Source organism: Triplophysa rosa, linkage group LG1 (assembly GCF_024868665.1).
Source record: "Triplophysa rosa linkage group LG1, Trosa_1v2, whole genome shotgun sequence".
Taxonomy (NCBI): Eukaryota; Metazoa; Chordata; class Actinopteri; order Cypriniformes; family Nemacheilidae; genus Triplophysa; species Triplophysa rosa.
The window spans coordinates 36,668,437-36,775,369 of NC_079890.1; the positions used below are offsets into that span (position 1 = coordinate 36,668,437).

Genomic DNA, 106,933 nt, shown 5'->3' on the forward strand with positions numbered 1-106,933 from the left:
AGATTATGTTAGTTTTGTTTTGTTGAAAGGTTTGGGTTGTGTTAAAGAAACAGGAAGATTTTCTGGACCAGCATTAAATCAGCCTTGTGTACGTCATCACAACTGGTGTAGACAGGGTGTTACTATTAGGGCTGGGCAAAAAAATCGAAAAATCGATTAATCGTTTTTTTAAACAGATCGATTCAATATCGATTCTCAAAAGCTGTGAATTGATTTTTTTCTTCTTTCATATTTACGCAAGCACTGAACATTCATTTACGTTAATGTTATTGCTACTACTATCCACTAGATGTCACTTTTTACAACGGGTGGATGTTACAACAGGGAGTCTCCTTCATTCATTGCTTAATTAACATGGGATCCGGGTGTGTCGTCGAATTTAACATCACCTTCATATAAAAGGCAGCGGTTCACATGATCGCAGCCTCTATTTACAGCTATTTTTGTGAAATTTTGTTTGTTATACTGCATCTTAAATTTAAAATAACTGTTCTGTTTCAATATACCCAAGTGTTTTTAAAGTTTAATATACAGGTTTGTGGCTCTTCGTTTCATTTTTTAATTCACCATTGTAATGTGATATTTAGGCTACTGATCCTTTTTAGAAATATCTATAGGATTTGTATTAAATCTATACCCAGATAGCAAGCAACCATTGAATCAATGTTAAAAAATTGTTGATTTGTCAATGTTAATTGCGTTGAATCAATATCACTTTTGCACCTGCAATTTATGTTGAAAAAATGTTGAAATTTCAACAAATCACAATTATATTAACTCTTGTATTTTAATGTTAAGTTTTCTTTAACTGGTCATGTTTAAAAGTAAACTTTCAAAGCATCTCTTTCTCTATCAATGTATAAGTGTTCTTATTAAAGCACTAATGTAAACATTGAAAGTGGTAAAAGAGTTGCCTGATCACAACAATGGTGATTTGTTTAAATTTCTAAAAAATGTCTACATTAATTGCAGGTGCAAAAGTGATATTGATTCAATGCAATTAACATTGACAAATCAACTATTTTTTAACATTGATTCAATGGTTGCTTGCTATCTGGGTAATCATTGACTCGAATCGAGAATCGGAATCGAATCGAATCGGAACATCAGAATAGATACCCAGCCCTATAGTTACTATTAAGCTTGTCACATTAAAGCATTCGTTTTTTGCAGTTGCTGCTTCCCTATACTGTTTTTATACGTTTTTTGTATGTGGTCTCAGTTTCTAAAATAAAAACATAATATTTAAAAAAAAGCATTAGTTATGCCTTGGAAAACATGAGGTTAAGTCAAAGATATCCGTTTTTAGAATCGACATTTTGTACACATTTATATAACAATTTTGCTACGGTATAAATCTTGTTTCTGTATCCTGAAACCAAACCAACTGAGAACCGTCTTGGTCCTGTTCAATGGAAGCAGGTCCGGATGAGTGTTAAATCCCCTCGACTCTCAGCGGCGTGTGGTTCGATCGCTGCCCCTCGAGTTCAGCCCGCACGTCTTACAGCACTGCGTCCGGACCGACGGCAGCTGGCATCGGCCGAGCCACAGCAGAGTCTGACAGAAGCGGAGTGTCAAATGGTCACGTAAACACGGCTGACCTGAAAGAAACCCGCAGAGACGAAACATGAGAGACATTATAGTGCAGACAGGGTGAGAATGCCTCGGCTTGAGGGGAATTGCCGGTGTGTGTGAGCACACAACACATTACAACAACACAAACACCTCAGCAGGTATTACAAAACACTCAATACTGCCGACTCTACTGTGAATAGAAACTTAATACAAACATGCAAATGAATAAAACACTATAAACATAAGTTTATAAGTATATAAGTGGTATGGTTGTTTTAAAAATGTAGCTTTTACATTTTCATGCATTTGTCAAATGCTTCAATGAAATGTGACGCACAATGCATTCAGTTTATACTTTCTTTTTATCAGTATATGTGTTCCCTGGGGAGTTTTGTGTTGCTATTGAATGCTCCAACAATGAAGCTACAGGAGGACTACGTGTTTTTTTAATTGTTTCTACCTTAATGTCAGTCGATAAGATGGAGCCTGCTGTTATTTTTCTATTTATTTAAAAGCTAGAGATAAAGCGAGTAATATCACAGACAGGCATGATTCTGAGCAGGGCATTCCAGGACATTTGTAGCAGGTGCAGGAAGTGTATTTATTTAGCCATTTCTGGGAGTGTGAAATAGAAAAATAATTCTCGTGGCTATCTATAATGAGCTGCTCCTGGTAAATCATGATGACTTGGGTTAAAAAAGCTCACAGTAAATTAAAATAGTTTTTAAAATTTAATAACACACGCACACGCGCGCGCGCATGCACCCCTCGGCAATATATCAAGAAAGACCCCTTATAGACACAATAGTTTCTAGCAATTAAATTTTTACTACATATCCTGTCAATGTTTTACATATTTTACTTTGTTATTGTTGAGATTAAAACATTTGTGATGTTACATTATAGATGCAGTTTTTGTTTTACAGCTAGTTCCAATTATGTCCGTTTTTTTGTTTATAATGATCTAAAATGTTAAAATCATTTCAATTAAATAAGAATGCAGGAATATATATACATATATATACAGCTGCGGAAAAAATTAAGGGACCATTTCAAAGCACCATTTGAGTTTTTCACAATTTACTATTAATAGGTATGTGTTTAGGTAAAATGATCATTTTTGTTTCATTCTGTGAACTACTAACAATATATATCCCAAATTTGAAAACAAATATTGTTTCTATTTGCATTTATTTGCAGAAAATGAAAACTGGAGAAACGGCTGAAAATAACAGAAAAGATGCTGTGTATTTTTTTCTGACCTAAAAAAAGTTCATATTTACTTTTAAGCAATACAGCATTGTCATATTTCTACATGTATTTAGGAAAAGTTCAAAAATTATTTTTTGTGATCACCTGGAGTTTTATCACAGTTTTCATGTGTCTTGTCATGCTGTTAGTCTTTCACATTGCTGTTGGATGACTTTTAGGGATGCACCGAATGTTCGGCCGAAAATAGCAAAAAAAGGCATGTGATACGATCAAGCAGCAACCAGCGCGAGAGAGAGAGACGCGCGTGCGCTTTATTAATGCAAACAACGCAAACATTTTGGAAGTGTGTGTGGAGCATTTTAAAGTGTCAGAGAAAGACACAGCATGTGACTTGTCTCGCGGAAGTAAATTTCCAAATGAAAGCGTCTTTACCGGTCGGTAACTTTACTTCAGACGGAAGCGGGCTGTCTGACAGTAGCCCCGCCGCTCGCGACATCCTTTGACATCATACAGTGGTCACGTGCACACAGTTCCCTGAACCCTACTAAACAACTTGTCAAAGTATGTTCTGTGCATCCACGAGTGCACCTTCTGAGAGAACAGTGACAGTCAGCTTTTGTGGGCGGAGTTTGGAGGAGACGTGAACTGAAATGGTTGTCAGTCAGCATCAGTCAGAATTGCTTGCATTGGATGTTTTTTTTTTTCTTAAAATCATTTTGCAATGTAGCCTATAATAATCCAACAGTTTTAGTTTATTCATATTTTTATCTTATGGCCTAATGTGGAATGACAGTTTTTAATGAAGTGTTTTGTTGTAGGCGTACAGAGCAACTTACATTACATTCTTTTAGCAGTCAGTTATAGGCCTAATATAGGCTATTCAATATAATTTTTTTGTTTTAATTGACTTTGTTTTGCTCAATATTATTTTAAGTTGTATTGTATTGAAAAGCAAGAGAAATTATAAAAAGCACATTTTGACATTCAGTTTATGCAATAGTGAAAAAAATGGCTAAATAAATAGAAGAAATGCAAAAAACTGTGTTCGGTATTCGGCCAAGTGTTTCATTTTTATTCGGCTTCGGCCAAGAATTTTCATTTCGGTGCATCCCTAATGACTTTATGTCACTCCTGAGGTTTGATTTTGTTGAAATTCAACAGACACTGGACAGGAATGACCACAATACATCTTGAAATGAAACTTTGGAATGGTCTCTTATTTTTTTACGTGGGTGTATTAATTTAAAGTACAAAGGTTTTTTTAAGAAGGAAAGAATAAAAGATTCTTTGTGTAACATCAAAAGATTCTCCAATGACATAAACCAGTCTTTATATTGCTGTGTGGAATGTCCTCTTCTCAATCAATATCAGCTGAATTGTTCAGAAAGGTTTGTGAAATACAGAGTTTCACTTCTGTCATTCTTCATGTGTCAAAACAGGGCTGAACAACACCAAAAGTCCTGGAGTGAACTTTTTGTTTGTTGCCTCAGAGTTTGTACCGAAAATCTGCAGGTAAACCACATACACTATTGATTCAGCAATCATACATATCCATCACCTCCAAACCACACAGCTGCGACAATGAATTTCAGAATTTGTAAAAACTTTCATTATGTTGTCTACAAAGTTTTCTTTTTATTCTTGGTAGGTTTTACAGCAATGTCAAAAAAATGAACAAACTCAGTTGCCACTAAAAACCAGCTATTACGTAAGTACATAAAGACCAGAATCCTTACCCCAATTCATAACAGTAAGTTTATAACAATGATTTATAATCTGAGCACTCAGGCACGACTTCCATTTCACATCATCTGACCTAAAGACAACATTCATATATTGTCATCCTGGCCTCTTGGTGTCTCTAGTATTTTTGTAACCTCTCAAATCTTTAATGTTTTTCCCTTTGTTGGGCATGTTCCTCGATGCAAAAGCAGTCTCTATTATTATTCCATTTGAAAGACATAACACTACAGAGAACACATTTAGACTGAAATAAAATAACAGTAACAACAGAAACACTCAAGGAGTAGAAGGAGATTTTTTTCATTAGAGCAAAGTGTTATACACAATTGCGCACATTGAATTTCAAGGACATTTCCATTGAATTCATTTCACACTTCTAACAGAAGGGTCATTTATGTCAAGACTCGATCTGTCTTAACACGACTCGCGCTCTGAGATCACACAGTGTGTTGACATCAGTGAGGTCGAAGAGCCTCCAGCTGCAGTGGGATCACACGCTGCCCCCCGTTACCCCAGAAGACCCTCATCATCCCACACTAGTGCTCTGTTCACACAGACATGAGATGCGATGTTCTGTAACAGTGACCCTATTACATGTCGACTTTATCAAATATCTCGTGTGCAAAGGTTGGCTTTGTATTAGGAGTGTCACAATATACGGGTATTGACAATAACCGTGAGATTAATAACTGTGATGATAGACAATGTGTTAATACTGCACATATGATAATATCATAAATAATCCAGCATCAGTATCTGGTTGACAATCTAACACGGTTGTGCTTTTTTACAAAACAGAAGCCATGTTTATGTATTAATTTATTATAATTAATAAATAACTTTATATTTAATTATATTGGCATAATGTTTATTTATATTTATTAAATCATATTTATTTACAAATAATATAATAGTTAAGAAAAACTATAATACAATAATAATAATATCATTTTAATATTAAAATGTAATATTAATAAATTATACAATATGTATTCATTAATAATTATTTTTGATATATATCACGGTAATTTTGTTATTGTGCAATATTATGGCCACAAAAAAACATGTAGTGAATACGCGATATTGGAAAATATTTGTTTTTCTTGTAAAAGAAATAAACTTTAAAAGTATTTTCCACTATATTAACCTAACTGTGCGACACCCAGCGACAAAGCGAGGCGATGTCATTCATTTCAATGGAGAGCCGGCGACTTCCGGCGACAGTGACCGTTGGCGACAGGAAGTGGGCGTGTCTAGCTACGCGACAAAGTTGAGATTTACCAAAGATACTAATTGGCTTTGTAACTCTGTCTCCTCTCCACCAATAAGCTGGTGTGCGGTGGGCGTTCTGGCACAATATGGCTGCCGTCGCATCATCCAGGTGGATGCTGCACATTGGAGGTGCTTGAGAAGATCCCCCTTCCATGTAAAGCGCTTTGAGTACCCAGAAAAGCACTATATACTGTAAGTGTAACGAATATGTATTATTATTTAAAGATGTTAACATTAACAAGATGCGCCACTGCCATTACAACGAATGGGGAGGAATGCAGCGCTCAATATCCCAACAGGAGCAAAGCAGTGGAGCTCACATCATTCGTCTCTCGTCAGTTACTGCCGAGTTTGTTTCTAGATGTTACTAGAGCAACCAATGCTAGGAACGCCTTCTAACGACCTCGTAGCAAGAGACTAGCGACACCTAGTGACAGAGTCGCTGGCGGTGTGAACGCACAGTTAACCAGCACTATAACTATGGTATGGCTTAACTGTAATTTAAAACGGTGTGTGTTTAAGATAACACACACGCACAAACACACACACACACACACACACACTTCATGTATTTACATGATATACTGCTCAGTGAGAGATGCTGTGATACATGATGTGCTTCAGCTGGGGGAGGGAGAGAGAGAGAGCTCATTTCTCAGCTTTGACCTCTAGAGTCGTGACCCCACCTCTCCAACATCCTGTAGGGACAGATCTTAAACGATATTTCCTGTATTACTGTACGTCCTCTCTATTGTTTGTTTATTTTTGGTCAATCATTGAGAACTCAAATCAACTTCCCTACTGCTTAAAAAATAAGAAATAAAGAGACAATTCTTCAAATCCATGAAGAGTACGGAGGTGTAAAATGAATGTAGATTGTAGAGGTAAAATAATCTGGATTTGGGTATATTTGACGAGAAATGTTTGACTTCATATTGAGATCTTCAATGATATTCACTTTTTATTGCAGACCTGACAAATCTGAGCTCAGTTTGTGACATTGTTGAGATCTCTACTGGAAAGTTTCCATTTGCTCTCCATTTAATTTCATAGGAGAAATAACTATATTAAATATTAGGTTTTTTTCTCTTACGGGTAGAAATATCACAACACGCCTCAAGCGAAGATCTTCTCAGTCTGTGCTCAGATTTGCCAATATCCCACAACGTATGAACACCAAAGATTTACATCAATCAATTACCAAATTATCTGAGCTATGCTGCATACATTCATTTGATAGCTCTGTCAAACTGAAATAAACATAAAACTGTATAAAAAGGTAACTGTAACATCAATGAAGCTATGTGTGCTATAAAAGACAAGCAATAGATATTATATACCTGTATGAATTAAATTCCTTATGCTCCAGTTAAACATGTGCCCGGTTAACCGCGGTTACCACTAAATCCTGCTGAAACCGAGCTGGCTGCGATAATGCAGGGAATCGATTATTTTATTGATGCGTCACTTATCCGTGAAGCACGTCTCTGGCATCAGTAGAAATGCTGCTCGATCTAAAAGCAGTGCGAGTTTGAGTCGCTTATAACGTGCATTTGAAAAAGCAACACCCGTCAAACATGATCATTATAAATATACTTTATTATCATAAAAATACCTGAGGAGGATTAAGGATCAGTGATAAAAACATGTCGTTAGGCATTTCCTAGAACTACGTGTGTTATGGTCTTCTTCTGCAGTGCGTATTTGGAGTTTCTGCACGAGAGTGCCCTCTGGCTTTCGGATGCAGCAGCATTTTACCGTACTTCACTCACAAGCTGTGCATAAATCACGTGATAGATATTTTCGGTTAACCGGGCATATGTCTAGCCCAGTACAGTATAACCACATTATGCTTTCGAGCCTGTTTGTTTCAGTTCATTGCTAATCTTAACATAACTGGTGGTTTCCAGAGTGGTTTAAGATCTGAATGGTTTACTCTACAGAAACACAGGCTGAACTTATAACACAAAAGCAAGTAGCCGGTAACTTGACTTCCAATGGCCAATGGCTTACAAAACTGTTTGTTGTTTATGTGTTTGGACAACACTAAAATAATTTACTCTAAACAGTTATCCAAGACCTCTCTCAGCATCCAAAAGACTGTCAGCAGTGAGGGACGATCTCAGAGATCCGAGCCCAGCTGCCAATAAAGTAGATGTTATTATCTGAGGCCCAAGAATAAACAAAGCTATTAATAGTCCCTGAGGACACTAGCATTTACAAAACCCAGAGAGGGGAATCCACTTCAGAGAGCATCAAGACAAATATCAGCCAGAATGGAAAATCAGTGATGCAATGAGTGTCAAACTATCAGTTCAATCTATGCCAAAAGCGCCACGATTTTGGCAGTTGTTAAAGCAACTCATTAATTCACAACACAAACAAAAACAAAACTACTACCGGGGAGCATTGCAGCACAATTAGCAGCGCAAAAGGTTGTGGATTCAGGGAACACCAATACTAAAAAAACTTGCTTCGTTCTTGAATGAATCAGCTGTTTTGAACAAGTTGGTTGAATGATTCACTGACACGAAAAATTGCCGCCACCTACTGGCCGATTTAGTCACATTTAAAGTAAGCCTAACATTTTCCTTTATAAGCATTGCTATAAATGCAATTTTTCACACATTGATTGAATAAGTACCCATGTAAAAAAAGATTTTAGTAATTACTACAGTAAACGTTGCTAAAATTACTAGACACTAGTGTTTTTAAATCTTACCACAGTAAATATTATAGTATACTACAGTATTTGCTCAAACTTATCCAATTATTACAGTTAATACTACAAATATTGTAGTGTGCAGTATAATACAGTTCACTAAATACAACATGTTTCATTTATATCTGTGTATTAAGGAATTTTGGTCTATTTTGTAGATTTTAATTCTTAACATGACACAGCATCGCAATATGACTTGGTATCGTGATATTTCACACGGTATAGCATCGTAAAATATGTTTATGGTACCGTGACAACCTAGTTCCAAGGCACTTCAGGGGCCTTCAAAAGTCCAGTGTATGAAATTTAGCGACATCTAGCAGCGAGGTTGTGAATTGCAACCAACGGCTCACTCCACCCCTCCCTTTAAGAAGCACTACCGTGGCTGACAAGACTAAAATGTCGTCACGTTTTAACTTCTTCACTGAAGTACTAAAATGTCGTCACGTTTTAACTTCTTCACTGAAGTACTAAAATGTCGTCACGTTTTAACTTCTTCACTGAAGTACTAAAATGTCGTCACGTTTTAACTTCTTCACTGAAGTACTAAAATGTCGTCCCGTTTTGATTCTTTGCTGAAGTAGATAACGTATTTACGAAACACGCTCTGTCGAGCAGTTTGTCCGTTTAGGGCTACTGTAGAAACAACATGGTGAAAAACATGCAAGGGGACCCGCGGTGTATGGAGATAGAAATAGCTCATCCTAAGGTAAAAAAACACAACGCTTCATTATGTAAGGTCTTTATACACCTCTGAACACATAGTTATGTATTGCATATTGCATTTCTGTCAATAGATCCTCCAAAAAATGACACATTAGACCTTTAAGTGATCGCCCCACCGGAAAGAAATAACTGTGAGCAAACAGCCTTCAACCAAAACAATTCATGTGTAGGCGGATTCGCTAGATTTCTTTGGACAGGTATATCACAAACTGCTCATTACAAATGATATTTTAGCACACCGAGTCGAAACAATTTTCTCAGACAGACCAGGTGACATGTTTCAAAATGACATGATGGCTATTAAAGTGATGTGAGGGAGAAAGGAATGAGTGAATGAATGAAATTCATTACAGGAATATGAAAGGGCAACGGTCAAAGGGTAGCGGCAATTTACGTGTTATTTCACATTTAGTGGTAACTACCCTTCACGAACTTCAAATTAATATTTACTTCTTGCAAAATGAACTTTCACTGTTGCGTTTTTAATCATTTTGAAGCTTTAAAAGTCAATGTGAACTGCAGTCTTGATGCTGGATAACACAATGAAGGTTACAGCAATAACAGCAAATGCAAATTTTGATAAAGAAGTGTTACAATGAGATGTTCTTGTGAGTAAACGCAAATAAATATGGTTTGATTATTTCCTCTCCACATTCAGATCTGATTCCATTCTTGTATGAAATGTCTTCCCTACACTATACAATCCATTCATGACGGATTACATCAAGTCCTGCCCTATAATTCTTCGTGCATATTCAGTTTATACTTTATGCACTTTTGTACACAATCTGTTCTGAAAGCCACAGCTATCCTGAACAACACTGCAGTCTTGTACCGTGTGCAACTACATCTTGATGATGTGAAAAGACTCATGTTGTCCTGCGTCTCAAAATAATCATTGTCTGCTGTGTTGTTTGGACTGCGGGCAGTCTGCCTCACTTCAATCCCCACTGGCCCGTGACAAAAGAGCAGCAATAAATGAGGTGACATGGGTCAGTGAATAGCACAGGCATTCAGTCTGTCCAATCTGAAGTTGTAGCCCTTTATAAAACTTTCTAGAGCAGAACAAGGTAATGATTGGCTCTTTTTAGGATATTAGTTTATTAAAGTGACAAAAGTATGAGTTGGCATGCTGTCGGCCTGACAGCGTCAGGTAACCGCACCACAGGACAAACCACATTCAATACAGACTATTTTCGCAGCTTGTTGTGTGCTAAACTCAAAGATCACGGTAAAATACACAATAAATCTCTTATCAACACATTTCTGTTCAATGCGAGCACTGTGGGACATAATGCAACACAATCAAACATCACAGCCAATCAGAACAGCATATGGTCGATCTTTGAGACATTCCCTGTCAGTCCGGAAAGTAGGCTGATAGAAAAATAAATAGACAAATATATTGTGCCTGATTAATGTTGAGTTTTCCAAGCCCTCCTCTTTCGCTTCATTCAGCGGTTGTATGTTTTTCAGTTCTGCATGAATCTTTTCATGGCTGTGTAAATGATTCACTGCGTGAGTTTTTAATGCGACCGTTTTCAATCACATTTCAGTGTGATGCGCGACTGCGCGTGATCGCTCTTCAGTGTTTCTCTAACAGTGTTGGGTGTAACTAGTTACTAAGTAATTAGTTACTGTAATTTAATTACTTTTCCCTTGAAAAGTAAAGTAAGGGATTACTCTTATTTTTTCTGTAATTTAATTACAGTTACTTCTGATGTAATTAAACTAAATACTTTGTATAATATGTGTGTGTACAGAAGAGGAATTGACATCAAAATTCAAAGTCTAACTTTAAAATCCGCGCTTTAATGTATTATTCTCACATTTGTAATTAATAATAATACTTTGTAGTTTTATATTATTTATTTGAATGAATTAAAAGAGCCGTTTCATGTCTATCCTTGAATCACTTAACTCATCAAGGTTGATGTAGGATATAGAAATTAATTAGTAATAAGTAATCAAATACTTTTTGAAGAGAGTAACTTGTACAGTAATCTAATTACATTGTCAAATGTGTAATTAGTAACTAGTAATTAATTACTTTTTCAGAGTAACTTACCCAACACTGTTCTCTAATGTCGGTGATCACACGCAAATGTATTTTAATGTTGAGTTTATGTGAAAGACGACAGTCTCTTCACAAAGTTTTGATTGTGAATGATCCGCGGGTCTGTCAGTGATGGTAAACTGCGGGAGATGACGTTCCTGCTGACATCCTATTTATGTTTTCAATTAGCCTAATATGATAGCCCATTCCATCCCACATTGTCAGACATTTGGCTATTTTGTGACACGGATAATTATTATTACAGATTACATTATTACACGGGTAAAAATAAATAGATAAATGATTTAGAATGAATGATTGACGTTGTTGTTATTATTAGGTCCTATTTACAACATTTCCATCTATTTACTTATTAAAAGTAAACCAAATAGCCTAAACTACAAATAAATGCATAATAAATAGCAAATCTTTATACAGTAAATGCCTAAATAATTAGGGTCTTGTTCAACTAATTCTCATCCACATGTTTTACTGTCAAGCTGTCATGTGTGAATTAAAGTCTTTGAACTGGTTTTTGAATTGGTGTTTTTCAACTCATTTTGAATACAAGTTACAGAGTTTGCTTAGTTGCATCTGAAAAGTGGAACAAAGAATTTCAGGTAATTCAAATAGGCCCACAATTATAGGCTAAATAAAAGGTTTTATTTTAAACTTTTTGACTCGCCTTTCATCAATTCCGAGGTCGGGGATCGTGGGCTCAGAAAGGTTGGTGACCACTGCTCTGAAGTTACTGTATATAAATAGCTATAAATGTAAGAGAATAGCAAACTTCACATTACAATCATACTGGTTACGAAACAGATGGGTGATATTGTTGGGATCACTTTCAAAAATATTTTTACAGCTGATGAACAATGACAGCTAATCCAAATCCATTCGAATTTTAGGGGTTTATGAATTTTAAATGTGAAACTACAGCAACCGAACTTAAAAAACGTTATCATCCATTAGTGAAATTTACTATATTTACTATAGTAAACACCAAAGTGTGCTACAGCATTATTTTCATGTGAGATATATTACAAACATACCTGAATAAGTGCTAATTTACTAACAGCTTGCGGCAGCGCAAATGCCTCTTTTGGCATAAAAACAAACTACTACTACCATTTACGAAAGAGACGCAGTGAAAATTGGTGCTGAAAATGCGTGGACTGCTTTTGCGACTGAACTTATTGCTTATGTGTTTGTAGGAGTTTCCTCTTCAGATGCAAAATTTATGGATGGAGAATATTTAAATGAATCACGCAACGTCATTTACTAAGGTTTGCGATCGTCATTGTATTTGTATTGGCATGTTTTAAACCATGCGCTGCTCTTGCAGTAGATTGCGTTGGTCATTATGGAAACAAGATATTGCCCCTGTGTTTTTATTGTGTGCCTTGTTAGTAAATCACCCGCAGAAATGTCCGCTCCCATCAGTGCTTTTTTGAAATTGCGCTCTTGCCCTGTTTAGTAAATCTGAACCCTGGTGTTTAAAACAATGTAATGCAATAAAATTATCGTTTTATTTTATAAAGTAGGCTTACTCTTTCATTTAGTAAACGACCACACTACACAATGCTCATTAGGATTGGTGTGAACTTAAAATAATCCTACTCACCAGAGGGGGCGCCATCACATTCTTGAATGTTACACTTTCGTGTGTTCTTCGGTCGGGGTTCATGATCACAATCTATGTGCTCATTTTCTTCCTCCAGTTCGGCTTTAGTGTTGACACATTTCACCAGACGTCTCTGAATCCCTCCTCCACAAGACGCTGAACACTACCAACACACAACAGACAGATCTGTAAATGTGTGTTGATAAGGGTAAAAAGTAATAACATGGTTCATATCAATAGTCTCATGCATATCAAATCAATGAAGCAAAACTAAAAAGCAAAAAAATAATTGTTTGCAGTTGTGAGTGTTTACCTGATGGGAAGAGCTACTACATTAGTAAAACAATATACTTGAGTAATAAACCATAGAAAAACAATAGAAACCATCACAAAAATTATAATTTTCATACAAATGTCACAACTCTGTCCTTCCTATCATGAGGTTTCTGGTCTGTGGACAGAGTTGTGACGGTGCCATGTCTTTTGTGCTTGTTTTGTTATGTGTGGAAGACACGTGGCCATTGTTGTTCACTTTGCGCTGCGTGTTCTCCTGTCATGTCGTTCAGCCCCGCCCTCCTGTCTCCCGTAATCATGCCCGTTGTGTGTGATCTCTGTCACCTGCCCGTCACGTCCCTTTTGTAATTATCCCTCGTTATTGTTCCCTTCATAATGCCCCTTTGTTCTCTGTCTGTTGCCGGTTTGTTGTCTAACCCATTGTCGTCTCTTCATCGTGTCCTTGTATTAGTAAGTTTCAACCTGTTCTTGTGTCACTCGTTTTCTCTAGTTTATTCCCCCACGTGGGAGGTGTTTATTTTGTGTTTTGTCTCCTGACCTGTTTTCCCCCTCGTGGGATTTTGTTTTATGTGTTTTTGTTTAAATAAAGCCTTTTTTTGTTGCTACTCCTCGTCTGCATTTGGGTTCTGTCCTTCCGTTCCGTGACAACAAATTCTTTTGGCTTCCAACACCAATATGAACCATTAGCTGTTTACCATTAAAACCAGTACAGAATTATTTTGTTTAATGCGTTTTGGGTATTATTTCAACAGGATTTAATGGTGTTAAACATTACCAGTAGAGATCATCAAGGACCATTTTAGTTTTCATTAAAACCAATAATATTACCATTATAACCATTAAATCCATCATAATTCAGATAATGGTTTATATTCTTTAAGCAGGATGTCATGTTTATTACCTGGTTGTTATGTGAAGTTGTAACAAATAGTGATAACATGGAGTGAATATCTTCTAATAATGTGATTTTCAGTGTCAGCATCACTGTGTTTGCATGAAATCTTTATTTATTATTAAATTAAAACCTTTATTCAGACATTAGGTCAACAAACTGTGTATATTCTTTTCCATCTGGAGTGAATCTTGATGGTGAATTTTTTAACGAAACTAATCTACAACCAGACTGTAAGACTGTAATTTATGGAGGGGTTTTCCTCGTTTGTTTATTTGTGTATTGTTATAATGGAAAATTCCAAAAAACCCAATTACAGTATTAATAAAGGAAAAAAAATGCATGTACTATATGGTTCACACCTTACCAGGCAAAGATGCAACAAATTTATGAAATCAGTGCACAACGCTATTCATCCAATTTGTATTAAAACTATTTTAAAAAATACATCAAAAAATAAAACATCCTGTAATTCAATATGCTCACCTGACCCCAGGACCCCGTCACCCACTGTGTGCACGGATGCACGTTGCACGCCTGAATGTAGCTAGGCTGTACGTCCTCATTACATCTCCCAGTTTCAGGACACGTTACCAGTCTCTGCTGTTCTCCACCTCCACACAACTCTGAACACTGCAAGCATTTAAAACACATCAGACCGCCCGACTCACAAAACTGAGATAATGAGAGTGGAGAAAATCTCACCGGTCCCCAAGATGAGGTGTACCACTCTAAACACGTCTGTATGCTACAGGTCATTTGGACAGGAGGTCTGGGGCTCGTTGCCTGGCAATGAAATGGCCGCAGTGACCTCAGATCCCGCGTGTCGTAACACTGGATCTCTCGCCGTTTCACTCCTCCGCCACAGTTGTTTGAGCACTGCCAAAATAATGGAGGATCAAATATCTGCTAAGAGTCATCACGTGTTTGAGTAAGTGCATGCACTAGGCTTACTTTGCTCCAGTTTCCAATCTTCCATGCGGCGCAGGGTCTAAGGTAGCAGCGACGCGCTGGCACTGGTCTGGTGGTAATGTCGCAGTCGGCTTCATCACCAGTGCTGCACGACACCGACCTCCAGATGGCACCAAGACCACAACTTGTTGAGCACTACAAAAGAATGTCATTTGTACATCATGTGTATCAAGTCATACAGGTTTGGAATGACATGAGAATGATGAAAGAATTTTCATTTTTAGATAAAGTTCAAGTCACGTATTCCTGAGTTAACATTTCTATTAACCCATCACACTTTAGTGTTATTGACGGATCTGTTTCAAAAACTGGAAACGGCTGGGCTAAGGTTCATGAGGTTCACAATCCTCTCATTTCCTGCTTATTACAATGCTAGCTCAGTCATTTTAAAGCTAAATTTGTTTGATAAGAACTGCTCCTTAAGAAACAAAGGTTGACCATATTTTACTTGAAACGCAGACTGTGTGTGCGTGCATTCCCGGCATGATTTTAAGGCGGATACCAGCATCATGTGGTTCCCCGTGACCATTTTTGGTGCGTTACAACATTAAATCTGGTGTCGGAGGACTGTGATGGTGGTGGCACAATGATGTGTTCATATCTAGAGAATGTGAGGAATGCGTGATTGACTACTCACTGCGCTCCAGTTGCCTTTTCTCCAGTATGCAGGGGAGGAAGAAGATGGCACCAGCGCGATAGGCACCGGCGGGCTTGAAAAAGGATTGCTGCCGGTGCCCTGAGATGTCTGCTCATTAGGAGTAAAGAGCGTTGGGTTCAGACCAACAGGGGTCAGGATTCGGGTTGTTTTAATCTCATTGTTATCAATCTCGGTCCAATGAGGGACCGGGGTACCCCAAGGCTCTGTGCTGGGATACTGAGCTACAGTCGCTCTGGCTCTGAACGTCCAACTCCGTTCTGTCTCCGTTCCAAATGTAGCGTCTGGAATTTCAGTCACAAGGGGCTCCAAATGGCTTTCCACATCTGTAGGAGGTAGAGCAGTTGTTCCAGCTGTTGAGGTCATACTACTGTAAAGTTTGGCTGAACTGGAGGAAGTTGGAGAGGGAGTGAAATCTTGAGAAAGGCTATCCGAGGTCACAGTATCTCTCTCTGCGAACCATTGTTCATGATTCTCATTGTACGTTTTTGATTCAGTCAAATCTTCATAGTTTGCAAAGCCATCAGTGGAAGAGAGTCGCTCAGATGAGTGTGAAGTTGTGCTTGTCGGAGAGGCCGTCGTACTCCATTTGGATGGAAACACATCTAATGGCGGTTTAAATGTTTGACCGCTTTTCCAGTCACCTTCACCTCCAGGAACATCATCACCAAACTTCTCTTCGTTCCTCACATCTTCAGTTCTGTCATCTCTGTCAGATGTCTCAAGTGGTTCAGGTGTCAAAAACTCCTTCAGCATAGCTTCATATGTGTGGTTGTCCTGAGGTTGATGCAAGGTTCCTGGAGCTGGTGGAGGGTTTTTGGTAGTACTGGAGTCATGAGGTAAGCCAAGATCAAAGTCTGATGCATTCCATTTGTTAAATAACCTTGCACCTGTAGAGGACGGTTCAGATGTTGTGATGACAGGAAGGAAATAGTCTTCGGCAAAAAGCTTGTCGTTATTTTCACCTAGCAAGTCATTACCATGTGTATTTTTGCTGGTAGTGCTGTCAGACGGCACAGCGGTGGTTACGTGTTTATCCATAATGGTGGACGGCAATGAGGTAGATGTTACAGGTACATCTGTCCCTTTCAGATCTCCATCTTTCACTCCCAAGTTCTCATACACATCATTGCCATCTCTATCAAAGTCATACGACAGATCCTCGTGAAATTTAATAAAATTATAGTCATAATAAAAATCGTCCACTAGAAGATTGTCCGCGACAGAATTTTCGGAAGACTTTTCTACATGGCTATAATGTGAGAAATCATCTTCCACTATATCATTGAGGTCAACGTTGCCCTTGGGCTGACTCCTTATTGAACCAATGCCAAATTTGGGCACGTGGTTGCCATGAGGTATCGCGTTTATCTCATTGAATACTTCTTTGCTAGACGCTCCACTTCCTGACCAATCACTGCCAAAGGTGTCGGAGTCCGTGGGGCAGTTCTGAGCATAGCACGATGTGGTTGAATCAGGCTTGACTTTTGGATCGCAATCCACACCGGTATTCCAGCTGCAGGTCACGTGACGTGTCCGGAGACCTGCTCCACAGCTCACCGAACACTGTGCACAAAATAAAATCAGTAAGTCAAAGTTGGAAAATATAACAAAGAATCTTTAGAGAAGAGCAAATGTCCATGCTACCAGACACTGTCAAAGAGAAAGTGCTGCAGTAGTTTGATGTTTTAAAAGTTGTTGTAAGAAATTATCCAGAACAAGTTTTTAAAATTGAATAAAAGGTTGTTTTTTTTTAAAGTTGAATGAAGAATACGTTCCAGCAGTACAATAAAACTAATGCATACTTGCAAAAGATACCTGATCATTTGTTACTCTATAAGCCTGATTTTAAAGAAAGAAAATAAACAAATGAATAAATAGTTAGTAATAATACTTTAGTGATGGTACTAAAGATATATACCATAATACTAAAAGAATACCATTGTTTAAACATAGTACATGTCCAAAAACAATTCTAAAAATGTTACTTATTGTTAAATTTTGAGAGCTGTCAACATCACTTAAAGCTTCAATCATTTTTGTTGAAGATCAGTGTTTAAAACTGTCTCCTCACTTTACCACGATTCACAGTGGTAAGCTAATAATAAAGATGTACAATTTGTGAACCTGGACCCCAAAATCAGCCATCTGAAAGATGAAAAAATACGCTTTCCATTGATATGTGGTTTGTAAGGATAGGTTTTTGGATAGAAAAATCGACAATTTTGACCCATACAATGTCAGTTGAAGTCAAAAGTTCAGAATCTGGAAAATGCTGAAAATTTGGGAAAGACAAGAGGAATTCTGAAAATGAATGTTAATGAAGTGTTATTGTTTTGTTCATATATTTATTTTTTCATTTAGTAATGTCTTTCAGAAGCTATAAAAACATTTATCAGGAAATTAAATATGAACAATGTACACACAAAAAAAACACATTTTCAGAGGTTTACACCCATCTGACTTTAAATGAATGTTGTTTCCTTCAATGTAAAAAGATGAATCTCAACATCATACAGTTACTGCTGGACATTAGTCAAATATACAGAAATGCTGAAAAAGCAAAGATTGTGGAGGACCTGGATAATTTTTCTGAAGATCAGTGGACAGTTTAATGACTCACAAGAAACAAGAAACCCTTAAATAACCGTAAAACAAAACATAAAAACTGTCATTTATGTGGTCCAGGGCCACATTTGAGCCGTCGGGTATGACTTCGCAGAAATGTTTGACGTCATTTGACCTTAACCCACGTAAAGGTAAGCATGTAAAGTGACCTGTATGGCGGTAGAGAGGCAAAAGTTATGGACTTGAATTTATATGAATAATTCAATTTAAATATAGAACAGTTTTATGTACCGGTCCTGCTTTGAGTCGCTTGTTGCTGTCATACACTGACCTCTGACCAGTTTCCAGTTATCCAGTCTGCAGGGCAAAGCACATGTGTGTTGCAAGGTGCAATTGCTTCGGGCTTGGACAAGTGTTGACATTCAGAAGGCAGCAGTGCTTTCCGCTCATCCAACCCAACACTCTGAATACAGAGCACTGTTCTCTTACTGATGCTCATGTCACCGCAAGTCGAAGAGCACTTCTGCCAGTCCCCGACCCACCACCTGAAGACAAAACCATATTACTGCAATTCACCATCTGCTCTTTGACTTCAAAGTCAAGCTGATAAGGACCATTCTGCGATGACCAGTTTTGGTAAAACTCACATGGCTGGACACGGCTCCTTATTACAACTAGTCTGTTTGTCGTCTGGTCTGGTCGACGGATCACAGTATTGTTCCTCAACTATTCCAGATGTTCTCTCCACACAGTGCACGGCTTGTCTTTGTGCACCTGAAAAAAAAGACAAATAGAAGAACATCTGTTTGTAAAAGAGGCACAGGCCCGTTTGCTAATGAACAAACACTCAACATCTGGCAATCACATGAGTTCTAGTGCTGACATGTCTGGCATACGAACAGAGAAACGGATGACATTGTACTACAGACTGCAGAAAACTGAAGGATGTGAATGAGGTCACTGGTTTATATGAGTTTAGCACAACATTACATTAGTTTACTAATTCACAAAGCTTTGTTTCTCGGCCAGCAGGAAGGAAGACTAACAGAAATTTCCATTCGTGACAGTAAAGACGCAAAAGAGGATATTTTAAAGAACGCTGATATCCAAACAACGCTGCCTCCATTGACTTCCATTGTAAGAACACAAAACCACGAAGACATTTCTCAAAATATCTTCTTTTGTGTTCCACGGAAGAAAGAGTCACAGACATGAAGGTAAATAAATGATGACAGATTTTTTTATTTCTGAGAGAGAGAGAGAGAGAGAGAGAGAGAGAGAGAGAGAGAGAGAGAGAGAGAGAGAGAGAGAGAGAGAGAGAGAGAGAGAGAGAGAGAGAGAGAGAGAGAGAGAGAGAGAGAGAGAGAAGAGAGAAGAGACGTGAGAGGTGANNNGAGAGAGAGAGAGAGAGAGAGTGAGAGTGAGAGAGAGACCTCTGCACAGCTAGTGTCACCTCCTCAGGATGATTTTGACCTTTAATCCTGAGCTCTGAGAACCACAGACTCTTGAAGTCTCTGACGGAGAGATGAAAGCACAGAGACCTCACAGTCCTGGCAGGTGTTTCATGAGTATTATCAGATGAAGTCTCAAACAGATGGAGTGAAGGAGCCCGGGGAACCCCGTCTGTACTGATTGGTGTGATCCTTAAAAACTACACCTGGAGACATGAGGGCTCATCCCACAACCTACAATTATAACATAGTGTCCTGTGTTTTGATCTATTATTAGAAACCATTACACTATAATGCTATTTAAAGGTTTGTTGTGTGCATTCATGTATATGCAGTAAAAAAAATCCACAAATTCCTATGATGTGATAAGAAAAAAAAACAATGAAGATAAATCTTTCTTATGCTATTTTATATTATAAATATAAATCATACAAAATGATATATTATTAACAGTTTGTTTTCTAAATGTTCGCTATGTCACACCACAGGACAAACGTATGGTCATTTTGTCAACTAACCAAATACAGGGAAGGTGTTCGGATCTGTCACTGGTTCAATACCCAGGAAACACAAACACTAATCAAATATAAAGCTTGAATCATGCACTGCAAGTCTCCATGGATAAAAGCGTCTGATAAATAGATCAATGTAAATGTGCACGGACACCTCAAAATGTTGTTTAGGAAGACATCTTACTAGGTTTTGAGTTGTTCTTTATTTTTGCATTTCCATTTATAAGTCACATCAGCGTAGTTTACACTGTTCTGATAACCAAACCGATTGTGCTCACTGAGCCGCAAACGAGCGAGAAATAAACAGACACGCTCAATGATTCAACTTGAGGCTCAATTTCATCCAAAACATTGCACATTTTTTATTCTCAGTCCCCACTATATCATTTGAAAGAACTATGATCAGCAAAGAGCATCCGTATCTTAGAGGAGGCAGCCGGGTAAAGAAGAAACTAATCCTTTTTTCCCAAAGGCATGAAATGAGATGCAGGCCGAGATAACGCTGTAATCTGCATTTTTCCTCTGTTGCACAATGCAAGCAATGCACACTGCACCGCTGTGTCCACACATTGCACACACACACACACACACACACACACACACACACACACACACACACACACACACACACACACACACACACAATAACAAGCTACATTTCTTAAAGTCCTTTGCAATATCGGATGTTTCAGATTCGAACATGCATGCACATTCGAGCTGTGTAAAACATTATTTGATGTGTTGGCACCATTAAAGTTGAGTCTGGACAAACACAAAGCTTTAACTCCGCTGTCATGATGTAGAATAATTGATTTAACTGCTGTGCCAGAGCAATTAAATGATGCTGTTCTTCAGAGCACTACAGTAAATTAAAGATGAGCGGCGGTTAATTGCATCTAAAAATAATCATGTGACACGCTCAGGCGCTGCAGGACTGCATCAGACTATATCACCTACTTTGTCAAAAATGTACTTGGTGACTGAGATAAAAGCAAAGCAGGTTAAATTATTCATTAAAACAAGGATGCAAAACCCAGAAACAATGATTAAACACATTTCTGCTCATTCTTATTTGTAGACGAGCACAAGGGAATTATAACCACATCACTCAGATGTGTATTCCTAAACATTTCAGCCGTGTGTGTTTCTAATCCCATCCGTAACAGCACTGCCGGTCTTTAAAGCTTCGACATCCATTACTCGAATGCTTAGCAGATTAAGAAAAGGCTTCGGGATAAACACATCTGTTCATTTACAACAGCAAAGAACAGAAGAAGAATTGGTGTAATCAGTTTAATATCAATAGACTTCACTGCAATAAAGCCCAGAATGAAAAGCCATCAATTGTGTTAGAATTGCTCTTTAACGTCCTGCTAATCCTGAATATCACAATATGTCCCGACCCGGTGCGATGCAAACAGCTATTTATTTTGCCATATTTTACTGTCCGAACTAAAAGCAAAATGCTACACAAATTTGATGTCCAATACGAAAAATGATGAATGCATTATCCAGCCGGACTATCTTGGGTGATTTTTTGCTTGTTGCTTTATCATGCCATGCGTGATGTGGATAAAGTAACCTTATGAGTAAATACCATGATCTTTTCTCCGCAGTGTACTTCAACATTTCTAGCAGCGTTATTGAAGTCTTATTACTAAGTATTCAAGCCTGTCTGGGCTGGAAATGTTTTTCATCACGTTAGATTCAAGTAAATATCACCAGCTGGCCTGAAATCTGTTTTCTATAAAGTTCATGTCTCACTGAATCACACAGTTTGTGAAAGAAATCTGTGCCAGAGCTAAGCTATATCTACAGATTTGGATCAAACAAACATTACTGAGCCAAGCTAGATGGGTAAAGTGAAACAAAAACAGTTATCTTAGATTTGGCTGGTTTGGTCCGGGATGAAGGTATACGAGTGAAAGCACTCCAGGATTGAGAATAGTAAAGAAGGTCTTACCACTTCCACATGTAGCGCTGCACTCGGTCCAGGCACCGTACATCCACTGGAAATAAGATGCAGACCCATTGTTTGACTCCACAAGAGTGGTACTTATAGTGTACTCGTATCTCACTCCTGGATTTGTCTCCTGAAAGAGCAGCTAGAAAAGATCGACGCAAAATGAAAGAAGAGTAAGTCACACTTTGCAGTAAAGTGTGCTAATATTAGCTAATGCATTTGCTAACATTACATTGTACATTTAGTCATTTTATCCAAAACGATAAAAAAGTGAGAGAGCATTTAACATTTTGTCAACGAGGTAACAATTAAGTTAGGGGTGTAAATCGAACAGTTCATGACGATACGATGCAATATCGATGTTCTCCGCCAGCGATGCGATATTTGCAGATACCTCGGAAAAGTTCTGCGATACCATTCCGTTTCGATTAATTAATCGATATTTTGACGTCACTTGCCAAGTTTACGAAAGCAGTTACATTTTTATTAACTCACCAATGCAACCAGAATATATCAAATGAACGTTTAATTAAACTTTTTAAAAATTGCGCACTCTTTGTGCCAAATGGGACATCTACAACAACAAACTAACAAAAAATACACTTGGACGGACGATACGTGAGGAATGAGGACGAGGAGAGTGTCGAAATAAAGGTACCTCATATCGATATTGTATGTAGGGCTGTCACTATTATGAAATTTGGCTGATGATTAATTGTCTAATAAATCATTGCGATTATGACGATTAATTGTCTGTTTTAGAGCTTTGACTTTTAATTCTCATTCATTTTTTATTCAGCTTTGAAACGACCATATTATTCTGAATATAAAGACTATGTTCTTTTTCTTGGAAATACATAGGAAGAAATTGGGTCATCATACTTGAGGTTTAGGCTTTTACCTGTCAATAATACAACCGCCAAATACTTTAAATTAAGTAAATTGATCAGGAGTGAATTGAAGCCACCATTAAAATGCTATCAGTCATAGAAAAGCTTCTAGTCCGTTTTTTTCTCACTTGCAAGACTACAATAAAAGTTTACTTCTATGTTAATGAGATTTAGGTAGACTGGTTTTCACACTGAAATAATATTAAATTGTACTGCGGGTTATTTTTATGGTATATGCTTTAGTTTTTTTTTAAGTGATTGTGTTGTGGTGGTACATTTTACAAGTATTACCACGCTTTAGTTACAATATATACAATAAAATATGCAATATGCAGATGCACTACAGCTCCCCCTAGTGTCTTCTATAGAGATGTGCAATAATAGCGATGATCTGAAACCATCGCGATGAGGCCAAACAATCGAGATAAGACGATTATTTAATAATCGTGACAGCCCTAATTGTATGCGTGTCATTGATGCACCGAATCGTTGCAAATTTAATCTATGCATCGATCCATATTGTTACATCCCTAGTAACAATAAAAGCTTTCTACAAAGCCATGTTTTCAAGTAGGACTAGAGTTGCAGCTAGGAAAAGATAAACGACATAGAATATAGAGTTTTTTATATAAAAACATAGTTATATTGTCGACAATACTTTAAGGTTATATTTGTTAACATTAGTTAACTAAATTAATGCTAACTAATAATAAACAATACTTCTACAGCATTTATTAATCTGTGGATAAGATTCTCTTAATAGGGCTAGGTGTTATAATCCCACTATTTTATTTTATTACATTGAATAATATATTTTTGACATAAGATATCAGTGAGAAATGTATCTGATTAAAGTTTATTATTATACGTTTATGTTAGTTCACTTTGAATTAACTAATATTAACAAAAAGTATTATTCAATGTTGTAATTAACATTAGATTAGTACTGTATGTTTCTTGTTTCTTGTTAGTTCGTGTTAAAATGTTAAATTAACAAATGTAATCTCAGTGTTCTGTTCCTGGAAAGAAACTGAAAATGTTTAATTTATGTTTAACATAAATAAAATGTTTAACTGAAAATGCTAAAATACATTCACTTTCTACAACTCCCAAATGAACAACTCATCTCTCAAAGCTGCAAACATCAAATCTGCTTTTTCCCCCAAACCCAAATAGAGCGTTTAACACGTGCTCCTGTAGTAAGTGCTAGCAATACAAAAACATCACAAAACTGAATTGGACCATTCACCTATCAAAACCTAAAAATAGGCACAGATAAATAATGTAGAAACTGATCAAGTTAAAGGGAGAGCACAAGTAAGATGATGAGGTAAAGAGAGGAAAGGCAATGAGATGATTCGATTAACTCTGTGGCATTTGAACATGTCTTTCTTCGAGGAAGCAAGCAGATAGTTTAAGACAGATGGGTATGAGCCTTGTTTTTTGTACAAGTATTGAGTCTTGTGAGAATATTTCAGTATTACAGTTACAGTATTGTTTTGTAACGTTGCCTGTGATGTCAATGAGATGCTCCGTTTCGACACAGACCAGAGACTAGACCCTGATGAAATGTGATTTCACATTATTTGTATAATTCTTTAACTTTACACCCAAATATAAAAGTTCTGTCATCGTTTACTCACCCTTAAAGGAGTCATATGACACGGCTAAAACAAATATTATGGTTTGTTTTAGATGTAATGTAATGTGTCTACACGATTTAAGGTTCAAAAACGCTGTATTTTCCACATACCGTGCATGTTTGTATCTCCTCTCTGAAACGCGCAGATTTTTTACAAAGCTCATGGCTCTGAAAAGCGAGGTGTGCTATGATTGGCCAGTTAGCCAGTGCGTAGTGATTGGTCGATTACTGCAAGCGTGTGACGGAAATGTGACGCCTCTGACCATATTTGGAACATCAGGTTCCTCTTCAATTGTACTGACAGGTACGCCCACCTTACTTGCGTATGCATTTGGCCGGTCTTAGTCAAATCATACCACGAACTGACGTAGATTTGTGGGGGTGTGGTTACACGAGGCGTTTCAGGCAGGTCTGGGTGAGCATTCGCTTTTAGATAGAATGCATCTTTTGTCCCCACACTTTAATTTGAGCTATTTTAAGCGTCTAATACATGCATGGGCACCTTATAACACACCAAAGACACAGAAAAACACGTGTTCGCACCATATGACTCGTTTAAGTTGTTCCAAATCTGTATAAATGTTGTTGTTCTGCTGAACACAGAGAAATATATTTGGAAGAATATTAGCAACTAAACAGATCTCATCCCCATTTACAGCCATAGTAGGGAAAATACAACTATGGGAGTAAATGGGGGCTTGGTTGTTGATATTCTTCCTTCGTGTTTATCAGAACAAAGAAATTTGGACAGGTTTGGAACAATCTGAGGGTGCGTAAACGATGACAGAATTTTCACTTTTGCGTGAACTATCCCTTTAATATGTGGGATTTCACTGTATTTTTGTATGTACAATAAATCTTTTCACGGTTTTCATTCAATGCAATTGAGTGTAAAGCACAAACGGTACATTTCTGAAATTTGGTGAAAATTGAAATGTGGTTGCAAAGTGTTACCTCTAACTTGTAATGTACTGCAGATTGCCGTAAATAATGCATAAATGTAAGGCTCTGTAATGCCACATTGGCTGTGGAGGTCAATGATATATCACAGTCTGCGAGTGTTCAGTGTATCTGTTTCCGAAGCAATTACATTAAAGGTTTCAGGAAATTCGTTTCAGCAATTGAGAAAACCACACAAACACACACCTCATTAGACAGAGCACCCCCGACATTTCTGCCCGTCTGGTTTTGCGCACAAGAATGATAAAACAGAGAAATGTGAGATTGTGAGCAACGCTGTGTCTCTTGGGACATAAGAATACAAGATAGAGACTTTACTGAGAAAGCAGAGCTCATTTATCTGTCTCCTGCTGCTGTAGATGTCCCTCCTCTCACCACCCACACCACGGCTGTGTGCCAGACGCCTGTGGATCGCTCTGTGGGATGACGTGCATTATCTAGACGCTTCTTGCAATTACCCCCACTACCCAGACTGTCCAATCACAAATAAACCACATGTTCAGTATAACTAAAGAATGTCACGGCTACTACTACTCATCATAGTTTTGGGGTTTTATTTACAGCAATACTACAGTAACCACAAGTTTACTATGGTATCAACACAATAAGCATAGTATTTGTAGGTAATCTATGGTAATACAAATGTTCTGATAAAAGAAATCGGTTTACTATAATAAAACCATGATGCATTTTCGTAAACGTATTCCTTCGCTGGAAATCAGTGAAGAATAAATGTTTCTATGCTACAAAATCAAACGATAAATCCACTCAATCATGAGCTGCCATCATTATTCTAACTAGAATGGGTTTCAATAACGCAATATCTTCTTTTGTGCCGAAAGATTATAAAGCTACTTTCTGCAAAGCAGAATTTTATGCAAATCCTCGAGGGTTCAGCCTCAGATTTCACTTAACCCTGTCAGACCATTGTTCAATTTCTTCATTCAGTTTTCATCCCTCCTGGTTGATGAAGATACTCAGCACATACGCAGATAAGACTGAGGAGAAATCGAATCAAGTTTATTATTCATAGAACTCCATATTAAAAGCGAAGCTTTTCTTGTGAAAAGCTGCTTGCAAACATTTCCAAGTATTGGTTAGAATGGTCAACATTTTAGGTCTTTGAACCATAAACCACATTTAAGGCATCAATCGAAAATTCAAGAGCTGTGCTCAAAAATCTAGAAAAATCCAATGATATTCGTTCAAAATACAAAGATGTAAAAATGGTGATGAGAAACTAAATTATGCCTTTATTTTGTACCTGATATACATTTATAAGTTAAAGGCAGGGTGGGTGATCCTGTCCAGAAACATTTTTTGTCATGTTGGTTGGAAGTCTCTTTACATCCTGATAGCAATCAAGAAGTATAATGGTCAAATAATATTTTTATAATTCTATATCGTCTGTGAAAGGCATAGGACCAAAAAAACGTTTGCCTAATCAAAACGTTCTGGCCGAACGCTGTGACTGGTCATGTGTACATTTTCAGCCAACGTATTTTGCATACCACTGCGCACCCTGTTCACGCAGACATCGTACGTCATCAGCGCGCTCACGTCCGCTGTGTCAACGCAGGGAGAATGGCGGACAATCAGCAACAATCAAACTTTCTTGCGGAACCGACAACAAGTAAATCTACAAAACGAAAGTCTGTTTTTGAAAAAACAGTGACCGTGAAAAAACGTCTGGATCATGAAAGAGGAAAAACTCGAATTAACATCGGTTCAGCTTTTACACGATGGAGATTTAGTTTGTAATTCATTACGTGGATTTACGAAATACATTCATGTGTTTGGAGGAGGCGTGGCTTTGGACCGCGAATCGCATAGAGGGTGGGATTATAATTTCAATGCTAGCAGGCTAAAGTTAGCACCTTTCCAAATCAACCACCCCAACTTTAATATAACAAAATGTTCATGAAATGAGTAAATACATATAATAAAAACATTATGATCAAAATAATTAAAATCATTAACAACCTTCTTGAAATAGGAATAAAGAGTTAGTACCTGTATCCACACCAGTTCCATAGTTGGTCCTGGAGAAGAGAGATTTTCCAGTTGTCCATTCCTCTCGTAAGTGAATATCGTTCCCGCAGCCTTGTATTCCCCGTTCCATTGGATAGTCCATCCACCATTCAGGAAATATTTTTCAGGGTCATTACTGCGTAATGCCAAAAAGTTCCCAGCCTCAGCAACTTCCTCGATACGGATGTCCCGTGCCCCTTCTGGAATTAGACCTATGTCCACATATCCTGAGGGACAAAAGTACCTCTGCTTATTCAAAGAAAGTAAAATAAATGTGTACAGTAATGTGACATTTATGATATAAAAACAAATCAGTTACATACCAAGTCCTTCACTGTTCTCAAAAGTCTTTCTGACAGTTTCACACGTAGAACCGTTTCCATGACACACGCCACACTGATCCTCGACAGCATCCGAGTCGATCTCATAATCACAGCCGATATTCTGACACAAAAAAAATAATTAAATAGGATTTTACAGGGAAAAATGTCAAAGAAATTGTGATTAAATCAAAACATTTTCTTTAACTGTCCAATTAAGAAATTGTATTGTATTTGGGATTAAAATCTTTTACAATTATTATTCATACAAATCGTGTTACTCCAGCAATATTTGGGACCAGAATCAAAAATTACATTTTATAGCTCTAATATCACACAGGTTGAAATAGACCATGCACTCTTAAAAATAAGGGTACATAAATCGCCTTAGCGATTCCATTTTTTCACCACAAAGAACCTTTTGTGAAACAGAAAGGCTCTTCAGATGTTAAAGGTTCTTTATGGAACCACTTGTGAAGTAACTTTATTTTTAAGAGTGTGTGCACATCTATCACAAAATTCTTAAAACCTTGACAAGGAGCAGAATTCTACGGAGCCCGTCTGGTCACCCCTCGGAGAAAAAAAAACAAGACCCGCAAATCCGTGGCCACAGTTTGTAATTCGTTCCCTCAGTTTAAAAATCCGTGCTCTCGGATTAATAAACTGTACCCACGAGATTCCAATCCGTGCTCTCGGATTAATAAACTGTACCCCCAGTTTACAAAACCGTGCTCTCGGATTAATAAACTGTACCCACGAGTTTCCAATCCGTGCTCTCGGTTTTGTAAACCGTCCCCTCAGTTTTTGAAATCTGTACCCACGAATTCATAATCTGTGCCCACGCTTTCGCAATCCGTTCGCACAGTTTTGCAAACTGTAGCCTACTCGCAGAATTGAAGCCTCTGTCTGTCAACAGAACAAGCTCCTTCCTACAGGAACATTAACCAATATTGTATACTGTTTTATTTTAGATTATATTATAAATTGTCTTAATGTGTTTACACACGAGCGCGTGGCGCATATAAAGCATGCGTTCATTGCCGCGTTTCACTGGCATAAAGTTGGTTTGACATTAAACTTTCGATTTTCGTGAATTTAGGGACCGTCTCTAAAGTTATATATATTATTATATATATATCGAAGTGACATTTCCTGCTAAATTTAACTTGACAGCTCATATTGTGAAACATTATTATAAACTTTGAATTGTGAATTAGAGTAAAATAAGGAGAGATGTTATACACTGATGTGACAAAAATTAGCTGTATTGTAAAATGTATGCTGTATTTCTGTGCATGTCTCATGCAAACACACAGTTCTATTTACATAAATAGACAGATCCAGTTTGTGTCTCATGTAGTGCTGGGCAACGATTAAAATTTTTAATCGCATGACTTTTCTGTGATTAATTGCATTGTTAAGCGTAAAATTCAATAATGAATTCAAAAGTAGTGTATTGTGCACTTTTATTTTAAAAGTACTGCTATAAACAAAAGTGCAATAAGTTTAAACAAATAGTGTGCTTTTTACAACAGTATTTCCTTTACATAGTAGCATTAACTATTTCAACTTAAAGATCGGGTATCATGCTACGTCATGCATTCTGACTTCTTTACACTGTTAAACGTGCTGGCTTCTCATGCTTAACATGGTCAACTTGTTAAAAAACGAGTTGGACGTATGACGTACGGTATATTTCTGTACTTGATACACTCCCCCAGCACTCCAACTTGTTTCGGAAAGTTTTTTCTAATTCTGGATCCGTATGTCATCACAAGGAACCTATTCCTATTATTTGCCAAAAGCACGGCAAGGCGAAAGAGCCCGCCCACGAGCCAACCGACGAGCGAGACCCGCTATCTCGTTATCTGCCCTGCATCAAGATGGGCTGCGCTGCAGCTGGTTACTCTTACGATAGTGAAGTTTAGGTGTGTCTGTTTGATCATGACATTTCAGTGATGGATGTTATATAAACGGTGGACATAACACTAGATTTGGAGATCGTTTGAAACTGATAGATGGCGCGGTCCCAGTGCTAAAAGATGCCGGACATGAACTGCATGCGGTAAGTCAAACTAAGTCATACGTCTGTGTTTTGTTGGCAATCGGTGTGTACGTGCACAATGTACTAAACATGAAGGGATTAATGTGATGATGTGTTGCTTGCTCGTGCTGTAGTTCCGTCCCACTCTCCCCACTAGTCCCACCTCTAGCAACTCGTGTTTTTCCGGAAGATCTTTTTCCTGTATCTCTCTTTTATAAATTTGATCAAACTAAATTCTAAATACGAAGATACGACGTATACACAGTGTTGGGTGTAACTAGTTACTAAGTAATTAGTTACTGAAATTTAATTACTTTTCCCTTGAAAAAGTAAAGTAAGGGATTACTCTTATTTTGTCTGTAATTTAATTACAGTTACTTCTGATGTAATTAAACTAAATACTTTGTGTAATATGTATGTGTGCAGAAGAGGAATTGACATCAAAATTCAAAGTCTAACTTGAAAAAACCGTGCTTTAATGTATAATTCTCACATTTGTAATTAATAATAATACTTTATGTAGTTTGATATTATTTATTTGACTGAATTAAAAGAGCCGTTTCATGCCTATCCTTGAATCACTTAACTCATCAAGGTTGATGTAGGATATAAAAAGTAATTAGTAATAAGTAATTAAATACTTTTTGAAGAGAGTAACTTGTACAGTAATCTAATTACATTATCGAATATGTAATTAGTAACTAGTAATTAATTACTTTTTCAGAGTAACTTACCCAACACTGCGTATGCAATACTACTGTATAGGCACTCAAGATTAATATGATATTGGCAGAAACTGCCTGTGATACGCGATCTTTAAAATATTTATTGTAAATCTCAATTTAAACATTAGGGCTGTCACGATAAACCGACGATAAATATCACGTGATTTATGCACAGCTTTTGAGTGAAGTACGGGAAAATGCTGCTGCATCCGAAAGCCAGAGGGCACTCTCGTGCGGAAACTCCAAATACGCACTGCAGAAGAAGACCATATCACGTTCTAGGAAATGCCTATAGACATCTTTTTATCACTGTTACTCAAGCTTCATCAGGTATTTTTATGATAATAAAGTATATTTATAATGATCATGTGTGACGGGTGTTGCTTTTTCAAATGCACATTATAAGCGACTCAAACTCGCACTGCTTTTAGATCGAGCAGCATTTCCTACTGATCCCAGAGACGTGCTTCACGGACAAGCTACGCATTAAAAAAAATATCGACACATTGCATATCGCAGCCAGCTCGACTACAATCGGATTTAGTGGTATCGCGATAAATTATCGTGCAGCCCTATCCAAAGCTATCTGCCACTGCCAGGGCATTAATGTTCTATCTAGTTTGACATAGAAAAACAAGTTATAATGATTATTGATTTTATTGCTTATACATAAACTCTCTTTCAACACTCTTTCAACACACAGTGTAAAGTGTACTGTATTTAAAGTGTATTTAAAGCACATCTTTAACAACTAAATTATTGTATGCTACCTTTTTTCTTTATCTTAACAATTCATAAAAGGAGAACACAATTTCTTTAATATGAGTGTTTTGGGCCCGTCCTTTGTTGTTTGATAAAGATTATAAACAGATCTTTATGTTGCTGTTTCCCCTTTAAGAGAGCTCTATACAGCTATACAGATCCATTTTGTTTCCCAGCTGTTAACATTCATAAAACGGACTACTTTTACATGGACCCTTGCTAATATGGGAATTTTTACATAATTTTTTACAATAAAACTGTTAAATGGTAAGATACAGAGATGCAAACTACTTAACTTTTGTGAGTTTTGCTGTTGAAAACTTCGAAAAATGGTTTGTCACATAATTCAAGACATGTGTTCGAGTTAAAATGTCTAAAAACACACTGAAACAGATAATATTATAGCATATGAGGCATAAGATATGACTGTCTGTATATAGTCCATTTTATTAGCATGGAAGAATTCAATAGACTGCAGAACTATCATCACAGGTAATGAAATGACTTTTAATTTTTCTGTCAAATTTATATTCAATGTATAGTTTTAAAAAGCTTTTTAAGCTCTTTTTATTAAGCTTATAAGTTAGCTACTTATTAAGCACAAAGAGTGAATGTTTTCTTTCCTCTCTTCTCGATTTATAAATCCTAAACACTAACTTTTTAAGACTTGTACAATGTTGATTTTGGACTTTATAGCTGATGTTCAACAATATTTGTTAGGTGTAGTCACGCCATGTCATGGTCAGTTTAAATACATTACCTTATATTACAATAAATACTTTATAATAAATTTACACGATTAAGCAGGCTTTTATGTCATTTTGATTTCTGTTTGTTGCCTTTACAGTTTAATGTTTTATTGATTTTGCAAGGTGGCACGAAAGGTCTTAAAAACATTTACATTTTTTAATTATAGTGGTACAGAATGGTTTGTGCATCAGTGCGTTGTTGTGTTATGTTATGTTGCGAGCTGCGTTTTGTGGGCCGCTCCTGCTGAAGAAGTCCAGGGCCACTTTTTACTCCTAGTCCGCCCCTGATCGTTGCTGTTTTGTACCTTAGCCTGGGAAGTTTTTGTATTCTGTAGGCTATTGATTTCGTTCCGCTTTATCATCAATAGCATAAAATAAGCCTCTTACACCCACGCATATTACGTCTTTGTGGGGTGAGGGCACTGATAGATAAGTGCATGGCTGAAGGAGGGGAGACTAAATGGAGGGGTTTGTTTTATCAACTCCGCCGTCTGGAAGGGATTTAAAACGAAACGTCCATGTAAGAGTTCGGTACCTTTCTCCTTTCAGTTCTTGTGTTCTTCGGCACTGCCATTTCTCTAAATTGTTGTGGAAAGACTTTTCTTTATTTGTTATTGAGAACATTGCTAAAGATTTTTCTTTACTTTGGGAAAATGTTTTGTTTGGATTTTGTAATTGGGAAAAAAATACATTCACAAAATAACAAAACATATTTACTTAATCTTCTGATCTTGTTAACAAAATTCTATATACATTATTGTAAATTGTCAAGTCAAAAAAATTTTTTTGTGTTTTACTTATTGAAATACAACATTATTTTGGGACTATTTCTAACTCATGTAATAAGAAGGCTTTAAAAACAATTTAAACTTATAAGCTGTTTAATCTTTTCCTTTGACTGTGATGTGTTTTGTTTATTTATATACCCCTATGTTGTTCTTTAAATGTTTTTTTGTTTGTTTGTTTTGTTTTTATATCTTTTGTTTTAACTTTGTTTTGTAATTGTGCTTCTTCGGCTGTAGTTATATTCCTTAAAAAAAAAGTTCTTAGGCCAACCCCACATTGGTTGAGACGCTTGGTGACGCCCATCTCAAGCCAATGTGACCCATGGTTAGTCTGTACGTTTCAGAGCCAGTGAGCAACAGACTTTCGAAATAAAATAATACTTTAAAAAACTGCGTTAATGCAATTATGAAATAATTGTCGGCATTAATTAATTAATGCGTTAACGCGATAATAACGCCTGTCGAGCAGACAGTATTAATGCATTGAACGATGTAAAGAAACAAGATTCTCCTAACAAGCTACAATATTTTTTTAAATAAGCCCAAAAACCTGCGACTAGTGATTTTTTAACGCGACTTGACAGAAAAAGAAGCCCAAAGTCACGTATTATAAGTGGACTTGGCAACTATTTGGCACATTATATAGTGGCGGCAGGGCCCGCATTGGAGGCATTTCCCCATAGCGTGAGTACGCAATGTCTTGTTTCCGCCTCTCAGGGAAGCGAGGTTACGACAGTAACTGGAGAAGATTTCCACATACGGGTGTGAATTTGAAATTCCCTTCCCAATTAACTGAACTGACATTCAGAAAGGTACAGGGACACTATGAAACTGAGCAAACAGAGATCAGACCTTGTTTTAAAACAATATGTTCTGTGAATCGTGCTATATAAATGAATAAAAATTCAAACAAAAGCTAATACCAACCTTGCAAATGCCGTTGATGCAGATGTCCCGACTGTGAGCGCCTTCATAGCAGCGTGTGCCGTCGATGACCGTGTCCAGCATCCGCTCTGAGAAATGTTCATTCACAGGTCTACAGTGCAGCTCACACGGATTAACTGCAAAACACATATATGCGATCATGTCATTTTTGGTTGCACTGCAAAATCTATTTTTCTAGTATTTGTTTATATGACGCTCGCCTCTGTTATTCACATGTGTCCATTTATAAAACTTTCCCTTGTAAGGGATGGTGTTGAAGCGGTTACACTGGATGTATCTGAAGCTGGGCTGGTCCGGTGGACAGCGGTCTCGGTTACATGTTCGATATCTGCGACGCTCTCCGAGACAATATTTACCTCCATGTTTGGGTCTGAAAAAAGTGAAAATCTCTGTATTTTAAGGTAAGCAGTAAACACAAAACAAAAGTCATAAAGGTTTGAAATGACAAGAGGGCGAGTAAATGATGACAGAATTTTCATTTTTGGCTGAACTATGCCTTCAAATGTTTTTGCAAGGATTTTTGAGAACGCAAAATATTTTTTTTTTATAAATGATAAAAAGATAATAATTTTTTTTCATTAATGGAAGACATTGGTTGTGAGAAAAAGTGGTGAAGGTTATTGGTATCAGAACTGTTTCTGCTCTCCATCCTTGAAAAACTATGAAAAAAAATGACGCAGATGTCACACATGCTTTCCAAATGGGAGTATACTTCAACTCTCAATAATACTGCAATTTTTTCAAAAACATGATTTCGTATGATTCATAAGCTGTTTTCGTACCATAAAATGTCCTCACAAGGTCAAAGTTGGCTGGTAATACTATGCTTTATTCAGACATATAGCTTGTGAGAAATAACTGCACTTAATCACCCTTTATCACCCAAAACATGTGATTCTTCATCCAAACAGCACACAATAAAAATAGCCATTCTCACGATTAGTTGTGTACAGTAATGTGAATCTGAGCTCTGTGGTATTGAAGGGAAACTCACACAGGGTTAACGCAGTCCCTGTGGGCGCTCTGAACCCCTACCCTGCACGTCCTAGTGCACTCGGACCACTCGCTCCACGAAGCCCATCCTCCATTCACCCTCGCAGGCCGGGAACCCATCGGCACACACTCTCCATCAAAACACCACTGATGAGAAAACACAAGCAGCAGTTAGTCAGCGAGTTCAAGATACGGGGAGGAGAACAGTATGGTGAACTGCATGCTGGGAAATATAAGCCAACAATGAGCGGACACAGAAAGCCTGGCTTGCCTTGTCCTCACCACACTTGGTACCATCCACAGCACCATCCAGTCTTGAATGACAGGTGGAATCCACGGTGCACCACAGCGTACTGCAGATGTTCTGAAGAATAGTATGAAAGAAAAGTTAGCACTAAAGATTTGAAGAAATGAACACCAATGGCCAGGAATGATCTAATGTCAGGTAATGTTTAATGCATCTTTCATAATATAAAATGTGAGAAAAACAAAGATTTAATAGTTTATGTCTGCATGTTTGTAGCATTCTTTACAGAAATTGTTTAAGGAAATCACAGAAAAGGGCAACAAACCAGGGCTGCTTGATTATCACAAAAATCATAATTACTATTATTTTAGACAATAGTCAAATTATGATTATTTTACATGACTACGCATTGACTTTGCAAAGAACATGTATCCGTTGAATAAAAAAGATTTTTTTCTTTGTGAAATAGATTCAACCGAAAAACAAGAAAGGGGTACGCTGTGGATTTATAACACAAGACGAAATGAGAAAATAACTGCAAAACAGAATGTGGAGCAATCTTTTGATTATTTTGTTTTCGTAATTGTTTCTAGCCGAAATTGAAAATGCACAGCCCAACAACAAAATGAGAAGAAAAAAAAACTATTCAAGTCAGCGCGCTGTAAAAAGATTTCAGCTGCCATACATTTTTTAAGTTAAATCAAATTACCTTTTTGAGTCAATTGAACTTAACTATTATGAATTGACTTTAAAAAATCTAGTTGTATTTTAGTTAGTTAAATATAACTTAAGTTTAATTGACTCATAAAGCTAATTTGAGTTAACTTAAAAATTTTATGAAGCTGTTTAACTTTTTAAAGTAGTTTTTTACAGTGAATGCCTAATTATAAATATAGTTACGTTTTAATCGATACAGGTATAAAACATCTTCCATCTAAATAAAACTGAATATTTTGCTTTTATCCAACTTGCTCAACACTACATTTTACTCGATATTTGTGTTATGTGTAGATTATGAATAAAAATATTTTGTTAGCATGCTAAATCGATATGTGCTAACGAATGAATCAGCTTTAAGCCGTGCCAGTCATCTCTCACACTTCTCTAGTGCACACTACACGTGTTGCATGCAGGAGTGGTCATAAACAGAGGGGTCTGCACCCATGCAGACCCCTCTAATTTACTCACTTAAGAGGGTCCATGCTAGTTAGAATGCTGCTAATCTAGGCAGCACACTAGAATTCAAGTCTGGACCTAAATCATGTTAACTTTCCTTTCCTATAGAGGTTGTGATGTAAACAAGAGTAACAACATTTCATGAATGCATACAAATCTCAAGGGAAAGGTGAATGTTGTGTATAACATACAGCAATCTCTGCAATTTCTTCTGGTGCCATTTCATGAACTGTTACAGACCCGATAAGAAAACTAAAGCCTGGCTTTATCGGAGTCTGTCTATTGAGGGCTCGACTTGTGCTCTGACATTTGGCTGGTAATTGAAAGATGGCCAGTATCTGTCAACAACCGCTGCAGACAGGAGGGAACACATCACACAATGTACGGTGACATCGAAAACAACATTTCTGCGAGCTGATGCCCTTCTCCCTATTTTAATTTTAAATAAACCAGACTGGCTTTTTTCTTTAGCGTGTTCAACAAGCTTATTCTTGAGGTTAGATGCCGCATTCACATTCAGCAGTTGGAGTTTTTTTTACAATTATGCATTTGACAGACGCCTTTATCCAAAGTGACAATACAAACCCAAGACCTAATGCAATGCTCTACCACAATTAAGACACATGAACACTGTGAATTACCATCCATTTTTTTCTATATATTATCATTTCTGTAAAATGAAACATACATCTGGTTTCACTTTTGTCCCTGTAAAGACGTCTACTGAAACTTCCAGGTTTGAAAATCAGATTCAACAGGTACAGAAACTTTCTCTCTTATGGAAAAGTTGGTGTGTGTTCTCCTGCAAACTTCCTGTTAAAAGCTGCCAAACCAAGAAGTCCAGACAGTGATTTGCACTTTACTGTTCACAATATAACAGTAAGAAGCCTGTGAGCATGGCAGAATATAGTTTTATGGGATAGTTTCCTAATGAGATCTAATTCGGGCCTCACTTATAAGGAAAGCATGCCAATACACTTCCCTGTTAAAATATCACAGCGGGAGGAGATGTGCTGCTCTCTTCCATGCTTAAAGGCGGAATGGCTGATTTGGTAAGGTGTAGGGGTGTAACAATATATCTAAGTATCGTATATCGCAGTGCAAAACATTAAGATATGTATCGTAGAGCTATTAAGATATGTATCGTAGACTATGGCAATACATTTTTGAATGAAATAATTTTTTCATATTTTTATGTAAAAAATTTGTTTTATTTTTCAGTGACAGATCCATTCAGTTTTTTGGTTTACATAAAAATTGTTGAATTAAACCATGTATATTGTCAATTCTTTAACAAAATAACAAACGTAACTAAAAAATTGTTCATGTTTTGGGGGAAAAATCTGTCAGTTTCATTTTTTTTACTAATATCGTGATGCAATCATAATCATTAACCCAGTATCGTGTATCGCATTGAATCATGAGATAAGCGTATCGTTACACCCCTAGTAAGATGCTAACTTTAGCCTGCTAGCACTGAAATCATGATCCCACCCTCCATGCGAATCGCCGTGCAAAGCCACGCCTCCTCCAAAACACATGAGCGCGCACAAACCAGAAGCTCTTGGATCGATTCCAATTAAATCATGTCTCATTCACCAGTGCATCTCCTGTGAAACCTCCGAAACACGTGAAATCGCGAACAGACCGAGCGAGGAAAAACCCCTGGAAAGCAACCACGAACTGACCGACAGGGACCGGAATGCGTTCCTCTTTGCTGATTAGAGTCGTGGTAATTTAAAATGGTCTTTCTTTTTGTTCGTCCTTTGCAAGTGCCACTTGCAAACTTGCACACATTTAACAAGGGGAAGGTTAGGTTCCAGCTGTTTACCTGCCATTCTCCCGCTGTGTCTGCACAGCGTATATGACCGCGCTGATGACGTATGGCGTCTGCGTGAACAGGGTGGGCAGTGGGATGCAAAATACGTTGACTGAAAATGTACACACGACCTATCATTGCGTTCGGACCGAATGCAATGATTGTGCGAACGTTTTTTTTGTATCTATGCCTTTCACCGACAATATATAATACTTTCCTGTGGCTCAGTGGTTAGAGCATGGCGCATGGCACATACTTAAAAAAACTAATGTATAATAAGATGCAATCTAAGTCGCTTTGGATAATAGGGTCTGCCAAATGCGTAAATGTAAATATAATTATAAAAATATCATTGGACCACTTTACTTATTGATTGCTATCAGGATGTAAAGAGGTTTCCAACCAGCATGACAAAAAAGGTTACTGGACAGGATCACCTATTCTGCCTTTAAAGGTATACTTCACCCAAAAATGAAAATTCTGATGATGATTTATGACGAATTTATAATGACGAACACCATACATTGAACGTGTATGGTGACTGAAAGCTGTCAATCACTGACATTCTTAATAATTCTTAAAATGTTCAAATTGAAAAAAGTGTAAATTACTAAACATATATATCTGATAGTGTGTTAAAATTATATATACTGTATGTATATATATGGTATATCGAGAAACATAAGATGTGTGCATGTCTTTCTCTATCCAGCTGTCTTGTCTTAGCAAATGAAACAAATTGCTCAATTAGCTTCAAGCGCTCAGTTGTGTTGGCACTTAAACTCTGTCAAATTCCATTAAAGAGAAATGATCAAGGGCTAAAGAGCTGTCTCCAATTGTGAATACTGATAAAGCTGTCTACCTCCAGGCAAAATTTCCAATGATCTCATTATTGCTATCTGAATTATAAATCAGCACTGAATAAAAGAAAATATATTATATACGACAATGTAATGCTATAAAACAGATGATATATACTTGCAGCGAAAATAGATCATACTAGGTGCTCAATTATGCCGAAAAAAACTGGTCTGACTAAAATCCAAAGTAAATTAATTGTTTTATAAAAAGTAGTCCTGGTTTTGGAGGGTTGACGTAAGTTCAATTCAATTTTATTTGATTTTATTTATAAAGCGCTTTTCACAATGTTGCATTGTTATAAAGCAGCTTAACACACATACTGTAGTAAAGAAATATAATTATGAAAACAAAAATTGACGGTATATATGATATAATTGATATTGATATTTCTCAATGTACATTGGTGAAACTTAGTATGTAATATGACATTACTATTAATAGTACTACTAAGTGTTCATGGGACGTATATTAGTAGTACTAACTGTAAAATAATTGTCTGAAGATTGTAAAGTACTTGTTTTCTTTATAAGATTTACAACAGCTTGCTGAAAAGAAAACATATTCTATTCATGCTATTCTTTACAAAAATAAGACATCACATACTGTATACAGCTGGATGTCTAAATAAGTCTCTTTACTCTTGTCCACACACATAAGTTTGCATTTTTACATAGCATTGGTATGAGAGGGGCTGGCTAACGTAAAAAAACACACCAATGACATAATGTAGAGAGCAGCTCGAGCAGAATATCTGACAGCTGCTGTTAGTGGGTGGTCATAATTTACTGCGCCATGACAGGCAAGCACTAACAAACCCAAATAAGCCAGTGTGTTCTGGAAATTAGCCAAAAAAGGCAATTCATCAATATTTATAAGTGACTTCACGACAAAATAAAGCCAAAGTCACATGAAATGACCAGCTTGGAGGAACAAGACTTTCTAGCAGAGACCACTGGCTTTATATTTCTATTAGGTTACATTGTACATTTTTACAGTTTCCAATAGATGGTTGGCTCAAAATGTCTCTTTCCGTCTGTATTTCATCAACAGATTATTTAACACATCTAACTGCACATGTGTAGGGTGTGAGGGTGCGATCTGCATGTGCGAGGTGATATCTTACATCCACGTCATCGCAGAGAACGGAAGAGGATCCGTACTGGAGTTTGCATTGGTGAGCAGCGCTGTACAGCACGCCGGGGGGAGCAGACTGCATTTCCAGCTCGTTCCTGACCGGAGGGTCATCCAAACACCAGCCCCAACCACGACTGTGAAGAACATGACAAAAACACACCACATGCTGGAAATACACAGGACAGGGGGTTTCTGTGAATTACAACCTGGATTTTCATAGTTTTCCATCATATAAATAGGAGAATAGGCTTGTTTTTGTGCTTGTTTACATTGATGCATATTCTGACCAAGCCCCGCCCACAAGAGGAAGAAGCCTTCTGAGTGACATGTAAAATGACCAACCATAGTTTACTTTTCCTTTGTGATGTTTATGAGCCAGAAAAGCCCCCAAAAATTGAGTTTTTTGCCAAAACGCCAAATCGAGCAAATACGTCTTGAAAGTGACGCGGTGAATTATAGCAGCCTGGCAATTTCTAAACACAACTTTGTGTCTTGGCGAAAGCTCTTACTATTTTTATGCACACCATAAAACAGATGGTCAGTGGTTGGTCTGTGAACACCATATGAGACTGGTCGACGTCCACTTATTTCAATATAGTAATCCGTTTCGTTTCATGTCAGCTAGAATATGTAATTGGGTCAAATAGCAGTACAGAAATACACACAGCAGTCGAAACTGATGCTAAGAATAACCAAATATATGCTGCTTGAAATACAGCATGATTTTAGAAACCCACAAATGTTTTGGTCCGGTTAAGCAGAGACAGAGAAAAAGTTGTGTCACGATAAATGCAATCTGTAGTATGTTAGCCTCTTATCACATAGACAGTACTGCGGGTTTCATAAGTCTATAACGGCTACAGGGCAGTCCAGGACAAACATAGCGATTGGGTTTTGCTAACAGAACACTTGTACAACAACCTCTCAATGAATTCGGCCTTCAAACCTCGCTATCAAATTGACGTATCGGCAAACTCTGTATCGGCAACATAAAATATTGTGTTTTATATGATTATTATTTTGCATCTGATTTTGTAACAAACCTTTAACACTGAAATGGTTTAATGGTGTCCTGGATCAAATATTTAGTCAAAATACCATACTTAAGGCCATTGCACATTGAGTCCGAAATTTGCGTCCGAAATTTCCGCATGTTAAAAAATAAATACGACCTCACGTTGTGACAATCACATTTACACACTGCCTCCGATATTTTCGTCCGTCATAAAAAAATTCGGACTTGGTTCGATTTTCTGCGTTTTCGCATCCGTAGCAAGCATTTTGAGAGGCGTTTTGACAGTTCAGAGACACAGTACATATGAGCGCCAAATACGAAAATACGCATAACGAAATTTCGGACTGTATGTGCAAAGACCTTTACTGATCTGTATTACACATTTTATGTTGTGCGCTAATCAACTTACACTGTAAGTTACTGGCAAACCTGCTGCAAAACTAAGTTTTACAGTGTACAAAATCTTTTTTTATGATAATGTAATGTGTTATTTTTTTTCTTTAAGCAAGATATGTGACCTTGCCTGTAAAAACCAGCCTAAAGTCTTAAAATCTAGTTATGAAATAACAAGAAACAAAGTTTGATTTCAATCATTAAATTCAATATGATTTAAATTTTTGCCTTACTAAGAAAATATTAAAGATAATATTAAAGATATCAAGACTATATTTCCACAGAATGTTCTTTACATTATGTTGGACGATTTTATTTAGAAAACAGTAAATCACAAAAAAAAACTTCAGCTGTGTTTTCACAGACATATTTTCAAATTTTGTCACATTTTACCCCAAGAGAATACTAAATATATACAGTATACAAATAAATATTTATATGAATGACATTACACTATTTTATTAATAATGTAATGCTATACTATACAAAAAATAATGATATAATAATGATCAATCTAAATTGTATTGGATTAATCCGAGTCGTGCTCACAAAAACAAATTTACATTACATTTAAAGGGACAGTTCACCCTAAAATAAAAGTTCTGTCATCATTTACTCACCCTCGAGTTGATCCAAATCTTTGTAAATGTCTTTGTTCTGATGAACACAGAGAAAGATATTTGGAAGATGCTTGTAACCAAACAGTTCTTGGTCACTATTGACTACCATAGTAGGAAAAAATACAATGGTAGTCAAAAGAGCCCCAGAACTGTTTGTTTTCCTTAATTCTTCTAAATTTCTCATTTTGTGTTCAACAGAACAAATACAGATTTGGAACAACTTGGGGGTGAGTAAATGAAGACAGAATTTTTATTTGTGGCTAAACTGTTCCTTTAACTGTTGATACCACGTCTGCATATCGTATGTTACACGACTATTTTCCCAAGATTAGCGTCTAAAAAAGGCCACTTGGCCACTCTCACTAATCTAGCACTTTTGCTTCGAGTGCAACTATCCAAACGCTGATCTCAAAAGCATTAACAATGAAATGACTCTCACATGTCCAAGATTGTAAAACACACTAATGCTGCAGTCCTAAGCAATCATTCAAGCTGTTAAGATAAACCAGTTACCCAATTCCTTACGAATCTGTCTGGCCTAAATATCATAAGTGTACCCCATCCCGTCACTCCCTGCTGTGCCGCCTCAGCAGTCAAACTTTATCTAATGTGCTCCATATGGAGGCCAGCAGAACTGGCGTGACTGTGACGGCAGACTCAACACGCTCTTGTTCCTTCTTGGGAAATCTCAGCCATTCGCATCGCCCTTGGCAACACACACATACAAAGGTCAAGAAAGACAGAGGCAGCTTGTTGAGAGACTAAAATACATGATGGATAAAGCGGCAATGGTCAAGCAGCGTTTCAATGAACTCCATTAACTTCCCTTAAAGCTACAGAAGAAACGGAGTGTTAAAATGAGACTCCAATTTGTGCCATTTCACAAAACTGGCCATTGTTGTTTTTAATGCAAATGTTGTTTCACCCGCAATCAAGCTACAATTGCTCAACGTATAAAATAAGGCTTTCAGAGAGTCAAAGAGTAGTGGCTCAGGGTTCAACATGCACATGCCTTTTTGATGCAAGATCTGCTGCTCCCCAATTTTCAACACCAGGGTCCCACATCTTACAACAAATAAATTTTAGTTATTCATGCTTCAAGTCGTTCATGACCACTGGGTTTTAAAAAGTGTAAAAACATTTTTACAGAAATATCATTTTTTATTATTAATTCAGATATTACAGTGTAAATATAACCATTTTTCAAAACTAACCAGCATTATGCAATATGGTACCACAAACCATCTCTCTAAAACACCTACCAATATAAATGGCAAAAAGTACACAAAGAAATAAAGTTAAACAATTAATCGCATCCAGAATAAAATTTTGTTTTTACGTAATACATGTCTGTGTACTGTGCATATTTTTTTGTATTTATAAACACATACACGCACACATACTTGTAGATATTTAGGAAATATTTCGATTTATATATAATTAATTAAAATACATATAACTTAAATTATATATGAACATTTATTGATTTTTATATTGTATATTTTTCTTAAATATATGCATGTGTATGTTTTTATAAATACAAAATGAATATGCACAGTAAACAGACATGTAAACGCATATTTTTATTCTGGATGCGATTAATGGTGAAAATAAAGAGAACAGTAACATGTATTTCACTCACTCGAGGAAGCGTGTGATGTAGTCGCGGCTGCAGCGGGACCAGTTTGGTGGAGACGTGCCGTACAGAAGCTGGGGAGACATCACAAAGGGTCTTTTCCCGATGGGCTCACAATCATTACCATGGCCATCATGCTGCACTCCAAAGCTGTGACATAAGAGCAGATCTGAGCGTGAGCATGAGATATCTGGCTCAGAGACTCACAACTCAATCTGTGACGAAACACAGAGCATGAGGAACTGTAGACAAAACTTCATGGGTTGCCTGAGATTATTAAAGAGCACAAAGCTATAATGCAGCTAAAATTGTATATATTTTATGCATGTCGACATAGATTTTTTATCAAAGAGATCGCAAGGACCTCAGTGGCGATTGTCTACTTCCATGAAGCATTGCCAGTGATGTAATCGAGTCAGTCTCCCTGCACTCAATCTACTTATACAGCCGCAGGAAAAAATTAAGAGACCATTTCAGAATATTTTCAGTTTTTTTATTTACATGTTTGCGTTTAGGTAAAAATATCATTTTTGTTTCATTCTGTGAAATACTAAAAAATGTTCTCCCAAATTTCAAATGAAAACACTCTTTCTATTTGCATTTATTTGCAGAAAATAAAACCTGGAGAAACAGGTGAAAATAACAGAAAAGATGCTCTGTATTTTTTCAGACCTCAAATAGGTTGTTTGCCATCACGTGGTTTTGATGACGCGCGGAGTGCCGATGGTGGGCAGCAAGTGATTATCTCCATAGAAATTCACTATCACAAACTCAAAAGACCTATGTTTTACAACCTAAACAACGAACAGGTAAGCCAAAATTTCTGTCAACCCTTACTTGTAATAAACACTTGCTTCTGGTCAAAGAACGTGCCCTTATTAAACGGATTAAACAAAAAGTCTGGTGTGAAGCGTTTCTTCCCCATAGGGGTGATTCACTTTCGTGTCTAAAACCGCACAGAAAACACGAGCCGCACTGCTTTTTTCCAAAGTGCCTAGGAGTTTGAGCTCTCCTGGCGTCTGTCGTTGCTAAGCAACCATGGGCCACGCTAGCCGTTTAGACGAGGAGGTATGAACAAAGGATATATGGATTATACGCACTGAAAATACCTTGCAATAACTCTGCTACTAGATTTATTAATGATGTGATCATCTGTGTCTCCATCTTGTCTGAGCTTGTCTATAGTATTGGTTGGATGGTTCCGAAAACTTGAAATATTTTCATCTCGATGCGGCGCTGACGCGCCTAGAAAAACGTGTCGCCCCCTATTTGAGCACCCTTGCCGCGCGTCTAAATTTAAAATAACGAATATGCGCGCGCATAAGGCGCGAAATGTGAATCGCCCCTTAGAGGTTCATTAAAAGGAAACTGCTTAACGTACCGTACCGAAACATCCACCACAGAAAACCAAAATAAATACATTTGTTTATTACTGATATCAAACATAAACATGATAACTGAAAAGTTTTATGTTCTCAGTTTGTCGCTGCCTTCAGCCACGTTATTTGCTTTCTTCGTAATGAACTTCTATGACGAGCAAGCTTAACGTGAGACTATTCTTATCCCCGGAATAAGAGCTTGTTCTTTTAACAAGAGCTAGTGTTTATTACAATTAAGGTTTAACAGAAATTACATTTTACGTAGTTGTTTCGGTAGGTTAAGCTGTTTCCTTATAATGGATTTCTATGGGCAAGAAACGCTTAACGCGAGATTGATCACTTTATCCGTTTAATAAAGACTCGTTCTTTTTACAGCAGCTAGTGTTTATTACAAGGTTTGACAGATGTTTGAGCTCACCTGGTCGTTGTTTAGGTACGTTAAACCTAGTTAAGCCTTTTTAAAAAAGTTACCCGGCTCAGCTCCTCCTGACCGCAGATTTAGGTTTACAAACCACTTTTATCTCTGTTTCTCAGTCAATACTCGCATGTTCCCCCTTCATGAACATCAACTTTTGCTACACAATATAAACACCTTGTGGTTTCATAGTTTGATCGATTTGAACGTTAACGCAAAATGTAGGAATTTTGAGTTTGTGATAGTGAATTCCTACAGAGAAAATCACCTGCTGCCCTCCACCTGCACTTCGCGCAGTAATGTGCATTGTACAAACAACCTATACTGCAAAGAAAACAAGTTCATATTCACTTATTAACAATACAACAGTAATATATTTACATGTATTTAGGAAAATGTATTTTTTTATGTGATAATCTTGATTTTTATCACAGTTTTCGTGTGTCTTGTCATAATATTTATATGTAATTTTTTTACTAATTGTTACAACTTTATTACGTATATTAATTACAATCCTTATTTGATCATTCATGCATGTAAGTACACCATCATGTACAGATACCAGAAATGAGGCGATGTATCTACTGTATACATTAAGCACTGTTTACACAGACCAAACTCCACACACAGAAAAGACATCTGTAATGTACATCCAGACGTTCGTCCATCTGGAAAAGTAGTTCCACCACTGAAAATACAACTTGCACAGCTTTACAGCTCAAAGTTATATTATAAGCGCCTAAACAAAAATACAAGTTGCACACCTTTGCTTTTGTGTCCAGATATAACAAGCACAGAAAAATGTCTCTTACTTGTTTGAGTCCTGCTGTTATCATGATATCATTGTTTATATCTCCACATGGTGTGACCACAAACATTTATGAAGGGTCTGTGCGGCAGAACAAGCGAAACAAGATCAAACGAGTCAAAGCACCAGCTCTGCTAAAACTCCATAATACGACATGTAACACACCGGCCTGCGTTTAATACAACGCTTCTGTGAAGAGGAAAATTCTCCTTCGTGGATTCATCCATTAAGGCTTCTCAAAGCATGAAAGCCATTTTCAGGCAACGTTCATTTACACAATAGTCTATGATGTACACTGACGTTTTTACAAACGATTTCACATGATCCTGAACGGAACTAAATGCAATGAGTGAAATTGATCTCATTGAAAAATAAGAGATGAGAGAGGGTGGTGAAATTGATTCGGTAACTTTAATGGTGTAATTGGTCCGAGAGAGCGTCTCTTCTCGCATGTTTTAAAAGAAAGACTGGTTCAGCTTTCTACTTAAGAATAATGAGAGAGAAATATTCAGTGGCTGGTGGCCTAGAAAACTGTTTATGCATGTTTCATCAAAGACACCTTGAGCAAAATAAGCAATTTAGATAATTGTGAGATTGTGGTGACCTTCGAGTTTCAAGGTATTGCTTCCGAAATCTGTTTTGAGAGAAAGTTCAAATGGTTTTTGAGATGAAGCATAAATTTAGTCAGGTGTGTTCAAAGTTTCAACCGGTAAAGTACATATCAGCAATGAAAAATCTTTCGCCCTCATGTCATGCCAAACCTGTGTGCCTTTCTGCAGAAGATATTTCGAAGAACACTGGCTCTCTTTGACTTCCATTGCGTAGACACAAACCCACTTTGTGGAACACCCAGTGTTCCACAAAAAAAAATGTATGACACGAGGGTGAACAAAATTATGACAGTATGTCTCTCTTTAAGAGTGAGTGATCTATAATTTGATTTACAGGACTTACTTGTGGCCGAGCTCATGTGCTATTGTAAATGCGACGGGCAGGCCCGTATCTTCATTGATGCTGCAGCTGCGATGAGGTTGACACATTCCAGCCACGTGAGACAGACCTAACGTCTCGCATGGCTTATTTATAGCTGCGCAGATGTCTTTCCTGTATCACAGAAATGTGGTAAACCTGTTACAGAATTAATATTGATAGTAATCACCTTATAAATAAACACATGGATCTTTAGGTTTGCTTGAATCATAAAGCGTATAAAGATGAAGCAATTAGTATGTCTCTAATCAAAACCTTAATTAAACTCTCTCTCAAAAAAAATGGAATTGTATAAAGCGAAAGGCAATCGCGTGAATGAAAATATAAAACAGGGCTGTCAACGATAACGCATGCCAATAGAAAGTGTTAAATTAAATTTATATTTTCAATATTATTCATGCATTTATTCAAGATAAGATTAGAAGTTTGATTCTGCTCTGTATGATTCATGAAAAACGGATTGGTTGTGATTACAGCTGCTTTCTCTCTCTCTCACACACACACGTCTGGTTTACTATCTCCGTGGGGACAGTCCACAGGCGTAATGTTTTTTATACTGTTTTTTAATACTGAAACCTTTTTGCATTTTTAGATTTTTAAAAAATATTGTTCTGTACAATTTATAAGCTTTTTTGCCCATGGGGACATGAATTTTGGTCCCCACGGTGTGCATTCAGGTTTAGGCCCCCACCGGGATATAAACACACACAAACACACACACACACACACACACGTAAATTAAATGTTGTGTGATTGACAGCATAATTGTCAAGAAATGAATGATAACTACGGCACATACCTGGTGAGCAGAACAGACACGTCATGATGAACTGGATGCTCATCACCTTTCATATTAATGTTCTTCTGCCATTTACAGAAGCTGTTGAGACTGTTGTCTGCATGATGACTAATCTTTAAATCCTCCTGAGGACAAAACCACATACAATTTCATGCATTCACTAAATAAATACCCAAAAGTCATCCATTCAATAAAACATAACTTCAAAAATGTATGTTTGACAACATGTTTTGTGTGGTGTCATTTCGAAAAATAAATTAACTAATTTTATAGATTGTTATTTATAATATTAACCTTACATATAATGTACAAAATTTAGACTGATTTAACAATATTATTGGATTGAAGAATTGATTTATTAAATATATTATTGAAAAGCAATGTAACAAATTTGATTTCTGTTCTCAGGGTTCTACAAAAGCAACAAGCCACAACAAAATGCATTGTTACCGTGTTTTTTTCTGCAGCTTTAAGAGGTTTAAAGCTTTATTTGAAGCGCCCCAAAGATGAAAAATACATTTATATCCATGTTTCCATATGCTACGTGACTTTTTAGAGTCTCTAAGCTCATTCAGCGTTAGGTCTGTGCTTCATCTTCATCATCTCACCTCGTCATTTTCCAGCAGAATGAGACGCACAACTACAATGTTGATGGCATTTCCAATGCTGGCGTCCCGAAACAGACCTGCGACCTGTAAAACATTCACATGTGGGTGTGTGAAATATTAAAATAACATCTATATTGTAGGTTCATTTGAATCATAGTGAATTTAGACATCTCGGCTGATAACAATTTGTTTTGTAAAAATAGTACCTTATATTCATTTACAATGATATTATGTGATTTACAGTAATTATTGCTATTGATGTAATCAAACAAATGCTAAATAACATGATTATGGCCTGTCCACACCGAGACGATAATCGCGCGCCTTTACATAAGTTTTGCATTCACCGACTTTCTGCTGAAGTACTTATAAGTTCTGCTCTCGTACCCAAGTTCTCCTTGAAGTCAGAAAAGGTGCGAGACGGGGCATTTTTTTCTCATTCCACAGTCCTTCGGTGAATTAATGAGGCACTCTTAATGCTGTTCTGCCCTCATCAATTACATCTCAGGCACATTTAATGGTCGCTTAGCCTTGATTTCTCATGTGCGCTAATAACACAAGAACTCTGTAATGTGGAGCTTCCGTTCAGGAAGAATCATTTTAAACTAGACCACAGGTACAAACCATTAAAAACACCCTGCTATCATTTATCATTTTTAGCAACAATGGCACAGTGAACAAACACGAGTATGTTTGCTGGAGAGCACATGTGAGAAACTATACGAAAAGACATGTGGCGCAAACAATTTCTGCTTTCAACTGAATCGGTAAACAGCAAACCAAAGAATCTAATCATCTAACAATACTTGAGTCTGGTGTACAGTGTCTCTTTGGTACTCAAGTTGATGAAAGACTCCTGAAGCTAAACTGTCAATTGTTGACAACATCCTGAAGCTTTTCCAACAGAATTTCATTAAACAGATCAAAGATCCTCTGCGTTCAAACAAGAGGTGTTTTTTAACTAGAGCTGCAGTTCGTAACCTCACCGCTAGATGGCGCTAAATTTCATACACTGGACATTTCATGGATGAGCTGGATTAAGACTATGTGGAAAATAGCCAGCAGGAGTTGAAACATATTTTGCATTAGCAGCCATGTGTTTGCAAGGTTAATACTTTTGGTTACTACATAGTGACCTTCATAAACCAAACTGAATTTTGATAGAAAGCGTAAACCGCAGAGCTGGAGAAATAACACAAAGTCTTCCTGCACAACTCGGTTACCCTACCACCTCTCCATCTATGCTTTCCAAATTGATAGCACTATAGACGGTTTCAAAGTGACAACATAAACATTCGTTGACTGCACTTAACTTCCGGTACACATTCGCAAACAATAGAGTGCCTGTAGATTATTTCTGATAACAAGCAAAAGAAACCGAGAAGAAGCGTTACTTGACTAAACTTGTCTCTCCAATATTTTGAATTTAGACTGTGATACCAAGCTCAACCTCTAGATGTCAATCTACCATACGGTTTCTTTAAATGCCACCAAACTACAAGCCCATTCAACAAATTGTCGATTTAATAAAATGAACATACAACAAATTTCAACATCGATTATTTAATATAATTATTATACAATAAATTAATAATACAAATGAATATTAACATAAATTAAATTAAATATAAATAGTTATATTATTAGACACTAGCTAAACACAGACCGAAAGTTAACTGCAGTCCTGGCGTGCGCGTCTCATGAAACGGTCTATATTGACAAACTGGAGAAAACAAGGATCCAAATCCCAAACTCTTTCAGCCTGGAAATTAAAACAACAGTAATGATGTGAAATAAAGTAAGCTTTGGGAATTCAATCTAAATCCCTGCTAACTCATAAGCAGTATGACAATCCAACAGAAGCACAGCTGCCGTAGAGGAAATTAAAGATAATGGAATGTTTCCCCTTTATGTAATGATCTTCAATGCCAAACAAGTGTCTGGCAGGGAATGCTACTTTTCCTGAGGCCTTTTCCTCTGCATGCTCTTCAAACACAGAAGCCAGACAGCGTATATTTAGGAAAAAACAGACAGGAGCGAGGTCAGCTGACTTGGATCCTAACAGAAGCTGCCCTGAAGGCACATGTAACCATCTGAGAGAGTCAGTGAGGTGGAAGTTCAGGAGGGGAAATAAGGATTAGCCGAAACAAAACATCAGGCTTGAGAATGGAAAGCAAAGAAGCGCGTGGATTTGGAAACTTGGAAACTGGTCTTTTTGGGACAACTTGGAAACAGAACATGACTGACATTGGAAAGTCTGAGCATACCATGGATTTCACAGTTACTCACAATATTCATGACTGAGAGCACATAGCTCACGACTCCTTTGCTACCGTGGTACTCCACCATTTTAGGATCGGCCACCACCAGAGTCTCTACCCACTTCTCCGTGCTTATAGAGCGCTGCGTAATCCGTCTGCGGCGCTGTCGTCTTTCCCAGCGCTCTCTCCGCCTGTCCACCTGCTCCACGACTCCCCGAGGATCTGAGAGAGCCAAACATTATATAACCCGACATTTGGATGATGCGAAGAGTTCTGCTGTTTGAAAGCCGTCATTTGGACTAAGTTATTTTGCCCTATCAATGTCCAGCACCCCAGAGACTGACCTTTGACCCCGCAGGTCCCGTTGCCCATGTGCTCCCCAAACAGAGACTGCGGCAGCTGGTGTTCTGACTGGTCAGCGTGTCGCTTATAGATGGCATGAGCCTGCGGTGTGGACTCTTCTGGTGTCGGTTCCAAGGGGCTAATGAAGAATTCCTCTCCAGAGAGTTGGAAGAGTCCGGACTACAGAAAACAAGAGGTCAACGCCAACGGAGTTACAATAAAAATGCTTGAGTACCCACATATTGTGCACCAAATCTTGATCGATGTAGTCGTGACCCCAGATGGGCATGTAGACGGCTTCTGTAAACTGGATTCTTTATTCATGATGTCTTTTAAATGAAAGATCAAAGCAGTTGTAAAGTGTTCAAATGTTGTGAATATAAAGACTCACCAGGCCACTGCAGGTGCTCACAGACGCTTGACCCCCATTCAGCGTGCTGCTCCTCACGTCTCCCAAAAAGTAACAGAGAGAATGTCCATGGCCATGTAGCGTGGACCCTTGAAGACCACCATATCTGCGCTCCGTGACGAAGCCGGGTGCCAGCAGATGAGGGTTCAGCGTGAGATTAAAGTGCAGCTCTTGACCACCATACTGCAGATGGTAGAAAACCTGGGGCGGACGCTCTGGGGTCTTTCCCGTCTCTCTTCTCTGAACTCGACTCACACGGTGGGAAACATGATTTGACAGAAAGTGTCCAATTGAATCCACTCTGACAGGATGAACAACTTCATAGTCGGAAACTCCATCAAGAGAAGGACCTATATAAACAACATGTTTCATGCACATTTATTACTATTTAAAGAACAGTCACTTTGCTTTTTCTTGGTTTTACAAACAACTACATGACCAATTTTTTCCCGCTCAATATGTTTTATTTTTCAACAACCGACTGAGGAAAATGGCACCAGGAACAACCTATCCCTTTTCATAGATACAAATAGTATTATAATATAATCGCTGCTGTCTTTCTGAAACCATGTATCTCCATATTTTGTGATTTGTTTGTTGTTGTTGCCATATATCAATATTATTAGTCATCCTTTATGTTTGTCAAAGGGTTTTGCAAATACCTAACCAATAATAAGTATTAAAAAGTGCTTATCAACTTTGACAACACAGTATTTAATCGACAAAAAAGTACAGTGTTTTTCTTAAAAACAGCGAATTTGGACATCTGAGGTTTCGGAAGGACAGCGACAATATTAAAAAATATAATATATAGTGTTGTGTTGTATAATAAATGTAGGGAATAATTGACGATGGGATGTTCAATTATTTTAAAGTTAATGCACACCCCGTTATTGCATTAACTTTCAAATAATTGAACGGACTGGAGTCAATTATTCCGCTTATACCACGGTTACCACACCACAGGACATTGTTCAAATGTTTAATTTCAATGTTTGTCATGTTATCGTCTTTAAAATGCTGTTGATGGTAGGACTACTTTCTTGTGCATCTCATTTCCGTTAGAGCGAACGGACTCAGAAGCTTGAGCCACGTGGTGTGTGTGAGTGCGATCGCGCGCACACCTGCGTGTTTGCGGTAATGTGACAGAAAAGCCAGTGATAATAAATTATTTATTCCTTGTATTGTTTCTATCTTCAGCACAGCAGTAAAAAAAAATCACGCAAACTTGCGCTGCACGGAGAGACATGTTTGACTTTAAACCTGCGCACCTCGCGCAGGGACATTCAAAAGGGAAGAGGACGCGCTTGATTTATAACTGCGCAGCTCGCAAGTGACGTCACAGACCAACTAATCGATAATGAAATTCGCTGACAACTATTTTCATTATCGATTAGTTGTCATTATCGAGCAGCGTGCTGTGTGCGGTGATGGCCTGTAGGCTACACTATAACCTCTGTTGTTTAAACTTGGCGAAGTGATATGGAACTGTAATGCGGTCAGCAGACCTGGAAACCTTCATAGGTGTGCATTTAACTGAACGTTAATGCATACAGAACGTTTGTCAACCAATCAGACTGAAGCATTCAACAGCCCCGTGGTATAAAGTGTTATAATCTATCTCATTCTATGCATAGAATGTGTTTTATATACAGAACCCTCAGTCTGGGATTAAAAAATTCAGGCTGGTTTTGTGAGATGGATCAAATGATTCATTAAAATATCCTTACTCAAATGAATCATTCATTCACAAACTGGACAATGCGTCTTCTCTCACAAGAGCTGGGCAGATTGGGAAGATTTTGTGCGCCACACTTTGGTTTCAGCAGGTTTTAACAAGTTCATCATTTAAATTCCTTTATATCGTTTTACAATTCGGTTGCACACAGCTGTAATCCTCTGCATCAAATCCAGTTATACACTTGCGTATGCTTCTCTAGTTTCGTGTGGAACAAATTAATAATGCATGAGAAAATCCATGAATTATCATAAAACCAACAGGCTAAAGTGTCTCATTCTGTTCAAACAACAGCAGAATGGGTGAATTAAATAGAATTGATCTTCGAACACCCCTGTGTTCATATTAAGAATGCACGTTCAACTCTTTACAATTTTTTAAGAACCCAATCGTGTTAAAAAACGTTTGTCTTCATGTTTTGTTGGGACTGAACTTGCTTTCAAGGTTTCAACATTTGTCATTTGACTTTCCTGGGAAATCCTTTCAGCTTGCTCAGAGGCTGAAATTTGGATTTTTAATTGGTCAACGGCACTCTCTAAAATTCCATAGTTCTGGAAAATCGCTACACCTCTCCGACCCCGAGAAAGTACCTGAAATATGCATTACAGGCCTACAGAGGAGTTACTTTGACCTTAGTAAAAGCTTTCCCAGCGAGTTAGAACATAACTCTCTGACACCCTCTAAAGTTTCTTTAGGCTACTTTTAAAAACACTGGGAACAATTTTACCAATGATTTACTTTCTGTGAATAGTATTAAAAATAACTGACCTCTAAGGCCCTGTTCTGCTGCATATTTATTGAAAAATAGTGTTTATTTAATTGCTTCAAACGTTTGTTTGGATTTTCCACAGTGAGCCCCTGAGGTTGAAACAATTATAGGGAATAAAATAACTCACCAATCTCAGAATAGCGTTCTGTATATTCTTCTATTACCCCACAGACTCATTAACAGTCTCTGTTATATAACTTTTACCTGTTCACTGGCAGCACTTTTATTGCAGAAGCAGAGGAAACATTGTTAGGGATTGTGGGATTTCCTCCCAGAAATGGGATATGGAGTGGGGGGGGGTATGCTTCACCAGGGCAAACATAGCTCGAAACCACACTAGGGACTCTGGGAACACAGTAGGATGATGAATATTGAGTTACACTACTGAACTCTACAGAACACCAAGTGTGAAGCTTTAATTTATGGATGCATTCATGGAGCACCAACACAACAATAAACAGCAGCATGCGCCATCACACATACAGATAATGTCAAATGTTTAAAACATATCTTTTACGTCTTTCTTTGAACTTGTTTGGTTTGTAACCTAAATGGCATGACAGTTCACTTTAGGCATGCAATGACAAATGCAACAGTGTCTAAACGCGCATACGTGCTAAACGCCATTGTGTAAACATTGTCAACTGTCAAGCAACAATAAAAGGCTCAAAACGATGGTGAAAATCACTCACCTGTTTCTGACTTAAATCGGCTCGTTTTTGTGCTCTCGAGCGAGGACAGAAGTCCAGCTGTGATTACAAAGTAAAGAGAAAACCCGGCCGGTCCAAGAACTTTAAATGTGTATTCCAGTGGAAGCATCATTTTAAACAGATGATAACTCAGCCAGCTCTCGTCATACACCCACTGTCCACTTACATCCGAATAGTTTTAATAGTATTTTTTGCATCTGCCTAATGCATCGGTGGTTTGGACCCATCACACAAAAGCACGCTGTTGTATATGTCTAAACAAAACTTTGCAATGCGCATCAATCCAAAACAAATAACGCAACATGGCAGCAGTCTATGAACCCGGAGTATTTGTGGTCTGAGGTCCAACACTACCAGATATTTGCCGGGGTGAATACTGTTACTGATGCCGCTCACAGAACTGCAGCTGAAACTTTGTTTCACTAAAACTTTGCTGAAGCCCCGCCCTCTTCTCGGCTCGTGGGAGGATCTGTCTTTGTGTCGGGTGCGTCAGTATCCACATTACCGCTTTGTTTCGTGCTTGCTTATTCTGAATGCAAAGTACTTTAATACTTTAACTAATACGTGCGTTGCGCTTTACCCAGTTGAGTGAACGCGTATTTGCGCGTTCATATAGATGTCACTCATAATATTACATTAAATTGGTCTTCTATAATGCATTACTAAAATCTTGAAACGACTTTAGCATGAAAAACAAATAGGTCTAGTCCATTCCGAGTCAAATCTCTGATAACATCCCAGCGGTTAAAGTTATACAACACTGAGCTGTTGATGTATCTGTGTTTATCAAGTGCCTCCTCTAGTGGACACAGTAGCAAACATAATTTCACTGCATATGAATATGAACTCAGTCCCATCAAACAAACATTCCAGATGTTTGATGACATTTGAAGACGAGATAAGACTTCGTAGATATTATAAGGGGGGGTTTTGGTGATATATTAACAAGAACTGGATAGCAAATATTATCGTAATAGTTTTATCATATTTATTAAAATAATAAAAACATAATGTAAAAGTTAAACAATGTAATTTGATAATGACGACGACATTTACATATACAAAAATACCTCTGTAAATATTTGGGCTTGATACTGTAAATATTACTGTATACACTTGCGCATTTAATAACATGATCATGGTCTACTTTTTATCAGTTTACATCTCGTGCTGTTTATTCATCCCTCGTTGAAAATAACTCAAAAAATGTGTTAAAATGGCATGACGTCAACTGCACGGTCAGTGGCATTATCCAGTGCGCGCTCTGCGCGGGCGGGCGCTTCCAGCGCGCATCTCCATAAACCACTGGTTGTCAGGTGTACCGTGATCAAACACGTCCCTTACCAGTACAGAGCGGTACTCGTATCTAAAACCATTGCAGAAATATGTTTGTTTTCCTTCTCTGTGAAACAATGTGACTGAGGTGATATGCGTCCGGCGCACAGACCAGTGCGTATCCATGCACCTGTTGACGCGCTCCGATCAGAAATAATGGGAGACATTTTAAACAACACTAGAACTTTAAACAAAAGTTTAATGGATCCACACAAGTTTAGCAGTCTGGAGGATATCGACGTGACTGCTGATGGTAGCCTCGTGCTGAGGATTATAATCTCGGTGGTCTACTCCGTGGTGTGCGCCGTGGGTCTGGTCGGGAACCTTTTGGTGTTCTTCTTGATGAAGGTACGGCAGGGTCGAAAGAAATCCACCATTAACGTATTTGTCATCCATTTAGCCGTGACTGACTTTCAGTTTGTCTTGACTTTGCCTTTTTGGGCGGTGGATACGGCGCTGGATTTCAGCTGGCCGTTTGGTAACGCCATGTGCAAGATCATTTTATCGGTCACCGTGATGAACATGTACGCCAGCGTGTTTTTTCTCACCGCTATGAGCATCACTCGTTACTGGTCTGTCGCATCCGCCCTTAAGATCCCTTCTAGAAAAAGGTCTGCATCTGTGAAATGGATCTGTGCTGTGTTGTGGATACTGGCGACTATAGCCACCGCTCCAACTACCATTTTCTCCACGGTGACAGTCGTGGCAGGTGAAAAACTGTGTCTCCTCAGGTTTCCAGATGGCCACGATTGGCTTGCTCTTTATCACCTTCAGAAAATAGTCATTGCATTCATCCTGCCCATGTTCATCCTGTCGGTATGTTATCTCTTACTTTTAAGGTTTATTCGACAAAGGGTCGTTAAAAATCACCAAGGGAGGCGATCTAATGTCACCAAATCTGTCACCGTGGTGGTCCTCTCCTTTTTTATTTGCTGGATGCCAAACCACGCCATCACCCTTTGGGGCGTCCTGGTGAAACTGAACGCTGTCAACTGGGATAAATCGTATTATATGGTGCATACTTACATTTTCCCCTTGACTGTCTGTCTCGCCCATACGAATAGTTGTCTGAATCCAGTTTTGTATTGTCTGATGAGAAGAGAGTTTAGGAAGATGTTGCATAGTTTGTTTTGGCGCGTGTCATCACCTGTTTCCAAAGCTGCAAAATTGCATGGATACAGCTGTGACATGCATCAAAATCAGGATGACGCACACACTCGGGTCCATTTAAACGTGATCGACACGCAGCAATCCGCTCGGACTAATGCAGCACAGGTTACCTGCTAAAACAATGCACACATGTTTCTGTTCTTATGAATGTCAGAATGTTTTAACGGTGTTTAATTTTAATACTTGCTCGTGTCAGTGTCTCATATCATGTTGTACACATTATGTGACATCAAACAATGGAACAATTAACAATGCAAAATATATGCACATTTTTATTGTTATCTCAACAACACAGACTCCAAATCTGATGATACAGTCGTCATAGTCTTTGCATGTGACACAAGGCGGCTTTTGCATTATATTAAATCTGTTTGTGTATATTTTGTTCTGTAAGTGTTATTTACAGTATATTGTTATTAAACAAGTGTTTGTAAATATAAAATTGAAAACCGAAGATGTACAGTATGAAGTATTTTGACAGCAAGACATGCTTGCAAAAGAAAATACATATTGTATTTATGCTGTAATATCGTTCGAATAAGATGTAAATATTACATTCACTTCATCTCTTTAACTGAATGGATACCCGAGTGAAATCCACCATTAGGCTTGGTTCGATTCATCTACTGATAACACATTTATTTCATTTCCTTCTGCAAGCACTGTTTATTGTCTGTTATGATCATCAAGTTAATTAAGATCCTCAAGAAGCTAAATAGAATAAATCTTCAATAAGCGAATGAGGAGTCCTGGAGTTTTATTTAAACCGCTAAACCCGGTCACGACTAAAAAGACTATCATTCAACTATCACTGAAAGCGTGTAAATACCTGTGAAAATCCATTTCATCACAAACTACAATTAACAAGAATTGAACAATAAACAATAAAGTGTAACACCAGGTTTCTCATCTGGCCTGCATTAAAATCTACTTCAACATCTCTCCGGTGTCCACATTTCCTTGGTCATTTTAATCCTTTGTTTGGAAAAATATGGAGGGACATTTAACAACCGCAGAAAAAAAGCTTAAAGATTCTACAGACCATAATGAAGTTAAGAAATCTTTGACTAAAAGGTGCTTTGGCAAACCAATGCTTCTTCTTCCTTTATTTAAAAGTTACTGAAAATAACCACATTATAGACAAAAAATACATTCAAACTTTCTTTATTCGTTTTTCAACAAAGTGACATCATGTTCATATAAAATATTGTTTTCCATTATTTATCATTCGTTAAAAAGAGCAGTATGCCAACATTAAATGTTAAATATTGTTTCCTTCAATTACAGTTCATAAAAAATAAGTTAAAACACAAAAAGTCAACATATATTTGCATATTAGTGCAGCACACATCAAACAATGAAAAAGACATCAGAATGACCTCATTCTTCTCAACAGACTGATTTCACGCCGCCGCCATGTTGAAATCGAAAGCGAGGCTGAGGTGGGAAGAAAACCGGAAGCACAGATAGACCGATAATGATCTTCAATGTGAAAATATAAGCATAGGATGCATGTCACACGAGCTGTTTTACTTGGCCACTTTAGCCGTACCATCACATATTAGTGACTGTTTAAACTGCCATAAACGGGTTTCAATAGTGGACACACAGCCAATCTAATGTTATTTTTAAACCATCATTTGTTCATTCATGTCACAGACACTCGATGGTAGTCCAAACCATTGCAGTTTTCTTCCCACCTCTGGCTGGCTTTCGATTTCAACATGGCAGCGGAGTGAAATCAGTCTATAGCCTAAAACTGGACACGTAAGTATCAGTGTTTTGCCACAAATGATGACTATTTCTTAAGACACTTCAGCCGAACCGAAGACTGGAGTCTCTGAAGATCAGAGGAATCTCGTTTGTGGCCGCAGGTTCTCTGATCTTCACTGATCTTGTTTTTCTGTGTTCAGTCCATCTCTGCTATCAGAAATAGCCCTTTCCCTGCTACTCAAGTCCTGTGTATTCAACGTAGTTATTTCCCCCAATTCCATTTCACCGTCTTCCGACGGCGGGGAAGTGAAATCCGCCTCTGCCTTCTCCCCGTCCTTTTCAGACTTAAATCCAATATTGTCTGGAATGATCTCCACCTCGATATCAGAAGAATCCTCGCTCTCCTTAAACCACACTGTCTTTTGTCTGTCGTCTCTCCTCCTCTCTTTAGCCAGAATAGACGTGACCTTATTTTTACTCTGCCTTGCTCTGGACTGAACAGCAGGGCTGCTGTGGTGTTTGTGGTTGCCATGTACCTGGACACCGCAGGAGCTACAGTGCCTCTGTCTCTCGCGAGGTATCGCTCGCACACTGCCCGTCTGAGCCGGATCCGGTCTCCGATCTCTCATTTCGGCACGTCTGGACCTGGATCTCCCCGTGTCCCCTTCATTTAAGAAACCATCATTGGTGAACTGCATGCTATCTCTTGGCCTTGGCCTGTTAGGGGGCTGAGTATACTTCAAGAATGGCCCTAAACACTGAATGAGGGCAAAGTGTTAATCTTGCATTTGTCTGTTATTTGCTGTATGTGCTTAGGGAGTCTAATGGACATTTCTCTCAAGCGTCAGCTGTTTTACAGAGTGGACACTTAGAACTGGACTCACTGAGCTTTGATGAGAAGATGCTGACCTCAGACAACTTGAACGCGTCAGGATTCCCCTTCTTGACGCGGGATATGAGATAGCCAATCACGATGAGGCACAGCACCAGCAGAGCGGCCATCACGAAACCCAGCAGAGCCATGTCTCCGGCGCGGTAAGTCTCTTCGGTCGACTGGACCCCCACCGCTGGTAAACCGTTAAAAAAACAGTACGTTCTATATAGTATGAGTGAGAGTAGTATGAATACATTTCGGACATACCGCGTCTGCCATGTTTTATGGTCATGGTCACGCTCTTTGACCTATGATGTATTAACAACCACCTACACGTGAGCGTTGATAAAACCATCATTTAGTCACGAGAAATTCATTTATTGGCACTTACATTAGTAACGGAAGTCCGCCTTGAAGTTTTCCGCTATATTTATTTGATTTACTTTTGAAATGTGACCGTTGCTCAGCTCCCGTGGCATCATGGGATAGAGAAGTGTCCATCCGATCCACACTCACGAATCTCGGCGGAAGTAGTAGACCATCCGGGTATTTCTCGCCTACTGTTTTTTGCATACTGAGGTTTCGGACATACTATTCATGACTCATACTCATTTTTGCCTACTATATAGCTATATAGTATGGACGTAGGCGATTTCGGTCGCAGCCCTAAGTACAGATTGATGTTAATACATCATAGGTCAAAGAGCATACGGGTCACATGACAATAAAACATGGCGGATGCTTACTGTTTTACTGTACTGTTTTAACGGTCGATAGGTAGGTACTTCGTTTAAATCAGTACGTACTTTCATAGTATGCGATTTCGGATGCAGTGTCTGTCGCATCATTTCTAATCTCATTGGTTCTTGTGTGTCTTGTGACGAAACAAACATATGCCAAGAACCTATGAGATTATTGACAAGCTACCATATTTAAATTTAACAGAAGTTTTTATTTGTTTGTGTTCGATGGAAGAAAGGAAGTCTACATCTGTGATGGCATGGGGGTGAGTAAATTATAAGAAAAGTTTCATCTTTGAGTGAACTATTCCTTCCTAAAGAAATTATATCCACAGAAAATAAGTTTGACTCTTTCCTCAATGTGCAAAACTACACTACAATGATGTTTCAGTCATCAATTTTAACAGAAGTCTGTGGGACAAGATAGATCGTTAAAATGCACATTGTTTTGAATGTATAGCCACATTATTCTTGTCCACTTAAGATTTAAATTGCAAATCTTGTCTGTGCAAAAATATTGAGTTTTTCAACGGAATTTTCACAGATGATGTCGATACAATTTATACGAACCCCAAGATTTCTTAAGCTGTAATGTAAACAGAATGCATAATGGATTTCATTGAATCCAATGACTTACATGGTAACACAACCACAGAAAGTGTGGATGTCCCCGACTCACCAGTGGACACATCAACCGCCCGAAGCTGCTCACAAGAAACAGAACTTTGAGAGACTTTTTGCCTTAAGATCAGAGGTACGGTGGTGTAAAAGTAAAGATTTGAAGAAAGAAGTCATGCATACTTGCCTGCAAAGCAAAGGAATCTGTGCGAACTGCTTTCTTGAGAAGTAAAAACCCGTCTGTTGTGATATTAACATAGCTGCTATATTGGACTTCATATCTAACATCAGGATTGATTCCCTGTGAAATAAAAGGGAGAGAACAGAGAAAACACTCTCGCTCAATCTTATCATCTCTATAAATGAATATTCGTCACATTCTCTAACGCTAACCATTAAATACCTTAAAGCAGAAGAAAATGATAGCCTAAATCTAAATATTTTGACAGGACCACGAATGATCCAGGAGGTTTGTTCGGTGAAAACATGCTAAAAAATCTCAACAAGAACACTTTCTTTAAACTGTGACGTACACCTGCGAAATCTTCATCCCTCGCTCGGATTCTGAAGGGTCTGTTTGATGTCCGGTCCCGTAGCACCATGTTTTCAGGGCCTGAATTACTGTAAACATACGCTTCATATCGTTCCTTCTCAAACCGTGGAGGATTTCTGCTCTTTTTCTTGACGTCAATGGTGACTGTAGTGGTGGCAAACTGGTCTCTGTTTGATACCTGGGAGGCCTGGGAGGAACAAACAGAGAGACAGCTATTCTCAAAAGGAAGAGTCTTTCTAAGGAGGGTTCTATAAATTGGTGACAGTTTCCATTTGCTCTCCATTTAATCTTATGGAAGTCTAGGAGAAATAATTGAAAAATTTTTCTTTCTTTTGGGTGTGAATGTGCCCCAATACAACAATGAAATGGGCAATGTTAAAAGGTTTAGAGCGCTGTATAGGCAATGCATTTATATGTACATTTGAAATGGATTAAAATAGATGAATCTGTTTGTTTCATTTATAAGCAATGCAAAGTAATGGTTTAAATAAACTCCATTATGGTGCAATGTTGTCCTAAGGCAAAAAAAATTAAAGAAAAAAAACACCTCAAAATTAAAATGAGCTTTTAAGTAAAAACCAAACATTTTACATATCATAATGAAAACTAAAAAGAAGCAAAAAATCAAACTTAACTCACCAATACTAAGAGCGATATGGGACCGGCTACATCTGCCGGCTTCAACATGGTGATGTTGCCAGAGTTTTCATCAATCTGAAACATATTGTCTTCATTTCCTAAATGCAAAGACACAAATATTAACCTGCACAACTCTTTCTCAACACAGTGTGTCTAAAGGAAACAGTGACATGAGAAGAAATAAACAGTACCTTTAACTATTTTATAGCTTATCTCTTCATTTCTGCTTTTATCTCCATCTCTGGCATACACCGGACCCGGCTGCAACTGCAGGGCTCCGTCCTTCAAATGCAAATCGTAAATGTATTATTTTAAAACACAACACTGCAAACATTCGTTCACCTGATTCGTACCTGTTTCTCTGTTAAATTGACTCTTCCTTTGTAGCCCAAACTTAGGCAGAGTTTGGCGTTACCAAGAGTTACCCTTGTACATGGCTGAAACCATGGAGGACGGTTGTCGGTGTCTTTTATATTGATGATGATGGTCGCCGAGGCTGTGAAAGACAATTCACCCGGATGTCCAGGAGGTGGAGTATCCTGTTAAAGACGAGACCCGCTAGCGTTGAAGTGGCAGAGATGTTTCAAAAGCTTCAAGATCCAAGTGGAAACAATGTACACACCTGAACATACAATATCAGTTTGACCTGTTGGACGACATCATAATCTAAAACTTTGTTCACGAGGATTTTGGGGGTATACATGGACTCCAGTCGAAAGTACCTGTTCTGTAAAAGAAAACGTACATTTTCGACAAATTCTACGTTTATGTTTTACTCAAAGAAAAGTGTAAAGTAAATGAATCAGGTTCATACCACTGTTGGTTCCATCGTGTAATACAGAACCTCTGAATCTTCATCTGTGGCTTCAATTGTACCAATGCTAGAATTAACTGGTGTAAGCTGTTCGATAAAGACATCAGAATACATTATTGTGATTTATGAATTCAGAACCCTTAAATTCAGCGCACAATGTTAGAATCGCCATTGTAAGCTAAATGTGAAGTTCTTACCTCATTTACATCAAGTGTATACTCGCTCTTGTCAAATGTAGGAGGGTTGTCATTGATATTCTCAACGCGAACAAGCACGGTCAGAGTAGTCTGTGAAGTATAGGTTTAACATTCATAGTTTATATGAACCTAAACCTTCAAAACCTTTAAATAAAATAGAGATTTCCAAACTGACTTTCGAGTATCAAACTATCAGTGTTTATCGTACTGTATTTTACTTGCAATTGCGAATGCGGGACTTACACTTCTGAAGCCAGTTTTATTACATCGAACTTGAACAGTTAGTTCTTCAGGACCTAAAAGAGTCTGAGCAAATAAGTATAAAGTGAAACGTCACAGCTTTTACAGATAAACGTGCTGCCGCGGAAAAAATTGTAGAGACCATTTTTTATTTATTTTCAGTTTATCTGAACTATGATGTGTTTTGGTAAAATGATCATTTTTGTGTCATTCTGTGAACGACTAACAATATTTCTCCCAAATTTCAAAGAAAAATATTGTTTCTATTTGCAATTATTTGCAGAAAATGAAAACTGGAGAAACAGCTAAAAACAACAGAAAAGATGCTCTGTTTTTTTTTTCAGACCTAAAATACTGCAAAGAAAACAAGTTCAGATTCACTTTTAAACAATACAACATTATTTGTAGATGTATTTAGGAAAAGTTCAACTATTATTTTTTTATGTGATAACCTGGATTTTTATTACAGTTAGCTTGTTTCTTGTCATGCGGTCAGTTTTTCACATTGGATGACTTAACTCCTGAGGTTGGATTTTGTTGAAACTCAACAGCCACTCAACTGGAAAGGCCTCAATACATCTAGAAATGATGATTAAATGAAAATTGGGAATGGTCTCTTTTTTTTTCCGCGACTATAAATGTAAAAAAGATTTGTCGTCTTTCATTGTGAAGCGTATTAAAAAACAAGTCTACAAACAAGTCATAGTTTAAGATAGTCAAACTCTTTTTTTGGAAGCTAGTTTGTCGCTGGGTTAAGCTAATCTCCTAAACACCTTAAACGTTATAAAGCCATGTTTACCTGTCAATTGTCCAAATAAATAAATAAACCACTAAAACAGCTTAGATAACCAAATGACTAATAAATGACCAGCTATCAGCCAATATAAAACCAGCTGTTTTATTTTCCAGCAGGCCCATTACACTCTCACTACACAAAGAGAATCAAGACAAACAAAACAAACAAGAAATACACATACTTCAAAGTCCAGGCCTTTCTTTACCATCAGGTCTAAACCTTTCAGATAAAATACATTCCCAGGATTCTCTGTGATATTCAGCGTGACATCCTTTGCCATGGTGTTAATACGGACAAGAACAGTGTCGGCTGTGTTGTTCTCTTTAATTATGACAGGCTCTGATAGGACTGTACAAACTAGAGAGAAAAGACAAACATCACCATGACGAAGAAACAAAAGCACCTCTTATCCACACAGAAACATCGATTTGTATGTTTTTGATAAACATATATACTGTATAGCTTATACGGTACACCAATTTATTACCTTTATATTGTTGCTGTCAGAATGAAACCTTGTATCTCCATTTTCGTGAATTTTATTTTGTCATTACTTGATCGCCCTTAATGTTTGTCAGTGGGTTTAATATTGAAGCAATAAAGGTATTCAAGAACTTTGACAACACAGTGTTTAATTAATGGATTTTTTTGGCAGTTTTGGAGATACAAGCTTTCAGTCAGAGAGTAGCAATATGTGTGTATGCGTATTATGGCTTTTAGTGTTGTAATAACTTAATATTCTTTATATTTGATAGGAAAAAGTAAGTCTTAACATTAAACTTCACACTCTCATCTAAGAAGGCCAATTTGAAACTAAGAGACTCAATAGCATCTGACGATGAACAAAGCGATCCTAAAATCTAAAACCAGAAATAAAAGTCACTTACTTTTATCAGCAAAGCAGATTTTGTGAAAGAATGACACAAGCACACAGGCAAGCACAGCATTTATGGATTTGTGTTTTAATGTCGTGTCCATTTCCCGATTTCGGATGCACACAACCAAGTATGGAGGACTGGGAGACGGTGGCACCAGCTGGTACTTCACATAAAGCAGTGACTGTGCTGGCCGATGAGTGGGAGTTGACTCCAGTCGCAATGTTTGTGACTTCATCTTACGGTCATATATTGCCGAAGGAGCTTGCCAACAGTGGACTGCTCCCTCCCACCAAAATACTTGCATCTGTTTTCAGTGCTCATTGTGTATTACTGCACAAGCGTTCCGATGGAGGAAAAAAAGCATGGGAATGTGTGCTGAGGATGAAATCTGAAAATGGAGATCAAGATTTGATTAGTTTAATACTTGGAGATATTAGTTATGGACCGGTGCTTCCATTTAATAGTTATACAACATATCATTTAATGAATGGTGGATTACACATACAGTGGCCCTTAAAATTATCGACACATTAAATAGATGCCATCATTTAAATGACTCTTTCTTCTGTACAACACAAAAGAAGATATTTTGAGAAATGTCTTCACGCAATGGAGGTCAATATGGCCAGTGTTGTTTGGTTACCAACGTTTATCAAAATATCTTCTACTCTGTAAGCCATACTTAAAATGTACTGTACGAGTTTATTTGCGTTATGTACAAAAAAATTAAGTTACATGTAAATCACTTTAAATAAGTAATGAATAAACGTAAATGAGCCAGAGTAACCACAGATCACATTAAGCATGGACAGGTTTCATGCAAGTCCAAGTTCAATCCTTCCTCCTGACCCATCCATGTTCGTCTCTGGCACATGTCAACCGTGACATCCGCTGGTGTTATACATGTTTAGACGAGCAGAGCATCTCTGCCACCCCCCACTGTTTCTCTGTGTGGGAACAACGGGTACACAGTCCCATGTCAAGCACACAAAACACATTGTGCAGCCATGTACATGTGTGTTACTGTCATGCATTCACTGAAGCAGGCCAAAGGCCCTGGACGGCTGGCCTGTGGGCTGCATTGTTAACAAGAAGCACAACATAATATAATTCTTACGTAAGGGATAATCCACAGCTAGCCGTGCGTTAAAGGGTTTTAATGCACGACGTGGAGGCCAAGAACCACCTGACGCGGAGGCCAAGAACCACCCGACGCGAAGGCCAAGAACCAAGAACACTGCCTCTGCGAAGTGCATTAAAATCCTTTAACGCACGGCTAGCTGTGGATTATCCCGCTTATACCATGGTCATTTGTCAAGTTACATCTTTTATTGATGTTTACAGTGAAATTTTAGATCAAATAGGTGAAAATTACAGTGATTTTGTCAGTTAAATTTCAAACGTAATCAAACTTACTGGAGCTACCTGTGCGTTAAAGGGTTTTAATGCACAATTCCAGCCAATCAGAATCGAGTATTCAAAAAGACCATGGTATAACTTAAAATAACTGCCCTTTTCTACTACAACTGAAAAACAGAAAAACATGGTAGCCTACTGCAGCTGAATTACAACTTCAATGAAAAACTCTTTCAAGCATTACACATTTAACTTTAAGCATGTAAAAAACTAAATTAGAAAATAAAACATCAATAAAATTGCAGGTTTTTACATTTATTTAAAGACTTCATAGATGTTGATTTTACCACGACGGTTGCTATAGGGACTTGCTATGCAATAGCACGGTGTTTTGGGTGTCTGTTGCTTGGTTCATTACAAGTCAAAGGCGTCCAACAGTCTTACCCTGATATCGTAGTTTATTATACAGACAAACTATAGAACGGTTCACTTCAACAGCGGTACAGAGACGCCGCAGGCCGTACCTCGACGCCATTGGATGTGGACGGGGAGCTCGTGGACGAGTTTTACTTCATAAGAAAAATAAATTTACTTTTTACATTTTTTATGGTTTGCTATTTACTTGGAGTATACAAATAATCTCACCTCAGAATATCGATAGTTCGACTTTTCATTTTAAGTTATGAAAAAACGCTTCCCTCGTACGTGTCTTGCACTTGGGATAGTGGTCGATAGGCCCCTATGATTAGGCTACATTTGTGAGTGTGTTTAGCTTAACGTTTACGTTTAAACAGATAAATAATTCATTTTTGCTAAATTACATTTTTACAGAAGACTTTATTAGAAAAAGTAAGAGTTTAATTTTCTAAACGATCTGCCTAGAAATTTAAATTAAAGTATTTTTATTCAGAGGTTATATCACGTCTGTGAATGGTGCGGAACGTTTAATACTTACAGGTTTGTTTAAATCCCCAAATCTAAAAACTTACAGTACTGTAATACTGTAAGCCTGTGGTTCTCAAACTGGGGTCCAGGGGGGCAAGTTGTGGCATTTTATGAAATATGGAAATTTCTCATAAATTTTGTGCAATCAAACAGAAAAATAATACCACCAACAAAAATAATTGATGTTCCAACATTGTATAATTGAATATGTCTTTGGTTTCATTAAAATTCTAAGTTTAAGATCATACGTCTTTATTTGGGGAGCCACAAAGCAATGCGACCTACACAAAGCTTACAACGAAAAAGTTTGAGAACCACTGCCTGAAGAATCATTAAACACCACAGTGCTCGCAATGCTCGTTCTTACCACCAGATGACAGTGTCGTGCAATAAATCAAATCCATTTCTTAATCTCAGTGAAATTTATGGTCTATGTAAATATAAACCCTTAGTTTTAGGACAGTTATTTATTCCTATTTTTTATATTTTAGAAGAATAGTACACTATTGAGCACCAGAAAAATGTCAATTATGTTCATTTTCATTTCACAGGTCCTTCTGTAGAAAGCAGGTAAATCCTATTATCCACAGCTTTGGCAAGGGAGAGTTTGAACAAATTGGTCAAATTCGTTCAGCTCAACGTAACTCAATTTTATAAACCAAGTACACAAATGTAATGCAAAAAGAGTGAGTTCCACAATGCAGTCACACAGAACAATTATATATACACTGTACGGAATAACAGTACCACTGTGAGACCACCTGAAGGTCGCAAATGAGTTTACACCTCATTGTTTAGTCCAATGAATGATCATGGCTGTTTTGATATCGTACAATAAGTTATTTTGTTTTCACAATTAAATGTATGCAATGGCAAGGAAAATAAAAGCCATTCTCTGCTAAAAGAGAACAAATGTGCCTTCTTCCCCTTATACTGCATGTAAATATATTTCGGTGCGTCTTGTGATAGATTATACTGTCTAGGTGGTTCATGAGATGAAAAAGTTTGTAAACCCCTGATTTATAAGACATTTTCCAGCCAAAGAAAATAAACAGTAGATTCTTTTTAATTGGCTGGTCATAACACAAAAGTGGGTCACGGGTCTGTTCCCATTGGGAAAAACAATGCAAAATGCATTATGCAAAGTGCAATATTACCCATATAATAAAAAAAAATAAAAAAGTAAAAGGACTTTTAAAAGTAAAAAGAGACCTCCAGATCATATCATATCTTGCACATCTGGTTATTAACACATTAAATTAAAACAAACACTAACCCTCTCGCTTTCTCTCAACAGTGGTCTAGCTTTTGGTAAAACTAGTAACTTTGTATTGGCACCTACTGCACTATTGCTCCTGTATGACATATCGCTTATTGCTCCTTATACTCTTTGTAAGTTGCTTTGGATAAAAGCGTCTGCTAAACGACTAAATGTAAATTATACTTACAAAATTGACATAATATTAAAAGTTATATAGACACATTTTAATGTTTTGTTTTGAGGACATGTTATCAACATGTTTTTATATTTGTTTTAAGTTTTGTACGATTGCCAAATTTGATGCCCAGAGAAAACATAATTTTCAGAGACAGTCTCCTTGGAACAACCTGTCTCAAGGGCATGCAGGTGATTGGGATCTCAGCACCTTGACAACAGTTTCTGGGTCAGTCCTTCTAGTCCAGCCTGTAGCTTTGTACTAACAACTCAAGTTGTAAACCATTACCTTTACACGTATACAGTATTTTGAGTGGCGATGTACAGTATAGCGCATGCAATGTGTTTTCCAGATCTGAACCCATGACCTCAGCATTGTTAGCATAACACAAGCCTGTGATGAAATGAGATTGAAAAACAGTCGACTTTCTGTTTTCCTGAAAGGGGGAATATTTGAGAAAATATTGACACCGAAATTAAACATAAATTTCCATATTTTCTGTGGAATAATATAAACACCTCATAAAACCTGATGACTTCATTGTACAGTATGCATTATCTTTCATATGTATAAATATATATGAATGCAATCTGATGGGAATTCATGGGTGATGGGTGGTGTCGTGGCGAAAAGTCGGTCAGCCAAGTTGAAAGAATTCACGAAGACCAGAGAGCCAGGTTTCCAGAGGTTTCAATCTTTATTTGCTCGAGCAAGCAAAGTGAGACACACAGAGTTCATCTGTAGATGCCCAACGAATACATGTCTGACTCCATCTTTTATACACTGTTCTCAAGTTGTTATCACAGTTCAAACCAATCAGGTTTTACCTGACCTCATCTTCTACCAACCAGTTTTTACATGACATCACTTATTTTTATTAGTCCATCCCCTTATGCCTCGTTACAGTTATATTTCATCCTGCACTTGCTACAGTTATATTTCCGGCCTACCATATTAAGATCTCCGGCCTACCATATTAAGATCTCCGGCCTACCATATTAAGATCTCCGGCCTACCATATTAAGATTTAATTGTAGGGAGCGCTCTCAATAACACATACGTATATCATGTGCTCTTTATCTTGACACCTTTCCGGGGGCTTTCGGACGTCTCAATAACACATACGTATATCATGTGCAATAACACATACGTATATCATGTGCTCTTTATCTTGACAGCTTTCCGGGGGCTTTCGGACGATACATGATTTAACCTTGGTTTTATTAAAAATGAACTCATGGTTTAGTGTGATAATGATAAACAACCCAGCGTTCTTAACCAAACCTCTCTACAAAAGTGTGTGTGGTGTACGTGCATTCCTGTCTTAGTGTGAGAAGATATTTGGTGTGTACGCAGGTGTTCAAGTGTTCAAACTCATACATGAGGCCCATAGCCCTTGTTAAGATCAGAGAAGTATATGAACTCTATAACTTCCTTTAAATGTATTCTTTAAGAAAGCTATTTTATATAAAAAAAACTCAGTAATATTTAGAATATAAGAAAAGTCAATAATATGTCTAGAAAAACCACCAGTGGCGGTTAGCCACCTCCTAAAATATGTACGACTTCTTTTGATATCAGGTTATAAATATATAAATGTACATACACACGCGGTCTGTGTATTGAAGGTCGTGCTGAGTAACACTAAAAAAGGAGGAAATTCATGTTCATGAACACGAATAAATGGATTCCAAATTTCGTGCCAAAGCCACAAACTGCCTTGAGTGTCATGAACGTGGGTGGTGAGGACACGGAGACAATGACAGAGGACCCAAGTGCAGACAGCGGGTAAGGGGTTAACAAGACATTTAATAAAATATAAATACAAAACAAAGACCCACGTGGGGGTAACAAAACAAAACACAAGGGTATAAAACATGACACCAAGGACTAACTACACCTAACCAAACTAAGACAACACTTGAATTAAATACAAAATAACTAAACTACACTGACAAGACAGGAACTCACCACATATGACACACACACGACAGTACAATGAACCAGCACGAGACAGAAGACACAAGGGCATTATAAAGGGGATAAATCAAGAGGGGACAGGTGCAGGACATGAACTAATTAACAAACAATAACGAGGAGACGAAAGGGCGGGAAAAAAGACGCCACACCGGAGAGTGGAAGACCAACAGGGACAAAACGTCACTCTCCACATAAAACAAGAGGTTCTATCATGGTTCTGCCACTAGGCCAAGAAAAGCAAGACAAGGTGGGCAGAACCATGACACTTGAGACTCTGGGTTGACTATAATACAACAAGTACAATACAATCATTATAAAATTCTGTAAGGCTTGGATGGTAACATCCCATATGACGTCAAAAAGGCACACATGCTCACACACTACGCTGTTTAGACCATGATCTCCACCTAAGCCTTTTTTTAAACCTGCTTAAAGTGACTCAATCCTGCTAAATGGATTCCTAACACTGTAGAGAGGTCATAGATAGGTCAAAACCAATGGTTTCATTAAACATGTTTGACACGTGTGCACGCTAAACCACGCACCATGTTAACCTCTGCCGTGATATTCGGCAGTGACACAAAAACAGTCTTTTATGGTTTATGGTGTGTATTGGAGATGCTTAGAGAGGTTGTTTATAAAGTATTACAGAAGTGTATTCAGTGAACATCCTGTTTTAGGTCACCCGCCGTTTTTAGAACACAGTTTCGACCTTAAATTCATGTTAAGAGAATGTCTTGAACTGCTGGCATACTTACGTGTCTTTGCTCATTTTAAATGAAAGGGATGGATAAAAATGGCCTTGTATCGGAAAGATGAACACTGTTTCAAGGGTTTCAGAGACAACCAAAAGATGAATACTAAAGTAAACTTTTTTTTGTCACAGATGAACGTCACCTGGGTCAAGATATAGCTGTCGTCTGTGTGGTAATAAATACTTTCACAGTTTTCATGATTAAAAGAGACTTATGTAAAAGTAAAAAACAAACACAAACAGTATGTTAGTGCTGCAGGGAACTTAAAGTCATCTTCAACCAGAACCAAAGAGCAGAGATATTGTACACAATGAACTATAATTACTGTATAGCATGATCAAGTATAAATAGTACAATAAATAATAAATTAGGGAGTTTTCATTATATATATATAGGTCTATAAACAGCTGGCCTCTTTTTATCATATCTCCTTGTGCCTAGAAGTTTATATGGAAGGTTAATGTTCCGCTTGAGAAAAGTCTTAAAACTCAAGGCTGTAAATTACTGGCCAATGATGTCAATGATACAGCCACGGAGGAGAGAAGATCCTTTCAAATCTTAAAATGTCTGTTCATTCAAACTTATTTGTGAATAAGAAACTAATAATCAACTTATATATATTTTTTAATAAACGGTACAAGTAAATTTAAAGTACAGTTTCTTATTGATGAATAAAAAGAAATATCCTTATATATATGTGTGTACACACATACACACATACACATATAGATACATGTATACATATCCAATATATAGATTATTATTATACCTACATATGGATCATGGGTCATGCACGCAAGGTTTTAATACATAAAAATATGTAATGAAGAGTTATGTTAAGGTAAATTAGGGTTCAAGTATTCAATTCCCAAAAAGCACAAAATAATGTCAACAACTGAAGCCTTTAAGCCCCTGAGATCAAATTCAATTGTACATCTGGCTGAGCTTTTATGCATCTTAAACCACCAGGTATGTTCCTAAGCATGGCAGAGTTAAAACAACAATAATGTAATAAATTTTAAGCCAATATCATAGGAGAAACAGAAAACAATAACAGGACATAATATAAAAAGGCATAACACAATAACTTTCTATCAGTATGATCTGAGAGTCAAAAGTAACTTCATTGGTTATTGGAAAATAAAGCTTCTGTGTGATAATGGCTTGGAAAATCATTTGAAGGAAAAGTTCACCCAAAAATGAAAATTCTGTCATCATTTACTCACCCAGCTATTCCGAATCTGTATAAATGTCTTTGTTCTGATGAAGTGCCCCAGAACTGTTTACTTTCTTGTATACATTCTTAAAAATATCTTCTTTTGTGTTCAACAGAACAAAGAAATTTACACAGATTTGGAACAACTTGAGGGTGATTAAATAAAGACAGAATTTTCATTTTTGGGTGAACTGTTTCTTTAAGAACTTTTTGTTCTGTTAAGATTTAGCTTTCATTCTTTGTGGTCCCAGAGATCCCAGTGCTATGAAAAAATAATACCAAATTAAAAATTGCTTTTCACATTCTGTCTTCTGTCTACTATGTGTCTCCTAAACAAATTTGAGAAAATATTCATATATTATTTACTCCCTGTTGGATCACAAAGCAGACTTTAAACAGTAGACGGTTGTAATATTGAATAGCAACATTGTGTGGGGTCATTGTAGGACATTGTATGAAAAACAAAACAAATCCAAATCGATATCTGACAGGAGTGATAAACTTTTTACAGTACACCAATCTGGCATGTGCAAAAAATATTTTTGTAAACGTTTTCAGATATACCAAACAATACAGACATATATTTTTATAAAGGACAATTGAAAGAGACTTATAGGGGCGGTTTCCCAGACAAGGTTTAGCTTAAGCCAGGACTAGGCCTTAGTTAAATTAGGATAATTAAGTTGTTTTAAAAAACATACTTTACAAAAAAATATTACTTTGTGCATCTTGAGACAAAACAATCACAGTGATATATTTTAAGATATGTCAGTGCAAGTTGTTTTCGATCAAGGCATCTCTCACATTTAAGTTAGTCTGAGACTAGCCTTAAACCCTGTCTGGGAAACCGCCCCATAGACCCCAAACAGATGGTTACATAACAACCGTTACATAAGTTTGGTTAACCTTTTATAAAAAACACATAAGGTTCTGTTCTCAATCTATAGATATTACAAGGTGGAAATTACTTTTATTAGACATGTATTAAAGAAGACATGGTTTCATCTTCAGGTTACATGGATTTATATGAGAATGTACTTGTCTCCTGAATGAACTGAGCTAAAATTACTCTCTTTTTTAACCCCCCCACAAACTGACAGACTGCTATTCTCACCTTTGACTTTCACCACCTGCACAACTCCTTACTATATATAATTTAATAATTTAATATAATTTAATAATTAAGTATAATTTAAGATGTGTGCTGTATCACTTCCATTCTTCTGTGGAACACAAAAGGAGAAAAATTGCTCGTTTCCACAATTATAGCTTTCAAGCTTCACAAAAGACACAAAAGCTCTATAAACGTTTCCCAAAAGTGCACCCTTTAAGTAGTCCACTTGAACCTGAGCCCTACATTTCAAAATGTCTTTTAAAAAAAAAGACCTTTGTGTCAGAACAGGCCAAACTAATGTCATGTCTTCATTTACTGACGATATTTTTCCCCAGTGAGCCGGATTTAAGATGAATCTGATTCAAGAACAAATAATTCAGAATTCATTCATAAATAAGAGATTATCATTATACAGCCGATTCCTCTCATGAACAGACCAAAAGCTAGAGTGGGTGTTAAGGTTGTTTTTACATAAAGCTTTTTGTTTTAAGCCTGAAACCCTGTAACTAGTTTGTCGAATGGACCTTTCGGGTTCCACGGTAAAAAATGCCATACAGGTTAAATCTCCCATGCACTAACATGTGAATGAATGGGAAAGTGATGGAGGAGACTGCGAGTTCATAAGTTTTACTATAAATACCATGGTTAAACTACTGTTATTTTAGCAATACTATATGGTTAATTTGTGGTTACCATGGAATAATACTGCATATTTTTTTGTAGTGAAAGCAATATTAAACCATCTTTTTTTGTGTTCCGCAGAATAAAGTCATACAGGTTTTTAATGAAATGAGGGTGAGTACAAATGATGATGGAAATTTTATTTTGGGGTAAACTATCCCTTTTAAAAAATGTGGGTTAACACATGAATCTATAAAGTAGACCATTCCATAAAATGTTCTCGGTTCCATACTCCATACGTGTCATTTAGCTTTATGTATAAAGAATATTTGCTAGGATGACAACGATGATAAACACATTTATGAACCGTATTATTATGACAGCTCAACCTCTATAGCCACAAGAAAGAGACCTGAGTTGCTTCTCACCGACCGCCTTTATAAGTGCGTCTCGCGATCAGATACTGACGTCGTAAAAGTTACATTTTTGACAGCACCTGCCTATCAAATGATTTTTTCATAGATTACCGAACTTGTATTTAACGAGCGGTGTAGAAAACAGCAGATGGGACAGACCTGCCCAATAATCTACAAGTACCTCCGTCCGGATAGAGAATGACTTTCTTGCCGACCTCACACAGCACGACGAACGATGGACGACAGCGAACACTTCAATATAATTAGACATTTATGAAAACTTTTCGTTGCCGCTCGGATCAGTGCGATAAGGAATCATGTCTCTGAATATCTCGAGCTTGAACAGCACACTTCACGCGCAGCCAGTCCTTACCTACAATGTCCTCGCGCTCGTATTCGGTGTGCTGCTTATCATTGTGATCATATGTGGAAATGTACTCGTGTGCATCAGCGTTTACAAAGAAAAGGCACTGAAGACGACGACAAACTATTTCATTGTGAGTTTAGCTGTGGCTGATCTGCTGTTGGCTGTCCTTGTTTTACCACTGTTTATCTATGCGGAGGTAAGTCACGTTTACGTAAGTGCCAACACTGTTTGATACATGAGAAGTTTACTTTTTATGTTTGCTGTTGTTTTACAAATTAATATTAATACAAAGAACTGTGGCATTACCATGTTTTAAATAGCAACATAAAATTGTTTCTGTAGACAAATATCTCTGACATTTCTTTGATTACAAATATGTGACCCTGCACAACAAAACCAGTCTTATGGGTCAATTTTTCGAAATTGAGATTTTTACATAATCTGAAAGCTGAATAAATAAACTTTCTATAGATATATGAGTTGTTAGAATAGGACAATATCTGGCTGAGATACAACCGTTTAAAACTCTGGAATCTGAGAGCGCAAAAAAATCAAAATATTGAGAAAATTGCCTTTGAAGTTGTTAATCAGGGGCACTGTGGCAGACCATCCACTCACAAAAATAAAGTTTTTATATATTTAAGGTAGGAAATTTACAAAATATCTTCATGGAACATGATCTTTACTTAATATCCTAATGATTTTTGGCATAAAAGAAAAATCGACAATGTATTTTTGTCTTTTACTAAAAATGTTCCCGTGCTACTTAAGACTGGTTTTGTGATCCAGGGTCACATATATGGTTTGTTTTAGTATTTCATTTATTTATTTATTTTCAAAAGAGACTATGTACATTAATACACATCCATGGATGTAAATGCACCCAAAATTAGCCAGAGGCCAGTTTTCATTTGTAGTCTCTTTGCCAGATTATTGGGCGAGAAACTTAAAGAAAATACAACAATTACTAATAAATATACCATCTAAAAATAAAACATGCGTAATATAAAAATATAAAAGAAGCCAGTTTAGTGTTCACATTTTTGATTATACAGAAGCCATTTCTTAAAATTATACTTAAACGAGTAAAATGATTTATACTCTGCTTATGTTTGTTTTAGTGCTAAGTTAAAATACTATGGTTTTATTAACTGGTCCTGGAACTACCTTTGTACCACTTAATACCTTTTTTTAATGATAATGGTCTGTGTGTGAATAATTAAATATATTATTTTGATCACATTGAGATAAGCCATTTTAATATACCAATTAAAAACAATTCACGTAAATGACTTCTTTCAAATATATTTAAAATAATGAATATTGCAATATATTACTTGGTTACATAACTCGCTGGTTGAGTCCTTTTTCATTGAGTGTTTTAGGCCACTTATCGTATTAGCCTCAAGCACTATAAATCGGTCGAGTCGTTGCCACATTTGGCTCATTGGATTGGTTTGGCACCATTAGAGCACCAAGGGTGGTCTGAATGTCAAAAGAGATGGAATCCTATCTTAACATGTGTTGTAGTAATGTAGAATAAACACAAGGAGTGGCCAGGTTTATAACAGTACTTTGTAGTAAATGCTCATTCTTGCATTTTTTGGTGTAAAACATCTGCCATCTTTGCAGTTTCAAGGTGGCGTTTGGTCCTTGAATTTGGCTCTCTGTGATGGACTGATGACCATGGATGTGATGCTCTGTACGGCATCTATATTCAATCTTTGCGCGATCAGTGTTGACAGGTTTGGACTTCTTTCATATCCCTGATGTTGTGAGCGTGTGGTTTGGCTTTGTCCAAAAACAGTGAACATTTGCATGAGCCCCGGGGCATTTTCTCTAGAAAGAATGCATAATCAGTTTATAGTATTTCATTTTGACCTAATCAGGTTGTGGAAACAGTGTATGCTGGATCGTTTATATTGTGTGAGGCCAACTTCTTTTAGGATTACTAGTTAGAATAACAAAACTATGCAAGACAAAAGAAAATATGACTCAGACTATATACAAGCTCACTTTTGTTCATTAATTGTGTGCATTTTCTGTGAAACAAAAGTACAATTCTATACTGTGTTGGGGCAGCAAATATGTCAAATTTGAGTCCTGAAACAAAGAGTTAAGAATAAATGGTTTTGCATGAAAGTCTACAGCATTAAGTCTTTATTTCAGTGCATCAGTGCATAAATGTATATGCCTCCTTAACAGGTTTATTGCTGTGTCTATACCACTGAACTACAATCTCAAGCATGTTGACCATCGTCAGATTCTCTTACTGTCCGCCACATGGCTCTTGGCCCTTGCCGTGGCCTCACCCGTCATTTTCGGAATTAACAATGTTCCACAAAGGGACCCAAGAGAGTGCAAACTAGAAGACAACATTTACGTGGTGTATTCCTCCGTATGTTCCTTTTTCATTCCCTGCCCCATAATGCTCCTACTGTACTTCGGGATGTTCCATGGCTTGCGCAAATGGGAAGAAGCTCGCAAAGCCAAACTAAGAAACAGTATTCAGGCCTGTCGGAGGCTGCAGCACGCCGCAGTGGCCACCGCATTTCCTCCATTGGGGGCTCTGCCCCGGGTCATTGAGAGGGATTTGGCTCAGTCCAGTCTCGAAGACCTAGACGACTTAACACAGCCTTCCTGCCCCTTTCCACCAGAGTATAAAAACAGCTCCATTCAAAGTGTGGCTTACCCGGAGATTCGCAATGGCCAGCCAGCCAAACAAAAGAAGAGGGCTAAGATCAATGGCAGAGAGAGGAAAGCTATGAGGGTTTTGCCTGTTGTTGTGGGTAAGTTTCGAAAGAAATGTAAAACGTGTTTCCTGGAGGGTTTGGGGTGGGGAATATTTGTGCATGTGTTGCTGTCGAAGAGGCTTACTATAAAATGCATCTGATGCATGCAAGTTCAAAAAGCATAATGAAAAAACATCCAAATGCAACTTGAGCTTTTACTGACAGGTCTGTCCAATTAAGTTGTGTACATACATAGTCAAGGAATAAAAACGGAAGTTGCATTTCGCTGTAACACCTAAAGAAACTTCTAACTAGAAACAAATCTCAAAATGCAGTTGTGATGTAATGGTTGGCCTGGTGTCTTAACCTAATTTCCAGCCCACCGTTCATTGGCACACTGAAGCAAAAATGTGCCATAAAATCGCCATATGATCACAAATTGATTTAATGCATTTATTACAAATCTCTCTTGTTCATTACTATTATTATTTTAAGATAAACGTTTAAATGTAAATGCATAGTGCTTATTGTTGGGTCTTAAAGGGATAGTTTACCCTAAAAATTACAATTTTGTCATCATTTACTCACCCCCAGGTTTTTCCTAATCTTTTTACATTTATTTTTTCTGCTAAACACAAAGGAAGATATTTGGAAGAATGTAGGTAAAATAAATACTATGGTTGTCAATGGAGGATGAGATCTGTTTGGTTACTGACATTCTTCTAAATATCTATCTTTGTGTTCAGCAGAATAAAGAAATTTATACAGGTTTGGAACCTGAGGGTGAGTAAATGATGACAGATTTGTACTTTTTGGGTGAACTATCCCTTCACAACCGATTTTGCATTGCAAACGTTTATTCGGTTATTTTATATCACAATATTTTTACTTAAATATATTTTGGTTTGGGTTTAATCAAATGTAACCAAAATGTATTTTAGTAAAAAAATGTTGAATCGTGTGAAGTCATTTATTAAATATCACTTCACTAAAAATATTTGTCAGCTAACTTTAAAAAAATTGTTTAAAGTGTTTAATGTTTGAAAAAGTCTGAAAATGTTTGACTACATTGTAAACATTTAAGATAAAAAATTATTTAAAACACCTTGAAAATAGATATTTGTCTTTAAAGACCCTAAAAGTTAACATTTTATTTAAATGAAAAATATTTAATTTCTGAATTATGCAGACTACTTTAGTTTACATCATTGAAAGTAATTTTTAAGTGTCAAATCCAACGGAAATAACCACACACCCAGTGTATGGAGCGCCAGAGATGAAGAGCAATGCAATGTCAAATGTAATATTTCTTTTAAACTATTAATCTTAGTCTGACGTCATGAAGGTGTCGACCTCCTGCTCTAATTAGAAAGCTGAAAGATATGTGATGTACGTAGTTTGGTAGCAACCACAGAAATAACGGGGGTAGAAATACTGAGTGAGTATCAGGCACTTCTCGCACCCCAGCACAGAATAAATGTAGTTCAGGTAGCTCCTTAAAATAGCAAGTGCACAGTTTCATGTTTTACACTGTACAGAGGAATGTGTACTAAACAGGAATGATGCAAATACATTCTGCCTTTTTAGTTCTGTTGGGTTCATAGGACCTAAAACTGCAAACTACTGGGTGAAAAAAACTGCTAATGGAGAAACATGTAAACATTTCTTACACCAGGGAAACACCTCGCAAATGATGTGAAACATACCCAATACTGGATATTTATAGAAATACCATTACTATACTTGAATAATTTAGGAGAGCAGAGGCCATGGAATAACATCTATCTATATTTATCTATAATATACATGAGGTTGATTTATACGAGCAGCTTCGTCTCACATGTTCTTCAAAACATTTCGTTTGACACAGTTCAGGCTCTGTCGCGACAGATCCAGTGTTGCATAAGGCAGAATAAATGGCTGGGATTTCACAGGTTTCTGGCTTATGTGAAGCTCTCAGAGCTTTAAGAATCGGAATTTGTGAATTTTCAAGAATGTTCTTTTTTTTGGAACTGAATCAGTCCAGATGCCGTGCAGAACATCCTGGTTTCAAAAGATATTGACATCTATTGACATCATCTATGTTACTATTTAGCTACAGTATAATACAGTCATCCCTTAGTGAAAAATAAAAGATCCCCAGAGCAGAAATCTGCTGCTAACTTACTTTCTGGCATTTAGCTGCAAAATCATGGTATTAGTAAAACTTTGTGTTATGTTATTTAATGGTTTATAAGCTTACCATCCCCGCCCCCCCCCCAAAAAAAATGTATTTACTAACCCTCCTGTCATTCCAAACCTCACTGTAAAAAAACTTAATTTTACAGAATTTTTCTTTTATATTTTACAGGTTTTTTTAAATATGGTCTAAAAACGCAAAATTACAGAAAAAAACCGCAAAAGAAAAACAGGGGGAAGATGTAATTTTACAGGGAAATGATTTTTTTTATGTTTTTTTTTTTAAATACGGTCAAAAACTATAAAATTACAGAACAACACAACACATTTACAAGAAAAATGGGGATAACAATTTAATATATATCCTTATATCCTATAATTTTACAGGAAAATTTTTTTTTACGGTATATTCCTGTTTTTCAAGTTTACAGAAATTTTGTATGATTTTCTTTTGCAGAACACAAAAGATATTTTGAAGAACGTTGGTAACCAAACAACATTTGCCCCCAATGACTTCCTTTGTAGGAACATAAAACCAGTGAGACGTCTCTCAAAATATCTTCTTTTGTGTTTTGCAGAACGAAAGTCACATACAGGTTTGGAATGACATGAGATGAGGGTGAATAAATGTGTAAACTTAAATTTTTGGGTGAACTATCCCTTTAACTAATCGTGTTGTTTTATTTTCCTGCAGGTGTCTTCCTCTTTTGCTGGACTCCGTTCTTTGTGGTTCACACCACGAGAGCTCTGTGTGAATCATGTCACATTTCTCCATATCTGATGAGCACAGTGACATGGCTGGGTTACGTTAACAGTGCCCTGAATCCTATCATCTACACTGTCTTTAACACCGAGTTCAGGAAATTCTTCAGAGGATTTCTACAGCGCTGTTGTTGACATCCACCAAACAGACTAAAATATATGACAATACCATAATTTATGACATTTCAGTGTGATAAAGTATATTTATAACACATATGCTTATTTACTTGAAACTGCTTGATTTTGTTTTTACTCTGATGTTAATCTTGCCAAAATATGTTTTCCATATTTCATATATAGTGGACTTTATATTCAGTACAAATTAATAGTCATAGTGGCGCCTGGAACTTTTCAGTGTCATTAAAAAATGCCTAAAATATCTTATAAGTAAAGGAATAGTTCACCCCAAAATTTAAATTCACCATTTATTCACCCTCGTGTCATTCAAAACCTGTATGACTTTTTTCCTCTGCAGAACACAGATGAAGATATTTTGAAGAAGGTTGGTAACCAAACAACATTGAACCTCATTGACTTCCATTGTATGAACACAAAACCACCGAGACATTTCTCAAAATATCTTCATTTGTGTTCCACAGAAGAAAGGTTCATATCGTCGCTGTTCTTCCAAAACCTCTTATGTCCAAATTCACAGTTTTTCAGGAACAAATTTTCAATGATTTAATACTGTTTTTGAAGTTGACAAGCACTTTTTAATATGCCGTTATTGCAAAACCCCGTGACATACATAAGGGTTAACTTATAATAATGATTTATGACAAAAAATAAAAATCGCAAAAGAAGGAGATACGAGGTTTCAGACGGACAGCGACGATATACAAGTTTTGAATGACAATCATGACAGAATGTTTATTTTTGGGTGAACTATCCCTAAGTTAAGAACAATAATTGCTATGATGTTATGTGCATTTGTCATTTGATATTGAGATTTCACATTTTCATAGGGTTAAATGTTAAAAAAACTCTAGCATTTGTGTTCTCGTAACACGACAAGCCTTCAAGTAGCACTGCATATACGTTGATTCATTTTATTGACTATAGGTCTTTCAAATATTCTTATAGATACTTATTAGTTGAACTGTGGGCTTAGATTTCATTCTGCTGAATCCGCAGTGAAGTGCTAATGGCAAAAAATCAGATCCGACCGAAAGAGTGTCTAATGAGGTTTGAAACTTGGGTTCCTGTAATGTAGCAGTGCACTAAAGCTTCTCCTTGAAGACCTCAGAACATCATCGGAAAAGTATCTAATGAACTTCCCGAAAAGGATCTGACCATATTTGGTTCTATTCTGCCTCATCCTTCAAGCACATCATCTGAGCACACTAAAAAAAAGGATCAGACACCTGTGCCGAAATCCCACTTGCCTCTTTTTTCTTTTTTCATTGAATAATAAATAAAATGTCTGCATGATCAAGTGCAGCTCATCTGGTATGCCTGACTTTGGCATTTCTTATAAAATGAGCCAAATCCTTATCAAAGGTGAATCTGGGTTATCTTACACAGTCTTTTTGCATGCATTTTAAATATAGACCGAAATTCAGTCATGTGAACTCTAAGTCATTTCAATGCCCATCCTATCAAATCTTAAAATCTCTCTTTTCATCTTGCTTCCAACAGATTATTGAAGGTATTGTTGTTTCGCTTCATCTCCTTAGCCTAAATAAAGAACTGCGAAACACTCTAGTGTGAATTAGAGCTAGAGGTTGTGTCTGCTCAGACGCTCTGCCACAATGAAGTCTGAACTGAATGCTGAGCAGTTCACCTTCTCGCTGTCCTCAGACAACACAAGCAAATCATAAGTCCTTCTATTCTGAGCAAGCCATTATCAGCATCATTCTGTGCCAATCCCTGAACATCACCATTTATGAAGGTGACAAACACAGAGTTGTCAACAATTGTCATGGAAAGGCTGAGATTTTAAAGCAAATGTAAGAGAACTTTTTGCAGGTGTCAACTTAGACTCCAGAAAATATCAACAGCAACGATTGAACAGCACTAGACAAAGTTAATAACTTTAAAAACATATCTATATAATGCAAACACATGAATGTAAATGTACATAACTATACATCAAAACGCGTGGCATTTGCAAAGAATTTCACTTTTTCAAGCAATTTATTGAAGTTACTTTTTACCAACTAGTTCATGTTGATTTTAAGTTCCCCTTTATGTTCACACAGGTCTAGTTTATCGCATGAACATATTTCACAATATTGGACATCCTGGAAGTGTCTATGAAGTTGTTGTCTTTATTCTGAACACTGTCTATTGCTTTATAATGCACAACACATTAAACATCTTTTTTTGTGAAATGTTTGCGCACTTTCAAGTTACAATTTGATGTTTTGTTATGTAATGACTATTATACAATTTATACAATTATTATACAAGAGAGTTCAAATATTTTGAAGGCCATTGTATACAACATACGTGATGATGGCATATTCTGATTAAAAAGAGAATTTTCTAAACATTAAAGCTGTACGATTAATCGTATTTTAATCGTGATAACGATTTATGCTTCCCACAATTAATTGAGCAAAATCGTTGTGATAAGCACAAAACTCCCACTAAAGTCAGAAAATAATCGCAAAGCTTGTATTTCTTAAACTGCCACTTTTCAGGAAATAAATAAACGTTGTTTTTTTTTGCAAAACCCACAGACAGACATGAAGGGTGAACAAGATTTATAAAAAAACAAGAAATCAAAAATGGAGTAGCAAAGTTTCATTCCGAAGGTCACAAAATGTTCATTGTCATGGTAGAGTGTTTAGATGATTGATAGCGTGCTTTGAAATACGGTGTTGAAGAAGTTCAATGGCAGCAGATTATAACATATTCAGTTGCTGTAAATATAGGCCTTATAAACATGCTGAACTGAAATAAAAAACAAAAGTTCTGAACTGACAAAATAATTGTGTCTATTAATCATGATTAAACTTTTGAGCAAATTAACCGTTATTATCATCATTTGACCCATGACCGTGCAGCCCTAAACATACCATAAACCATACACACCATATGAAGTAAAAATGAAACATGTCTGGGGAAACGGGTTTTCAACTGACCAACCAAAAAAGGCTTTAATGCAGGTGCATTCATGCACTTCACGCAATGCATTTTCATATACCAGACGAGATGTTACAATTACGCAGGAATCTTTTAGCAAAAATTTACCCACCTGTTTTCATTGTATTCAGTTTTTTTACTTCACAAGTTTTTAAACAAGGTTTTACATCACTATTAAAAATAACAAAAGTATAACCTGAGATTTTAAAATGTACTTTTTATTACTGTATTAAATATTTAAAATAATAACAGGTATATAGACCACTCTGCAAGATGTAAAGACCATTGATCCAGAAGCACTTCCTGTTGCAGTTTAACACTACACAAACGTTACAAGGAAATACAACTTACAGAACATTAACAATTACATCAAACTGTTAAATAAATCTATATGCAAAATAAAAAAGGTTGATGACATCTTGAAAAATGGTCTAAAGTGCTTGTGAATTGCTACAAGAATGGAGCTACCTTGTTTTAGATTTTCATAGATATCCATTTCCCACTTTGTACAACTTGTCAACACAAAAAACTGTTTCCATAATTGCATGCATGCACAGTACTGAGGAGAACCAACAGCAGATTTGAAACCGATCCCAAGTCAGACTGCTCATTCTTCCCTTTTCATTGAATCCTACAAAGTACAAAATAAATATTTCAGATGCCTATATGTATTGTGCGTTTAAAGGTTCTCTTTATCGCTTTCTCCCCAACAAAGAAAGAAATAATTAAAATTATTGAGTAAAATTGCTTCAGGCAGTCTAGTCACGTAAATTTCTTGCTTTTCATTCTTATGTAGGAATAGTGACTTGTTAGTGAACATTCTTGTTTTATTAAATATGACCATAAAAAAATCATTTCTCAATAACTCTCGTAGAATACAAAGTTTCATTTATTTTCTGCAAAATACGGTAGAGTGAAGACTCATTTACATACGGCCACTGGTGTGATTTATATGATTGATTTTAACTCACCTTCTCGGTGCCCACACTCATTAGGGCTTCTAATTCCTGCATCCAGCCGAGGAGCTCCACCAGCTTCTTTACCCCGCTAACGACTTCACCCACCTCGGCCACGTCATTGTGACGTGGAGACCCCCAGGCGAACGGCCCCACAAGATCTCGGTTTATCAGAAGGCGTGACACGGAGCTGCGCACCGCACCAGCTAAGCTGGCGAAGGGCTCCACCTAATAATTTAAAACATTGCAAATAATAAAGAACTAACTGGGTGATTCAACAGTGACATCTGCTGATAATACGGAGACATGACACAAATCACAGTGTCCTAATATTTATGTACCAGTGACTTAATGTCTAATCCTCCTTGTGGTATTAAATATTTATAAATGCATGTCTTGTCTTGTCTCTTATATTGAGAATCCACAGCATAGCGCTTACTGACAGATGAAGCATCATTGCTCACCTCCAGAGATGTTCCCATGATGATGAGCAAATCTGCCATCGGGAAGTCTGTAAGGTACGTGAAGAACTGTTGAGGAAGTTCCTCACCGAAGAACACAATGTCAGGCTTGATGACTCCCTTACAGACAGAGCATCTGGGTACGGTTCCTTTCATTATATCATTCTGTAAGGGGAGAGACATATATGATGAACATCAGTCATTATCAAATCGCCGGGCAATCTGTAAGGTCTAGATGGTTGGGACATGCTTACAAAATATGTCGAGAAAAAGTGCAGTTACAGAAGTGACAGTTACAGAGTACATCACATACTAACCCGGAGCTCTTCACCTTCGTAATCCCTGCGGCAGACCGTGCAGGTGGCTGTTGCAAAAGTTCCATGTGCCTCCACCAACATCTTAGGTGGAACGCCTGCCACTGCAGTCGATTAAAGAGTAGGAATGATGATCATTGATCGGGTACACATTGCTAATAAATAAGACTCTAATCAAGAGTGATTCTCGTATTTTCTTAATAATATTCATCATCATTACAAAGCACACAGTAAGTGATTGAAAAATCTTCAATTTCCAGGATTTAGTGACTCACATCGCTCCAGTCCGTCAATGTTTTGGGTGTACATCCTGAGCAGCTGGCCCTTGTCATGAAGCAGTCGAATGAAGTAGTGCGTCAGGTTGGGTTTGTAATTGCCAGGATACAACTCTTTGGCAAGTGTAAAAAAAGGGTTGGGATTGTGATGGAAGTAATTTATTTCAAATATGGCCTCAGCATAGGGTAGATTGTATCGTTGAAGGTTGTCATAAAGACCACTGCCTGGCGATCTGGGGGAGAAGTACGGTTAGGGAAGGGCAGCAAACATCTCAAAAGTGGACTGGGGACAGTCTACCTGAAGTCTGGGATTCCACTGGGTGTGCTGATGCCTGCACCAGCCATCACCACAATCCTTTTAAACCTGCGTTCTCCAATATTTGCCGCAATGTCCTCCAAGGTTTGCTGCTGAGCAGTGCCACGGGTTCCTCCAAACAGGCCTCTTGATCCACCGCATCTTATAAAGGCAGCTCTACACACGTTTGAGAAAAGTCATCTTAAATTCCTTCAAAGAACACAGCAGAAAACAAAGCAATACTTACAGACAATTAAATTCAGGTAAGAACAGTGGACTCCTCTGTGCAGCAGAACATGGTGACGACGAGATCTTCTGATGGGGAAAGTTTCTCCTTGACAGATCTAAAGAAAAAACATCATTATAAGAATGTCTACTAGATACTCTTGAATTCCTGTTAAAACATAAGACAATAATCTTATCTCACAACAGAGATACTCGATAAGCATAAGAATTTGTTGCAATGTAGAAATAGCCATAATAACTCATAACATTAACGTTTGTGTATTTGGCAGACGCGTTTATCCAAAACACTTACAATGCATTCAAGCTATACATTTCATCAGTAGGCTATGCATTTTAACTATATTCTTTGCAGCATGCACACACTAAATATGTAACGTTACTGGCGATAACGGCAATAACAGACATTGTCTCGTGCAGAGTCTTCTTCTCCAACAGCAGTTTTCTGTAAAACGTCGTCTGCTAACATTCAGTACTATCGTTTTCAGGTACAGCATGGTGAGCTTTTACGTTCTCAGAAATCGTACATTATGTTTACGACAATAACTTCATACTCAATCCATCGCATGCAAGTACTGTGTGCCTGTAAATAAACAGAGTAGGTCAGAAACACACTGATGACGTACACCTACCGTAATAACGTGTTTCCAATTATTGTTTCTTTATCCCTATATCTCCCAATGTCAAAATTATTTGTAAATATCATATGTGAACGTATACTAATGACGATATTAACACAGAATAATTATAATTACATCTCTTTAAATAATTATTACGTTAAAGTATAATTTCAGGGCTGTTTTAAGTGCGGGATTACTGCAGTACTTACGACGGTTTACTGAGCGTCTCTACTGCTAGTGTTTTCCTTCGTGGTATAAAATATTAGATGTTATTAAGTATATATATATATATTGTATATGAATATAGAAGGAGCCGAGGATATATATATTCTTTTTAAATATGGGGACTATTTTATTGCCAGGAGTAAATATGGGGACTTTTATTTTGCCTCTCTGAGTCTCGTGACATCATACGGAGTGTGATGCGGCGCCGCCGCGGTTTGTGGTCTTGTACATGATTCAAAGTATGATCTCGTTTTTAACATGTTTTCCGACAGTTTAAATATTACAAAAGCAATTTCATAATACTTTATTATCAAGTGCGCATAGATGTTTTCTGGTGCCGTCAACATTTGTGAATGCAAGGCGAAAAACAAAGTGATTTACTTCTCTTCACATTTCAAGCTGTTCAGGTAAGTTATGGATTTTATCTGTTTATAATAAATAAAAGAAATATATATGTTCATCCTCCACATAGTTTAGTAAGTTGTGTGAGACCAAAATTTAATTTCCCTGTATATAATATGCCTATGTATGATTTGATCGCAGAGAAAATGTCATGCAGTTTATATGTACAGTAAATAAAAAGATTGTTTGCCCAAAAATAAGGATTCTGTCTTCGTTTTCCTTTGTAATTGTGGAAATATTTTTCAGTTAAAAGTATGATTTAATTATCAATATAATCAATAAGTGTTTTCTTTCATTAAATCATTAAGCTGTGTGCTTTTGTCATGTGCTTTCTATTTTACTCAGTGGAAAGTTACTGTGGCAAACGGAGTGAGACAGGATAAGTGGGGGTTGGAACCATAAATTTAACTAAGTCAACACACACACACACACACACAAAGAGTCACACAGAAAAGAAATGTTATGAATCAATCCACTGCATATGTTTTAAGTATAATCATGAGTTGTGATGTGTTTTAATGAAGGTCATATAGGGCTGCAGCTATCGATTCTTTTACTAATCGAGTATTCTACAGATTTTTCCATCGATTAATCGGGTATTCGGATAATAAGTACTTTTTCTTTATTAAAAACAATACTAAATATACAAGAGAAATAAGACAGGTCTCTTAAAATGAGTAAAACAACTCAATTTGTTTCCTTTTTAGAACAATTAGTTTTTATTGCTGAAATAGCATACATTAATATCTGTGAAAACTAAACCCATTTAGTACATTCCATTACCATATTAAATTCAAAATGCAATATAATACAAATCATATAAATAAGAAACATGAATAAAAATGGAAATAATAATTTCAAACAATAGCCTATGACTTTTATTTTGGCAGGTTGTCAGAAGACGCTTATTTTTTAGTATGTCTGTTTCTTCACTCAAACAATAACATGTTTGTGAAATAAACTCTCAGCGCAACTCTGGAGGTGAAGTTCATGTCCTCATTCAGCGCAGACGCAGACAAATTCATGAGCATCACGCGTGTAGCACGTTAAACTGTGCAGTTCATTCACTCAGACACGCAGACCAGACAGATGAAATGTGTATAACAGGATTCGGTGTCCACTAGTCCGCATCTAGTTTGATGGACTCAATGCAGCCGGAAAACAAGTTTCACTCGTAAAATAGACTAAAATATCAGTTCACCATTTCAATAAGCTATTTATAGGGCTGTGACGGTGGCAGTTTTTTACCACCGCGGTGGTAATAGACAAATCGACCGCGGTGGTGCGGTGGTTGAGAAATATATATTATTTATATAAATAATATTTATATTATTATATTTTGCGTGTAGCAACCACATGACGAGTGGAAGAGAAATATAGACCTTATTTAAATACTTGAAATTGTTAAATAATTGAAATATGATATCTGAAATAAATGAGGATGAAACATCCGTCAATGTTTAACGCGCAAATCCATCAGTGAAACGGCACACTACAGCACATAAAACATTTAATAAACATCAGTAAATAATGAAAACTTAAATGATATAAGAAAAGCTAAATACTAAATAAAAAAGCTCTTGTTGCAGTAACTTCAGTCAGTGGCGTATTAACCCTTACAGTCCTTAACAATTCCATTTGAAACAAACTGTTTAAACCTACATTGGCTTTCCTATTCAGATTGCCATAAAAACTTTACTTTTTCCGACTCGTTGATGTGAAACTTACTTGTTGACATTGTCCAGATTAAAATGTGTACAGCTGCACTAAATGCGCGTTCAGAAGATGTGCACAGGAGCGCAAATGAAGAGATGTCTCTCCGCAACCGCGGCAAAACCTGCGCGCGCTCCGACACTAAGCAAGCGGGTCATAGCCAGTTTTGATTTTACGTATCTGTTCATTTCACAAAAGATCCATTGCAAAACCCGCAGAATAACCTGGGTTTTGCCGTGCAGGCCCGCGCTCTTACGCACCAACGGAAACGTATGCCAATAATTTCTGTTAATTTAAAATCTTTTAAATAAAACCATCCACAACTGAAAGGCTACAACTAGCAATCGTTATCGCAACTCTCATATTTATTACACCTATATTTGTCAGAGTGACGTGCACTACCGCCGGTGGCAGTTCGCCACCGTCATGGCACTTTACCATCGCGGTGGTGCGGTTGTTACGGCAACCGTCACAGCCCTATAAACTATCAGTTATTTATCAGCATGAGAAACACGTGTGAGCAGTCTAAAATGCGTGTGTCTCACGGTGAATGCGTGAGACTTGAGAGCCCTGTAACATGAACAGAGTTTAGCGGGCTGTGCGTCAGTAATAACGGTCCATGGGGAAACGCAGTGCTCCGTGTGTACTGTAGTTAAATGGATTAAACGAGGCTTCGAGGCAACAAAAATTGCCTCGATGATTTTTTGTATTCGAATAACTCGAGTTACTCGAGGAATCGTTTCAGCCCTAATTCATAGGATTAAGAAACAACGCTACATAATTAAAAGCATTAGATGATTGAGTGTTTTCTTTTTACTAAAAGAATGTTAAGAATGTTGGTATGTTGTCCGGCCACAAGAAACTGTCTCTAGGGAACACTCCCCAAAAGAAACTGTCTCTAGAGAACATTCCTCAAAACTAGCGACTGACCACAGGATGTAAAACATGTGTTGTGAGAAGATGTTGTTTTGCAGGAACTAAGAAAAAAGGACGGAGTCAGATAAACTGGTTCACGGTGATTGGTTGCCAAGAAGCAATACTCCCTAGAGAAAAGGAGGAGTCAGAAGATGAGCACGACGTCAAATACTGAATAAATATGTGTGTTTTTGAATAATTTGGGTTGTTGGCTTGTGGTGGAGTGAGGAGATCGTCTGACAACCCAAAGCTTTGTTACTCCTTTTTACATCTGATAATAAACTTCTAATCGATTTTGGAGAACGTCTCTGTACAAATTTTTGAACATGCAGGACTGCCTCAAAAGTCCAACAATTGGTGACCCGTGACGTGATTTGTCAAGAGACGAGGGCACATTTGCATTTTCGTTGGGAAAAAACGGAACGAATTCGGGTTCAACACACAGGTCGACCAACATAAAAAGGTAAGCAGAAGCCTGTTTAATCAAAATTCTGCTATTGAACATACCTAAATTGTTGTGTTGAATTTGATGAACATTCCGTATGAGTAAAAGTAAAGTATAAGAGAAGTTTTGAGAAATCAGATTTAAAAAGACAATACTGTAAGACGTTGCGTCACACAAGGAAATTGTGAGACGTTGCGTCAACCATAAATTCTGTCAGGTTAGAGTCCCTTGGTTGAAAAATACCATAATCTTGTTGGGTTACAGTCCCTTGGCTTGAAGAAACATAAATTTCTGTTGGTTAGAGTCCCTTGGTAGACGTACCATAAATTCTGTGACATAAGTGTATATCTGTGTGTAAACGAGTAAAGTGTGGGTTGGAGGCCCTTGAGTCAATAAACTCATAAAGTACCAAAGTGTGGGTTGGAGGCCCTTGAGTCGGTAAACTCATAAAGAACCATTGAAATTGTGTGCGTTGTGGTAATCGCGTCTGGGACAAAAAAGGCCAGGGTGAAATAAATCCCTTTGAGTCGGCGAACTCATAAAGGAATATTCCAAAATTGTCTGTTATATGTTTGAATGTTGTGCAAAGTGATGTGAAAACTGATTTAACCGTGTGAAAATAGATACTGTATAATTTTTGCAAACTGTGAATAGAATTTGTGCGTAAAATGGCTGAATTTCGGAAAGAATGTGATGAATATGGATGTCCACCAGTGTTGGTGCAGTGGCAAAAGGTTACATATATGCTTTTAGCACAGACAGAACCGAAAGATAAGAAACAGAGACAGAAAGAAATAGACAAATGCTGGGTAGCGTTATGTGATGATTGTGGGTGGGAAAATGCAGAAGAAGTGAGAATGCCGCTAGCACCAAAAATTAGAGAAATGGAGAAAAAAGCACATTGTAAGTGGCACAGACACGTAGAAGGAAAGGATAAGATAAAATGGTATAACTCAGGGAAGCATGGTAGTGAAGAAGAAAATCTAAAGAAGAAACTTAGAGTGTGGACTAGAGTAGCGTTAACAACCACAGCACTCAGCTCGCAGAAAGTGCAGAGTGGAGAGAGAATAGAGGAAGTGAACAGCTCAAGAGTCAGAGAGAAAAAGGAAGAAAAGGCAGGAAGCATTCAGACTACCCCTTCTGCTCCTCCCCTTCAGAAACACATACCTTCAATCTATCCGTCATTAAGCCATCCTCCACCATATGAGCCTCCCAAACAGCAGGTAGTGATGACAATTAATGGAGGAGAAATGGATGTTGAAGTAGGAGAAATGACTTGTGAAATAGACAGGATACGCAAGGAATTTGATGAATTAAAAACTGCAGTGAACAAGGGTGTGGAAGACACATTAGTAAAAGCACGACGAGTTATGGAAGAAGTAGAGAGAACAAGACATGAACAGGAAGAGTCTGAGAAGGGTGACAATGAGAATACTGAAGAAGACATTATATTTGCAAAACCAATAAATACATCCACCCCTAATCCACAATCAGGGACCAATATGCTAACAGGGCCAATACCAGTTCAATTTGCAGGGAAAATGACACTGGGTGAGCCAATAGCCCACAGGTTAAGGAGCAGGAAACAGCCAGGGCACCCAGACCATGAGGAAGAGAAGGAGGAAAGGGAACATTACCTAAACTATGACCCAAGTCGTCAACTACAGGTACCTCAAATGCAAGCACCATTAATTCACAGACCAGGAGGGAATTCACAGTACCAACCTTGGTCACATAGTGACATGACAGCGATAGCAAGTAAGTTGCCACCCATTACCTCAGGAGGCAGCAGATGGTTGAGTAAGCTGACAGCACTCAGCCATGGCACTGACTTGGCTTTGGGTGACTTGAGATGCCTGTTGGGTCAGATACTGACAGCCTCACAAATGCAAAATTTAGAGCTCGATGCAAATACTACATATGTTGCAAATGAGATACCATTTACCAGAATAAGCACTGTTGTAAGCCAAACTCTTCGTCGACTATATCCCGTGCCACCAACCGTGTACCAGAATATAAAATTCCGCATTAAGCCAGGTGAGACTGGAGCGGCTTATTATTTCCGTTGTGCTGCTGAGTGGGAACAAATGGTGGAGGAAAACAGTTTAAACAACCCTGTGACACGAGACATATTTAGAGCAGCAGTAATGACAGGAGCTCCAAATGGAGTAAAACAAGCAATGGAGAATAACCCAGATATCCCAGTGGCAAGTAACGAGGTATGGGAAAGACATTTAGTGCATCACACAGACAGAGCAGTGGAAAGAGCCAATAAAGATGAAGAGGAACTAGAAAGAGTTAAAACCCAGTTGTTAAAATTGCAATTAGAAAAAGCCAAAAGTGAAGGGACAACCAAAAAGGCCAAGCAAATGCCACAACATACTCCCAATGCACCCCAACCCATAGACCCATATCAAGGACCCCCTTACAGTGGTTCTCCTTTTGGAGGACCGACACACCACCATCCATATAGCAACCCACATTATGCCCAAGGACCAAACCGTAGGCAGGGACCCCCCTGGAGAGGAAATGGACGAGGGCAGCCGGAAAGAGGGAGGGGAGGGTTTGAGAGGGACCAGTGTTTTGAGTGTGGTGAGTATGGACATTGGGCGAGAAATTGTCCACAAAAATCAGCACAGAGTCAAGGCCAGAGTAACGGTCCACCTGCGGGGGGATGGGGTCCCCGAAGAGGTGGTACCGGTGGTCGTGGCAGGGGACCACAGACCCCACACAACCCGGGGCAACACTTCCCGTCACCTTCCAACCTACAGGTGCCTGTGCACCCAACATGGGGCCCGGAGGGTGGGGCGGAGGAATGTTGAAGGGGCCCACAGAGAACCACCATGAGAGGAATGGCTGAACCTCTCATGGAAATAGTGGTAAGTGATCAACCACTAAAGGCTCTGGTGGATACCGGGGCCACATACTCTACTGTAACAAAGGGCACGATTGACAATAGCGATCTGACAAATCGCACAGTAGGAGTAATAGGGTTCTCTGGTGAGGTAGAAAAATGGCCTATGACAAAATTGCTGAAAGTAAAAATTGACAAACAGATATTGACACACTCATTCCTGTACTCTTGTAATGCTCCCATCCCCCTTTTAGGCAGAGATCTATTAATCAAATTAGGAGCCAGCATTTTATGTTCACCCGAGGGAGTGATAGTGAAATTTCCAGATGGTTCAGAAACAAATTGTTCCCTTGCAGGTCACACCACAGACAGTCAGTGGATGTTAACATCGTGTGGTGAGTTAGAAGATGCTGACATATATTGGGTTGAGCTAGATTCCAGTGTAGCCCCAAACAGCGTTGTATCTAGGTATAACGAACATCGCCAGTGGATCACAAACATAGACATTTTTCTGCCACCAATAGACCCCTTACATTGCACATTGTTTTATGACAGGGATGACACCACACAATACCAAGATCTGTTCCAGGAAATAGAGGACAGTAAATGGGTGTTAAGGGGATCCGGACTCATGATAGGAAAAGAGGGAGTAGTGGCACCAATTTTACTGACAGAAGAGCAGATGAAATGGTATGAAATGTCTGATACAGCTGCACCACACGTCTCTGTAGCATTACATCCGAAACATGAAGCTAGGGAGCTAGGCAACATGACTAAGAGGCTGTTGGCAGCTAATGATTGGAAACCCACAGAAACTTGGGGTATCCTGTATTCAGAGACACAAAAAGCATATTGGGTGCAAGACCAAACAGAAGACACAGGGGTGTTGACACATAAACAGATCTCTAGAAGCCATGGTAGGGAGCAGACAGACGCTGACGGAGCAGAAAAAATGATTGACACATTGCCAGATAATCTATGGTCTCAAGGACCAACAGATGTAGGGTTTTGTAACATCAAACCTGTTAGCTTCAAATTGACCACCACCACACCTATTTGGGTCCCTCAGTACCGCAACAAACCAGAAGCAGAAGAAGGTGTAGCCACCACTGTTTCCGGACTGATTGAAAAGGGAGTGATAACCCCTTATAGGTCCAATTGGAACACACCAATTTTTCCAGTGCCTAAACCAGGCACCAATAAGTACAGGTTGGTGCATGATTTACGCAACATTAACTCTGTTGTGGTGACACCCACCATGACTGTACCAAACCCATATATTGCACTGTCTATATTGACCCCAATGCACCAATGGTTCACGTGTATTGATTTGGCTAATGCTTTCTTCTGTATTCCAATCGCAGAGGATTGCAAAGCATGTTTGGCTTTTACATACAGGGGATGCCAGTATTCTTACAACAGACTACCACAAGGGTTTATTTTGTCACCAGGAATTTTTAATCATGTTTTAAAACAACAGCTACAGGACTGTAGCTTACCTGAGAACTGTGTCATGATCATGTATGTTGACGACCTACTCTTGGCAGCCACAACTGAAAAGGCGTGCTTGGAGGCTACCAGAGTTGTGTTGCTTCAGTTGCACAAGTCTGGTTTCAAGGTAAGCAAGGACAAACTGCAGGTGTGCAGACCTTGTGTTACATTTTTAGGTCGACTGATCACGGCACAGGGATCAACTTTGACAGGGACACAAAGACAGGGTATACTCAGCCATCCTAAGCCAACCACAGTGAAAGACATGTTGTCATTTTTAGGCCTCACAGGATTCAGTAGGCACTATATCCCTATGTATGTTTCACTGACTACACCACTCAGGCAGTTGATTAAAGAGCATGGCATGAAAAATCTGAAAGCAGAACTTCAGTGGACACAAGAGGCTGAACGGACGTTCATTGACCTCAAGACACAGCTAGCTCATGCTGTGCACCTGAACTGTGCCAACTATGAGTTACCTTTCTTCCTGGATGCCTCAGAATCTGGCTCCAGCGCACATGGTGTCCTGTTTCAGAAAGACCAAGGCAGGAGAAAAGTGTTGATGTATGCGAGTGTGTTGTTAGACTGTGTAGAACAAAGACAACCACTTTGCTCTCGATTTGCAGCTGGTTTAGCTAAAGTTGTGCACAAAACATCACACATTGTAATGGGCCACCCATTGACAATACTCACCACACACTCTATCATGTCATTCGTAAATTCAGCATCATTCACGTTTTCACCACTGAGACAGAGAAGAATAGCTAAGATTTTGACCAGCCCCAATCTCACATACACACATGAGGGCATTAATATGGCTGATCTGATGGGAGATGGACAGCCGCATGATTGTGCACCCATCACCGAGAGAGCATCCAAAGTAAGAGAAGATCTGTCTGCGGTGCCATTGACAACCCCACCACCAGTTATGACATTGTTCACAGATGGTTGTTGTTTCAGAGCAGAGGATGGGAGCCTGAAGGCAGCCTATGCAGTAGTTGAACAGGTGGGAAGCTCATTAGTGACAAGAGATGCAGGGAAGTTAGAAGGAAAACAGTCAGCACAGAGAGCAGAGATGATAGCAGTGACAAGAGCCCTGTACTACGCTGGTGAGACCCGTGTGAACATATATTCCGATTCAGCATATGTTGTAACAGCTGTCCACGTGGAATTGCCCTTATGGCAGAGGTGTGGTTTTATCACATCCTCAGGTCGACCAATCACGCATGCATGCGAAGCCAGAGACCTTTTAGAGGCTCTGATGATACCCACAGAAGTGGCAGTAATTAAGTGTCCAGGTCACTCCAAAAGTGACTGTCCTATCACTGATGGTAACAATGCAGCCGATCTAGCTGCCAAAACTGCAGCTGGCTATGTTGCAACTCAGCAGGTGGTGAGATCAGATAGAGCCTGTAGTGATCTTTTGCCTCGTTTCACTCGAGAATATTTGGTCAAAGAACAACAGAAATCTGCCCCAGAAGAACAATCAGTCTGGTTGCAGCATGGAGGTATATGCTCGCCAGATGGTCTATGGCAAGCGCCAGACGGACGTCCGGCATTGCCTGTCTCTCTGACCGGTTCAATCTTGACTCAAGCTCATGGGGTAAGCCATGTGAGTGACAAGCAAATGATGAGAGCTCTCGAACATTGGTGGCATCCGTTTTTGCAGTCCATGGTGTCAGGTCATGTGACAAGTTGTTGTATCTGTCAGGAACACAATGTAAAACCTAGCATCAAACCCAAAAAAGGTTGTTTCCCTTTGACATCTGGTCCAGGGGAAGAAATTGTGATTGACTTCACAGATATGATTGCACGGGTACATGGCAAACGCTATGTTTTGGTGATTGTTGATTATTTCACTGGTTGGCCAGAAGCATATCCTGTCGGCCGAGAGGACAGTACGGCTGTGATCAAGTGTTTAATCAATCAATACATACCACACTATGGTTTTCCGCGCCGTATCAGATCAGATAACGGTAGCCATTTTAAAAATGAACATCTCAAAGTGGTTGAACAGGCTTTGGGCCTAACACATGCATATGGTGCGGTTTATCATGCGGCCAGCCAAGGTAAGGTTGAACGCCTTAACCTGACGATTAAACTAAAATTGGCTAAAATCTGTGCACAGACTAAATTGAACTGGCTGTCAGCTTTACCCATTGCTCTCATGTCTATTCGTTCTTCTGTCAACAGGATCTCAGGCTTTACACCTTTTGAATTGCTTACAGGTCGTCAATTTCCAGGCCCAACCACGGCGTTGAGAGAGGACAGCGTGCAGCCATTGTCACATACTGTGTATTTTGATAAACTAACAGCTCTGATTCGAACCTTTTCCCATCAGGTAACTCCTGTACCAGCACAACCGGAGGAACTGCCATCTCCAGTCACGACAGACTGGGTCAGGACGAGAACATTCCGTAGAAAGTGGAGTGAACCACGTTGGTCTCAACCTCTATGTGTAACATCTCGCACCTCACACTGTGTGCAACTACAAGGGAAGGGAGGTACTTGGTTCCATTTAACATCCTGTGTAGCTTGTGACCCCCCTTCTAGGTCTCTTGCTGACACTGGTTTGGACCTGAGGACTCAGGTCCAAGAGAGGGAGGATACAGAGAGTGACGGTAAAACAGACACTGAAATTGCCACTGGACAATACCAACAGCTCCAAATTATACACAAAACAGGCGATATTTTCACAAGCCCACACACAGAACCATTAGCTCATTGTGTAAGTGCTGATTGTGCATACGGGGCAGGTATTGCAAAGCAGTTTAAGGAAAAATTCATTGTGTAAGTGCTGATTGTGCATACGGGGCAGGTATTGCAAAGCAGTTTAAGGAAAAATTTGGAGTGGAGAAAGTAAGGTGTCAACATGAAAAACCGGGTGAGTGTGCAGTAACCCAGGAGGGAGACAGGACTGTGTTTCACCTAATAACTAAAGAACAATGTACTGATTTACCAACATGTGATTGTTTCACAGAGGGCCTGAAAGGCATGAGAGATTGGTGTGTGGCTAGTAGAGTGGGAGGTGTCTCGGTGCCCCGGCTGGGGTGTGGTCTAGATAAACTAGACTTCAAGAAAGTGCAAAAGATTCTGAGTGAAGTGTTCACGGATGTGGACATGCAAGTGGCCATTTATTCCTTATAATCAAGTTTTCATTATGGTGTGATTTTGAGTGTTTTTCAATGTTTTTCAATTTTCAGGTATAAAAAGTGTACTTTTAAGAGTGTTTTTATAAGATTGTAAGGTATTAAGTTTTAAAGAAGTGTTGATTTTGTAAAGATAACAAGACATTACTAGAGAGGGTGAATACAACAGCAACAAGATGAAGCTGTGGTGATGTCCATTGTAGTATCGATTGGAGTTTTCCTAGCCATATTAATCACCTGTGGGTGTTGTTGTATTCCCTGTATTAGATCACTGTGCAATAGATTAATTGTTACAGCTATTGAAAAGAAAGAATCTCCACCNTGATTTACCAACGTATGACTGTTTCACAGAAAGCCTAAAACACATGAGAGATTGGTGTGTGGCTCATAGAGTAAGAAGTGTCTCGGTACCCCAGCTGGGGTGTGGCTTGGATAAGCTAGATTTCAAGAAAGTGCAAAAGATTCTGAGTGAAGTGTTCACGGACGTGAACATACAAATAACCATTTATTCCTTATAATCAAGTTTTAATCATTGTGTGTTTTTGAGTGTTTTTCAATGTTTTTCAATTTTCAGGTTTAAAAGTGTATTTTTAAGAGTGTTTTCTTACAAGTTTTAAGGTATTAAGTTTTAAGAAGTGTTGATTTTGTAAAGACAACAAGAGTATTACTAGAGAGGGTGAATATAACAGCAACAAGATGAAGCTGTGGGAAAATTGGAAATTGTTATGTGTATTAGGAATAATTGCAGGCATCATTGTAGGGATAATATTCGGAATACAAAAAAGTCAAGAAGGTAATAGTACCACAACAAGGACTAGACACAGGAGGTCAACAACATCAACAGATAAATGCTTACAAAAATATGGAGGGATTGAATTAAATTATGACAAGGGCACAACCACCTCATTCCAGTTTGACCTATGTAAAGTTATAAATTGTGGTAGAAAAGAAGCCACTTGGAGACCATACGAAGTGTATGTGTGTTACGATCATTTGGTAAATGAAGACTGTACAAGTTGGCAAGAGGGAAAGACCAAGGCCTTACAAAACATGCAGGTCGTCCGGTGGTGCCCAGAATGGAACCTGGTAGTAGCAACTAGTGATACATGGGACCCATATCCATATAGTAAAGGGGGAAATGATTTAAAGGGAAAATTGACAATACAAAGAGATTACTCACGTGGAAAGAACCCAATAACTGTGTCAATAAAGCCAACACAAACTTTTGAATTATCGAGACAAGGAAAAGATGGAGTGGCATATGTCCTATTAGGAGTAAGTGTAAGTGGGAGGGACCCATTGGGACTGATTAAGATAAACATAAGGAATGAAAATCAAACATCAAATACCACAACTGCGGCGCCACCCTTATTGCCCGTAAAGAATCCAAAGAATGAAGTAGTAGAGATTGACTATACTAAATTGAAACCAGAAGACATAATAGAAAAAGCCACAGGGTATGGGGAAAACAATTTATGGCTGGAATGGATAATCACCACAGCCAGGGAACAGGGATTAGATGATTGTGTAGGGTGTGCCAACGCAAGACCCAAACTACACACAGAACCGGCTCCTCTGCATCCAGACGATACTTGGGGCTACGGGTGTATGCTAGCCTTGACACGTCAAGCATCACCACCAAATTGTACCACGTTGGCAGCAATATTTCCACCCATCTCAAACCACTCTAAAGCAGGACCATTCACACCACAGAAAGCAAACTATACGTGTTTTAACATTACACGTAACTCACCAACAAGTAACCTAGGGGAAATAAGTAGTGACTGGTGTAATCAAATAGTGATAGATAAAGGGACACAAATAGGAACATGGGCTAGAGCAGGATTGTATTATTATTGTGGAGATCGTAGACTGTTTACTAGAATACCTGAGGGAGCAAGAGGAGTGTGTGCTATGGTAAGGTTAGGAGCCCCGATAGCTCTGATAGGTGAAAGAACTGTGAAAGAGGAAAGCATGAGTTCAGCCACACTTGCCAGAAGACGCAGAAGACACATCCTCAGGAAGAGGGCAACAGGTTCAAGTGTAGATTTGTCATTAAACAGCCCCACATACATCGATGCAATAGGAGTTCCTAGGGGAGTACCAAATGAATACAAATTAGCAGATCAGATAACAGCAGGATTAGAGAACATACCGATAATATCTGCATTTTTCCCAGTCACCCCTAACAAAAATGTAGATAGAATTAACTATGTACATTATAACATAATGAGATTAGCAAATATGACAAGAGATGCGATTGATGGTTTGGCAGAGCAACTAGCACCGACTTCCCTAATGGCAGTCCAAAATCGGATGGCCCTGGACATGCTGTTGGCAGAAAAGGGAGGAGTATGTTTTATGTTTGGAGATCTATGCTGTACTTACATTCCGAATAATACGGCCCCAGATGGATCGGTTACTAGAGCATTAGAGGGATTGAAGACATTGTCTGTAGAGATGAAGGAACATTCAGGTGTAGATAACCCTATAGGAGATTGGCTAGATGCGACCTTGGGGAAATGGAAAGCAGTGGTGATGTCTATAGTAGTGTCAATTGGGGTTTTCCTAGCCATATTAATTACCTGTGGATGTTGTTGTATTCCCTGTATTAGATCACTGTGCAATAGATTAATTGTTACAGCTATTGAAAAGAAAGAATCTCCACCCCCATACAGTATGCCCTTGTTATCAGAAGATCTCATGGAACATGAAGAGGATGATGTGTGACCTCTCAAGAGGTCAAGAGAGGGAATTGTGGAAATATTATTCAGTTAGAAGTATGATTTAATCACCAATATAATCAATAAGTGTTTTCTTTCATTAAATCATTAAGCTGTGTGCTTTTAATGTGTTTGCTTGCTGTTTTATCTAGTGGAAAAATACAGAGATGAAATAGAGGGTTTGTGTGTACGTGCCGGATTCGTGAAACCACAAAAAAGAGGAACAAGCTTGCAGAAATAGAACAGCTCGTTTTGACAAAGTCTTAACTAACAACACACACACTCAAAGAGTATCATAAGGAAGGGACGTTATGAATTAATCCAATGCATATGTTTTAAGTATAATCATGAGTTTTGATGTGTCTTATTGAATCATAGGATTGAGAAACAATGCTGCATAATTAAAAGCATTAGATGATTGAGTTTTTTACTGAAAGTATTTTTACATGTTGTTTTGCGATATGAAACTGTCTCTAGACGACACTTCCTCTTTATTAGCAACTGACCACACGTTGCAAAACATGTGTCGTGCAAAAGAGATGTTTTGCAGATATGCATGGTGATTGGTGGAGAGAGAGAGCAGCACTCCTTACAAGGAAGAGGAGGAGTCAGAAGATGCGAACGACGTCACATACTGAATAAATATACGTGTTTTTGAATAATTTGGGTTGTTGGCTTGAGGTGGAGTCGTCTGGCAACCCAAAGCTTTGTTACCCCTTTTTACATCTGATAATAAACTTCTAATCAATTTTGAAGAACGTCTCTGTACAAATTTTTGAACATGCAGGACTGCCTCAAAAGTCCAACACAGACCGCAGAGGAGATGCCCTGCATCCTTCTGCTCGCTCCGATCTTGCTGGGTACACGCGTACTGTCACGAGGGTGTGGTGGAAGAAGAACCCAGATGCAGGCAGGCAAGATGCGGGGATAACAAAAAGACTTTGTCCAACTAGAAACAAAAAACCCACAATGGGGAAAAAAGACACTAACAGAATAAATAATACACGAACTTTGACAGGAAAAAATAACTGGACTGGACTAAACTAACATAACACTTGACTAAACATAACTTGACAAACTAAACTAAACTAACACTTACTAAGACTGGAGTTCTTTAAACAGCAAACAGGATAACAGGACCACTGACAGCACGATACACATACACGACGTAGTACAACCACGAGCACAAGACAAAGAAACAAGAGGGTATATATAGGGAAGACAAACGAGGGATAACGACACGGGGCAGGTGTGGGTAATAAAACACTCAGGGAAAGTTAACGAGGAAACGAGATGGCGGGAACAGAGACGAGACACTGGAGAGAACGTATATTATTGTCAAAAGGACAATAATATGTTTCTCTCCACACATAACCAAAGGCTTTGTCATGACTCTGCTACAGGACCAAGAAAAACATGACTAAATGAAGCAGAGCCATGACAGCACCACTGACATAAAGGAAATTTACTTTTAATACTTGAGTACTTTTAAAAGCACGTACTTCTGTACATTGACTTAAGTACTGTAAGCATCTGTCTTTACAACTTTTACTTGTAGTGGAGTAATGTTTGACCAGTAGTATCTGTACTTTCACTCAAGTAAGGAAGTTGTGTACTTCATCCACCTCTGGTTTTAAGACGCAGCCTCTGTCTCTCTGAACAACATGTTAAGAGCATGGTATGTAAAAGCAGAAAAGCCTGTTGCCAAGCCAAGACAGCCAAAACCAAGCACCAAAATTGGAGTATATAGTACTGTATGCAATGGCCGCAAACTGATTGTATGGTCTGAAATACCAATATTACCGATTTTTTATCAGAATCTGTTCTCATAATAAGTGTTGGTTTGTTAAAAATCTTCAGATTATTTATGGTGAGCTTGGGTTTTGTTCTGTTATGTATTACATTCATCAAATTTTATATTCTGTTTTTTAAGCAGCTGTGTTTTATTAAAATATTTTTTGTACAATTGCCCCAAAAATGTTGAGATACAAAGAAACAGGCTCAAGTCACACTTTATGTATTAATGCAACTCATGGCAAGATATTCAACAAAGTGGCATCTGAAAACAAATGAGGCTTGAGCTTTTCTCTGAGCTACTAAGCAATTACTTTCAACTAACTCATACTCAAACCGGTGCACAACGTTTTGCTACGTTTCCGGGTTGAACGACATTTTCCTGGAAACGGTGTGAAACAGGGTTTGAGATACATTTCTCTTGTTTGGTGGATGTGTCAAAAATGTCAGCCCAATCAGCAGAAACATGTATATAAACCATGCGATATTAAAGAGACAGCTCGCACAATGGGTCCAAGTAAAGTTGTTTACAAATGTCAAATCATTTCACGTTTTAACAATGCAATCAGTTGTCGGTGGATGAAATCAAGTCCCACCCTACTTTTTTCTCATTTCAGAAGTCATTTCACTTGGGTGCATATCATGATATGGAAAAAAAGACAATTGCTACTTCCGTTTCATGCAGACTTCAGATTTCAGTTAAGTAGAATTTATTTGCTAAAAACAGTCAAAAGAGCACTTTACAACATTTTTATTTCTTATAACCCATGCAACTATAACAGTATTACAGTACCAGAACAGGTATTGTTACATAAAAAATATGAAAACAATAAAATTCTCCAACCTCCAAGGTTGTGGGTTCGATCCCAGGGATTGCACATGCCTATGTATAAATGTATAGGATAAAGCAATGTAAGTCGCTTTGGATAAAAGCGTCTGCCAAATGCATAAATGTAAATGTAAATGAGCTGACGCAACCTGCTAACTTGTGCATTGAGCATCTTTAGCTTTGTACGATATGCATGACAGTAAGAGCTTTGGTTTACCCTAATGGATCAGACATTAGCCAGAAAAAAAACATTATATGCAGATTCAAGTGATCCAATAATTCTGGTTTATGTTCTTCAGGTTTCTAAGAGTCAGGATGAGGTTTTGTTAGCAGTACAGCAGGATCCATTAGAAGCACTCTTTCAATATTCTGCCCAACCTCAAACCCCCTCCTGAGGACATTGTCTCCTTTTGGTTTTTTCTCACAGTTTTGGAAAGTGAAATGGTAAATTTCTGTTTTTTCTCTGCACTGTAAAAAGTGAACATTCGTGTTTATTGGATTACTAAAACTATTTGAGTCAGTGCTTTCTGAATTGTAACTTACATTTAGTCATTTAGCAGACGCTTTTATCCAAAGCGACTTACAGATAAGGGAAACAATGGAAGCAATTGGAACAACATAAGGACAACAAAAAGCATAAGTCCAATAAAAGAAAACTGGTCTCATATAGCCTACCACAGTGTACAGAGCGAAGTTTTTTTTTTTTCTTGAAAGAGTAGAAAAGAGATAGAAGTCAGAACTGATCAGTCAGGTGTTGACGGAAGAGATGTGTTTTCAGACGGTTCTTAAAGATGGCTACAGAATTGGCTGATCTTGTAGAAGCGGGCAGGTCATTCCATAAATGTGGAACCGATCCCGAGAAGGTACGTGAGAGAGATTTTTTACCTTTTTGGGATGACACCACAAGACGTCGTTCATTTGCAGAGCGTAGGGATCTGGCGGGTACATAAGTCTGCATTAGCGAGTGAAGATAAGGGGGTGCCAAATCAGTGGTGGTCTTGTAGGCCAGGAGCAGAGTCTTGAATTAGATTCGAGCGACTATAGGGAGCCAATCTAACTTAGTGAAGAGAGGAGTGACGTGTGCTCTCTTCGATTCATTGAAGACCACTCTTGCCGCTGCATTCTGGATCATCTGTAGAGGTTTGGTTGTGCAAGCTGGAAGTCCAGCCAGTAGCGCATTGCAGTAGTCCAGTCTGGACAGAACAAGTCTGAAACCAGACTGGTTGCTGTCCAGGAGGTTGTTCTGGGTGAGAAAGGATGAGAGCTGGTTACATACCACCCGTTCAAGAGTTTTAGCAATGAAGGGGAGGAGTGATACCGGTCTGTAGTTCTCTAACAGTGCAGGATTAAGAGTGGGTTTCTTGAGTAGCGGGGTAATACGGGCCTCTTTGAAGACTGTGGGAAATGTACCCAGTGGTGAGAGACGAGTTGACATTAAGCGTGTTTCCATCACTCTGGTTTTATTCGCATTTTGAAGTTTCGCATCAGAAATGAGTGATGGAAACGCCAAATTTCGAATTAAAAACCCTTAATTCGCAAAAAGTTTTTACGCTCGCTTGAGGTGGTTTTTCAGTTTTGCGAAAAAGGGTTAATGCGAATAATGGGAGATGGAAACGCATTTGCCGAATAAATTCCCCCAAAAAGCCACGTAACTACACTATGAGACGGCGTAACCTGACTAACCAGAGAACTGATCTTGTTACACAGCATCAGAAATGTTGTTACGGTCATTCTTAAATGCCTGAGCAAAATCGTCAAAGTATTCTGTAATTGCCTCTTAGAACTGTCACGACTGTTTCCCAAACAGCAGACATCCACAAAAGCACCGCATTTATTGTGTTTCGTAATCGTCTGCTTGCGCAAGTATTATTCTATATGAAAATCATTATATTCAGTGGCTTCTCTTACTTTTCTTACTGATATTTAGTGGCAGTTTATTAGGAAGTGACGGTTGACTATTTGGATGGAAACGGTGCTTATTCGAAAATGTTTTATGCGATATTCCAATTTTGCGCATAAGCTAAATTCGCAACTTTGGATGGAAACCCGGCTAATGTTACGTCATTTTGAGAAGGTTTGTGTGCCACTGAGGTGTCAGTAGAAAACGTGACTGACCATTTCTCACGTGTAAATTAACGCTAAGCTAAGCGCTCCTTGGTCGGTTTCGCTCATTGGATGTTTTTGAGGAGTAGCAAGTCCCAAATTTCATTTTGTTTTACTTTAATTATGATTCTATTATTAAATGTTTCGTTATTAGTCTGTAACGATTACAGGTAAAACATTTTACATGTAGTTGTTATGTTTGTTGCTGCATCTATTAATGTCAATAAATATTCAGTCATTATAATGCATTTAATGTTGTGTATTAATTATTTTATTTTAATGCGTTCAATACACTGTGTTATTTAAAAAAAGTGTATTTAAAAACTAATTTAAAATAGTAAGAGCGCTTCACGTCTGTGTTCATATATCATACAGTAAG

The 106,933-nt window shown here is 37.9% G+C and overlaps 6 protein-coding genes across 9 annotated transcripts; 3 read left to right on the forward strand and 3 right to left on the reverse strand.

Annotated features, from left to right (window-relative positions):
• Positions 1–1,050: 1,050 nt before the first annotated feature.
• On the reverse strand, positions 1,051–55,611 carry LOC130562602 (A disintegrin and metalloproteinase with thrombospondin motifs 7). Its single transcript, XM_057347720.1, has 24 exons — positions 55,195–55,611; positions 51,978–52,345; positions 51,589–51,766; positions 51,273–51,466; positions 48,984–49,067; positions 48,376–48,500; positions 47,541–47,690; positions 43,991–44,134; positions 40,310–40,454; positions 35,355–35,447; positions 35,085–35,230; positions 34,291–34,460; positions 34,073–34,206; positions 28,084–28,204; positions 27,743–27,987; positions 22,238–22,379; positions 18,959–19,085; positions 18,643–18,856; positions 15,726–17,309; positions 15,071–15,223; positions 14,822–14,995; positions 14,603–14,749; positions 12,931–13,093; positions 1,051–1,601 (listed from the first exon to the last, which is right to left on the reverse strand). The coding sequence occupies exons 1-24, from the start codon at positions 55,322–55,324 to the stop codon at positions 1,453–1,455; spliced, it is 5,280 nt and encodes a 1,759-aa protein (XP_057203703.1). The 5' UTR covers positions 55,325–55,611; the 3' UTR covers positions 1,051–1,452.
• Positions 55,612–56,491: 880 nt separating this feature from the next.
• On the forward strand, positions 56,492–58,449 carry rxfp3.3a2 (relaxin family peptide receptor 3.3a2). Its single transcript, XM_057346850.1, has one exon. The coding sequence runs from the start codon at positions 56,641–56,643 to the stop codon at positions 57,832–57,834; it is 1,194 nt and encodes a 397-aa protein (XP_057202833.1). The 5' UTR covers positions 56,492–56,640; the 3' UTR covers positions 57,835–58,449.
• Positions 58,450–58,860: 411 nt separating this feature from the next.
• cdhr5a (cadherin-related family member 5a) lies at positions 58,861–65,962 on the reverse strand. Of its 2 annotated transcripts, none has more exons than XM_057346830.1 (14): positions 65,789–65,962; positions 65,083–65,258; positions 64,109–64,171; positions 63,866–63,955; positions 63,669–63,755; positions 63,477–63,581; positions 63,208–63,393; positions 63,046–63,136; positions 62,855–62,952; positions 62,196–62,402; positions 61,850–61,963; positions 61,682–61,748; positions 60,340–60,497; positions 58,861–60,188 (listed from the first exon to the last, which is right to left on the reverse strand). In XM_057346830.1, exons 1-14 carry the CDS (start codon positions 65,877–65,879, stop codon positions 59,604–59,606), a joined length of 2,118 nt encoding a protein of 705 aa, XP_057202813.1. In that variant the 5' UTR covers positions 65,880–65,962; the 3' UTR covers positions 58,861–59,603. The 2 variants fall into 2 exon arrangements, with proteins under 2 accessions (XP_057202813.1, XP_057202820.1); XM_057346837.1 differs by having other exon boundaries at positions 58,861–60,094; positions 60,315–60,497.
• A 9,697-nt stretch (positions 65,963–75,659) lies between these two features.
• On the forward strand, positions 75,660–81,801 carry drd4b (dopamine receptor D4b). The gene is made up of 4 exons (XM_057340523.1): positions 75,660–76,181; positions 77,618–77,730; positions 78,191–78,774; positions 81,590–81,801. The coding sequence occupies exons 1-4, from the start codon at positions 75,936–75,938 to the stop codon at positions 81,790–81,792; spliced, it is 1,146 nt and encodes a 381-aa protein (XP_057196506.1). The 5' UTR covers positions 75,660–75,935; the 3' UTR covers positions 81,793–81,801.
• A 1,988-nt stretch (positions 81,802–83,789) lies between these two features.
• sirt3 (sirtuin 3) lies at positions 83,790–87,899 on the reverse strand. 3 transcript variants are annotated; one of them, XM_057335129.1, is made up of 8 exons: positions 87,698–87,899; positions 87,296–87,392; positions 87,052–87,210; positions 86,754–86,986; positions 86,482–86,582; positions 86,168–86,329; positions 85,719–85,931; positions 83,790–85,378 (listed from the first exon to the last, which is right to left on the reverse strand). In XM_057335129.1, exons 1-8 carry the CDS (start codon positions 87,786–87,788, stop codon positions 85,355–85,357), a joined length of 1,080 nt encoding a protein of 359 aa, XP_057191112.1. In that variant the 5' UTR covers positions 87,789–87,899; the 3' UTR covers positions 83,790–85,354. The 3 variants fall into 3 exon arrangements, with proteins under 3 accessions (XP_057191112.1, XP_057191107.1, XP_057191118.1); XM_057335124.1 differs by having other exon boundaries at positions 83,791–85,378; positions 87,052–87,225; XM_057335135.1 differs by having other exon boundaries at positions 83,791–85,378; positions 87,052–87,225; positions 87,587–87,812.
• Positions 87,900–91,973: 4,074 nt separating this feature from the next.
• On the forward strand, positions 91,974–99,103 carry LOC130550206 (uncharacterized). Its single transcript, XM_057327656.1, is given in 2 exon segments — positions 91,974–98,712; positions 98,775–99,103. Coding segments are annotated over 2 exon segments (6,762 nt in total). The 5' UTR covers positions 91,974–92,279.
• The last annotated feature ends 7,830 nt before the right edge of the window (positions 99,104–106,933 follow it).

Coding starts and splice junctions, on each gene's coding strand:
- cdhr5a (XM_057346830.1), bottom strand. CDS start 65,879: ATGGACACGACATTAAAACACAAATCCATAAATGCTGTGCTTGCCTGT. Junction 63,582..63,668: donor ACACGATGGAACCAACAGTG/GTATGAACCTGA, acceptor TTTCTTTTACAG/AACAGGTACTTTCGACTGGA. Junction 62,403..62,854: donor CCATATCGCTCTTAGTATTG/GTGAGTTAAGTT, acceptor TGTTCCTCCCAG/GCCTCCCAGGTATCAAACAG.
- sirt3 (XM_057335124.1), bottom strand. CDS start 87,788: ATGCTGTACCTGAAAACGATAGTACTGAATGTTAGCAGACGACGTTTT. Junction 87,393..87,697: donor AAGACTCTGCACGAGACAAT/GTCTGTTATTGC, acceptor TTTTTTCTTTAG/ATCTGTCAAGGAGAAACTTT. Junction 86,330..86,481: donor ACGAAGGTGAAGAGCTCCGG/GTTAGTATGTGA, acceptor CTCCCCTTACAG/AATGATATAATGAAAGGAAC.
- rxfp3.3a2 (XM_057346850.1), top strand. CDS start 56,641: ATGCGTCCGGCGCACAGACCAGTGCGTATCCATGCACCTGTTGACGCG.
- drd4b (XM_057340523.1), top strand. CDS start 75,936: ATGTCTCTGAATATCTCGAGCTTGAACAGCACACTTCACGCGCAGCCA. Junction 77,731..78,190: donor TGCGCGATCAGTGTTGACAG/GTTTGGACTTCT, acceptor CCTCCTTAACAG/GTTTATTGCTGTGTCTATAC. Junction 78,775..81,589: donor GGTTTTGCCTGTTGTTGTGG/GTAAGTTTCGAA, acceptor ATTTTCCTGCAG/GTGTCTTCCTCTTTTGCTGG.
- LOC130562602 (XM_057347720.1), bottom strand. CDS start 55,324: ATGATGCTTCCACTGGAATACACATTTAAAGTTCTTGGACCGGCCGGG. Junction 49,068..51,272: donor TGCTCTCAGTCATGAATATT/GTGAGTAACTGT, acceptor AATGTTTTACAG/GTCGCAGGTCTGTTTCGGGA. Junction 14,996..15,070: donor AGATTGGAAACTGGAGCAAA/GTAAGCCTAGTG, acceptor TTATTTTGGCAG/TGCTCAAACAACTGTGGCGG.